General features: G+C 36.1%; 16 protein-coding genes, 2 long non-coding RNA genes, 7 other non-coding genes and 3 pseudogenes across 36 annotated transcripts in view; 14 read left to right on the forward strand and 14 right to left on the reverse strand.

The window, feature by feature from the left end:
* Window positions 1–2,625: 2,625 nt before the first annotated feature.
* LOC125590029 lies at window positions 2,626–3,914 on the forward strand. Its single transcript, XR_007326254.1, has 2 exons — window positions 2,626–3,159; window positions 3,271–3,914. It is a non-coding gene; the product is annotated as an uncharacterized LOC125590029 (long non-coding RNA).
* A 3,760-nt stretch (window positions 3,915–7,674) lies between these two features.
* On the reverse strand, window positions 7,675–9,465 carry LOC111197908 (BOI-related E3 ubiquitin-protein ligase 1). 2 transcript variants are annotated; one of them, XM_022705897.2, is made up of 4 exons: window positions 9,152–9,465; window positions 8,984–9,051; window positions 8,598–8,899; window positions 7,675–8,518 (listed from the first exon to the last, which is right to left on the reverse strand). In XM_022705897.2, exons 1-4 carry the CDS (start codon window positions 9,196–9,198, stop codon window positions 8,000–8,002), a joined length of 936 nt encoding a protein of 311 aa, XP_022561618.1. In that variant the 5' UTR covers window positions 9,199–9,465; the 3' UTR covers window positions 7,675–7,999. The 2 variants fall into 2 exon arrangements, with proteins under 2 accessions (XP_022561618.1, XP_022561617.1); XM_022705896.2 differs by having other exon boundaries at window positions 8,598–9,051; window positions 9,152–9,461.
* Window positions 9,466–15,967: 6,502 nt separating this feature from the next.
* On the forward strand, window positions 15,968–18,037 carry LOC106444399 (peroxidase 41). The gene has a single exon (XM_013885874.3). The coding sequence runs from the start codon at window positions 16,241–16,243 to the stop codon at window positions 17,381–17,383; it is 1,143 nt and encodes a 380-aa protein (XP_013741328.3). The 5' UTR covers window positions 15,968–16,240; the 3' UTR covers window positions 17,384–18,037.
* A 490-nt stretch (window positions 18,038–18,527) lies between these two features.
* On the reverse strand, window positions 18,528–18,845 carry LOC111207884. Its single transcript, XM_022706366.2, has one exon. It carries the CDS (start codon window positions 18,843–18,845, stop codon window positions 18,528–18,530), a length of 318 nt encoding a protein of 105 aa, XP_022562087.1.
* A 1,450-nt stretch (window positions 18,846–20,295) lies between these two features.
* LOC125590030 lies at window positions 20,296–25,007 on the forward strand. Of its 9 annotated transcripts, none has more exons than XR_007326259.1 (6): window positions 20,296–20,810; window positions 20,902–21,080; window positions 21,192–21,406; window positions 21,619–21,723; window positions 21,828–22,515; window positions 23,104–25,007. It is a non-coding gene; the product is annotated as an uncharacterized LOC125590030 (long non-coding RNA). The 9 variants fall into 9 exon arrangements; XR_007326261.1 differs by lacking the exon at window positions 23,104–25,007 and adding an exon at window positions 22,882–23,069; XR_007326260.1 differs by lacking the exon at window positions 23,104–25,007 and having other exon boundaries at window positions 21,828–22,081; window positions 22,214–22,850.
* A 6,060-nt stretch (window positions 25,008–31,067) lies between these two features.
* Window positions 31,068–31,165, forward strand: LOC125590996. The gene has a single exon (XR_007326987.1). It is a non-coding gene; the product is annotated as a small nucleolar RNA R20 (small nucleolar RNA).
* Window positions 31,166–43,301: 12,136 nt separating this feature from the next.
* Window positions 43,302–43,402, forward strand: LOC125591002. The gene has a single exon (XR_007326993.1). It is a non-coding gene; the product is annotated as a small nucleolar RNA R20 (small nucleolar RNA).
* A 1,455-nt stretch (window positions 43,403–44,857) lies between these two features.
* On the reverse strand, window positions 44,858–45,360 carry LOC111198909 (putative defensin-like protein 307). Its single transcript, XM_048762918.1, has 2 exons — window positions 45,267–45,360; window positions 44,858–45,146 (listed from the first exon to the last, which is right to left on the reverse strand). The coding sequence occupies exons 1-2, from the start codon at window positions 45,313–45,315 to the stop codon at window positions 44,908–44,910; spliced, it is 288 nt and encodes a 95-aa protein (XP_048618875.1). The 5' UTR covers window positions 45,316–45,360; the 3' UTR covers window positions 44,858–44,907.
* On the forward strand, window positions 45,215–45,309 carry LOC125591000. Its single transcript, XR_007326991.1, has one exon. It is a non-coding gene; the product is annotated as a small nucleolar RNA R20 (small nucleolar RNA).
* Window positions 45,361–46,764: 1,404 nt separating the features above from the next.
* On the reverse strand, window positions 46,765–47,304 carry LOC125590031 (putative defensin-like protein 307). The gene is made up of 2 exons (XM_048762916.1): window positions 47,174–47,304; window positions 46,765–47,053 (listed from the first exon to the last, which is right to left on the reverse strand). The coding sequence occupies exons 1-2, from the start codon at window positions 47,220–47,222 to the stop codon at window positions 46,815–46,817; spliced, it is 288 nt and encodes a 95-aa protein (XP_048618873.1). The 5' UTR covers window positions 47,223–47,304; the 3' UTR covers window positions 46,765–46,814.
* On the forward strand, window positions 47,122–47,216 carry LOC125590997. Its single transcript, XR_007326988.1, has one exon. It is a non-coding gene; the product is annotated as a small nucleolar RNA R20 (small nucleolar RNA).
* Window positions 47,305–49,688: 2,384 nt separating the features above from the next.
* Window positions 49,689–50,202, reverse strand: LOC106351732 (putative defensin-like protein 307). The gene is made up of 2 exons (XM_013791490.3): window positions 50,102–50,202; window positions 49,689–49,977 (listed from the first exon to the last, which is right to left on the reverse strand). The coding sequence occupies exons 1-2, from the start codon at window positions 50,148–50,150 to the stop codon at window positions 49,739–49,741; spliced, it is 288 nt and encodes a 95-aa protein (XP_013646944.2). The 5' UTR covers window positions 50,151–50,202; the 3' UTR covers window positions 49,689–49,738.
* On the forward strand, window positions 50,050–50,144 carry LOC125590998. The gene has a single exon (XR_007326989.1). It is a non-coding gene; the product is annotated as a small nucleolar RNA R20 (small nucleolar RNA).
* Window positions 50,203–51,468: 1,266 nt separating the features above from the next.
* On the reverse strand, window positions 51,469–55,099 carry LOC106350255 (annotated as a pseudogene).
* LOC125590995 lies at window positions 55,004–55,093 on the forward strand (annotated as a pseudogene).
* Window positions 55,100–58,393: 3,294 nt separating the features above from the next.
* On the reverse strand, window positions 58,394–63,091 carry LOC111208316 (annotated as a pseudogene).
* Window positions 63,092–64,183: 1,092 nt separating this feature from the next.
* LOC125590999 lies at window positions 64,184–64,281 on the forward strand. Its single transcript, XR_007326990.1, has one exon. It is a non-coding gene; the product is annotated as a small nucleolar RNA R20 (small nucleolar RNA).
* A 1,596-nt stretch (window positions 64,282–65,877) lies between these two features.
* On the reverse strand, window positions 65,878–68,130 carry LOC106347651 (binding partner of ACD11 1-like). The gene is made up of 5 exons (XM_013787242.3): window positions 67,506–68,130; window positions 67,035–67,141; window positions 66,868–66,943; window positions 66,712–66,792; window positions 65,878–66,647 (listed from the first exon to the last, which is right to left on the reverse strand). The coding sequence occupies exons 1-5, from the start codon at window positions 67,509–67,511 to the stop codon at window positions 65,997–65,999; spliced, it is 921 nt and encodes a 306-aa protein (XP_013642696.2). The 5' UTR covers window positions 67,512–68,130; the 3' UTR covers window positions 65,878–65,996.
* Window positions 68,131–68,135: 5 nt separating this feature from the next.
* On the forward strand, window positions 68,136–70,048 carry LOC106347655 (syntaxin-23-like). Its single transcript, XM_013787244.3, has 7 exons — window positions 68,136–68,551; window positions 68,614–68,707; window positions 68,797–68,936; window positions 69,018–69,092; window positions 69,155–69,312; window positions 69,405–69,505; window positions 69,623–70,048. Exons 1-7 carry the CDS (start codon window positions 68,352–68,354, stop codon window positions 69,686–69,688), a joined length of 834 nt encoding a protein of 277 aa, XP_013642698.2. The 5' UTR covers window positions 68,136–68,351; the 3' UTR covers window positions 69,689–70,048.
* LOC111207778 (carboxyl-terminal-processing peptidase 2, chloroplastic) lies at window positions 69,993–72,698 on the reverse strand. 2 transcript variants are annotated; one of them, XM_022706122.2, is made up of 13 exons: window positions 72,536–72,698; window positions 72,146–72,419; window positions 71,935–72,084; window positions 71,783–71,865; window positions 71,487–71,695; window positions 71,340–71,408; window positions 71,142–71,260; window positions 70,993–71,068; window positions 70,874–70,915; window positions 70,692–70,800; window positions 70,504–70,601; window positions 70,309–70,402; window positions 69,993–70,216 (listed from the first exon to the last, which is right to left on the reverse strand). In XM_022706122.2, the coding sequence occupies exons 1-13, from the start codon at window positions 72,611–72,613 to the stop codon at window positions 70,091–70,093; spliced, it is 1,527 nt and encodes a 508-aa protein (XP_022561843.2). In that variant the 5' UTR covers window positions 72,614–72,698; the 3' UTR covers window positions 69,993–70,090. The 2 variants fall into 2 exon arrangements, with proteins under 2 accessions (XP_022561843.2, XP_048618876.1); XM_048762919.1 differs by having other exon boundaries at window positions 72,146–72,436; window positions 72,536–72,641.
* Window positions 72,699–88,556: 15,858 nt separating this feature from the next.
* Window positions 88,557–90,169, forward strand: LOC125590032. The gene is made up of 7 exons (XM_048762920.1): window positions 88,557–88,766; window positions 88,851–88,940; window positions 89,016–89,170; window positions 89,244–89,364; window positions 89,443–89,562; window positions 89,650–89,720; window positions 89,798–90,169. The coding sequence occupies exons 1-7, from the start codon at window positions 88,656–88,658 to the stop codon at window positions 90,021–90,023; spliced, it is 894 nt and encodes a 297-aa protein (XP_048618877.1). The 5' UTR covers window positions 88,557–88,655; the 3' UTR covers window positions 90,024–90,169.
* A 25,422-nt stretch (window positions 90,170–115,591) lies between these two features.
* Window positions 115,592–115,694, reverse strand: LOC125591053. The gene has a single exon (XR_007327038.1). It is a non-coding gene; the product is annotated as a U6 spliceosomal RNA (small nuclear RNA).
* A 3,234-nt stretch (window positions 115,695–118,928) lies between these two features.
* On the forward strand, window positions 118,929–123,146 carry LOC111197752 (alpha,alpha-trehalose-phosphate synthase [UDP-forming] 5-like). 2 transcript variants are annotated; one of them, XM_022687512.2, is made up of 4 exons: window positions 118,929–119,169; window positions 119,846–121,899; window positions 122,333–122,606; window positions 122,686–123,146. In XM_022687512.2, the coding sequence occupies exons 2-4, from the start codon at window positions 119,912–119,914 to the stop codon at window positions 122,995–122,997; spliced, it is 2,574 nt and encodes an 857-aa protein (XP_022543233.2). In that variant the 5' UTR covers window positions 118,929–119,169; window positions 119,846–119,911; the 3' UTR covers window positions 122,998–123,146. The 2 variants fall into 2 exon arrangements, with proteins under 2 accessions (XP_022543233.2, XP_022543234.2); XM_022687513.2 differs by having other exon boundaries at window positions 119,063–119,352.
* Window positions 123,147–123,163: 17 nt separating this feature from the next.
* On the reverse strand, window positions 123,164–124,489 carry LOC106347658 (putative F-box protein At4g17780). Its single transcript, XM_013787248.3, has one exon. It carries the CDS (start codon window positions 124,337–124,339, stop codon window positions 123,164–123,166), a length of 1,176 nt encoding a protein of 391 aa, XP_013642702.2. The 5' UTR covers window positions 124,340–124,489.
* Window positions 124,490–124,655: 166 nt separating this feature from the next.
* LOC106351734 (transcription factor MYB39-like) lies at window positions 124,656–126,689 on the reverse strand. The gene is made up of 3 exons (XM_013791492.3): window positions 126,313–126,689; window positions 125,098–125,841; window positions 124,656–124,975 (listed from the first exon to the last, which is right to left on the reverse strand). The coding sequence occupies exons 1-3, from the start codon at window positions 126,576–126,578 to the stop codon at window positions 124,954–124,956; spliced, it is 1,032 nt and encodes a 343-aa protein (XP_013646946.2). The 5' UTR covers window positions 126,579–126,689; the 3' UTR covers window positions 124,656–124,953.
* A 5,391-nt stretch (window positions 126,690–132,080) lies between these two features.
* Window positions 132,081–132,947, reverse strand: LOC106350258. Its single transcript, XM_013790166.2, has one exon. The coding sequence runs from the start codon at window positions 132,945–132,947 to the stop codon at window positions 132,081–132,083; it is 867 nt and encodes a 288-aa protein (XP_013645620.2).
* A 4,028-nt stretch (window positions 132,948–136,975) lies between these two features.
* Window positions 136,976–137,809, reverse strand: LOC106350259 (uncharacterized protein At4g02000-like). The gene has a single exon (XM_013790167.2). It carries the CDS (start codon window positions 137,807–137,809, stop codon window positions 136,976–136,978), a length of 834 nt encoding a protein of 277 aa, XP_013645621.2.
* Window positions 137,810–140,527: 2,718 nt separating this feature from the next.
* The window catches only part of LOC111199013 (uncharacterized protein At4g04775-like), a 3,145-nt gene continuing 2,522 nt past the window's right edge, over window positions 140,528–141,150 (forward strand). The window contains exon 1 of the mRNA XM_048762922.1: window positions 140,528–140,708. The gene's annotated coding sequence lies outside the window, so the exon portion shown is untranslated. The remainder of the gene's footprint in view (window positions 140,709–141,150) is intronic.

Genomic DNA, 141,150 nt, shown 5'->3' on the forward strand with positions numbered 1-141,150 from the left:
TTTCAGGTTTTGTAGAGGGCTCCGACGAGTGAACTTCTTTGTTGCAGAGCGTGTTACTCTTCGTTTCCCCGCTGCTTTGGTCTGTGGAGAGACCGGAACAGTACTTCTATCAGCGTCAGCTGCCGAGGAATTTTCCCCTAAGCGCAAGATCGCAGAGACGCGTTGTTGAGGGGGTTCCAAGATGGGGGAAGCGTCCTCCTCGTCTCCCAAAAGGCCATCACTGTCGAGGTTAACCTCAATATACTGTAGCCGGCCAGAATCAGCAATATGAACTCTATCAGGTGAGAGGTCATCAATAGGATCAGGTTCAGATAGTCGCTCTAAGGCAGAGGGGCGTTCCTTGGATTTACAGGGTGTAGAGCTTTTTTCACCCGAAGAACCAAGACGCTCCTTAAGAGATCGAGAGAGGTGAGATCGGTCACCTCGATGATGGGAATTCGAAGAACCCAAGGGAGTTCCTTCAGGGTTAGCTAACCGGCCAAAACCTAGCAGTGGGGTACGGTGAGAAGCAGAGGAGACGGGGCTACGTCTATCCCTATCCCGTCGTGGGATTGGAGGGGAGGCAGGTCTTGCATACGGTCCCATAGACCTGGCTGATCTCACGGATGTAGACGGCTCTGTTCTAGGCGCTTTTGATCTCCTCTGATAGTAGGACATTTCTCTATCATCTCGCGAGGAGCGACGTGCGTGGGAGTCAACCACACGTCTAGTATCCTGCCTTGAGACCTCCGGACGCCTATACCCCCTTCTTTCATCATGGCGGTTCTTCTCTGCCTCGATTCTTTGGAGTGCGATCCTTTGAGTAATGCCCAGCCTTCGATCTTTTGGGGGTGGAGCGTTACGAGGTCTCTGCGGGCAATCTGATTCCTCATGGAAAAGTGAGAAGCAAGTAAAACAGTGCTTCTCGATCTTTATGTATTCAAACTCCACCTCTATTACTTCATCAGTAGGTAACTGAATATCCATTGTCATTTCAAGTGGCTGGAGACCATTAAGCTCGACACGGACTTTAGCATCTGTAGCATCTTGGCCTCTTCGATTCCCCAGCTGGTTTCCAATGGTTTCAACTGTTTTATCAGAGCAAAGATGTAGGGGTATTCCGTGGATTCTCACCCAAAAACCAATAGTAGAGGGAAATTGCTCCGACACTGTCGGTTCCCACCGCTGAAGTATGAGCATCCACTTCTTGTAGTGGTATGGACCTTTCTCTAGAACCATTGTTAGATCAGTCTCTGTTTCAAACTTAAACTGGAACTTCTCCAGTCCAAGGGCTCTACCTGTGACTTGTCCTTCGAGGTTCCAAACCTGGGGCATAAAGTCTATCACCGATCTAGGTTTCTGAAGATTAGGGTTTGTAACTCTGCCAATGATGGTGAGTTTATTAGCGGCTATAAGATCGTCGAAGTCACCGTCCGGTATACGAACCGGGGGACGTTTTGTTGGGGGAGACGGTGGAGCCACCCACTTCTCCTTGTCAGACCGACTGTAGCGGTGCGCCATTGTAGCAGTGAGCGTAGAGGTTATGACAACCCAAATAGAAAGCTACCGGATAGAGGGACGTATAAAAGAGTCAGACCGGAGCAGGAAACTAAACTTGTTTGAGATCTGCTGAAGAAGAGAAAACTAGGCAGAGGAGGTTATAGCAACCCAGTAAGAAGAGGAATTTCAGAATTGAGGAGTCAACTCCCACTGAAATAGTCCGCGAGATGAAAGGCAAGCTTCTCCGAAGACGGTGGCCATGGTCGGCGGCGGTCCCTCCGACTGAATCGGGGGTGAACCCGGTGAATAATTTGTCAAGGCTTGTTTTGGACCGCTGGACACTTCTGAAAGTGGGAACAATTCGAATCTAAAAGTTGGTAGCAGAAAGAAAACCACCAGAAAGGGGAAAAGTTGGTAGAGAAAGGACAGAGGTAACCGAAGAAACCAGAGGATAACGAACTATCTCGAAAAGCTCGTCAGAGAGAGAGAGAGCGGAAATTTTTGAAACGCTTCATCAAAGGTTTATTTTGTCAGCTGGGGTCTACTCTTCCTATATGCTACATCAAGCACCCATTTATATGTTGATCAAGAGTGTCTAGCCAGCAAGATCTTCCTGGAAGCGTTAGAAATTCGACCACCCTTATTTCAACTATACACTTAGCTTGCTTCAGTTCTTAATCTCTGAAACATAACACTACGCAGGGAACGCGTCAGAGATGGCGGGTCTTCCTCAACCTCCACCAAGTATAAAGGTGTCCAGAAACTAAGTTATGCGATCACCTGAAATCCCAACTAATAAAAGTTTAATTAATAAGACTTAGCTCTGTTGTTTCTAACATAAAAACCAATAATGATGTGTTTTCTCTTCTTTATATATCCTACATGCTTATAACTGATATTAACGGGTTTATGAGTTTGGATTTTCAAAACTAGGATGAGAATGAGAAAGCAAGCCTTCCATGAGTTTCAGAGATAAAAAGGAATAGTTTGTATTAAGATACAACCCCGCACAAATCATGGTAATATGGTCAACATTACATTTGGAAATGTGTTAGGATTTTTGCCAAATGTTAACTCAGCTTACTAAATCTTTTTTTTTTTTTTGGAAACAGGACGCATCTGTTGAAGACACAGATGCTAGACCACTGCCACAGAACTTAAAAGGATTTAGTAGGCAGAACCTACACTTTCAAGTTAAAGCTGTTTGAATTTCAACTTCTCTTCTAAACATCAGTCTTTTACCATAGCAAGAATCTTTGATGACAATGAACGTCAGCCCCTGACAAACTTTCCGGAACATGTACATGCCACCCATTGTCTATATGTGTACTCGGCTCACTCTATTTAGTTCTCCTTTTTTTAAATTGTCTATGGACAGAGAGGAACCATCGCGCCGGAGCTGTGAAAACTAAGGCTTATCATGGTGCGACCAGAGAAGCCCCTAAGACCAACAGTGGGATTGATGTTGTTGGGATGGTTGAATGAACTGCAGCTGCCACTCCACCTTTACCTGCTCACATGGAATTAATGCTGACATGATTCCTCTTCCTGAAGAGGTGTGCGCTGGGAACTCCATTGACTAACAATCCATTATGCAGGCCGGTTATTTCTCACCGCAACATCTGGATCCCATATCTACTTTCACTATAATACAGATGTTGGAAAAGAATACTATGAAAAGTAAGTCACTCTGAAACTAATATTACATATCCACCACATCATGTGCATCAAATATATTGGTCTATGAATTGCTCTTACATTTTCTGTCCTGTCACTTTTATCTTCCTGCAGGTTGGTTGGGGGTACCACAAACTAGACTGTCTCTTCATCTAAGCTTCTTCATGCACAGAAAATAGAACCTCTCATCGTTCTGAGCTCAACCTTATCACATCTGAACCTCAGGTCAACGTATAAAAATCTACCTAAAGATACTCTTTAAGTTGTCCATTCTAATTGTTGTTGTTCTATAATTGATTGCAGATAGTTGAGTTCCTCTGTACGCTAAAGTTACTGGAATTCAGACAGAGAAATGATGGCGTTATATTGGTTGCTCAAAATGTTCGAAGAAGCTCCAGCGAGAAGGCAGAGATATTCTGTAATCTGAGGACAAGCAAGTAACAGCTTAGCTCTGCCCGGAATTAACTTTCATAGAAAATAACAAAATTATACCATCCTGACTATCTTTCCATACTTCACAGGCCAGAAATCTAAAACAGATACGCACATAGCTACGAAATGTTGTCTCTGAGACCCCGCAAATGTTTGAGACAAACGACTGTTATTAGTTTATTTCACTATGTATCTCTACAGACTCAGGTTTGTATTGACAAGCTTTTTCATGAGAAGAACAATATGCATTTACAAAACATCTTCCTTATTGTTTTCATATCGTTAGAAACATTGAATACGTTCCTGCAATTTTTCTGTGATTTTTTCTTCATGGGTTTACATTCCCCTGTCCCTAGAAACATTCAAAAGTACACATAAAGATATTGGTTTAATGTTTGTGCGTTTGTGTGTTTTTGACTACGTCCCGCATATATTATAACTTAATTGTATGAGAAATCTATAGCATAAAATTTTACAGGAAAATATAACAAACCTACAAACACAATGTAATTTACCTATAAGTGGCTCGCTCACCCATGGGTCTTCTTCGTTAGGGCTGCCACAAGCCCTCATAAGCGTATTCCAAAAAACGGTCACAATAAATAGACAATAACACAAACTCTCAATTATGAGCTACTCGGCTGTTACCTCACCCACCCCTCTACAAACAACTAAGTGGGGGTTATTAAGTCTACAATAATATGTCATCCAAACAAGATCACTAAGAGATACGACCACTGCTATTATTTTATAAGAGAACTAGGTTTTGATCCGCTCTTTAAAAGCGCCGATAATTTTTTACTATTCTGATAAAATTCGATTGAGTTTATAACTTTTATTTTAAAATAATAATTTTAAAGTTGTTCTAATTGAATTTTAAAAAAATTGTTCTATTATACTATATGATTTTCTTATCCGACAGACCCGTGAATCGATAGATCCAGTGACCTGTGTATAATCCGGTTCAAATTTAGTAAAACGAATTTTAACTAAAAATTCTAGAAAACCAGTAAAAATTTAAAAATATGTACGATCCGATATCATTATTATGTAAAAAATATATAATAAATAAAAAAATTCAAAAAAAATTATTTATATATTCATATTCGATCGTTAAATAACACTATGCACGAAAAAGTATATTTAAATTTAATGGAGTGTATAGTTTGCATAAAAATTAGAATTATTATAATTCACAAAATATGGAAAGTATTAATTACCATAAATATAGGGAATATTCATATTATTAATTTAAATAAATAATATTTATATTAAAATTAAATAATTTCAAAATCAAAGGCATAATCCTAATAGGAATTATGCTTTACTAGTATAAATGACTAAGTTCATCGACTTTATTTGAATATAATTCAAAATCAAGCAACTACTATGAACTAGGTACATAAAACTTAATGTGAGATTTATATCTCCTACTAATACAATTAATGTGAGATTATACATTAAAAATATAATTCAACATCAACCAACTACTATGAACTAGGTACATAAAACTTAATGTGAGATTTATATCTTCTACGAATAAAAAAATTACATCGCTCTTTAACGATAAAAATAATACTAAATTGTCTATGTCATTTTTTCCAAAATTTTAATTTCATTATGTCATACATGTGAACTTTCCCATAAACAAAAACAAACACATGCATTTACATGTTTTTTTTTTTGGAACATCAATTTTACTTTATGTTTTAAGTTCAACTATATTTACTTTGGTGCAGTTATCAACTATTTATTCTATTTTTATTGAATCGATCAATGAAACCACTTATACGATTCATTTTTGACATAAACAACTTCAAAATAAAGTAATACACTACTATCTCTAACCATTATCAAATAAATAGATAAAAAAATTGAATTCATTAGAAAATTATTAGAGAATAAAACATATGAATCCGGCGCGTAGCGCCGGAATACCACTAGTTAGTATCAATAATTCAACATAAAAATAAACCAAGAGATGACAAAAAAACAAGTGCAACTTAACGACCTGACAATTTACGAAAAACAATATTGACATAAATACGCCTGCTTGCTAACATATACTCCATCCGTTTCATATTGTAGGTAGTTTTAGAAAAATGTTTTTGTTTCAAAATGTAAGTAGTTTCCGTAGTTTTAGGTAACTTTTACATTTATTGAATACAATATGACCAATCAAATTAAATAGACTCATTTTTTATTGGTTAAATTACATCTAACCTATTTATTATAAAATATTTTTTAAAAACATAATAATTTTTTTAACCTTCGCGTTTTTAGCCAAAACTATTTATATTATTAAACGGATGTAACGGAGGGAGTATTGTATACTTTTTTCTGTACTAGTCTTCAGTCTGATATATATATCTGACAATCATTTATTTGACTGGAGAAACTTCAAAATATTCGTCATAAACTCACGATCCTTACGTCGACGGTGTCTTGCTTGCCCGTTAGTGCAAACATGAACTATATTCGAGAATTATGTTTGAAGACACTATCCATAACCAGATTGCATAGTTAATTTTTAGCAAAATTTGAGTAGAACTTCCGTTTGTCCTTGAAATCCAAATGTCTTCTTGGCACGAATGTCAATCTATCTATAAATCTATGACCATATTATCAATATCAAATTCAGTAAAAAAAAACAAATTTAATATTTGGATTTAGAATTTAGTGATTATTTTTTAAGGTTAAGTTTATAAATTTCTATAAATAATTTTTCGACACTTATAAATAATTTATGAGGGTTAATTTTTTATATTTTATAATAAATTAAAAGTATTTATAAAAAATGATTAACATTTGAAAGTAAATTTGGAAAGTGATATTAAATTCAAGGTAAAGTTAAAATTTTTCCACCCCAAATTTTATCTCATGCACCATCTTTCTTTAAGTCATCTGCCATTATTAATCGGGACAAAGAAAAGACTATTCTGAATTTTGTAGTAGAAGTTTGAAACTCTTGGAGACTATTTCACTACAGGTGTTTAAAGACCATTACTCTTTTTCAATGTAAATATCACCATGTAGTGACAAGACTCAAGGTTACATACTGAATAATACTACTTCCGTTCTCGAAAGTAAGATGTTTTAGATTTTTTTCTTGTTCCACAAAAATAGATTTTCTATATTGTTAAGGTATTTTTTTATACTTTTAAGAAACATTAATTGAGAATATTTGATTTGATTAAATTTCATTGGTGGAAAGTTATTGGAAAGTGTATAACAAAGTAAAAAATAAATTAAATTGTAAACATTTATTAAATTCTTAATAAGCGTGCATAATCTAAAAAATCACAGAGGAGGAAGTATAAAACTAATCTAAATTTTTAAAACTCCTAAATTCTAGTAGATATGTACTTGGAAACTGTAAGAACATTCAGAAATAACAATAGATGAAGTTGTGAAGGAACAAAAAAGTTGTGAATGAAAGATTGAGTTTCTTAACAATCTAATCTATTAATTTAGAGTTACTTTAAAATTAAATTTCACACATACATGTGATTTGTAAAATTTCTACTGATACTAAAGTTTAACTCTAATCATTCATTAAAGCTAATTAGATAATATAAATTAAGACCAATTCCATTGCATTAACAATTTATGCACGTATTTTCCTCATGGTATGCATATTGTCTTGAATTTCATGGACATGTTAATACAAGATCGTATATAAATACCATTGTTTGTAGGCTGTGAAGAGTTTTAAATAAATAAATGGGTCCAATTTTTTTTTAAAAAAAATAAACACTATTTTTACGAGACAAACATCCCGAGCCTTATTTTCATCATATAGTTATATTTCTTTTTTGAAAATTCAAATTTTTAATTTTTTTTTTTACCATTTGATATAATTGAAATAAAGATTGAATTAGTAATAAAAGCTCACATATATAACGTTTCATTCATAAATCAAGTAATGTGCATGGGTCAAGCTGTAGTTCATATAATTTTTGTTTTGTTTATGTTTTAAAAAATACTCCTGAAAGTAACTATGCTCACAATTTAACCTATACAAAGTTTTTTATGCGAACATCTTCAATCCCAAAATATTAGATTTTCTATATATATACACATTCGTTTCATCAAAAATATATATATTAGATTTTCTACAATATAGAAATTCAAATCAAAACGATGTATTCTAATATACTGCAAATAAAATATAAAGAAGCGGATAATTTCCAAAATAAACAAAGTGAAATAAGATGGCAAAACGAGAAGATCCCACTACATATGGCTATCTATGTCTTATGTACATCAACTAGATTAAATTTTCGAATGTCATACGCATATATTTTTTTCCGTAGGTCGAGATAAGACTTTCGTTTTGTACGGCTGTATCCTTTGTTCCTCGAGTAAGATGACGCATGGGCCTAACGGGCCCATTAATAATAAATCATAATCAAGAATATAGAACTTCGACACCGAAATTCTTAACGGCGAGGCAAATCGGACAGACACGCACATCGCCGCCGCCGTCGCATCCTTTACAAAGAACCAAATGTCGACACGGCAATGCCATCACCGTCGCCGAATTCCGTCGGCAAATACTGCAACAGGGTCCGATCAATTCGATCCGCTCCGGATCCACGAAGACCGACTCAGCGTCCTCCGCTTCCTCCGTCTCGCCGCCGATCGCACTCTGTTTCTCCGCCGTAGCTTGGCTCGCTATGACTTTTTGAATATGAGCCTGTAAGGAAGAGACCTCGGCTTCCCGCGTCGCAGTTCTTAACTGCCACGTTCGCGCCTCTTCCGTAAGCTGAGCTGCACGCGCCTCTAGCTCAGCGTGACGGCGCGTGGCTTTCTCTAGCTCTGCTTCTTTTTCTCTCACCCTCCGTCCCGCTAACTCCTCCGCTGCGTATAATAGCTCTACATAACGCCTTTCTCCGTACAACGCTAACTTACGCCGAAGCTCCTCACCCTAAAAAATAAAATAAAACTCAACCAAAAAAAAAAAAAACGAAACCACAGTTTAGATCTAGTTAGATAAAACAAAACACCTGAGTTTGAATGAAACTGTCAAGTTCATCTCTTTGACGTTTTGATTCTCCGGCGAGATCTCCCGGAAGCATAGAAGAAGGCGAGAGCAGCTGTTCTTGATTCTGTGACTGCTCATGAGTTAAACGAAGACCAGTGGAAACCACGTTAAGCGTTTTCCGGTTATGATTCTGCAACAACTCCCTCATATCGATAACTTGCGGCGGTCTAGGCGGTGGAGGGTTCATAGGAGTAGCCACGGATGAGAACTGAAGAAAACCCACCGACGAAACGTCTCTCGATCGCTTTCTTGAATCAACTACCCCTGTTTTTTTTTTTTTTTCTCGAGAACGATTAATTGCACCGTAAGAAGAAGAAGAGAGAAACCGATATGGGAATAGAGACAGACCAGCTTTGATCAAAGTGAAATGAGTGTCCTGAGGCTGCAACGAGCAATTATTATCTTCTTGTCCGTTACTGCTCAATAAATTTTTTTATAAGAAATCAAAACATCACATACACAAAAACATGCATACATTTAAAACATTTCATATTAATATTAGATGAATATTTTTACTTGTTGACGAAGAGGAATCTTGAAGGATGGTGAGTCCGAACTGCCATTGATTATCAATGGTGTATTTATGCATTCACTATCAGAGAATAAGGGCATGCGTGTGTTGGAAATGAATGATGATGATGATGATGATGAAAATCTTGATTTGCTTGGGGATTTTAAGAGCTAATTACGGAGAGGATTAATTAATTAATTAATTATCGAGTAAAGGAGAAAGAATGGGAGAAATAAATGGGGAAGATGAGATTTAAGAGGGGAAGGGACGAAAGGGTACAGACAGACTTGTGGGACTTTTAAGGCTGTCCACATTGTATGCAACTATGCATGATTGTCACTAATGTTACCTTTGTTTGAATCTTCCTCTATATATTTCTTAAAGTTCTGATACTTGTTTTCTCCCCACAAATTAGTATTATTCAGAAGACTTTTGTTCTGATTAATTTTATCAAAAAAAATTATCATTTATAAATAAAAAAAATCATTTTCGCAAAATCACAAACATTTTCGTATAATGTTTATTATAACTTATAAAATACTGTAGCATATGCGATGCGATGATTTTCTCATCCATATTTAGTTTGTTGCTTTAGTAGATAAATCTTATTACTTTTATACTTCTATACTTCATTATATGTATACGAATATCATATACAAATAGACTGATATACCACTGGTATTAACTACGTATGCTGATATGCATGGCCTTTGCATCGAGTACGTAAGACCATGATTAACCCGGAGTTCTTAGAGTAGGTTTCTTATCGGAAATTAAGAAACTGTTTTTTAACTTTTAACTAAAAAGGTTAAGAACCAGTTTTTAAAGTCGTTATTTAAGAATCGGTTCTTAGTTTTTTAGTTAAAAATTAAGAAACAGTTTCTTAACTTCCGCTAAGAACTCCATCCTAATAATTCTGGGTTAATCATAACGAGCCTTGTCTACGAAGCTCCACTCCCTCGTCTTGCTTGCTTCTGGCGAAGCTTCGCTTGCTATGCGACTATAATTAGTTGAAAGCGAACTAAGCTGGGACCCTTTTTTTTTCCCCTACAAACTGTTAACCTCAAAAAGATGTATCATAGTTCTTTAAATGCGATGATTTTCTCATCCATATTTAGTTTGTTGCTTTAGTAGATAAATCTTATTATTTTTATATTTCTATACTTCATTATATGTATATGTTCAACGAATATCATATACAAATAGACTGATATACCACTGGTATTAACTTCGTATGCTGATATGCATGGCCTATGCATCGAGTACGTAAGACCATAATTAACCCGGGTTCTTAGAGTAGGGTTTTTAGCGGAAGTTAAGAAACTGTTTCTTAACTTTTAACTAAAAAAACTAAGAACTGGTTTTTAAAGTCCTTATTTAAGAATCGTTTCTTAGTTTTTTTTAGTTATAAGTTAAAAAACAGTTTCTTAACTTCCGCTAAAAACCTCATCCTAATAACCCCGGATTAATCATGCTCTAACGAGCTTTGTCTACGAAGCTCCGCTCCCTCGTCTTGCTTGCTTCTGGCGAAGCTTCACTTGCTATGCGACTATAATTAGTTGAAAGCGAACTAAGCTGGGACCCTTTTTTTTTCCCCTACAAACTGTTAACCTCAAAAAGATGTATCATAGTTCTTTAAAGCCAATTTTTATTACTCTTTATAGTTGTTTTAAGGAGTATATCAATCGAGACATCTTTAAGTTCGTTAACAATGATACTAGTAATTAGCAAAATGATACTCAAGAAAAAAGTTCGTTAACAAAACAACTATATTTTAATGATATTTAGTACTAAAATATACAATTAAATACAGTAAAAGCATTTTATCTAAAAATTTACAGTACTACAATATAGATCTAAAAGAACAATTAAAATCATCAAAAGCATTTATCGACCAAGAACATTACAGAAAAGACTTACCTATGAGGGAAGAGAAGTATCTAATACTAGTACTGTTTTTTTTTTTACTGTATCAACAAAAGAAAAGAGAAACCTAACAATACACCTAAGACCATGATTAATCTCAGCCTCGGATTCTTAGCTTCGATTATCTAAGACCACGATTTTATATAAAAAAAACTAAGAACCGTCTCTTAAATAAGAGATATAAGAACATGTTTATTGCATGTTTCTTAGGTTGGGTCTCTTAGCGTAATATAAGATACGGTCTCTTACCTTTTAACTAAAAAAGCTAAGAGACGTCTCTTATATCTCTTATTTAAGAGACGTCTCTTAGTTTTTTTTAAGTTAAAAGCTAAGAGACCGTATCATATATTACGCTAAGAGACCCAATCTAAGAGACCTACAATAAACATGCTATAAGAGTCGTCTTTTAACCGAAAAATGTTTAAAAAATTGTCAAATCATGAGTTAAGAACTCCGGCTAAAAGACCGAGGTTAATCATGCCCTAAGATAGTTAATTGACGAGTTTGGCTAAAGAAACACAAGGTCTGGACTTGTCTTACAATAAAGTGGGTCGTTATTTTTCCCAAAGTTAGTCCTGACAAGTTCAAAAAATTAATTAAAACTTTGGGCACCAGTGAAACATTTACTATCATTGCACTCTTTATTAATGTAAGTAGCCGTATAGTAATGGAGACAGAACACACTTGGTTGTTTTCCCTTTAGAGGAGGAGTCCACACCAACCAAAAATCGAGTAATGGACTAATGGTGATTGAAGACAGAACAAACTTTCTATTAATAAACGTTAGTTAACTTCTTATCCTCTTAACACATAGCTATGAAAGTTTTGCATGCTGCCCGTGAATTATCAGTAGCTATGTTCGTAATATCCCGTACTCCCTCTGTTTCAATTTAATTGTCGTTATAGAGTAAAGTTTTCGTTCAAAAAAAATATCGTTTTATAATTTCAATGCAAAATTGATTGACTTTATATCTCAATCTATTTTTCTATTGGTTCAAATGTGGTTAAGTGAATTGATAATGATATTTTTATTTTAGAAATATGTAAAATTAAATATTTTTTAATCTGTGTGTCCAACTCTAAAACGGTAATTAAAATGAAACGGAAAAAGTAGTATCTAAGAGTTCTACCCAACAATTTCATTTTCCGACGGTGTTGTTACTCTGGTACTGCAAGGAGATTAGTTTACTTGTGCTCCAAGTTCAAACCATTCTTATACGAAATGTTATTATTTAAATCAGAATTTCTAAAATCTGACTTCGGATATGTAGAAGATTATTAGGCTATGAGCTTAATCTCCCGAATTTCTATGGTAATTAAAAACAATTTATTTTTTCACATTTTTGTAATTAAGAAAGAGTAAGAGTCACTTGAAAGGTGCAGATATGCATAATGGCTAAATGCATAAAAATTGGACGTCATTTATTCCTCAAGTAAGGAATTCAAATTAACATTATCCCTCTGTCCACTTCACGTTTCCTCATTAATAATAGACGCTTCACGCTTTGGAGTTGCATATTATATCTACGGTAGCCTCTCTATTTTAGAGTTCGCAAAACTCTATATTTGAAGTTTCAAAGTGTTCTTCTCCAAAAATGTTATTCACTTTTGGAGAAAAACACTTTGAAATTTCAAATTTAACTTCAAAATTATTTATAATTTACACAATGGTCTTTATATTTTTCATAATTAATATAAATCCATAAAAATTTTATAAGTAACTAGAATATATATAAAAATATTACAGTAATATTAATAAAATATTATACTAAAATATAAAATCATAAATAGAAATACATAATTAAATATTAAACTACAAGCAAAATACCACATTATTCTATTAAATTATTCTTGTAATGCTCCATCTTCGGTTACACAAAATTTGGTTGGACAATATTTTAAAAGTTCCGAATACAATTTACTAGACTATTAGTGTTGTTGTAATATTTAAATTTGTATAATAATTATGTCTTCATGTATCTTTTTTTAAAAAAAAATTATTAATTTTTTTTTTTGTAATATTCTTGTAGTCTAATTCTAGTTTTAAATATTATAAATCATGTTTTTAAAAAATTATTTAATTTTATGTGTAAAATTTGAATTTATTAAAAAAAATTTGAAATATTTATGATATATAAAAGTTTTAAAGAATAAAACAATAAATGTGAGAATACTTGAAAATCATAAATGTGATGTGTAATTAATTATAAGGATCAAAATATAAATAAAAGATTAAACTTTAAATTTGAAGTTTTGAGTAGTGAAACTCCAAATATGAAGTTTCACTACTTAAAACTCTAAATTTGAAGTTTTGATGTTTTTCTTTGGAGAGCAAAAAACTCTATATTTAAAGTTATATAGTTTCTTTTGGGGATGCTCTAATTTGAAGTTTTAAGGAGTGAAACTCTATATTTGAAGTTTCACTACTCAAAACTTCAAATTTGAAGTTTCATATTTTTATTCGTATTTTGATCCCTACAATTACACATCACATTTATAATTCATAAATATTTTTTTGTTTATTATTTTAATCCTTATAAAAATTATATCTAATAAATATTTTAAGTTTTGTTTACAAAATTTAATTATTAACATAAAATTAAATAAAACTTTAAAAGAAGATTTAAAATATTTAAAACTAGATTTAGATAACAAAAATATACAAAATAAATTTAACCAAAAAAATAACATGAAGACATAACTATTAAACATATTTAAATATTACGACAACACTAATAGTCATGTAAGTTTGATCCGGAACCTTTAAAATTTTCAAATATTGTCCAATTTTTTTTGTATAATTGAAGATGGTTGTTGTTTTGTTGTTGATGATGTCTTTTCGTACAATTATTTCTTGTTCTTATATTCACCAGTATTAATATCATCGATAAAAGTTAGTCTTTTAGCAATATTTTATGTTTCTCTTTTACTTTCTTGTTCTGATCTAATGTATTTACAAGTATTAATATCTCCTGATTTCAACAATTTTTTATCTCTAATCTACAAATTAAAAATGAGGAGAGCTATTTTTACTTCAAAATGCACTAGTAGATCATATATGTATTACGAAAATCACTTTATTGAATAATATAATATTTTGCTTGAAATTTAACATTAATTAAATGATTTTATTTAAAATTTTATATTTTAATATAATATTTTATTAATTAATATTGTTGTAATATGTTTATATGTGTTAGTTATTTACAAAAGTTTTATGAATTCGAATTAGTTATGACAAATATAAAGATCATATTATAAAATACAAATAATTTTAAAGTTATATTTGAAGTTTTGCTTTTGGAAAAGATCATTTTTAAACTTCAAATATAGAATTTTGAAAACTTCAAAATAGAATTTTTTTCGAATTGCTCTGAGTCTTATTCGAAACAATGAATATAAATACAAATATATAGGTAGGTGATTTGTAGGCATCATTACAACTTATGACATATTCATTCGGGCAATTAAGAACTGTATATATAAAAGTAAAAGTAAGATTATCAAATGTTAGGAGGAATATGTAGAATAAAATAAAGGCATCGTATATATAATACACAATAACACGTTAACCAAAACTGGTATCTAACAACAAACAAATTGGTTATTTAATTTCCTAACAAATGTTGGTCAGAGAGAATGGTGAGATTTATATAATAATAATTGTCAACAAGATCTTTTTAAATGTAGAAATGTGGTGGCAAGGTAAGCAACAAATTGATATGAGGGATGGCATCTTAAGCATTACATGATTTTGTTGGTCACAAGTCAATATTTGTCTATGATTAGTTTTGTTCCCTTTCAAATCAAGAGCAACATTATATTACATATTCTCACTTATATGTCTAGCCTATCAATTTATAGAATTTTATATCTATCAACAACCATTCCATTTTTTCGGAAAACATGAATAGTACATTAGTAATACACACCACACAATTCAAATATATGATATTTGTTTCATTTTATTAGTTGTTGTAAGTTGGTTTTTCAATTTTTTTTCTTCTTCTTGTCGAAAAGCTTGTGCTTAATTGAGTCATTTGCCTGATGGGCCATGTTACTAAACAGAGACGCAGTAATCAATTGCTCATCCCTCATTGTCCAACTCTTCGTCATTGTTGTTATCATCATCGTCCCATTTTTTTGAACAGTATGTGAATAATGTCTACAAAGTAATTACGGAAAACCCGGGATTAACTTTAAATTTAATCATTATAAATAAGAAAGTAGTCAACAAAATATTTTAAGCCATGTTCCCTTTTCGTTCCATAATGTTTGTTAGTACATTAACTAAAATTGAAAATGCAGCTCACCAAATGTATCAAAAATGTATCATTGGATATTTGTAAATGATATGAAATAGATCTGATAGTGTTACAAATATTATGTAGGGATAAAAATATGTAACTCGTATGAGAACTGTTTGGCTAATCACTTGCCAGTACATCTGTGCATGTTCATGTGAATTATTCAGTGCAGCATATGTACTTTATATTAGGCGACTCATTTAGCATCTTATGTTAGCTTCATTTTTAATCTTTGGACTAGTAGGGTATCGGATGCTACCGGAGCTTCTAATATGACTATATTAGATAATGTGGCTATGTTATTTGGTTCATAGAGTATTCGATTACTCGTAGATGATCAATGGTCGTAAAACCTAAAGATATCAATCTGTGTCTCAGTTAGAAGCCAAGGAGCCTAGGAGTAGGTTGATAAATTAATTCTACTATATTTTTCCTTTTGAATCCATAACCACCCATTCGTAAACTTTCTTCCCGTCTACTTTTTGTTATTCATTTCAGAAAAAGACATGGTTTTACGTACTTGTTAATACACTATCTTGTTTTTGGAGATATAAACTGTGAATCAAGAGTTGCAAGAAATCTCACCCACGGCAAAGAAATTAGCCAATGGAGAAGTCATTTAATACGAAATTATACAATAACGCATGCATATCCCTCCTAAACTCCAACGAGCGAGCCTATGATTGATTGATATATACACAACCAAACATACAGCTATCCTCAAGGTTTTTAATTTTTATACATCCAAATCTTTCCTACTAACATTCACACTTCCCCATATTAACTAATGATTTAAGAACCTTTAAAATTACAATATACTATGTATAGAGAAATTACAAATATAGGAAGAATAAGAGAAAGATGCTCACTCCAACCACACGTACGTACATGGTTCTATTTTTTCTCGACAACAATCAAATAGAGAGTTCTACTATACCTCGTAGACATCTTAATATAAATTCCAATCTCCATATTTTACGAGAGCAAAATCGATATACGTCTCATGAATTCACAATGTTGACATCATGGTTTCTTAACGTTTTCTTCCTCGTCTTAGCCTCTGTACCGTCCATATTATCGGCTCCAGCAACAAATTTAACGAAAGACTATTACCAAAAAACATGTCCCGATTTCAGTAAAATCGTTCGCGATACCGTTACAACAAAGCAAGCCCAACAGCCAACGACAGCTGCTGGAACGCTCCGTGTCTTCTTCCACGATTGCTTTTTAGAAGGATGCGATGCGTCCGTACTAGTCGCTACAAATTCTTTCAACAAAGCTGAACGCGACGATGAGCTCAACGAGTCGCTTCCAGGAGATGCGTTTGACATCGTGACGCGCATTAAGACCGCTCTTGAATTGTCCTGTCCTGGTGTGGTGTCATGCGCAGACATCCTGGCTCAGTCCACGCGTGACCTTATCACAATTGTTGGTGGACCTTTCTATGAAGTCAAATTAGGTCGTAAAGATGGGTTTGAGTCGAAAGCCCATAAAGTTCATGGGAACATACCAATAGCAAATCACACGGTACACGACATGATGTCGATATTCAAAAAGAATGGTTTCTCTCTAAAGGAAATGGTTGCACTTAGCGGCGGGCACACAGTGGGATTTGCTCACTGCATAGAATTCAGCAGCCGGTTATTTGGACCACGGGCTGATCCAGAGCTCGATTCGCGATACGCAGACCGTCTTAAAGATCTATGCAAGGATCACATGGTAAATAAGTCGATGGCGGCATTTCTTGACCCGATAACGCCAGGAAAATTCGATAATATGTACTTCAAGAACTTGAAAAGAGGTCTTGGACTGCTAGCTTCCGACCACGCCTTGTTCAAAGACAATGGCACGAGACCGTTTGTGGATTTATATGCGGATAACCAGACGGCTTTCTTCGAGGATTTTGCTCGTGCCATGGAAAAACTAGGGATGGTCGGCGTTAAAGGCGATAAAGATGGAGAAGTGAGACGCAAATGTGATCACTTTAACAAACTTGACGTATAATTAACATCAGCCGATGAATAAAAGTGAGTTTGGACTTTGTTTATAATGCATTTTTTTTGTAAGTAGTAAGTTAACTTAACAATTTCCAGAGTGTAATTTATATGTTTTATCCTCCTGAATTTTGAATTAATGTATGTTATATAAAAGTACTATTAGATACTTACGGAAGAGAATGACTTATTTCACCATATAACTTTCTAATACTCTCGAAAGGTGAAGCCTCTTCACATACACGAGAACAGAGTGATCGTCAACATCAAGTATTATTGGGCTTAGGCCTAGCTTCAACGAATAAAACCCAACCCGTTATAATTCGGGTCTAGTGATTAACTTTTTGTTTAGTCGGGTCAACTTGTGACCTTATATGGCTCTATTTTCGGCCTCGATTATTTTTCTAATTTTCTCAATTTCAAGAACTGTGATTTTTTTTGTTAAATGAATGATCTTTACTTTAATTTAATTTATATAATACTAGTGATTAGCCCACGAATTATTTTCGAGAATTTAACGCTTAATTTTCTAGTGATCATATTCTGATAACAGGCGTGAATTGAAAGCCTTAAACGACCAATATCATCTTTCTTCGAGTAACATCTCAGGGAGTCTCCAAGCAATGTTAGTTTGAGGTCATGATTAGTTCAATTTGCGATTTGGAGATTCAAAACCTTTACAAGGTGGAGAATTCAGATCAATACATCAGCTTTTTTTTTTTCGTTTGTAAAAAGAAAATGTTGACGCTTAATTTTCTAGTGATGGCGATCTGATAACATGCGTGAATTGAAAGCCTTAAACGACCAAGAGAAAGGTCAGAAGACTAGGATCACCATATCGATGCTAATTTCGTTTTGCTTACTTTTTAAAACACGTCGTGTTTTTTTTAATAGATATTGTACAGTTACCATTCGCGGGATGTGAGCCATTAGCTGTTTGAACAACTTAAACAACATGGTTCTTAAACGGTTTGAACTGAAAAAAAATGGAAAGCATGTTAACGAAAAATAATTCAGACAGTAGTAATACTTTTTAAGAAAATGAGTAGCATGACAGAAACCTCCTGCATGACCTCATGTGAAACAAATTAAAAGGAGAACAAACAACAAATAGCACACTTTTTTGAAGGAGAAAGAAAGAACGACAAATTGTTTTATTTAGGGCATTGAACATTCACGGTAAGGCCACACAAGGTAAGTGTCATGGTGACTGCCGCGGAAATGTCTGTAACGTTGAGGGGATTATTCTGATTCGCGGCACATAGACACGCTTCTACATCTGCGCTTTCAATATCGTTAACAACGCCGCAACTCTCTCTAAATTCTGACTCGCTTAGATTAATATTGTCACGCGGTTTCAGCACGACACCACATGCCTTAAGCAGAACATCGTTACTGGGACAAGCAGCGTTAGCCGTTGTGAAGAAAACAATGTTGAAGAGAAGTATAATGGCAATAGTTTTAGAGGCCATCTTTGAAGAGAGAAGAAAGAAGGGATAATAATTTGAGTGAGATTAATTAAGTGCAAATCTCCAAAATAGCACTTTTCTAAATTTATATCAATAAAATAGTACTCAAAAACTCAAAAACTAAAATGACCAAAATAGCACATTTCTATTATCTTTTGAAAATTTTAATTTTTTTATTTTTCAAAATTTGAAATCTTATCCCCAAAACCTCCTCATTTCTCAACTCTAAACCCTAAACCCTAACCCCTAAACTCTAAACCATAAACCCTAAACCCTAAACTCTAAACCCTAAACCCTAAACCCTAAAATTTAAACCCTAAACCCTAAACCCTAAACTCTAAACCCTAAACCCTAAACCCTAAATCCTAAACCCCACCCTTTAACTCTAAACCCTAAGTTTGTGACTTTTGATAAAACATTAAGTGCTATTTTTGTGACTTTTAACCTTGAGTGCTAGTTTGTGAACAAAAACTTGATTTAGTGTTATTTTTGTCTTTTTCTCGTTAATTAATCTGTTTGTTTTGTGAGATTTACGAGCTTTGAAAAGGGTGTATATATAGAGACTGCAAGGTTCGTACTTGGGGATATTTTATGTTGATTATTAGGGAATTACTTTAGATACAACTGGTCATGTACTAACGTATACTCCATGTTTTGTAACATTTCTTGATTTTTAAAGTAACTACCTTTCCCAACTCACCGTGTATATACCAAAAATGGATATGGATTCCAGCAAATCAAGATCATTGAAATGATATGCATATAATGATATCTACAAAATCCTCGTTATATAGTGGATGACTAATATGTTTTGTCATACGTTTCACATATTTTAATAATACCACACGAGACGACTGCTGAATAAGGCCACGATCGAGAATATTAGTATAACATTAATGTACTGTATATCTACTAATAACAGCAGTTCCAATTAATGTTGAAAGACGGTGTATTTTCACTTATGTAACTAGTGAAAACAAAAAGTTGTATCTTTTTAATCATGTAACTATTAAAACATTTAATGATGAAATGTTGTGTTTTTTCAAGCATATAACTATTAGAAATAGTTTAGGAAAGATGTTTATATGCTTTGTCATCTAAAAAATATTTTTTGAAATCTTAATTAATGTAAAAAGTCACGGTAAAGACATATTAGTTTTTTAAAAGTTATTAATATGTGTTATTAGTGTCTTTATATAATTAGACTGTTTTTTTTTTTTTTGGAAAAAGGGCATTCTATTTAAATTGCATAAAGAAAATAAAAAGAGTCTCAGCCTGCCAGCATTTTGTTTTAGGTCTTTAGACCCATATTACAAACCCATATATGATAAAACATAATTGAAACCCAACTGGTAAGTAAAAAACCCTAAGCTTGTGAAGGATAGAGGCCCAAAATGATGTTGGAGGAAAGCCCATAGTGTTGTTGGAGGAAGTCATCGACTTGAAGGATTCCAAACGGAGAAAACAGAGGAGGAGAGTCGTGGAGAGGAGTATCTGATCGCTGAGATTTTTGCTCTGATGGTTGCTTTAATGGAGGAGATGATTGCTTCAGGAGGTTTGAAGATCTGCCTATGCAACCTGTTGTTTCGTTCTGACCAAATCATGTACATCGAGCATTGCCAACAGAGGATGGAGAGATACCGCTGGTGGCGTGCTCTATGCGTCAGTTGAAGGTCGGCGATGGTTTGATCCCAGGAGGCTGACGGCGAGAACCTGCTTCTCCGTGCTATTGTCGACCAGATATGCCACGAATAGCTACATGTGAAAAAAAGATGGTCGCGACTTTCTGGTGCATTGTTACAGAGAAGACATGAGGGATCTGTAGCAAGTCCCCAGCTCAGCAAGCGGTCTCGGGTAGGACATCGATTTAGGAGCAGGAGCCAGGAGAGAAAACTGTGCTTAGGAATACCTTGTCTCAGCCAAACAATGCTAAACCAGGGGACCAACGGATTGTGATGCGTAAGCTCGGTATACACAATTCCAGTAGAGAAAGATGTATATGACTTGTTGTTGATTTCCCAATTATACCGATCTTCTTCCTGATTTAATGTGACAGCAGAGATGAAGCATTGCAGTAGTACTTGTGCATCTGATCGAGCCGGTGGGAGTATCCAATAACCATCAACGTAGAGGTCTGAGACGGTGGCGAGTCTTGGGATGCCTAATCTTGAGTGAGGCTGGAGTTGAAGAAAATCTGATATATTTCCATAAGGGGACCAATTATCGCTCCAAAAACGAGTATGTCTTCCATTTCCTAGCTTGACATGAATCCAATTGTAGACCAATGGCCTTAAGCGAAGAAAGCGCTTGACAAGCCAGGAATGATTATTTGATTCTTTGATTATCCAGAAATTGGAGCGATCGCCAGATAGAATTTCTTCAACAAACCAAGCTACCCATATTGAACCAGAGCTGAAGAACAATAGCCAGATGAGCCTGATAGAAGTGGCCTTGTTCCAGCTTACAAGATCCCTGATGCCTAACCCCCCTTCCTCCTTTGCGTGAACAATGGTGTCCCATGCTACACGAGCCGAGTGATGTCCCTCTAAAGTCCCTTTCCACAGGTAAGCGCCACACATGGAGTTGATTATTTTTATGCATGATTTGGGCAGTGTGAAAGTGCTACACCAAAAGTTTGTGATCCCTGCTAAAACTGTGTTGATAAGTAATAATCTTCCTGCAAAAGAAAGAGTTTTGGCTGACCAAGAGTTTAGTTTTCCTTTTATGCTTGATATCAGTGGCTCACAGTTAGACAATGATAATTTTTTTGGTGCAGAGAGGGACTCCAAGGTATCTGATTGGGAGGGTTCCATGAGACAGACCTGTTTCCTCAGCAATTTCCGTAACTTCTGTCTGCGGTAGCCCACAAGTGAAGAAGCAGGTTTTTGATAGACTTACTCCAAGACCCGAGTGCCTTTCGAATTCATTTAGTACTTCCAACACTCCTTTAACTGATTGTTTATCTCCTTTGGTGAATATTAGCAGATCATCAGCGAAACATAGGTGCGTTAGTTTACTATCCTCGCAGTTTTGATGGTATCCAAATCTTCCTTCTGTCGCTGCGTTGTTGAGGAGAGTAGATAAGCAGTTCATTGCAACTACAAACAAGTAAGGAGATAGGGGATCTCCTTGACGAAGACCCCTTTTTCTCTTGAAGTACCCTTGGACCGTTCCATTGTTTCCTACCGAGAAAGAGGCAGTACAAACGCAAGCTTCCAACCAGCGGATATACAGTGTAGGTATGCCCATGCTAGTCAGACATGTAAAGATGAAGTTCCAGCTTATTGTATCAAAAGCCTTTGCAATGTCGACTTTTATGGCCATCCGTTTAGCTCCTCTGTTCCGATGATAACCGTGGACAATTTCTGCAGCCAAAACCGTATTTTCAACAAGAAGGCGTCCCTGCACAAACGCTGTTTGATTTGGGAGGATGAGATCAGGCAAAAGAGGCTTGAGGCGATGAACCAGCAGCTTAGAGATAGCCTTATAGAGGGTGTTACAGCACGAGATAGGCCTGAAATCTCCTATTGCAGAAGCTCCTGGTCTTTTTGGGACAAGGGTTAGGATGGTGGAGTTTGCAGCTGAGGGGAGAAAAGCTGTTGAAAAAAAAGATTTGATTGCATTTACAGTTTCTGCCCTTAGAAGATTCCAAGCAGACTTGAAAAATCCCGAAGTAAGCCCATCTGGCCCTGGTGCTTTGTTTGCATTTAGTTTCATAATAACCATTTAAATTCAAAATATAATGAAAAGACACCATTTAAAAATATAATGGAAATACACCATTTAAAAAAAAAACTTTAAAAAATAATGATGTTTTTTATAATGATGTGTCTCTTCAAATTCAAAATATAATGGAAAGACACCATTTAAAAAAAAAAACTTAAAAAAATAGATCCTTCTAACAAGGTCATGCATAGTTGTGTCCCTTGCACAAACAATTGCATTGCTTCAGTAATTATATAAGTGACTAACTTCCCACATTTTACTTTTCATCAGAATTTCTAACGGCCGTAACCTTAATTTATTTTATTTATTTAAGTTTATGAGATTGTCGGCGAAGGTGGTGAGTTGCGGCGGTGGGGGTGGAAGGGGTTGCAGCAGGGCCGGCCCTGGGCCAAGCCCAATGAAACATTCGCCTTGGGCTCCAAAATTTTTGAAAATCTTTATATGTAAATAGGCCTCCAATTTGTAAAAAAAAATTTTTTAGACCCCCAAATTTTTGAAGTCTTTATTAAATGGTCTTGGGCCTCCAAACTTTCAGGACCGGCCCTGGGTTGCAGCGGCGGGGGTGGAAGGGGTTGCAGCGGTGGTGTGGCAGAGCAAGTTGGTGTGGCCGGGGCGAACAAGGAGATGCAGCGGGGGCAGAGCAAGGAGGTGCGATGTGGCGGAGCAAAGAGGTGCAGTGTGGCAGAGCAAGGAGGTGAGGCTGCTCTTAGCAAAAAAGGAGGTGAGACGATGCGGCGTGGCGGGGCAACGACTTTCCCGATAGTTGTGAAAAAACGGATCCTAAAATATTGAATTAAGCGATAAAAACAAATAGTAAGAAAATGGAAGAGAAGAGAAGATCAAAGTATAATAATCTAAAGAATATGAATCATAATTCTTCTTGTCGATGATCGATGATGGGATGTCACTTTCCACTGCCTTAAGCTTTTTAGGGCATGATTAACTCCGGTCACTTAGCCGGAGTTATTAACTCATGATTTGATATTTTTTTTTGTTTTTTTTACACTTTTCAACTAAGAGTCGGTTCTTATATATTTTATTTAAGAAACGGTTCTTAGCTTTTCTTAGTTAAAATCTAAAAAAAACTAAGAACCGTCGCTTAGCCGAAGCTAACAACCCCCTAACCCCGGTCTCTTAATGATGGTCAAAAAAGCTTTACCATCCACTGAATTAAGATCTCAATTCTTTTCATCTCAAATTTTATTAACTTTCTCTCAAATTTTTGTTTTCTGATTTTTCTCTTTCTTTAGACCATGTCTCCTACGCGAATCTTAAGGAGGGGACCCAAATGGTAAAAAAACGGTTCCACAAGTCGCTAAATAAGAGTCGACTTTAGAGGGTTTTTTCAACTGTTCGCGGATTCCACCGACACATGACGATTCACGATTGGTTCTTTTAAAAAAAAAAATTTTCAGACAAAAAAAATAAAAACAAAAAATAAGAAACCCATTAAAGGTTTGTGCGATATTCATGCCCTTATATCCAGGGCAACGAGAGTTGATATATACGTTGACAAAAAAAAAGAGTGGATATATACAGTTGGATTTATACAAAATATTCAGACGGAACCATGTGTCGTCCTCGGAATTTCCGATGAATACTTGACAATGTTTAACTTTTTCTTCTTTTTTTCAATGTTTTTAACCTTATTCCAAATAAACTTAATATTTGCCAAATTTCCATCAAAATTTGCGACCACTCACCGAGACGATCGTGGCCTCGTAACGTTCCGAAAAAGTACCGACGAGAATTTCCGAGAACATTCTGACCAAACACTTTCACGAGAAACTACCGACGAGAATTTTCAAAAACATTCTGACCAAACACTTTCATCGGAAATCTCTGGCAAGATGCCGAGAACAATTTCCTTTACTCGCTATAACGTCCCTAATCTGTCAATTATTTACCGTTGACCTCTCTTCTCAGAAGTAGTGGTCGGAGTTCGTGATGTTTCCTTGTAGCTGCAAGCGCTATTGAAATCAAAAGAGCCAGGTGTCCGGATTGGGAGAAAACCTAAAACGTGCTGGTAAAAGCTCATGGACTCCTCCACAGATCGACATAGAAGAGATACGTGGTTCAGAGACTTGAGATGAAGGGTTTCCCGTATTTTTTTTCCATTATTACCGACAAGCAAACCAAAACCAAGAATGATCAAAAAGCAAAACAGAACCGAACAGAAGAGTTTCCTTCTCTTGAAGATACGTTATGAACGACGACAACCTTTGAAAATTTAGCTCCTTATCCTTCTTCGACCATATCATCATCACGTTTTAATTTACCACTTGAGATTCATAGAATAATGCATCCATGATGCCATACCGTCATTCAACTTTGGACCTACAACTTCTCAAATAATTCTACCATATAAACACATGTCCTTGTGAATTTTCGATAAAACAACAATTCAAATAAAACATTGTTTGCTTTCTCATTTATCATCTCAAAAGTTTAATGTATCTATTTTCATAATACAAAAAATATTGTTTGATCCAACGAAAGGAGGTGTTTTCATCCTAAACATTGCATTTGTTTTTAAGAAGTTGTCAAATGTCTAAGCATATTGGTCTTTTTTTTTTTTTTCAAGTTGCATAGATTTTCAAGGACTTATTTTTTTCATGTAAGTACAGTAGAACATCTATAAATTAATACTCCATAAATTAATAACATCTATAAATTAATAAATTTTGCCGGTCCCAACTTGTGCCGGTTCAAAATATGACACAAATCGATAAAATAATAAGATAGTAGTTTTTTAGAAAATTATATGTAAATATATGGTCCCATTAAAATTATAAATTAATAATTTATATGTATACATATTTTATATAAGTAAGAACATATTATTATATTGTTTGTTTTATATTCACAATGGAATTATCTTTATATTTTCTTAACACTTAATATATTTTTGATGAGATTTAGTAATATTATATTTAAAATCACATTTAAGTTCTATGCGATATATATTATATACACCAAATAATATAAGAAAATTAATATAAATGTTAAATTTCAAAAAAATAACAATTAATGTGTATACACCAAAATCAAATATTTTTCTTATCTTGTAATAAATATATCTTAAAATAATAAATCTAAATATGGAAACTTTTGTAAATTAATATCTCTATAAATTAATAAAATTTCAAAATCCCAACATTATTAATTTATAGAGGTTCTACTGTATATGCTTTTTAAAAAATTGCATATATTTTAAAAGGATTGATAACATGTTTAAAGATGTGTCTTTTTATCCTAGGCCTGGGCATTTTAACCTGGACCCGAAAATCCAAACCGGAACCGACCCAAAAATACCCGACCCGGACCCGGACCGAAAATTTACAAGTACCTTTTGGGTCTAAAATTGTTTTACTCGAATAGACCCGGAACCGAAAGGAACCGGCCTGAATAGATCCGGACCCGAAAAGAACCGACCCGAATAGACTCGACCCGGTAAGAACCGATTTGTACCCGACTTAAAAACATGTATATCTAAAACTATGATATTTTTGTGTTATATTTTATACATATTATTTTATGATTTAGTTGAAATATCTTTTGTTAACAACATTTTTTATTATTTTGTAATATTGTTTAAGTAATATGAAGCTTTAAAATGTAAAATTTAGAGTTTAAATTTTTTTTATTTTAATTATTAATAGTTTCATTTAAGTTATTTTGTAAAATTTTAGATATATATGACAAATATCAACTAAATTTGATGGAACTAGGTATGTCATGTCTTTTTCAGATCTTAAATACTCGAACCCGACCCGGACCCGATATGGACCCGAAAAGTTATGGGTATTTTAATTATAGATCCGAACCGACCCGGACCCGAGAAGAACCGATCCGAACCCGAACCAAAAATTTCTAAGTATCTATTGGGTCTAAATATTTAGGACCCGAAAGACCCGGACCCGAAAGGAACCGGCCCGAACCCGACCCGAAGACCCAAACGCTCAGGCCTATTTTATCCTATAAATTGCATAAGTTTATAAGCATTTGTCTTTTCGTTCATTTTCATATCAACTTCTATATACATTTAAAGAATCTTAATTTTGTTTAAAAATATTCGGGTAACTTGATTTCTTAAGTAATTTAATTATTTTATAATATTATATATTTATTAATTATTACTATTTTTAGTGATGATATTTTTTGGTGATGAACCAACTATGATAAACCATTGCAACTATTGGTAATGGTAGAGTCTACTTATGAACATTTACAATTTTTAGTGCTAATCCTTACAACTATTAGTAATGATAGGTTTTAGTGATGAACCATTGCAACTTTTGATGCTAATCATTATATAATTTTTGGTTAACCATTGCAATCTTTGGTTGTTAATCATTGCAACTCTCAACCTTTATATAGAAGTCGTAGGTATTGACAAGTAGTAATTAAAAACAAATAAGCTGTAGAAATAAAGAGAGATATATCCATTTTTTCAAACCATCACCAAAGATCTTGAATAAACATATATAAACACAAGATATTTTATTTGTTATTTATGTTCTTAGCCTAAAATACGATAAACTTTATTTGTCAAATACTTTTTGACTGTACGTACATTTTTATATGATTTCAAAAAAATCATGAATATGTTACTAAACAAGATATCTTAATTTTATAATTTATATTAGAAATTTAGAAATGATTAGACATATCTTATTTGGTCTTGATATAATTGTAATAATACTACAACTAACTTATAAATAAAATATAGATTTTTAATATTATCAATAAAATATATACAAAAAATATAGTTGTATACAAGATAAAATGTGGTATGTTTTTTCATAAAATAAGTTCACATGCGATATTGCACGGATTCCTTACCTAGTATACACTAATATAAAAACAAGGCACGCTTCCGTGCTGTTTATTTAAAAAATTTCATCGATATTTATCATGTATAAACATGGTTGATTTTGTTTAAAAAAAACATCGTTGACTATGGCAATGATTATACAGTATTAATACGTATAAAAATTGTTGTATCAAAATCGCGATCACAAACCAATTATGCGAATATTTTGATAAGTCTTATAAGGGTAAGAAAGACATTCCATTTCAGTAAGAGGTGGTTGAACAAGGAGGATATTAGAGCATGATTATCGGGTAAAACCCGTTTGGGTTTCTAATTTTTTTTTTTTTGTTTTATCTGATTAAAAAAAATAATTAAAAACAGAACCAATCGCGGGCCGCCACGTGTCGTGGGGCCTGCGAAATAGTGTAACAAACAGACCAAACTTATTTCTTATTTCGCGACATCTGAAGCCGGTTTTTATGAAAAGTGTGGGGTCCACTCTTTAAAAAACCCATTAGATCTTGCGTTAAAGATGACCTTAGGGAAGTTGTCAACAATGGCTGCACCCTTCAGACTTCCATTGAAAGATGATACTATAGCTTATATTGCAAGTTGTAGAAAGGGTTAAGGCATTGGCGAAGATCAAATTATCTCAATTAAGAAAAGTACATCGAGGAACTCAACAGGAAAATGTTGACAACTAGTATGCAGATGATAATGCTATTACGTAAAGTAAAGTTGAGGCATTAAAAGAGCTAATTAATAAGGCTTTAAAAGCAGAAGAGATATACTGAAAACACGACTTTTAGAAAGTGATCGAAACTTAAAAATTATTTCAGGCCATAACAAAACAAAGACAGTACAAATTAAGATCGCCAGTCTTCTTGATGACTCTGGGAACAATGAAGAATCTGTAGAAAATGAATTGTAGCCATTGCTACGAACTCATTTATACTCCTCAAACCCTACAGTTTGATCTCGTATTGGCACAAGTTAAACACGGTGTATCAGATGAAATCAATGAGGAGCTTGTAAGACCAATATCTGAACACGAGATAAAGATCATAGCTTCATTCTAGATGCAACCTGAACAAGCGTCTGGTTTATCAATTTTTTTGGGAAATTGTAAAGGAGATATAACTCGTTTGGTCAATGAATTTCTAATAGAAGGTACCACCGTTGTACTTAATGAGAAAAATATGTCTTATTCCTGAAAAGGAGAAACCAAACAATATTATAACTAGGCTAAGATCCGCACCTTGCACGAAATCAACATTATATATATAAATTATTTTATATATTAAATATTTTTACATATTATGAAATAATTAATATATATTAAATAATTAAAGTTCAGTAACTATTAAATATATAATTAAATTGGTGCGAACATATAAATCAATTTTATTAATCCAAAATTTTTTTTTTTATATTTGATAGGATATGTAATTAAATTTAAATGATACTAACATAGATAATATATTTTAGTATATTTTTAATATTAATGTCTATTAAATGATGATTTCTACTCATATAATTTTTTTGATCATTTATATCTTTTGTAAAAAAAAATTAAAATACTGATAACAAAATTTTCATTGTGGGATTAATAGTTTTAGTAATTTATAATTTAAAAAAAATAAGTTGTCAATGATCGTTCAAAACTTTTATCAAAAAAATTGTTCAAAGTAAATTTTGAAACTAAAATATTATATTTTATATGGTTTATAGTTTAATTTAAAATGATATATATATATATATATATTAATCTTAATAATTAATTAAATTAGACTTTTTACTTATATAATTTTTGTAATCATTTGTATTTTGTCATAACAAAATTTTTAAATCATGGATCATAAAATTTGAATGTGAGACTCTTAACAGTTTTAGTAATTTATGGCCGTTTGTAAAAATTCAAAATATAACATATACATAAAAAATCTAAATTTTTATTATATGGTTATTGTGGTTGTTTAATTTATTTAATGGTTTAAAATTAAACAAATATGATAGAAGATATACTATTTTTTTATCAAATCTTTATTATTCAAAATTATTAATTGCCATATATACTTTAGTCACATTAGGCAATTCCGTAAATTTTATTTAAGGAAATAATAAAGTACATTAATGATGAATTTATTGTTAGTTTAATAAAAACCTTATTATATAATTAGATGGACCAACATATTTCTCTAATGATTCTAAGAATCATCTTAGTGATGACATGTGGCTACAAAAAGAAGTTGTAATGCTTCTCAAATAATATATAGGGGATTCATACTAATTAGTTTATGCAATGTCCGTTTTTTTTCTGAGACATAAGTGCCCCATCAACCACCAGAGGTTCACCTACAAACAAGACTTCTTTGGCCAAAGTATCAGCTAGGATGTTCCTCTCACGAGGTATCCAAGAGAAATAAGCAGACTTAAACACTGCTGCAAACGATAATATATCCGAAATCACTCCATAGAGCTCCGGTACACAATTCCGCTTGTTGTGTAGTCAAGGGCACAAGAACGGACCGCTTCTCTAAGAGCTAAGCCCTCAGCCATTAGCGGTGAGGCAACAAACTCCAAATGATTCTTATGAGGGATATCGCAGGGAGAGGAGAGGACGACCCACCCTAGTCCCGCCAGGTTTCTAACCGGAAGCCAAACTGCATCAGTTCTTACCGTAATTGCATCTGCAGGGGTCTGAGGCTGAGGCAAGGGGCGATGCGGTCTTGAAGCTTGCTCCTTCGTTAGAAAATCATTTAGAAAATCAATGGTGTCTAAATTTTCTTTGGCTAGAAAATCATTTCAAAGGTCTTATGCCGGCAGTTGTTTTACATGGGCTAATATCTGAAACCCAGCGGCATCAACTTAAAAATCCAACAGGATGGCTATTTTATGGATTTAGATTTTCAACAAAAGGTGTCTCTTATTATTTACCAAAAAAATGATAAAAAATTTCGTTCTTGTTTTTTTTTATGTAGAAAATTATCCTCTCTTATTTTTACGACAAATCTCCATGATATTTTTCTTTTCACTGTAAAATAGCTCACAAATGGCTAAAAAGCTCGTACATGTCTCTTAGATCAGGCTCAGCTCTAACATGTTTTACCGTAGTCAATCATAGCCAAAGAAAACTTAAACAATATAGTACAATCCCACTAAACAATTACAAGCATAACTTCATTTAACCCTTACCCACGGCTCTGAATATATGTGCGGGAAGAACAAATCTTAAAAGGAATACGTGAAAAAACCTAACAACTACTAAATAAATATCCAGACAATTGATATTTTTTTCAGAAAACTGACAACTGATATTACTAGTTCATAAAAAGAGCTTCGATTTGATTTTTATATATAGACTTGAAATTCTTTGTAAAATCTACATGGGAGGTTTGCGACAGTAGCATTGGTTCAAATGACAAGCATAAGATACTTCTCCTTTTGCCTTGCAATAGTCAAAGCAAGCAGACACACCACAGTTGGTATCATCTGCAGGTAATACCGTATGTTCTTCAAAAGGGCATTCACAACCACCCTTCACACAAGTGGGGTGTCCTAGTGGTGACGGACATTTGAGTCTAGCACAATCAGAGTTCTTCTTGCAAGGCTGATATCCAGTTCGTGCCAGAATCGATATCATGTATATTATTGATATATGTATAATCATGAATCATGCTGATGAGGAGTACGAATAGTTAATTACAAAAAAAAAAAAACTATTTGATTTAAACTCACATGTTGAAAAAAGTAGAATACCAATGAATATCAAAGCTGATTTCTCCATTTTTTTGTGTTAGTCTCTTTTTTTTTTTGCATAACTAAAATGATGTATTTATAATTGTAAAAAGGAAGTTTTTTTAAAAACCAAGAAAAATATTTTTTTTCTTTTGTAAAAGGTCAATATTCACATTTATTATTAGCTAATTTTCTTAACTGATATATCAATCGAAATCTGAAATTTTTTAATGCTTCAATCATATACTTCCTATATCCATGAAGACTGTTACTTTGACATTTTGCACACAAATTAAAAAATGATTAAAATACATTTATGTTCTTAATAATAACATCTATTTAATTCCCTTATTATTAGAGGAGAAGCAAATTAGAAAAATAACCTTTAAAATATAAATTATTTACGTCTATATCGTTTTGCATACATGGAATTCTAGGATTACTCCTGTGAGTAAATACTTTTATGCAAACTTCTTCCGCTTGATTGACACCATATTCTATTCTCGTAAGATGATACACACTGGCTAAGAGGCCACCTGGTTCCACATCATAGGCACATTGGGAACATGAATAATTGTAACTATATACATATAAAATTACAGCAATAGACTGCCAATCTTGGGGTTTTATTTGTAAAGTTTCTATTCCTTGGTAATCGAAACCCAATGATCTATTAACCAGAAGACGAGGACAAAGTGCCCTGCATCTTTTCATAACTAAACTATTTACTAAAGATGCCACCGGACTGATGTGTTTCATAACTTGACAAGACCAATATTTTTTTTGTATGGTTTTACTGCAGGGTCCTACACCCTTTATTATAAGCATAGTTTCCACTACATGCAAATTATTTGCATGAATACATTGATTTCAACCAACGGCCATGGGCTAGTGGCATTTGAGAGATAACTTTAATACGGTGAATCCGCAGTTCGATCTTTGTTGGTCACCAAATAATTTAACATTGCATTCCTGAAACCCACAGAATAGTCGGTTGATCTCGGTCGCCGAACACTGTGGTTAATTAAAAAAAGAATACATTGATTTCTTAACATCTCATTTGTCATCATCATCAGCCTACTTAGAACAATAATAAAAAATGGAGAATCAGTGTTAATTAACTAAATCAGATATTTTAATAATATTTTGAACTATCATAGTCATAAACCTGAAATTCAGATCTATCATTGTCTTCTTCCTACATATAACAATGATGATTATATGTTCAAATCAGCTTCGGTTATTTTAAAAGATGAAACAACATACCAAATTATAATAATGAAAAATCAGAGTTACTCTTAGTTAAATCAGATATTTTCTGCTTCAAAATCGTAAATAGGAGATCAAATTTATTCCCATATATTTCAAACATATATTACATTACAATATATATGGCATTGATTATTAAGACTTATTCGCTTTTTATATTTGTTTGAAATATTAAAGTAAAGTTAGACATTAATATTTTAGCGTTTGGAAATTAAAACAAATTTGCGCAACTAAAAGATATTTGTTATAAATCATGGAGTGGATTGCTATTAACCAAGATCAGAAGAGAAGGCCCAAGAACCATGTCTAGGCCCAGCTGTGGCCGTGACCAAGAGGAGAGAGAGTCGGCCTATCCTTTGGCCGACTTTAGTCTTAGGACGTTTTCCATTTATCTGTTTTATATCTTTTCCTATTTCATGTTGTATTAGGTTTTGGATAATTTCATTTTTCCTATACTTTGTAATCCTTATATAAGGAACCTCTATTGTTCATTAATAATACACAGACAAATTCCCCATTCTTTTACAACACGTTATCAGCACGATCGTCTCTAGATCCCTGAGACAAATCGAAACCTCTAAACCCTAAAAGCCAAAACCGGCGACCACACCTAAAATCCTAATCACGTTCTTAGTTCATCCAAGAACTCAGTTGATCCCTCTTGAATCCTAGACGTTCTCAGATCACGTTCTCAGCTCAGAAGAACTGTCCAGCTCGCGATCAACACCCGAAGACGCGATCGCACCCGAGACAATCCGATCTCCGCGCAGCTCGCAGCCGAGACGCCTCCAGCCCGCGATCGTCCCATCCGCGACCCGATTGCATCCGTTCGTCCCCTCTCTCTCTCTAAAGGTGGTCCGGTTCTAAACCCCTACAAACAAAGGTATAACTTAATTTGAGAACCTAGATTGATCAGAAACCCTAATCCATTATTATGGAAACTTTGATCTTGATCAAAAACCCTAAAACCTACAAGATTAAAATCGGCAATCTCTTAACTAGAAATATAGAAATCGTTTCCTTAGAACTTAAATTGATTGTTCCTGATTTGATTTTGAGAAACCTTAATTTAGGAATCGAAACCCTAAAACCTAAAGGACTGAATTCGATTTTAATTGATTGAATTGTTTGTTGATTTGAGGTTTTAGGATTGTTAGACTGATTGAAGTAATCTGATCTAGAACTTGAATCCTAAAGGCCTTGAAACCTTTAATTAAAGCCTGCAGCCTTAGTTTTTAAAAGTAGAAACCCTAAATTCATAAATCAAATTGCTAAGGTTGTTTGCATTACATATGAATTTGAATTGAATTGCATTCGTATTGTTTAATGAAATCGACCAGCATGTAGAAACATACGAATTCGAATCTGATTGCATTGAAATACATATGGCCGTGTGGCCTTTATCTCCCTGGTACATGTAGAATCATATATTAGGATTGTTCGCACCATGGTCAAAATAGATTTACATGTCCAATCCTATTGCTTGTCCACATAGTCGTGCGGCTTGTTTGATTGGCACCATGGTCGATTAGATTGATTATTTTCTCATAGATGCGTAAGACAAGTTTGTGGCCGAGCTTGTTATACCATGCGGCCACATGATCACATTGTGAACCTAAATTGAAATGATGATGTGATTCAGATGTCGAAAATCTCAAATAGAGACTACGCAGCCCTTAATCTCTCCGGAGATAACTACTTGCAGTGGGCGCTAGATACAAAGATCAGCTTAAGGTCAAAAGGTCTTGGTGATACAATCATCAAGGGCAATAATGAGACCGACAAGAATCGGTACAGGGCTATAAGTATTATACGCCATCACCTCATTGAAGGTCTAAAAGATCAGTACATTACGATGGAAAATCCACTAGAGCTTTGGGATGCTTTACAGCATAGATATGATCACCAGAAAACGGTGTTACTCCCAAAGGCCAGAAATGACTGGAAGAATCTAAGATTCATGGATTATAAGTCAGTGGATGAGTACAATTCGGTCTTGTTTAAGACGGTCTCGATGCTGAGACTTTGTGGTGAAGTAGTAACCGAAGAAGAGTTACTAGAGAAAACATTCTCTACGTTTCATTCCTCAAACATAATCCTGCAGCAGCAGTACCGAATGAAAGGCTTCGCCACATACACTGATCTGATCTCGTGCCTGCTACCGGCCGAGGCAAACAATGAGCTCCTGATGAAGAACAGTGAAGCTAGACCTGTCGGATCTGCTCCATTACCAGAGGCTAATGAAGTTGAAAAGAAAAATCCCAACGAGTGCAATTACATCCAGAATGATAAAAGATCACACGGCAAAGGCCGTGGTGGAGACAGGAACCGTGACAATTACTCGAACGGTCGAGATAGGTACTTGGCCGGCCGGAAAGGAAACCACAATAATCGTGGTCATGGTTCCAATCCCGGCCGTGGCCGAGGCGGTTATGGACGAGGTCGAGGTGGTATATCCAAACCGTCTTACTCGACCAAATCCGTTTGTCACAGATGTGGGATGAGCAACCATTGGGCCAAGAATTGTAGAACTCCTAAGCACTTATGTGAGCTCTACCAAGAAAGTATTAAGGACAAGAACCCGGAGGCTCATATGGTCCATGATTCCGGATATGAGGCTGATAGAGAATCCGATGTTGCAAATGACGACTTTATGGACTTTGAGACTTCTGATTGTCTCAAAGACTAAAATTTTCGATACGACTTGTTTTATTGCTTTATGATTGTTTTATGATTGATTTGGTGTTTTTAATTTCGGTGTTCTGCAACTTTAATAAATGAAAGTTTTGAAGTCTCTGAGAAATGAAATCTTATTTATAGAAATGAATGACGAGATGAGCATACTCGTGGTGGATAGTGGCACAAGTCACACAATACTTAGAAATAAAAGATATTTCTTAAATCTCACAATGCAAAGTGCAAACGTACACACCATTGCATGTGTAGCCGGCCTGATTGAAGGTCACGGCCAGGCGTATGTGTTGATGCCTAAGGGCACTCATCTAGAGATCAAAAATGCCTTGTATTCCCCAAGATCTAAAAGGAGCCTATTGAGTTTCAAAGACATAAGATTGAACGGTTTCCATCTTGAAACATGGGAAGAAGGAAATAAAGAATTCCTTAACATAATTTCGATCACCAAAGGCTATAATAGGATCCTAGAAACCTTACCTGCAATGTCTACTGGCCTATACTATGCAAAGGTCAGTATGATCGAGGCTAATACCTGCGACAATTTCACCTTATAGCATAACTGGCTTGGCCATCCCGGTACTAACATGATGCGAAAGTTGATGATGAACTCACGAGGGCACACGTACAAAGAAGTTGTCCCATGCAATCTCACATGTGCAGCATGTGCACAAGGGAAACTCATAACCAGGCCGTCACCAGCCAAAGTTAATAAAGAGATTATAAATTTTCTGGAAAGGATTCAGGGAGACATATGTGGACCAATACACCCACCTAGTGGGACGTTTCGGTATTTCATGGTCCTGATTGATGCATCGACCAGATGGTCGCATGTCTGTCTACTGTCCACACGGAACTTGGCATTTGCACGCCTGCTTGCTCAGATAATAAGACTGAGAGCACACTTTCCAGATTTTCCTTTAAAGACTATACGTCTAGACAATGCTGGTGAGTTTACGTCCCAGACGTTTAATGACTACTGTATGTCCATGGGGGTAAGTGTAGAACACTCTGTGGCACATGTACATACACAGAATGGCTTGGCCGAATCATTCATTAAATGTATCCAACTGATAGCCAGACCATTGCTCATGCGGTCTCAGCTCCCGGTATCAGCGTGGGGACATGCCGTATTACATGCAGCAGAACTGATTCGCATCAGGGCATCTAGTGAGCATAGATATTCGCCATCCCAGTTACTCACGGGTCATGAGCCAGATGTGTCTCACATCAAAACATTTGGATGTGCCGTCTACGTTCCAATTGCTCCACCACAGAGAACGAAAATGGGACCACAAAGGAGGATGGGAATATACGTAGGATATGACTCTCCGATCATTATAAAGTATCTTGAGCCAACAACCGATGATTTGTTTAAGGCTAGATACGCAGACTCACAGTTTGATGAGTCCACATATCCGACCTTAGGGGGAGATAACGACCGTTTGAGCAAAGAAATCGAATGGTCTCGACCATCAATATCTTGGCAAGATCCTCGGACTAAAGAATGTGATATGGAAGTCCAAAAGATTATACATCTTCAAAAGCTAGCTAATCAACTGCCAGATTCATTTGCTGACCCAAATCGAGTGACAAAATCGTATATCCCGGCTTGTAATGCACCAATACGAATAGATGTCCAGAAGGGACAAGGTCAAGTGGCTACAGAGTCTAAACAACGTCTCAAACGTGGTAGACCTATTGGTTCCAAAGATAAACAGCCTCGGAAGTCCAACAGAGGTGCTGAATCCGAGAGCATCAAGGAAACCGTCCAGAACATTGATGGACCGGTCGAGCCGACCCAGACGGTCAACCCAAGTGAGCCGGCCACACCAAATGATCCGACTATTCCAAATAATGGGGTTCGGGACGCCGAACTTCATGGGACACAAGGGCCGAACAATCAAGAGATCTCTATAAATCATATAATGTCTGGAACGAAATGGAACAGAAATGATATCGACGTCGATGATATATTTTCTTATAAAGTAGCACTTGAGATCATGGAAAAAGATGAGGATCTATAACCCACGTCCATATATGAATGCATGCAAAGATCAGATTGGATCAAATGGAAAGAAGCTATAAACGTGGAGTTAGAATCATTAAAGAAAAGAGGCGTTTTTGGCCCTATAACCGTGACACCTAGAGATGTCAAACCAGTAGGATACAAATGGGTCTTTGTGAGAAAGAGAAATGAGAAAGGAGAAGTAGTGAGATACAAAGCACGGCTTGTAGCACAAGGATTCTCACAGAGACCAGGAATAGATTATGAGAAAACTTATTCCCCTGTGGTGGACGCAACTACATTACGATACTTGATCAGTCTGGCTGTGAAAGAGAAGCTTGATCTGCGCCTAATGGATGTAGTAACTGCGTATCTATACGGTCCACTGGATAATGAAATTCATATGAGAGTTCCAGAGGGTATTGAGCTCAAAGATAAGAAAGGTTCTCGAGAACAGCATTGTATTAAGCTGAATAAAGCCTTGTATGGTTTGAAACAATCAGGTCGAATGTGGTACAACAGATTATCAGAGTACCTAATGAAAGAGGGTTATAAGAACGATCCAATAAGTTCATGTATCTTTATAAAGAGATTTGACAGCAAGGGCTTCGTGATTATGTCTGTCTATGTGGACGACCTGAATGTAATTGGAACCCCTGGAGAGATTTCCCAAACGGTCGAATGTCTAAAGAAAGAATTCGAAATGAAAGACTTAGGAAAAACTAAGTTCTGTTTGGGACTGCAATTTGAGTATGTGGATAATGGAATCCTTGTGCATCAAAAGACATATACAGAAAAGATACTCAAGCAGTTCCATATGGACAAGGCTCATTCCTTGTCGAGTCCTATGGTCGTGAGATCCATAGACCTTGAGAAGGATCCATTCGGACCAAGGAAGCCGGACGAGGATATGCTCGGGCCGGAAATACCTTATCTAAGTGCCATTGGAGCCTTAATGTATTTGGCTAGCCATACAAGACCGGACATAAGTTTTGCCGTGAGTTTACTGTCTAGATTCACTTCATGTCCAACACTTAGGCACTGGAACGGAATAAAACATCTGTTCAGATATCTGCAAGGAACAACCGATCTCGGATTGTTCTATACCGATCGGCCAAAAGAGAACATGGCCGGATATGCAGATGCTGGGTACTTATCTGACCCACATAATGCTAGATCTCAGACAGGTTATGTGTTTATACACAGTGGGGCTGCAGTAAGTTGGCGGTCCACAAAACAAACCTTAGTGGCAACATCATCTAATCATGCCGATATCATAGCCATGTATGAAGCAAGCCGAGAGCTTGTGTGGTTGAGGAACATGACCGGCCATATCCTAAGGGAGAGTGGCTTGGCCATGGGAAAGGAAAATGAAGAACCAACGATCATCTATGAGGACAATGCAGCTTGTATAGCTCAACTCAAAGATGGATACGTTAAGGGAGATAGAACAAAACACATCTTGCCTAAGTTCTTCTTCACCCACGACCCGCAGAAGGCTAAAGAAGTTGAAGTGGTTCAGGTTCGGTCCAGTGACAATTCGGCCGATCTGTTCACTAAGTCTCTGCCAACCTCAACGTTCAGGAAGCTGGTTCATCAGATAGGAATGCGTCAGCTAAAGGATCTTCAGTGATGCCTTCATCAGGGGGAGTGTCATGTGTTGTACTCTTTTTCCTGTCTACGGTTTCCATTTTTTTTCCACCTTGGGTTTTTGGTTTTTCTAAAGAGGTTTTAATGAGGCAACGTCGTGCATGATACAAACCCATATGGTTATAGCATCCAAGGGGGAGTGTTATAAATCATGGAGTGGATTGCTATTAACCAAGATCAGAAGAGAAGGCCCAAGAGCCATGTCTAGGCCCAGCCGTGGCCGTGACCAAGAGGAGAGAGATTCGGCGTCCAAGGAGAGAGAGTCGGCCTATCCTTCGGCCGACTTTAGTCTTAGGACGTTTTCCATTTATCTGTTTTACATCTTTTCCTATTTCATGTTGTATTAGATTTTGGATAATTTCCTTTTTCCTATACTTTGTAATCCTTATTTAAGGAATTTTTATTGTTCATTAATAATACTAATAATACACAGACAAATTCCTCGTTTTTTTACATCAATATTATTTATTTAGTGTCGTATATACCCAATTTTATTACCGAAATTTTTGCATTAATTGTGCTACCAATCGGTTCTTCTATATAAACATCAACCTATATCATAATGCATTTCATCGCATTCATAAACTCTTACCTTTTTATACGATCTTCTTTTCCCAAAGTTTTAAATGGCTGATTATAAAAGGTTGGTCTACCGTATTTTCTGGAAAAGAAAAATAAAAACACGAATCATAAAATGGGCAGAACTTTTACATACATATTATTCCATGTAATTAATTTTAATATTTAACATTTTATATTGTAAATTTAGAAACCATATTTAAAAAAGTTTTACTTTTTTTTGTAAATATAAAGTTAATCTCACTCCGTGCAAAACACATATCTCTACCTAGTTAATATATTTAAGATAAATAAAATTATATATGAAATCAAAATATTTCCCAATTAATATTAAACATTAAATAAGTATTAGTTGTATTAGAATTTAATACATTCTTTGTTTAGCAAGAAAAATGTTAAGATTACATTTATATAATGAATTAGAAAAATCATTTAGGAAAAAGAGTATCTGTGTACAATATATTATTTTGAGATTCCTTTTTTATTTTTAAATATGTCAAGATTCACTGACACCAACATAATTGACCGTAACTTTTGACTAAATTAAGTAACCAAGTAATGACTGAAAGAGCAGTATTTATATTTACTTACTTTCAGCTTATTTATTTAGCAAAGAAAAAGACCGATTGTTTTATTGGTTCAGTTCAATTTAACTTTAGTTCGATTAAAATACTTAAAACGTTGTTGACAAAAAAATATACTCAAACGTTGCTTCTTCACCTGTTTTTGCAGTAAGGGAAACACATTAAGAAAAACACATTAATTTTATATGCAATAGTTACTGACTTTTAATTATTTTATATATATTTATTATTTCATAATATGTAAGAACATATAATATATAAAATAATTTATATATATAATGTTTATCCCACGCAAGGCACGGATCTTAATCTAGTTACCTTTTAAAAATATGATAAGAGTTTTATGCGCACATCGATGCTTGTATAGTTGTATTTCTTATAATTCTGTATAATTAGTTAATATAAAAAGTTATTAAAAATATTATTTACAATTTGATATTTTATATCATGAAACTTTAAAACACTATTGTTTTGTAACTTGTTTTACATAATTATTTTATATGTATATTAATTTATCGTTAGTAATTAATAAATTTCAAAAATTTTGGTACAAAACATTGTTGTGCTTATTTCACTGATTTACTTTTAAGAAAATAAAGTTGTAAATTTAATGTGATATGATTTTAAGTTGTATTACTCTGATTTAAATTATTTTATATTTTCTGTGAAACAATTTATGAATATTGATACTTTGGGCTCATTTGAATACTCGAAAAGAAAATCTATCTACGGACTGCACCTTTGAGGATTAGTATGAATCTTTTCATAGGTCTAGGATGCCCTAAGTTAATATATATATTTATTTTATTTTCTATTTGAATTTAAAATTTCTAAATATCCATTTTGCATTAACTTTTGATGATTTCTAAATGGTTTAATCCATCTTTTATATGTTTCAAATTTTATTTTAATGTTTTTTATAATTCAAATTAGCTAATATTTTCTTGTACTGAATTCACAAACATAAGAACATCAATAGTAAACTAACAAACATACAACAAAATAATATAATTTTGTACTATTCGTAGTTTATTTTTATTAAACTAAACATTCATTTTGGTGATTTTTTTCTCTTTAGAGGTTATTTTTCTGACAAAAGTTTTTAATGCTATTATAGGTATTTCTTTTCTTATAGATCCGCTTTATTTCATCGTATGTCTAACTATAAAAATGAAAAATGTCCTATATCCGTCTTGTTGAATAGATTTAGATTCTAGATTTATTTGATCTAAATGTTATTGAAAACTTAAATTAACTTAGTATCAACTTAATTATAGTGATATTTGTATAAATAAATATGATTTATTTTTTATTCATGTTAGAAAATAATTTTGATTTAGTGGTAAATCTATTTTTTAAAAAATTTAAAATTTTGCATAAAATAAATTAATTTATTATAATATAATTTAAAATAGAAAGCTTCAATATTTTTAAGGAACTTTTTTTATATTAGTAGAATGTAATCTCTTTGTAAACTCTACATAGGAGGTTTGCGATAATAACAACGGTTCAAAATACAAGCATAAGCTACTTCTCCTTTTGCCTTGTAATAGTCAATGCAAGTAGCAACACCACAGTTGGTATCATCAGGTAATGCCATATACTTGTCAGGAGGGCATTCACAGTTACCATCAAAACAAACGGGTTTTGAGGATGAACATGTGACTGAAGCACAATCGGAGTTCTTCGCACAAGTACGTGCCAGAATCGGTGTACCTGTACGATATCATGTATACTGACGTTGTATGTATTAATGTATATATATAATAATGTAACCTGCTGCTGATGAGGTCGATGAATAATTAATTACAATCTATATATATAAAGTTGGCTTTTTCCTTCTTATAACATGTGGAAGGGGTGTTTATTGACATGTGTCCTCATGTTTTTTTTTAAATCTTTTTTCATTTAAATTATTGCAATTTGCTCCATCAATTTCTAATTATGTACTATATAATCTTTCTCATATTTATTGGTCCCTAAAATTCAAGAAATAAATAAAAGAATAAAAAATATATTTTAAATATTTAATTTATTCACAATTCAAAATAGCATAAACTTTCACCATTTTATTATTTACTAATTTTTATTATTTCATTTACAAATTATATATTTATTTCACTATTAATATCATAAGAAAATCAAACTAAGAATAAGAAACTAGAGCATCAACGCAAATAACCAAGAAAGCGGGACAAAGAAAGAATAATAATCGAAAGGCCAAATCCACCAAGAAGCAGGATGATATATGACTAAAGCACTGGAATCACAACCAGTAGCTAAAAGGTAAGAAATACCTCACAAACTAAACAAAAACATACAAGATGGCCATGCAAGTGCAAAACCACAAAGTTCTGGATAGAAGGGACCAAAGATCCAAGAGACTAACTCCGCACACCTATACCAAGAGAAATATAGAAAGAAAAGAAACAACTTGAGAGAGGGAGAACAAAAGACAACCACTGAGAAATCAGAGACTAAACTTGAGACCATAAATAACCTTCCAAGCCCACATAGCATACACGAACGAAAACATTATCCAAACCTGAAGTGGCAAACATGGTGAAAGGGAGAGCCACCAGAGATACGATGAAAGCTGCAAAGAGATGCGAGAATAGAGAGGGAAAGGGAGACGAAATGAAATCAGCAAACTATGGAGCCGTCCTCGAGATATAAAAGAGAACATATAAATCAGAACACCGAAAAATAGATCTTGAAAACCAAGACGAACAGAGACACTATTGACGGTAAGCCAACAACGATGAATACAACATAAAAGACGACTAAACTCTGGCCCAACCAAAGAGACGCAGTTCCAAACATCAGCTGAAATCTAAGGAAGAAGAGGACCTGTCAATATTGACTGGAACAGCCTACAATGCCGTGAGAATCAACCGAACAACTGAAAACTCATAAACCTGATCTACAACAAATACCATATAATCTCACATGTGAAGAAGGCAAGGAAGAATAAGAGAAAGAGGTGAATCTTTTTCCGGTGATGGTGAGAACTATCGCACACCAGAAAGGTAAGGAAATACATAGACGGTGACAGCTCAAGGTCAAAATATGGGGAGAGGGCATAAAACATAGTTATAATTTTCAAAAAAATAAAATAAAATAAAATACAATTTTGACGCTGAAACCGTTAATCTTATAATCAACAAATGCGTAAATACAAAGTTATTGAAATTCAATATTCTTTTACGTTAGAGGCTCACTTCACTACTAACAAGTACTATACAAACAAAAACAAATTATTCAAAAAAACAAACACAAAATATATTAATATATCACCTACTACATAAAACACACTAAAAATACCAAGTAATACTCTTGACAAATAAAAACGACAACAAAATTACATTATCCAAAAAATCATGCTCTTAGCAATAATAAAACAATATTTTTGCGCGGACATCTCCCTAGTAGAAAAATAAAACTTCATTTACTCACACGTTGAAAGAAGTGGAATACCAACGAATATCAAAGCTGTTTTCTCCATTTTTTGTTGTGCTAGTTAGTCTCTTTTCTTTTTGAATGACTACATGGTCTGCTTACAGAAACTATTTATAACTGTTAGAAAATAAGAGTTTTCTAACCATGAATAATATGTTATTTCTTTCACTTTTAAAACAATATGTTTTATAATTGTGTTTCATTGCTTAATAATTTCTTTCTTTTCTTTTGTGAAAGGTCAATATTCTCATTTATTATCAGCTAATATCTTAACTAATACATCAATTGTATCTGATAAATTTTAATGTTAAATCATGTACTTAGGAAAGAGTATCAGTGTCCAATGTACTGTACTACTCTGAAATTACTTTTTAAAAATATGATAAGAGTTTTATGAGCACATCGATGCTTGTATAGTTGTATTTCTTATAATTGTGTATAATTAATAATTAGTTAATATAAAAAGTTATTAAATATATTATTTATAATTTGATATTATATATCATGAAATTTTAAAACACTATTGTTTTTGTAACTTGTTTAACATAATTGTATTATATTTTATATTTATATTAATTTATCGTTAGTAATTAATAAATTTCAAAACATTTGGTACAAAACATTATTGTGCTTATTTCGCTGATTTACTTTTAAGAAAATAAAGTTGTAAATTTAATGTGATATGATTTTAAGTTGTATTACTCTGATTTAAATTATTTTATATTTTCTATGAAACAATTTATGAATATTGATACTTTGGGCTCATTTGAATACTCGAAAAGAAAATCTATCTACGGACTGCACCTTTGAGGATTAGTATGAATCTTTTCATAGGTCTAGGATGCCCTAAGTTAATATATATTTATTTATTTTATTTTCTATTTGAATTTAAAATTTCTAAATATCCATTTTGCATTAACTTTTGATGATTTCTAAATGGTTTAATCCATCTTTTATATGTTTCAACTTTTATTTTAGTGTTTTTTATAATTCAAATTAGCTAATATTTTCTTGTAATGAATTCACAAACATAAGAACATCAATAGTAAACTAACAAACATACAACAAAATAATATAATTTTGTACTATTCATAGTTTATTTTTATTAAACTAAACATTCATTTTGGTGATTTTTTTTCTCTTTAGAGGTTATTTTTCTGACAAAAGTTTTTAATGCTATTATAGGTATTTCTTTTCTTATAGATCCGCTTTATTTCATCGTATGTCTAACTATAAAAATGAAAAATGTCCTATATCCGTCTTGTTGAATAGATTTAGATTCTAGATTTATTTGATCTAAATGTTATTGAAAACTTAAATTAACTTAGTATCAACTTAATTATAGTGATATTTGTATAAATAAATATGCTTTATTTTTTATTCATGTTAGAAAATAATTTTGATTTAGTGGTAAATCTATTTTTTAAAAAATTTAAAATTTTGCATAAAATAAATTAATTTATTATAATATAATTTAAAATAGAAAGCTTCAATATTTTTAAGGAACTTGTTTTATATTAGTAGAATGTAATCTCTTTGTAAACTCTACATAGGAGGTTTGCGACAATAACAAAAGTTTAAAATACAAGCATAAGCTACTTCTCCTTTTGCCTTGCAATAGTCAAAGCAAGCAGCCACGCCACAGTTGGTATTATCAGGTAATGCCCTATACTTGTCAGGAGGGCATTCACAAGTACCATTAAAACAAACGGGTTTTGAGGATGGACATGTGACTGAAGCACAATCGGAGTTCTTCGCACAAGTACGTGCCAGAATCGGTGTACCTGTACAAAATCATGTATATTGACGTTGTATGTATTAATGTATATAAATAATAATGTAACCTGCTGATGAGGTAGATGAATAATTTATTATAATAGAAAAATACAACTTCATTTACTCACACGTTGAAAGAAGTAGAATACCAACGAATATCAAAACTGTTTTCTCCATTTTTTGTTGTGCTAGTTAGTCTCTTTTCTTTTTAAATGACTACATGATGTGCTGACAGAAACTATTTATAACTGTTAGAAAATAAGAGTTTTCTAGCCATGAATAATATGTTATTTCTTTCACTTTTAAAACAATATGTTTTATAATTGTGTTTCATTGCTTAATAATTTCTTTCTTTTCTTTTGTGAAAAGTCAATATTCTCATTTATTATCAGCTAATATCTTAACTAATACATCAATTGTATCTGATAAATTTTAATGTTAAATCATGTACTTAGGAAAGAGTATCAGTGTCCAATGTACTGTACTACTCTGAAATTACTTTTTAAAAATATGATAAGAGTTTTATGAGCACATCGATGCTTGTATAGTTGTATTTCTTATAATTGTGTATAATTAATAATTAGTTAATATAAAAAGTTATTAAATATATTATTTATAATTTGATATTATATATCATGAAATTTTAAAACACTATTGTTTTTGTAACTTGTTTAACATAATTATATTATATTTTATATTTATATTAATTTATCGTTAGTAATTAATAAATTTCAAAAATTTTGGTACAAAACATTATTGTGCTTATTTCGCTGATTTACTTTTAAGAAAATAAAGTTGTAAATTTAATGTGATATGATTTTAAGTTGTATTACTCTGATTTAAATTATTTTATATTTTCTATGAAACAATTTATGAATATTGATACTTTGGGCTCATTTGAATACTCGAAAAGAAAATCTATCTACGGACTGCACCTTTGAGGATTAGTATGAATCTTTTCATAGGTCTAGGATGCCCTAAGTTAATATATATATATTTATTTTATTTTCTATTTGAATTTAAAATTTCTAAATATCCATTTTGCATTAACTTTTGATGATTTCTAAATGGTTTAATCCATCTTTTATATGTTTCAACTTTTATTTTAGTGTTTTTTATAATTCAAATTAGCTAATATTTTCTTGTACTGAATTCACAAACATAAGAACATCAATAGTAAACTAACAAACATACAACAAAATAATATAATTTTGTACTATTCGTAGTTTATTTTTATTAAACTAAACATTCATTTTGGTGATTTTTTTTCTCTTTAGAGGTTATTTTTCTGACAAAAGTTTTTAATGCTATTATAGGTATTTCTTTTCTTATAGATCCGCTTTATTTCATCGTATGTCTAACTATAAAAATGAAAAATGTCCTATATCCGTCTTGTTGAATAGATTTAGATTCTAGATTTATTTGATCTAAATGTTATTGAAAACTTAAATTAACATAGTATCAACTTAATTATAGTGATATTTGTATAAATAAATATGCTTTATTTTTTATTCATGTTAGAAAATAATTTTGATTTAGTGGTAAATCTATTTTTTAAAAAATTTAAAATTTTGCATAAAATAAATTAATTTATTATAATATAATTTAAAATAGAAAGCTTCAATATTTTTAAGGAACTTGTTTTATATTAGTAGAATGTAATCTCTTTGTAAACTCTACATAGGAGGTTTGCGACAATAACAAAAGTTTAAAATACAAGCATAAGCTACTTCTCCTTTTGCCTTGCAATAGTCAAAGCAAGCAGCCACGCCACAGTTGGTATTATCAGGTAATGCCCTATACTTGTCAGGAGGGCATTCACAAGTACCATTAAAACAAACGGGTTTTGAGGATGGACATGTGACTGAAGCACAATCGGAGTTCTTCGCACAAGTACGTGCCAGAATCGGTGTACCTGTACAAAATCATGTATATTGACGTTGTATGTATTAATGTATATATATAATAATGTAACCTGCTGATGAGGTAGATGAATAATTTATTATAATAGAAAAATACAACTTCATTTACTCACACGTTGAAAGAAGTAGAATACCAACGAATATCAAAGCTGTTTTCTCCATTTTTTGTTGTGCTAGTTAGTCTCTTTTCTTTTTAAATGACTACATGATGTGCTGACAGAAACTATTTATAACTGTTAGAAAATAAGAGTTTTCTAACCATGAATAATATGTTATTTCTTTCACTTTTAAAACAATATGTTTTATAATTGTGTTTCATTGCTTAATAATTTCTTTCTTTTCTTTTGTGAAAGGTCAATATTCTTATTTATTATCAGCTAATATCTTAGCTAATACATCAACCGTATCTGATAAATTTTAATGTTAAATCATGTACTTAAGAATTAGTATCAGTGTCCAATTAATGTACTATTCTGAAATCCCCTATATATTATTTGTGAAACATTACAACTTCTTTTTGTAGCCACATATCATCACTAGGATGATTCTTAGAATTATTAGAGAAATAGGTTGGTTCATCTAATTATATAATAAGTTTTTTTATTAAACTAACCATAAATTCATTATTAATATCATTTATTATTTCCGTAAATAAAGATTAAGGAATTGCCTGATGTGGGTAAAGTATATATGACAATTAATGATTTTGAATAATAAAGATCTGATAAAAAAAAGTATCTTCTATCAAATTTGTTCAATTTAAAACTATTAAAATAATTTTTTTTAAACACAATAACCATATTATAAAAATTTAGATTTTTCTGTATATTTTATATTTTGAATTTTAAAAAATGACTATAAATTACTAAAACTGTTAAAAATCTCACATTCAAATTTTGCGATCCATGGTTTAAAATTTTTGTTATGACAAAATACAAATATTTACAAAATCATATAAGTAAAAGTCTAATTTAATTAATCATTAAGATTTAAAATATATATGTATATATATCATTCTAAATTAAACTATAAACCATATTGAATAAATAAATATTTTAGTTTCAAAATTTACTTTGTTTAATTTTTTTTGATAAAAGTTTTGAACTAACATTTATAATTTTTTAAAAAATTATCAATTACTAAAATTATTAATCCCAGAATGAAAATTTTGTTATCTGTAATTTAAAGTTTTTGCTATTAAAGATACACATGATCAAAAAAAATATATGAGTAGAAAGCATCATTTTAAAAAAATAGACATTAATATTAAAAATATTCTATGTATGTTAATCTCATTTAAATTTAATTACATATCCTATCAAATTTTTTAAAAAAATTGTTTGGATTAATAAAATTGATTTATACGTTCGCACCAATTTAATTTTATATGTAATAGTTACTGACTTTTAATTATTTTATATATATTTATTATTTCATAATATGTAAGAACATATAATATATAAAATAATTTATATATATAATGTTTATCCCACGCAAGGCGCGGATCTTAATCTAGTTACCTTTTAAAAATATGATAAGAGTTTTATGCGCACATGGATGCTTGTATAGTTGTATTTCTTATAATTCAGTATAATTAGTTAATATAAAAAGTTATTCAAAATATTATTTATAATTTGATATTTTATATCATGAAACTTTAAAACACTATTGTTTTGTAACTTGTTTTACATAATTATTTTATATGTATATTAATTTATCGTTAGTAATTAATAAATTTCAAAAAATTTGGTACAAAACATTGTTGTGCTTATTTCACTGATTTACTTTTAAGAAAATAAAGTTGTAAATTTAATGTGATATGATTTTAAGTTGTATTACTCTGATTTAAATTATTTTATATTTTCTATGAAACAATTTATGAATATTGATACTTTGGGCTCATTTGAATACTCGAAAAGAAAATCTATCTACGGACTGCACCTTTGAGGATTAGTATGAATCTTTTCATAGGTCTAGGATGCCCTAAGTTAATATATATATTTATTTTATTTTCTATTTGAATTTAAAATTTCTAAATATCCATTTTGCATTAACTTTTGATGATTTCTAAATGGTTTAATCCATCTTTTATATGTTTCAAATTTTATTTTAATGTTTTTTATAATTCAAATTAGCTAATATTTTCTTGTACTGAATTCACAAACATAAGAACATCAATAGTAAACTAACAAACATACAACAAAATAATATAATTTTGTACTATTCGTAGTTTATTTTTATTAAACTAAACATTCATTTTGGTCATTTTTTTCTCTTTAGAGGTTATTTTTCTGACAAAAGTTTTAATGCTATTATAGGTATTTCTTTTCTTATAGATCCGCTTTATTTCATCGTATGTCTAACTATAAAAATGAAAAATATCCTATATCCGTCTTGTTGAATAGATTTAGATTCTAGATTTATTTGATCTAAATTTTATTGAAAACTTAAATTAACTTAGTATCAACTTAATTATAGTGATATTTGTATAAATAAATATGCTTTATTTTTTATTCATGTTAGAAAATAATTTTGATTTAGTGGTAAATCTATTTTTTTTTAAATTTAAAATTTTGCATAAAATAAATTAATTTATTATAATATAATTTAAAATAGAAAGCTTCAATATTTTTAAGGAACTTGTTTTATATTAGTAGAATGTAATCTCTTTGTAAACTCTACATAGGAGGTTTGCGACAATAACAAAAGTTTAAAATACAAGCATAAGCTACTTCTCCTTTTGCCTTGCAATAGTCAAAGCAAGCAGCCACGCCACAGTTGGTATTATCAGGTAATGCCCTATACTTGTCAGGAGGGCATTCACAAGTACGATTAAAACAAACGGGTTTTGAGGATGGACATGTGACTGAAGCACAATCGGAGTTCTTCGCACAAGTACGTGCCAGAATCGGTGTACCTGTACAAAATCATGTATATTGACGTTGTATGTATTAATGTATATATATATATAATAATGTAACCTGCTGATGAGGTAGATGAATAATTTATTATAATAGAAAAATACAACTTCATTTACTCACACGTTGAAAGAAGTAGAATACCAACGAATATCAAAGCTGTTTTCTCCATTTTTTGTTGTGCTAGTTAGTTTCTTTTCTTTTTAAATGACTACATGATGTGCTTACAGAAACTATTTATAACTGTTAGAAAATAAGAGTTTTCTAACCATGAATAATATGTTATTTCTTTCACTTTTAAAACAATATGTTTTATAATTGTGTTTCATTGCTTAATAATTTCTTTCTTTTCTTTTGTGAACGGTAAAATATTCTTATTTATTATCAGCTAATATCTTAGCCAATACATCAACCGTATCTGATAAATTTTAATGTTAAATCATATGTACTTAGGAAAGAGTATCAGTGTCCAATTAATGTACTACTCTGAAATTACCTTTTAAAAATATGATAAGAGTTTTATGCGCACATCGATGCTTGTATAGTTGTATTTCTTATAATTCTGTATAATTAGTTAATATAAAAAGTTATTAAAAATATTATTTATAATTTGATATTTTATATCATGAAACTTTAAAACACTATTGTTTTGTAACTTGTTTTACATAATTATTTTATATTTATATTAATTTATCGTTAGTAATTATTAAATTTCAAAAAAATTGGTACAAAAAATTCTTGTGCTTATGTCGCTGATTTACTTTTAAGAAAATAAAGTTGCAAATGTTATGTGATATACTTTTAAGCTGTATTACACAGATTTAAATTATTTTATATTTTCTACAGAACAATTTATGGATATTGATACTTTCGGCTCATTTGAATACTCGAAGAGAAAATCTATCTATGGACTGCACCTTTGAGGATTAGTATGAATTTTTTCATATATTTGGGATGCCTTAAGTTAATAAATTTTTTTATTTTATTTTCTATTTAAATTTAAAATTTCTAATTATCCATTTTGCATTAACTTTTGATGATTTCTAAATGGTTTAATCAATCTTTTATATGTTCCAAATTTTATTTTAATGTTTTTATAATTCAAATAAGCTAATCTTTTTTTGTACTGAATTCACAAACATAAGAACATCAATAATAAACTAACAACCATACAACAAAATAACATAATTTTGTACTATTCGTAATTTATTTTTATCAAAGTAAACATTTATTTTGGTCATTTTTTTATTTTAGAAGTTATTTTCTGACAAAAGTTTTTAAATGCTATTATTGGTATTTTTCTTCTCAAAATGGTTCAGATCTGTGGAAGTCTCTTTAGTTAAACGGTTTGATTAATGTTTATTAATGTTTCTACACTAATAGATTTGGGGTTCAAATCTCAGAAATGTAAATTAACCAGACGTGGTTTAAAAAATGGTTCAGATCAAATTCACAATTTTTCAGTTCAGATTTAGTTTGAATATCGGGTTTGTTACAAAAATTGATTTTTCTTTTCCAGTCATAAGTACCAAACCGACCATGAATCCAATGTTACAAGAACACATGTCTTGGTACTAAATAAAAAGTTCGATATTCATTTCCAACAATCCACGAGAGATTAGTTCAAAGTATTACCGTTTACAACAAGAACCAGAAAAAGTCTTTAGTCTTTACTTAACTGCATACCTCAAGGTTGAGCCGGAGCCACAGGTGGAGAAGTTTGTTGTTGCTGCCGGGGAGATTCAAAGCGTCTTGGTTCATGTACGTCTTCATCCTTAGATGATGGCGGTTTTGGTGATTCAGACAAGTGAACTCTAGCAAACTCATCAACTACTTTCCTCTTGTCTTCTTCCTCAGCCATACCAACTTTCTCTTTCGCCTTCTGTCCAACTTCTTCCGCGGCTTTAGCCACTTTGTTGAAAGCTCCGGTGACCCACGTGGCGCCCGTGAGGACGTACCGGTTCTTCATTATAGCCGAACCCGCATTGCTCACCGTCTGCCCAGCTGCGGCGATTGCTCATTTGGTTTTCTCCAAGACTTGGTGCTTGTGATCAACTTCCCTGACTTTATCACCCACCACGACTGTTCCCGTGTTGATCTTGTCAGTGAAACCGAGTTTCTTGTCAAGAGATGCGACTTTGGCTGATGCAGTGGATGTAAGCTGGTGTTTCTCCTCGACGTTTTTGGCTTTGGCGATTGCGTCTTTTCCTAGAATGAAGCCCTTTGCGAGCATGCTGCTGACTACATCTTCGGCTTTTCTCAAGACGGATTCACCTGCCCTGAGAGATTTGCTGCTATCCTTGCGTTCCTGGAGAGGGAGAGATGAAATGGTAAAGAGTTTGCATCTCAAGATAGATGATGAATTAAGAGCTTACCAAGGAAGCTAAAGCTTCAGGAGATAGTTAATGTTCTTAGCAATAGTGATCATGAATAAAAAATAGTATGTATTATTTTTGTTCATATATGATGAATTCAAGAAAACGGTTAATGCTTGTAATGATTAAAATTAGGGGATCCATAAATAAGTGATGAAACATATAGACACATCTCAAGATATAGACACATTTCATATGTGTTCATCATATTAGTCTGAATAATTTTTGAAATTATTACATTAAAACCGGTATACATTGAAATGAATTTAGAGAAATAATGAGTAAACCAAAAATATTGTTTTGAATGTATCTTTCTGATGACAGATTGCAACTGTGATGTAACGAAAGCTTCTAGGGACATAACTAGATCCGTTGATTCTAAGAATATCCAGAAACTAGGACTTGTGAATACTATTCACAATGCTTAATCAAAAGTTCTTTAAGGTTTGAGAATACTCTTCTCATTGGTTTACAGAAACATCTTTAGGAAAACTACTTTTATTAATCAAATCATAATTTCCACACAGTCTTAAGCCTAGACATTAAAAATTTTAAAAATCCTAAAACATTAAAAATAATTATCTAAATAATAAATAAAACGCTAAATACTTCTCCGCATCAAACTGGGTGATCTTTTATGTCCGTACGCAGATATTTAGGCTATGAATGTTTCAAGCGGTTTACCTATACCGCACTGCGGGACAAAAAAATTGTCGCCATTCAACTTGGTTTTCTGTTTGTAAATATTATTTATTAGAAAAAAAAAATAAATATAAAAAGTAAAGTGCGGTACAAGGATAACAAAGGAACGCACGGAACGCACCTAGAGAAAAGAAGAAACCAAAAGGGTGTGTTCTCTTCTACTGTGCAAGAGAACTTAACCTTTTTTTTTTATGGTTGACTATTACACAAACTTTTAAATATATATATATATATCTCAGTAACAACATATTAAATTTCATATCCTATTCATAATATGTAAATAGGTGTGGCAAGTGAGTTGGTGGGGTAATAACTTTATTTTTTCATTTCAGTTTCTTTTTTAATTTCATTTCTTCAGCTTATTAAATATAAATGTTATTTTAGAAATTTAAAATGCAAGAATAAAATGTGTTCATGCCTATCTACAGTTTTTCAGTTTTGAGATATATGATCCACTAATATAATTGATAGGATGTAAACCCGAATCAAAACTCATTTTTAGGTTCGGTTTGGTTTGGTTACGTATAAATGTGCCCAGGTCTAGTTACAATTTTAAAATTTGACAATATAATATTTAAGATGAAGAAATATGTGAATATGATTTGCAAAGGTTTTCAAATATATATAAAAAATTATAAAGTAAATAGAATAGTTGTTTAAATTATATTAGTATCACTAATATTTTAATTTTTAATTTAATATTTTAAACTAGTGCAATTAAATTTTTTAAAAATAAAATAATTGGCTATAAATCTCAATAATAGCATATTAAACTTCATCTTTCAAATATATAAATTAATTTTTAATATAAAATTTAGTTTTAAAAATCATATTACTATAAATATATTATATTTATCCCGCAGTTACACTATTCATCACACATGTCACTATTTATACTTTGTCTCGAATCGCTTATTTTAGACAAACCGCACTTGTTCCGCATCATGTGTTTCTCTTATACAAACCGCAGTTAAACCGTACCACAGTACTCAATCCGTTTGTCCCGCACCGCTCAACCCGCTGCTACCATTCGGAGCCTTAGTATTATCTTTCTATTGATATATTATACGCATGATTTGGTCATGTATGAAAAGAGATACGAAGGTTTCAGCTTCAGTCGAATTGTTGAGAAAACTAATAGTACGTTGAGAAGGAGATGAACAGTAATGTGACATATGTCACTCTTTTAAATCTGAGTAATTCATATTTTTTAGATAATAAAATAAGTTTGTATGTCTAAATTTAAAAATGAAAATTCTTATATATTCATCTTGTTGAATAGATTTAAAATCATGGAAAGTAAGGGCCAAAAAAAAGAATAGATTTAGAATCAAGATTTATTCGATCAAAATGTTAATGCAAACTTAAATTATTTAATATCAACTAACTATAGTGATATTTGTATAAATAAATATGTTTTATTTTCTATTCATGTTAGAAAATATTTTTGATTTACTGGTAAATCTTTTTTGTTTAAAACTTAAAATTTTGCATGAAATAAAATAATTTATTCTGTTACAAAAAAATAAAATAATTTATTATAGTAAGATTTAATATAGAAAGTTTCTATATTTTAAGGAACTTGTTTTTTATTAGTAGAATGTGACTTCTTTGTAAAATCTACAGAGGAGGTTTTCGACAGTAACAATGGTTCAAAAGACAAGCATAAGCTACTTCTCCTTTTGCCTTGCAATAGTCAATGCAAGCAGCCACACCACAGTTGGTATCAACAGGTAATGCCCCATAATTTTGAACAGGGCATTCACAGTCAGTGTCCACACAAATGGATTGTCCATGTTTTCCTGGACATTTAAGTCCAACACAATCAGAGTTATCAAAGCAAGTTCGTTGTTCATTTTGTGCCAGAATCGGTATACCTGTACGAAATCATGTATGTTGATGATATATGTATGTATCTATATAATAATGTATCATGCTGATGAGGTAAAAGTATAATTAATTACAATAGAAAAATACAGTTTGATTTAAACTCACATGTCGAAAAAAGTAGAGTACCAATGAATATTAAAGCTGCTTTCTCCATTTTTGTTGTGGTAGTTAGTCTCTTTTCTTTTTGAATTACTAAATGATGTGCTTACGGAGACTATTTATAACTGTAAGAAAATAAGGGTTTTCTAAATTCTAACCATGAATAATATGTTATTTCTTTCACTTTTAAAACAATATTTTTATAACTGTGTTTCATTGCTTAATAATTTCTTTTGTGAACGGTCACTATTTGTCATTTATAATCATCTAATATCTTAACTAATACATCAATCGTATCTGAAATTTTTTAATGTTAAATCATGTACTTTGGAAAGAGTATCAGTATCCAATATACTATTTTGTAATTATTTTTAAAAAATATAATAAAGTTTTACCCGTACATCCATCCATACTTATATCTTTTTTAATTGTGTAAAATTAGTTAATATGAGAAATTATTAAACATATTATTTATAATTTGATATTTTATATCATAAAAATTTGTAACACTACTTTTTGACTTGTTTGAATAATTAGTATATTATAGTTTATATATTTTATATTAATTTATCTCCTCGTTAGTAATTAATAAATTTCAAGCTTATTCTCCTATATTTGGTATAAAATTTATTGTGCTTATTGTGCTTATTTCGCTAATTTATTTTTAAGAATATAAAGTTGTAAATGTTATCTGATATAATTTTACTCTATATTACATTGATTTAAATTATTTAATATTTTTCTATCAAACAACTATAGATATGATTTTCACTTTCGGTCCATCCGAATACTTGAATAGAGATTAGTGTATGTGTATCTATAAACTACAATTCCATTTAAAGATTAGTCTATTTCTTCTCACATGCATGTAATATCCCCAGGTTAATCAGAAATAAAATATTTCTATTTTATCTTCTATTTAAATAAATATAATTATTTGAGATTATCTCACCCATTATCATTAACTTATGATGATTTCTACATGGTTTCCATCTTTTATATGTTTCAAATTTTATTTTATTGTTTTTATAATTGAAATAAGCTAATCTTTTCATGTATTGAATTCACAAACATAATAACATCAATAGTAAACTAACAACCATACAATAAAATTTTATTTTAATGTTTTTTCAAACAAAAAAACATACAATAAAATAACAAAATTTTGTACTATTAGTAATTTATTTTTATCAAACTAAACGTTTATTTTGGTAATTTTTTCTCTTTAGAGGTTATTTTTCTCACAAAAGTTTTTTATGCTATTATAGGTATTTATGTTAGATTCGGGTTTAATTATGGGCTTCTAACTTAAAACCAATTGGTGATTAGTGGATTGACCCTAACCCTTTATATATTACTTAACGTCCCTTAGAATTCTCGATGTGGGACATATATCCCTAATACCCCTCCTCGAGATGATGGCTCTTATCGGCCAGAAATCTCGGAACTTTAGGACATTTATACTCAGTCGAGCGAGTGATATCTTACATATTTGCATTGTTTTAAGCTTCAATTTTGTACATAATGATCATATAGAGTAAGAGTTTAGCATCTTTAGGATCCATTTTGCATTCATATGTCTTAATTAGGTATTAGAGTGACCTATGGAGTGATTGGAGGTGTTTAGAGACATGGGAGTTAAAGAAAAGATGAAAATGAAGTTTAGTTCGAGTCAAGCCAGTTCAACTTGGGGAGAACCAGTGCGGGTTAGTTTACCCGCGTCGAGATGTCGAGAAGAACAGAATGAAGAACTCCAACGCGGCTTGGAGCAACGCGGGGTCGAGTACCCGCTCGCACAAGCTAGAAGAATACGATGTTACGACGCGGGAAGATGACGCGGGTTGGTATCGATCGTCTCAACCCGCGTCACGAAGAAGCGGGACTGAGCCACGCGGGACGGAGCCACGCGGGATCGACTACCCGCGCGCATGACGAGAGAGTAGCCTCGATAGTCTGACACGGGACGAAGGCCGCAGGTTCTATTACCCGCGCGCATGACGGGAAAGATCGGCAACAGTCTGACGCGGGACGAAGGCCGCGGGTTCCACTACCCGTGCACATGAAGCAGAAGATCGACGACCATCCGACGCGGGTGGTGTGACGTGGGGTATGCCCAGTCGCTCCAACCCGAGTCGATATTTATCCTAAGTCGAATTTTAATATTTTAAGGGCTTTTAAGACTTTTTAATGGAAACCATTAGGTTTTCCAATGACATATAAATACTCTTGTAATCCCAAAGTTGGGATCATCTTGTTTTCTCTATCTAATCACAAAGAACTTTTAGGTGAAAGATCTTATCTTGAACATTTTCTCTTGTGATTGTTTGATTATTGGGATCACTAATCATGATTAGCACCAAATCATCATTGATTCTTGGGCTCATCATGAAGAGTAGTGAGTAGTCTTCTTTGGATTCATGGGTTAGGGAGACTAAGGGTGATTAAGCTAGATCTAAGGTGTTTTAGTATAGATCTATCTTGTTCCTTGCTAGTAGAGTGTTTTTAATGCAACTCTAGAGTTGGCTTCTCTAAAGTTTAGCTCTAGGCATTTCATGCCTGAAAGGTGTTTGATGAAATGCCTGAACCAACTCTCCTAAGCTTTTAACATTATTTACCAAAGAGATTTGTTGTTAAAGGTGTTAAGATGGCTAGTAGAGTTGAGATTAATGATTACTTAGATAACATTCAACCTAAGAGATTTGATGCTTGAGTTATCTTAGTAAATGAACATTCATCTACAGATAGAGTTTGTTTAGGAAGGTGTCTAGGCCTAAGGTAGATAGATTGGTTGAAAGTTAACATCTTTAGATTAAAACTTGATCACCCAAGGTCAATTCCTCTAGCCTATGAGTTCTTTTATCCTAAAAGAAAGAAAACTTTGTCCTTTATTGCATTTTAGTATCATTCTAGCTAAAAAATCATCTCACCAATTGATAACACTTAGATTAAACATGGTCTTGCATTCCCTTTGCTTTAGAATCACTTAGAACTGGTTTGACATTCTTTATTCTACAACATTTGATTAGGAGCCTTGAAACTCCTATCATCAGCAAGTTTAACACAACATTTATACCCGGTTGGAAGGGTTAATCACGACCTTTATACCCGGTCAGAAGGGTTAATTTTAATTTTAATTAGGAGTTTAGGGTATTTAGGATCTGAGCTCTGATACCATGTTAGATTTGAGTTTATTATGGGCTTACAACTTAAAATCAATTGGCGATTAGTGGATTGGCTCTAACCCTTTATATATTATTAATGTCCTTTAGAATATATATATCCCTAATACCTCTCCTCGAGATGATGGCTTTTATCGGCCAGAAATCTCTGAACTTTAAGACAGTTATACTGAGTCAATTACGACCTTTATACCCGATCGGATATGAAAAGTTCGATATTCATTTTTCGGAAATTCCAGGAGAGATTCGTTCAAAGTATTACCGTTTACAACAAGAATCAGAAAAAGTCTTTAGTCTTTACTTAACTGCATATCTCAAGGTTGAGCCGGACCAACAGGCTGAGAAGATTGTTGTTGCTGCTGGGGCTCGTGATGTTCAGATTCTTTTGGTTCAGGAGAGTCGGAGAGTTTTGGTTCATGTACTTCTTCTTCCTTAGATGATGGCGCCTTTGGTGATTCAGACAAGTGAACTCTAGCAAACTCATCAACCACTTTCCTCTTGTCTTCTTCCTCAGCCATACCAACTTTCTCCTACGCCTTCTGTCCAACTTCTTCTGCAGCTTTAGCCACTTTTCTGAAAGCCCCAGTGACCCACGTGGCACCCGTGAGAACATACCGGTTCTTCATTATAGCCGTCTGCTCAGATGCAGCGATCGCTGATTTGGTCTTCTCCGACACTTGGTACTTGTGATCAATTTACCTGACTTTATCATCCACCACGACTGTTCCGGTGTTGATCTTGTCGGTGAAACCGAATTTCTTGTCGAGAGATGCGACTCTGGCTGATGCTGTGGATGTTAGCTGGTGTTTCTCGTCAACGCTCTTGGCTTTGGCGATTGCGTCTTTTCCTAGGATGAAGCCCTTTGCGAGCATGCTGCTGACAACATCTTCGGCTTTTCGAAACACGGAATCACCTGCACGGGGAGACTTGCTGCTATCCTTGGGTTCCTAGGGAGAGATGAAATGGTTAAGAGATTGCTAGTGAAGATGTGAAGAGAAAAGTGAGGTTATTACCAAGGAAGCTAAAGCCTCAGGAGATCAACAATCGTTGCTCCCTGAAGTGATAAGACTCATAAACACTCAGTCGCTGGAAAACATAAGAGGAAGTGATAGAGGCACTGAACACACCGAGAGAAGAACCGCAGTTTCAGCTCCTTGTAGATCCTTGAAAGTGACATATGCCAACTTAGACCGTTCTGCCTCGCTGTACAAACGTGGTAAAAAAAAGAGTAAAGGAGATGAAGAACAAACGAGTTTTTTTTTTAATGTTAAAAAAAAGCGTTTTTTAAATCTAAACTTTCGAGTAAAGCAAAGCGCAAACCTCAGGGTCTCAGGGTAGAGAATACCGCCAGAGAAGGAAACAAACTCCTTGAGGTCACGATCGGTTGCTCCTAGAGATACATTGCTCACTTCCACAGTTGTCATCATCTGCAAGCAAGATGCAATGTCACCCAGTGTTGCGGACCCAGCATTAACTTTACGTGGAGTCAATATCTGTTTAAGTTAAAAATAAATGTCAAAGAGGGGTCAATGGAGAATCGAACCAGGAAGATACCATCTGAACTGCTAATTTTACATGTAATGTATACACAAATCAAGGTTTTTGTAAGATTTTTGTGGTGTCACTTGGCGACACTCCTTTTTTAGTGGGTCCGTCCCTGAATTGTCACCGACACTTAGAACACATTTAATGGTTAGAGGTTTTTAAAATAAAAAATATTAGTATTATCATTATTTATTTATGTTTTTTTTAAACCATTTAATTTTTTTTGAACAACATCATTTAATCATCTATTTGAATGACGTCTGTTCTTTTTAGTATCCTAAAGTATTTTAAAAATTCTTAGTTAAGAATTTTTGCTCATTTTCTCTCCTAATTTTTTTTTACTTTAAATATTAAGAACTCCTAAAACTATCATTGGAGATGTTTTATGCTCTCTTTAATGCACAATATGGTCGGTTGGTTCTTCCCCTCCTCCCAAAATGTTCTCATTCTTTTTTTTAATCATATCTCTGCACTGATATCGTATCTCTCTCTCATGACCCTTCCTATTGTTTATAATTCTGTTTGAATATCTTCTATCCTTTCAATGAAGGTGCTCTTATGGCCTAAACTATGACTTACATTTGTTAAATTGGTGAGATTTAAGATTAATTGGTAGATTTTTGGTTAGTTAAATAATATAGATTTATTGGATTTTTAATAGTTTTAAATTTATATTAAATAACAAAATTTTATTATGAATATTTTTAGTTTTAAAATTTAATTTTAGTTAATTACTTTTCATACCTATTCCCCAAAACTGTTAGATTAATGATTTTGTTTTCATCCCTTCATAATATTATATTATGTATACTAGCATTAGTGAATATATTGGAATTGGTTTTTTCACGTTATGCAAAAACTATTCTAACTATAATAATCTTTTGAAAAGAAACAGTTCTAAAGGTTAAACTTTTTTCTTTTTAAACACATCAAAAATTTAGTGCAAATCTTTTTCTGATATTCTTTTTTGGGAAATTTGGCAAAAATGAACAAAACAACTATAATCTTGTCCCTTATTACAAAATCAATTTTTATCACTTTTGGACTTTCACTACCCTTTTTGTAAATAAAAATTCATATCAATATATTTACGATGCAAAAAAAAAGGAAAAATATAAAACATGAAGTAGTCAAGCATTTGAATATATGAAAAATAATTTTTGATTGAAAAAGATATTTGGAATAGTAAGTTCGAAAATTGGCTAAAAATGTTAGTAAATCAGATCTACCATCTACGATGACTTAGAATATGCAATCTAAATAAGACACAATGATCTAATGAACATAGAATGTGCAATACACCGAAAACATTTTCATATACTAAGGCAGAATAACAAATCCTCATTAATGTATTTATGATAGATCAGAATACCTAATAATTAGTCACTAATCTACCTTGGTAGAACATACATTCTTTTAACCTTCCTTTTATCTATAACCTTGGTATACCCTATCTATGGTCACATCTATTTTCTAACTTTGATAGAATGTAAGTTTTAGTAGATTTGTATATAATATCCGAAAATATATGAAAAAACGGTTACAAAATATTCTCTCAATCTTTTAAATTTTTTTATTTCCTTTTTTAAATGTTGTTGCCTAAATGTGAGTCTTCTTCGTTACCACAACGATTTTGGCAAAATCATGGGGCTTCTTCTCTTTTTCCTAGTTCTTCCAAACTTTGGTCTATCTAACATAAGAAGATGCACATATATGCTTCTTCTGGTTTGTGGAAATCGTTCATAAGAAGTGGATGGAGATTTCTTGTTGATGAGGAAAAATGAGGTAGATTTCTTACTTTGGAGACAAGTAAAACCATTGACAACCTAAGAGTTATGGTTTGTGAGGACTTTGGAAACAATGTAAACATGGTCAATATCGAGATGAGTTACTTACCTTCTGATTTGGTCAATAGCATCGACTCACCACCTGTTTTAATCACCAATGATCAGCAGAGAAAGAAGGAGGACAATGGAGAGATGTGACGATGAGCTGAATTTAGACGGGCCAAACAAAGAAGGTGTCGACGGCGAAAATGAAATCGCCTCTTCGATTTAGAAAGAAGAGTCGGAGACGATAGTAGGGTTCTGTTTCTTTTTTTTCACTTCTTAGTTTTTACTTCTTATTTCATTAAAGTAAACTATATTTTAAAGAAAAAGACAAAACTGAATTTTTATTATTGTTTATTCTATAAAGACAATGATTTTGGTTTTAATTCTAAGAGGACAAGAATATAGTTGTTTTGTTCCTTTTTGCCAAATTTTCATTCTTTTTTTCGCTTGCCTGAACCAACGTTGTAGGATAATTGTAGTAGTATAATATATTTTTTTATTTACATATCATATATCAAAGAACAAAAGCAAGGTAAAAGGATAAATAATTATGTTGCGGTAAAAAAATATTATGTTGCCCAAACATATAATACACGATGTGCATCGTTATGATGCTTCTTTCCTTCAACTCTAAGAAATAATGTAATATCATAAGTGCATATGTTATAATAAAAATCGATTAGTTAAAACAATCGATTAGTTCTGTGAACTTCAATGTAATATTAGATTAACTAGGGTCATAGCTCCGCGCAAGCGCGGGGTAAGTTATTGATGCATTATGTAGCCTTATGTAAGGGATTTTGGTTTTTTTTTTTAACTTTTGTTTTTTTGTGTTGTATATAATTTATATTATAATAGATTGATTAGGTTGATATGAGAATAACCGGTGATTTCTTATGTGTTGATATTTCATATCTTATGTGTGGACGTCTAAAAGAGTTTCCGATTTATCTTCATGAATTTGACATCTAGCAACATTTTTTCCATGAATATGTCGGATAGAGACGCACATATCCGCTGAGATTCAACATCTGATACGCTGACTAATTGTCATTCTCATTAGCTATCCAGTAAATCCGCAAGCTGTGCAAGTATAAGAAAAAAATTATCTACCACAATTTAGAAACCATAAACAATAGTGAAACCTTTTATTAGACATAGAGCAAGAGAATATACATAACCCTATAAATATGGTCAAGGCGAGATCTTTTAACAGAAATAAAAATTGAATCTCCATGAGGTCCTCTCCGGTCTATGCGAACTCTCTTAATCCGCCCAAAAAATTGTGTTTCTTTTTCATTGGTTGTTCCTGTAGTTGTCAGCTGTGTAAATGATTTTGTTCACCTCCTCCTTGAAACTACCAATGTGTTCTAATTCAGATTTGAAGTCTGTGAAATTAGTGAATCCTTCCATGGCGTACATGTCTTAGCGGACAACTTCGGAAAGTAGAACAAACAACAAAGAAAAGTTATATTAATCAAGTTTTCAGTAGGACTATGAAATTCTATTAATTTAAAGAGTTTCAATGATACATGACACTGAATATAGCGGTTTAGAGTGTAATGGTTTATCATTGGAGATGAGAGTTAAGCGACGAAGTGGGAGAACCCTAGGCCCTAGCTTAGAGACGGTGAAAAAGAATAGACGATTAGAAAGCTTTTTTGGGTCTATCTGACGCATCAGCCTTACCTTTTAAGGCTTATGTAGAAACTGAGTGCGATAGGCCGCGAGTTAATTAAAATGACCCAACAACCTTTAATTTATTACACAGCCCTGTTCGAAAACTCACCGCTAAGGGCTGTAAAATCTCCGGAAAAACGTAACTCGGGCACCAACGGTGACGATTTAGACTGATTCGGTCTGAAAATTGGGATTTTTTAAAAAAATTAATTTTTACTCGTTTCATCCTATAATCGAGTAGTATGTATAGAGATTCATGATGTTTTCATGAAAATGGCAAAAAACGAAGAAATTGATGTATAACTCGTGAAAAATTATGAACCGTCGGAGTCAATAAATACGACTTGTAAAAGTCATAATTGCTTTTAATTAAACTTAATCATAAGAACATGCAAAACACCCATAATTTTTGTTCGAACTCGGGCTGTTAGCCTTTTTAAAGATGTGTAATCCACTGTACTAAATGATAGTTATTGGTTTAGTTGTAAATTTATTTTGTTTAAAACTTGAAATTTTGTATGAAATAAATTGATAGAATGTATTGTTTAAGGAACTATGTTTTTTGTTAATAGAATGTAAATTCTTTGTAAAATCTACATAGGAGGTTTGCGACAAAAACAATGGTTCAAAAGACAAGCAGAAGCAACTTCTCCTCTTGCCTTGCAATAGTCAAAGCAAGCAGCCACACCACAGTTGGTATCATCTGGTAATGCCGCATGTTCTTCAAAAGGGCATTCACAACCACCCTTCACACACGTGGGGTGTCCTAGTGGTGATGGGCATTTGAGTCTAGCACAATCAGAGTTCTTCTTGCAAGGTTGATATCAAGTTCGTGCCAGAATTGGTGTACCTGTAACGATCATGTAAATTATTGACATATTTATAATCATGAATCATGCTGATGAGGAGTACGAATAGTTAATTACAAAAAAAAAAATCCTATTTGATTTAAACTCACATGTTTAAAAAAGCAGAATACCAATGAATATCAAAGCTGATTTCTCCATTTTTGTTGTGGTAGTAGTTAGTCTCTTTTCTTTTTGAATGACTAAATGATGTGCTTACAGAGATTATTTATAACTGGTAGAAAATAAGGGTTTTCTAACCATGAATAATATGTTATTTCTTTCACTTTTAAAACAATATGTTTTACAATTGTGGGGTTAATTAGTAGCTGATGTAGCTTTGGATTTTTTGCTTTCAAATTTATGCCGTAAATTTTATAGATTTAGCTTTAGATTTTATTGTTATAGAATTATTATAAAGATTTAAAAGCACTAAACATATAGATTAGAAAAATTGATTTCTTGAATCATTATATTTCTTTTTAAAAATATTGGGTTGTAGCTTTAGATTTTCTTAATAAAGTTTGATTGCTTTGATTTTACTGATGTACAGTGAAATGTAGCTGTGTAAAACACTCACAGCCATCACCAATCACCTCATGAATTTCATTGCTTAATGATTTTTTTCCTTTCTTTTGCGAAAGGTCAATATTCTCATTTATTTATCAGCTAATATCTTAACTAATACATCAATAGTATCTGATAATTTTCAATATTAAATCATGTATTTTTGAAAGAGTATCAGTGTCCAATATACTACTTTGCAATTACTTTTTAAAAATATAATATTTTATCCGCACAGATGCTTGTATAGTTGTATTTCTTATAACTGTGTAGAATTAGTTAATATAAAAAGATTGAATATATCGTTTATAATTTGAGATTTTATATCATGAAACTTTAAAACACTATTGTTTTGTGACTTGTTTGACGTAATTAGTATATTATAGTTTATATTAATTTATTATATCGTTAGTAATTAACAAAGTTCAAGTTATTCCTCCAATAATTGGTACAAAAAAAATTATTGTGCTTTTTCAGTAATTTACTGTTAAGAGAATAAATTTGTAAATGTTATGTGATATAATTTTAAGTTATATTACGCTGATTTAAATTATTTTATATTTTCTACAAAACAATTTATGGATATTGTTATTTTCGGCTCATTTGAATACTCGAAGAAAAATCTACTGATGGACTACACATACGTTTGGGGATTAGCATACATCTTTTCATATGTTTCCTAGGTTAAAAATAATAATATTTCCATTTTATCTTCTATTTAAATTTAAAATTTCTAAATATCCATTTTGCATGAACTTTTGATGATTTCTAAATGGTTTAATCCATCTTTTAAATGTTTCAAAATTTATTTAATGTTTTTATAGTTCAAATAAGCTAATCTTTTCTTGTATTGAATTCACAAACGTAAGGCCATCAAAAGTAAACTAACAACCATAAAATAAAGTAACATAATTTTGTACTATTCGGATTTAATTTTTATCAAACTATGCGCTTATTTTGGTCATATTTTTTTTCTTTATAGGTTATTTTTCTCACAAAAGTTTTTTGATGCTATTATATAGGGGTATTTCTCATCTCAAAACGGTTGAGATCAAATTAGCATTTTCGGTTCGGATTTAGTTTGGATATCTGCTCTTGTTACAAACGCAGAGACGATAAAATTGACTTTTCTATGCCAGTCATAACTACCAAACCGACCATGAATCCAATGTTACAAGAACACAAGTCTTGGTACTAAATGAAAAGTTCGATATTCATTTTTCAGAAATTCCAGGAGAGATTCGTTCAAAGTATTACCGTTTACAACAAGAATCAGAAAGTCTTTAGTCTTTACTTAACTGCATATCTCAAGGTTGAGCCGGACCAACAGGCTGAGAAGATTGTTGTTGCTGCTGGGGCTCTTGATGTTCAGATTCTTTTGGTTCAGGAGATTCAGAGCGTTTTGGTTCATGTACGTCATCTTCCTTAGATGATGGCGCCTTTGGTGATTCAGACAAGTGAACTCTAGCAAACTCATCAACCACTTTCCTCTTGTCTTCTTCCTCAGCCATACCAACTTTCTCCTTCGCCTTCTGTCCAACTTCTTCCGCAGCTTTAGCCACTTTGTTGAAAGCACCGGTGACCCACGTGGCGCCCGTGAGAACGTACCGGTTCTTCATTATAGCCGAACCCGCATTGCTCACAGTCTGCTCAGCTGCAGCGATCGCTGATTTGGTCTTCTCAGAGACTTGGTACTTGTGATCAACTTCCCTGACTTTATCGCCCACCACGACTGTTCCGGTGTTGATCTTGTCGGTGAAACCGAGTTTCTTGTCGAGCGATGCGACTTTGGCTGATGCAGTGGATGTAAGCTGGTGTTTCTCGTCGACGCTCTTGGCTTTTGCGATTGCGTCTTTTCCTAGAATGAAGCCCTTTGCGAGCATGCTGCTCACAACATCTTCGGCTTTTCTCAAGACGGAGTCACCTGCCCGGGGAGACTTGCTAATTTCCTTGGGCTCCTGAGGAGATGAAATGGTTAGGAGATTGCTAGTGACGATGTGAAGAGAAAAGTGAGGTTATTACCAAGGAAGCTAAAGCCTCAGGAGATAGTTGGTAGTCCGGAGCCATAGTGACAATGACTGAAGAATCAACAATCGTTGCTCCCTGACGTAAAAACACTCATCAGTCGCTTGAAAACATAAGCGGAAGTGATAGAGGGGTGAGAAGTAGTGAACATACCGAGAGAAGAACAGCAGTTTCAGCTCCTTGTAGATCCTTGAAAGTGACATATGCCAATTTGGACCGTTCTGTCTCGCTGTACAAACGTGGTAAAAAAAAAAAAAAGAGTTAAGAAGCTGAAGAACAAAAGAGTTAAAAAAATGTAAGCTTTGGAGTAAAGCGCAAACCTTTGGGTCTCGAGGTAGAGAATGTCGCCAGAGAAGGAAAAGAACTCCTTGAGGTCACGATCGGTTGCTCCTAGAGAAACATTGCTCACTTTCACAGTTGTCATCATCTGCAAGCAAAGATGCAATGTCACCAGAATCACAATGTTATGGCCTAAAACTATGACTACAACGATACAAAGATGAGAGATCACAATGGCATTATATCATAATCTCATTAAATGAACCTCAGAATCTTAAAGGAAAAGCTAATCTGTTAATGAATCGCATATTACAGACTACAAAAATCAAAACTTGCAAAACCAGAATCTAACACCCATTTTCGCACATATCTTACAGCATAGCAACACCTATTCAAACAGATCTGTTTACATCTTCCCCAATATCAAACTCAACAGCAAACAACAAAACGACAACATGGATCCTGTCGGGAAAAAATTAAAAATCTAAAAAAAAACGATTAGAAGAACTTACCGACATGGCGGAGATCGCTTGACGCGGATCGAAACGTTTTAAGTTTTTTTTTTTTTTGGTTCTTCTCTTTGTTTTCACCTGACGAATAAGCGAAAACTGAAAAAATCAAAAGGGAGAAAAATCTATGGGAAGCGGATTTGCTGTGAGAGGAGAGAGACCCCCGTTTTTTAACACACCCTCGGAAAACGGACGACGTGAGTGGTCTTTGGATTTGTCACGTGCTTTGGTCGTGATTGCAGTTTCTCACGTGTCAGGGTCTCTATCTTTTCACTTCTTCCACTTTTGACCCTTTCTATGCACGTAAAGGTCTATTATTAATATCTAATTAATTTAATGATGCACCCTTTATTTTTATGATTATCCTAAATCTGTTCTGATTGTTCCAAAAAATTTACTTTATCCCACCAATTACAATCGTCCACGTATGTAGCGTTCACATCATAAGAGAATCATCTCTTGTATATGATTAGCTAAATAAATTATAGGGGATCTTATGATAAGATTCTTAATTTCTTATCTTACGCAACCCCTAATAACATTTAATCTCTCGGAGGAGGATATACCTGTAAGATTCTAAACTATCTGGCACTTTTTAGAATATTATGAAAAAGCGAGGGTGGAAAATAATCTGACACTTCACGTTTCTCATCTCTCTCTCTCTCTCTCTTTCTCTCTTCCCGCGATTCACGTTTTTCTCCATCTGATACTGTCGGGGAGAGAGAGAGAGGATTCCGCCGCCGATTCGAAAGATCGCCGTCACGTTCTCTCCTCCCTCGATCTCCGTGTACCGTCAAAATCGAATCTTTCGTGGTGGGTTTCTCGAGTAAGAGAGAGAAAAGGGGGAAAATGAGTTTTCAGGATTTAGAGGCGGGAAGAGGAAGACAGTTAGCTTCTTCAAGCAACATCAACGGCGGAGGAGGTCGACAAGACACGACGCAAGCCGTAGCTTCCGGTGTATTTGAGATCAACACAGCCGTCTCTAGCTTCCACCGCCTCGTCAACACTCTCGGTACTCCCAAAGACACGCCGGAGCTCCGAGATAAGCTGTAAGCTCCTCAAAAAGTTATCTCCTTTATGAATTGAATTGTTTCTAATTCAATTGCTTTAGGCACAAGACAAGACTGCATATCGGAGAGTTGGTGAAAGACACGTCAGTTAAGCTTAAAGAAGCTAGTAAAACTGATCATCAAAGAGGTGTTGATGTGAGTGTGTTTATGTGATTCTTGTTTCTTCTTCTTCTGTTGGTATTTGAATTTGAATGGTTTGTTTTTGTATCGTGTGTGTGTGTTAGCAAAGGAAGAAGATTGTGGATGCTAAGCTTGCAAAGGACTTTCAATCTGTATTGAAAGAGTTTCAAAAGGCTCAGCGTCTCGCTGCTGAAAGAGAAACTGTCTATGCTCCTCTTTTCACCAATCCATCTCCTCCATCTAGGTAAATGCAAATAATCGAAAAAATGGCTTATACTTTGTTTTTTGGTTTTGTGTATTAAGTTTTTGGCTTTGGTAAGTATAGCTATACAGCCAGTGAGATAGATGTGAGTGGAGATAAGCATCAAGAGCAGCGTGCGCTTCTTGTGGAATCAAAAAGGTAAGTTTATACTGACTAAAGTGGAGGGATTCTTTTTACTGAGATGACTTGGTTTGTTGCAGGCAAGAACTTGTACTGCTGGACAATGAGATTGTGTTTAATGAGGCTATAATCGAGGAAAGAGAGCAAGGGATACAAGAAATCCAGCAGCAAATTGGCGAGGTGCACGAGATCTTCAAAGACTTGGCTGTGCTGGTACATGATCAAGGCACCATGATCGGTATAACTTATTCTAAAAACCCTGTCTATAATAAAACTCCACTTGTGTCTTCATAACCTCAGTCAAACACATGTTTTTTACTTTCTACGCAGATGATATTGGTACTCACATCGATAACTCCCACGCTGCAACAGCACAAGGAAGATCTCATCTCGCTAAAGCTTCAAAAACACAAAGATCGAGTTCAACTCTGGTATAAACGATATTAAACCTGTTGATCATTCCGTGAATTTGTTTTTGATGATTTAGGATGATGATCAGAGCAAGATATATAAAATGATTCTTGCTGTTGTTGTTTTCTATCTTGCAGATGTGCTTGCTTATGGTGATTTTTGGAATCGTACTCCTGATTGTTATCATAGTGCTCGCGGTTTGATTCTCCAGAACTCATGAAAGCATGAAAAAGTGGTTTCATCGTCAATCTTTCTCAGAGATCTTAATGTGTATCTTTGTCACTTGACAACACACTTTGTTGCTACCATTTAGTCTGTTTGACTACACTGGTCTTTGGTCTCTTGTTTTGGAGTACAAAGAGTGGTTTGGTTTGGTTTGGTTTGGTTTGGTTTGGTTTGAGGGTGTCAGTGTTAATGCTGTCTTTGTAATATATTTTGTTGCAGACCAAAGTTGATGGTGCAAGGGAAAATCCTTTATGTGTGTGTTCTTGTAAGTGAAATTTTTGATTAGCTGACAATGATGCTAATTAAACCTTCAATGAGTATACAAAGGTTTGAGTCAATGAATTTTACTCATATAGAACAAGTATGAACAAATCAAAATATCATCTAGAGAAAAGAAGGCCTTGATTGAGATAACAAGCAGCTGTAGGATCCTTAAGGCATCCACAGAAAGCCTCTTCGTCTTTCGGAAATGACTTTGGCAACGGATGATCAGGAGTAACACCCACCTATTCCAAAACCAAAACCAAAAACAGAGTAGATAAGAAACATAGTAGTGGTGAAGTGTCACAGAGGGTGTCATTACAGAACGTGTTCAAACCTTGTCTATATCCGTGTGAGCTGGTGTTTCGTATCTAGCAACTGTTACCGCCAAGCCCGAACCATCAGACAGCTGAAACACCGACTGTATCTTACTGCAAAATATTTAAAAAGAATCTCAAGAATATTAATCACAAAGGCTCAGTTCTTGAAGAGAAGAAGAAGAGAGAATCAAGATGACGCATTTTTGTTTTACCCTTTTCCGTAAGTAGGTTCTCCATAAACCAGAGCGCGTTTGTTATCTTTCAAGGCGCCTGCCAATATCTCACTAGCACTTGCGGTGCCTTTGTTAACCTGAGAGGTGAGAAGAAGATTGTGTGAGTGCTAAACATTCCATGGCATTTACATCATGGAGATAGATAGTGATTGGAGGAAAGCTTATACCAGGACGGCAAGAGGCTCAGAGGTTGCTATAGCATTGCTTCCATCAGTATCATATATATCTCTCACACCTCGGCTATCGCAAATATACACAATCACTCCTTTATCTAACCTGTGGATAGCAAAAGTTGAAGCTTCTGTTATGAGTCCTAAAACTTAATGACTCTTGGTATATGAGGTTTTACCAAAACTTAGCAATCTCAATGCCTTCAGGGAAAGAACCGCCACTGCAGCAAAAGAAAATTCATGTGTTCAAGAAAAGACTGTTGCAAAAACAAGAAGAAAAGCACTTCTTTGTCTTTACCTGTTGTCTCGAAGATCCAAGACGAATGCATTTACATTGTTGCCTCTCAAGGTCTCAATTGCTTCTTTGACTGCACCTACAAAACAAAAGTGTTCTGCTTTGAGCCAGAAAGTAGACAAGTTTGTAAGAAGGTATTATAGAATGCATACCAGAAGCATTTTGATTGAATGTTGTTAACTTGATATACCCAATCTTTGGGGAGTTACTCCCAGAGCCAGGAAGTTCACATAATCTTGCCTTCACTGGATTCACAGAAACTCGCTCTCTCCTGAATTAAACAATAACAGGAGTGACCCAAAGAATGAAGATAAATGTAAGCAACGCAGGTGATGGGAAGAGAATAATACGTCAAAGACAAGACTCTCGTTTCAGGTCCACTGCGAACCGCTAGCTCCACTGTGCTTCCTTCAGGTCCCCTGCATTATAACCAAAGCATCATCACAATCCATTTCTCAAAGCTAAATGAAGGATGAAAAGTGGAAACGTGGGCTCACTGCAACATCTGTGCAGCATCATATATGGTCAGAGTTTCTGTGGTTGTATTATCAATTCCTAAGATAACATCCCCCTGTGAAACTCCCGCCCTATATGCAGGACCACCTGGAGCAGCTGATATAACAACAAGCCCAGCTGCTGCTCCATCTGATGCAGCAGGGTAACCTATAGACAGCCCAACACCTGTAACCGCACCTTGAGTTCCAGACTACCTTCAACCAAAACATTCACTACATTCTTACAACACAATCTCTAGTAAGCTAGATTCAGAAGAGCGGTTCTCAGGAGCTCATACCCGCAAACTCTGAAACTTTCCGGGCTCCAAGAATCTAGTAAAAGGATCATCCAGTGTTGCAATCATTTTCTTGATAGCCATGTCTAAACACACAAACAAACACCAAAACTCAGAAGCAGTTTGTAAAAGGTTTCATTATTCAAAAGACATACAAGTCTCTTCTCGATTGTTCATGGGCTCATTGCGTAAAGCAGACTCTCTGTAACGAAACCAGCTTTGTCCGTTGAAGGTTTTATCGATATATGCACGATCAATTGTTCTCCAAGCTTCTAGGAAGAGAAGATTCTCTTCACTAAGACCCCCTACAGATACGAAAGACATCAACAGATGGTTCCTCAATATGTAAGAAAATGACAAACTTACATGATGGTGAATCAGTGGTAACAACAGAGATGGAGGAGACAAGCAGAACAGACAATAGCCGAACTAATGCAACGGAGAGGTTCTTTCTGAAACTGACTGATGATTTCATCATGATCTTTCCAGAAAACTTCCTATGATCATTTCTTTCGAGAAGACACCAGCATCTGTTACAGACGAACACGAGTCCTGGGTTTGCAATTCTCCTTGGGGGTCGAGCGTATCTAAAGCTGCTAGCTTTCAAAGTCTTTGAAGGTTGAGATACAAACAATTTCACCTGCAAAGCTTGAAACTCTATTACAACATTGCTTTCAGTTAAACAGACACGACTTCCATGTGAATTTCAGGAGATAAACAGAAATGAAAGATTAAAACTTGGTCAAGAAAAAGTACCTGGATTGAGAAATTAGGGTTTATAGTATTACGCTTAGTGAAAATTGGGGATAATGAAGAGCTCGCAAGGACCTCCATTGAAATGAGCTTCCCCTGCAAAAATTTCAACTCTGTTTTCCTTATCTGAAAAGTGTCAATATATAATTCTATAAATTGTCACTTTCTACAATCAGCTTAAAATCTTATATATCAAAATACGCGCGTATTTTTGTTTTTATTTATTTTTATATAAATATTTTGTTTTTAATTCTAAATTGGTATATATTATAATATATATGTGTTTATCAATTTTTAAAACATAATAAGTTTACTGTATATTTTTTTCATTGAATAGATTATTTCAAACTTTCACATGTATTTGTATCTTTTTCTATATATATATTTTCGGATTATTATTTCTTTATTAAAATAGTAACTATATATATAAAGATTAGCAAAATATTTTGTTATTATCATATTCAAAAATATTGTAACATTTCACAAATTTATAAAGTTTTTAAAAAATTAAACTTTTCGCTTCATAGATTTATATTATCGAGTAAATAATTAAACATTTAGTTTTTTTTTAATTTTTAAAATAAACTATATAGTTTAAAATTTGTTTTTATTGGTTTAAGGTAGTAAAGATTAATCATTGTTAGATAATATGATTTTTTTTATTTTAAAAAAAAATCTTTATAATTTTAAAAGTTAACATCAACAAATATTAAAATATTTAGCATATAGATGTATAGTATTACAACTTTAAATTATATATATTTAATTTATACTATCTATAAAGCCAATGGATCATCTATTGTTTAAATCTAATTATTGATACCCAATAAAAATTTCTGAAGACCGGTCACACAAACCACACAATAAGGATCGATCTTTCTTCAATTCTTGCACTGTTTGCAGGCCTTACTGACACGTGGCGGCCTGCGATTAGTGCGCCTTTTAATTTTTTTTTTTAATCAGGCAAAAAAAAAGAAAAAATTAGAAAAATGAGACTCTTTCATCTTAGATTTGTCTCAATAAGACTTGTAGAGGATTATTTAGGTAAATAAGATTTATATTCTCTTTAATACCATTATACCCTTATAATTAACCAAATTAACCTTAATTAAAATTTAAATTAATTCGTAATTGATTTAAGTTTTAATTAAAAAAAAGAAGAAAAAACCACAAAAGGATTAAAAACTTGTTTACCCTAATATTTTTTTCACTTCCCTTCTTCTCTGCCGTGTACCTTCAAGCCTTCAACCCCTTTCAATGGCAATTTAGGGTAAGTGGAGAATCCTTATTTTTTTCATCGTAAATCATCAATTTTTTTGTCTCTAATCTCGTTTTTATCTTTCTTCTCTGTGTTCTCAGATACAAATCAGCGAATTGAGGATTTGTTCTTGGGTTTGTCAGACGGTCCTCTTCTCTCTCTACGGTTTCGTTGGACGGTATTCTTCTCTCACTACATGTTTCGTCGGACGGTCCCTTCACAGTTTCATGTAAGATCTGGTCTAAACCACATTGCATATCAGGCCTGACATCGAAAGGATCGAAAAATGGGTGTTACGCATTGCTTTTGATGATGAGAAGAATCCTTATCTACCGAAGGTTTTCTAATAGAGCCATCTTTGGAAAATTCATCCCTAAGGTTCTACTTCATTCTTTGCCTGGACTGTCTTTGATCTTTGATCTGATATGTACATATAATGAGCAGAGCGCTGCTAGAGCTACTGTGCCAGGAGGTCCAAGTGTACCATGTAGTACAGCGAAGGCTGTGGAATGGGACGCTGCTTGGTCACAGAACCTTGACCTGTCGGGTCGTGCGGCTCTTGGAGTTCATGTTGCAGCTTATGAGGAAGATAAAGCCGAAGGTGCCCGTCCTAAGAAGCTACAGGCAGAGAAAACTGCAGAAGGCATTGTTTGACGATTAAACAAGGTTTATAATGAATGTTTGCATCGCACATTTCTCTTATTTTCTCAAAAGACAATACTTTATCATCTTCCGTAGGGTCAATAAGTGCCAATAAGTTGTCTCTTTAACTGAATTGTGTTAGGAGTTTCTGAGGATGTACCTAAGTTTCTGGTGATTTTCTATTTGTTTTCTTGAATATGAATCTTTCTTCTGTTACAAAGTTTCAACTTTTTTTTTCTGTATGATGTATCATTCAACTGTGTTCAGTCTAGATTTGTTTCATTTCAGTTTTGACTTTTGAGAAATTAAGTTTTGGGAATTCATACACCTTTGAATTGTTCAAACTAGATTTTGGTTCATTTCTTCTCTATGTTCTTTAATTGGGTTTAAAAGGTCTATAAGCTAAATATATCATACAACAAACAATTAGACTTTGTGGCACAATGGATAAGGCACTGGTCTAGGGTATATCACACAACCAGAGATTATGGGATTGATCTCCAGCAGAGTCTCTTTTGTTTTTGTTTTTTAACGCTATCAGCCTCAACAACACGGCTCATTGTTCAAATCGTTCCTTTTGATTTACACCAGTACAAAGAGAAAAAGATCGGAGAAAGATCGTGGTAGTAGGAGAAAAACGTGGGAGAAAATATTCTATGACAGATTTAGGGTAGATTTATTTTAGATTTAGGAAACATCTTTAACCGAATATGGAAGTTTCCATATTTTCCGGATTTGTCTAGAATATGTATCCTACCTTACGCAGAACATAGTAGAGTAGATGAGAAACATATTCTTCCTTAAGCGTCACATAAGGTAAAAGGCAGAACATATTATGACAAATAATATAGATAAGGTATATTATTGTGTTGTAGCTATATGTCGTTATCAAGCTGTAGGTAGATTGAAGACAATTTTCTTGATTATAACGTAACATATTATAGCTTCGTTAGAATATATAAGAAAGGTTAGTTTACGCTATATACCCTTGATATATCTATGTATAAAACTTAGTATCCGATTTCTATACTAAGTAGATTACTAGAATGCGTTTTCTAACTGTAGCTAGAAAATAAAATAAAATATGATTCAGCTTTTTTCAAAAAAAAAATTAAACATATATATTGTCATACTTATGTTTCCAGTAGTTTTAATATTGTTTTACATTTTTAAAATTCAGTTTACTATTTTTCCCATAAAAGAAGGGTAAAACATGTCTAGAATTGCCAAAAATATCAGAAGTCCTAAAAGGACAAATAAAAGTTGAGAGTGTCTCATTTCTCCAATTTTCCAAAAAAAAAACTGTGCATGCGTTAATCTTGCTTTAATGGCATAAAATCAAGAAAAAATTGGCAAATTGGGCAAATTGCAAGTTTGATATTAGGGAGTTGGGCGACCTCGAGTTTAAATTAGAAGATTGGGCGAATCGCCTTTTCCAGACTTGTGAAATGTCGACAGTGGGCGCGCGTGGTTCTTGGTATTACGACCGTGCCACCTCTTGATTTTTTATTTAAAAATCAAAAAAAGACCTAATAAAAGAATAAAAAAGAAGGAAATTAGAAAAACCAAAACATCCCTTATATCAAAATATACCAGAAACACCTCTAAACAGCTGCAATTGAGAACCAAACATAAGAAGAATCCCACATAAGAACCACTCTCGACTGTACCCAGATCGGCATGGTATCCCCCTCCAGTGTAACGCCCTCGAGGAGGGTGACTCGTAGTCAATGCGCCAGTGATAGAGAAGCAAATCCCAAGAAAATTCCCCGACTAGGCAAAACTGCGTCTCGTTATGCAGGTATCTCCTTTCGCTAAGCTTCGCTGTGAAATTCTTTGGAAAAAGTTTTTAAAAATAAAGCGTTGGGTAAATGTCTGGATTTGGTCATTGTATTTCAGTATCTAGCACGGAGTCCGAACTAGAGGAACCCGCATCCACCGACCAAGAAGAAGCTGCATCCACCGAGCCGGAATTTATTGTCACCACGCCGACTTTCCCGGAAAGACTGTTCGCACGTAATTGCTATCCTGGCAAACCTCGACTGAACATCTATTCAAAGGCGAGTATCATTGGATCGTTAGTGAAGTTGCTAAGAGGCTCCCCTGAAATGAATTGTCTGCTAGGAAGTCAGTTTGGAGCTCTGTTCCACTTACCTGTATCGCGCTGCTCAAACTCTGCGAAACTTGTACATTCTCTCCTCAGCCGTCAGCTGGTTACGATGCGCCTATATGAGCTCTGGTTCTTGTTTGCAGACAAGTCACTACGCTTTTCTCTGCGTGAGTTAGGAGACATCACGGGGCTGAAATGCAAGCCTGAAAGGGAAAAAGTTGGAAACGGGTCAGAATCTATCGATGCCACACCTGGACGTATGTGGAAAGAGTTGTTTGAAACTGAAGATGAAGACGTGACTGTACCAAATGTTTTTCGTATGCTTGAACAGCCTAGTCTTCCTGAGTGGAAGCGGTTGCCACTAGCTCTCATTGCGCTTGTAGATGGGCTCCTGGTTTGTGGTCACAAACTTCTTCGTGTGACGCCTGCTTACGTCGAGATGCTGGAAGACACCAGATCATTTCTTCAATATCCATGGGGGAGAGAGGCATTCGTCAGCACTCTGTCTAGATTGAGACCACCTCAACCTTCTGATCCTTCTAAAATGGATAAATCCCTTTCGGTCATGCGCCTTCGTTTGAAACAGCAGTCAACAGCGTGTTATGGGTTCCCTCTGGCGCTGCAACTTTTTGCTTTTAAAGCTATCCCCTCATTGCTTGAGAAAATTCCCGAACCTAATAAAACCACTTCTTTCTTGCAAGAACCAGAAGGATGCGACTCAACAAATGCACTTCTGAATTTTGAAGACATACTTCTGGTGGAAACCCAAACTTAGGTACAATGCTGTTGTCTATCTTATTTGCAAAACAGAAGTTAAGACGCTCAAACTTTGTGTACTTATGAATGTTTGTGTTCTTTGTTTGAGGTTATTGTTACGTATTCAATCCCAGATGAAGGTGGGGATCCAAAGTGGAAGAAAGAAGTAATCGATCCCCAAATAGATAACTTAGTTCGTCGAATGCGGGAAGGGCACGAGTTCAAAGCAACAGACTTTAGAGGAGGTGATTCATCCCTTCCACCTCTGAAGGGCAGCCGAAAAGGCTGAAGGTGTTGGTGTCAAAAAGAAGTGTCAAAAGCCGTCTAATCGGTTTGGAAAAGCATATCATGAACCTGGAAGTTCGACTCAGGCGCCTCAGCGTCCTATTCGACCTCGTCGTGGGATATGTAAACAGGCTGAACCAGGAAACTTATCAGATAAGGAGCAAGAGCTGAAAGAGTGGATACGAGTTGAACTGAAAACGCAGTTGGGTAAATTTTCGGAACGAGATTTTTGACTGGTTGCATCATGATAGGGGAGGCTCATTCACGGTTCCGCAAAACACAGCAGCCGGTAAAACAAACAGAGACAACAGTCACGCTTACCCTACCGGCATGGAAGGTCCAAAGAAGCGACGTCCGTTCAGTGGTGATGGTAATGATGAAGCTGAAATATTTTGGTCTGATAGTAAGAAACACAAGAAGAACAACGGCGATGGGTTTAGCGACGATGAGACGATGAGAATGCATGATAATCATTGTGATGGTCGTACGCCAAATGCTCGCTTCTGGGAAAAGGTAATCAAACTGCTCCTACAATTTTTAATGATAAACAATGCCTGAATCCCGGTCTAACTTTTTTGAGGAAAATTCAACGTGTAGGTAAATTCAATGGTGGGCAAAGGCCCCTCTTTCTCGAAGTCGGCAAACATTCCAGAAGTCGATGTTTCAACGCCGATTGGACCAGAAATTGTATCAAAGCCAGCAAAACCGACTCTCCCGGAACCGTTGGAGGTAAATAGATTATAACAATGAATTTATAGGCTCTAGATATATTATGTTTTGCTGTTCAGCTTGGTTTGGCCAGGTATTCAGCGTAGATTATCAGTTGTTCGTTTTAGTTAGTGAGGTGTACAGGAATGCTATTTGTTTGGTCAGGTATTCAGGTTATTTAGTTAAGGTATTCAGGTTAATTTTTGAGGTGTACAGGAATACTGATTTGTTTGGTCTGGTATTTTTGGTTAATAGTTCAGGTATTCATGTTAATTTATGAGGTTTACAGGAATACTCATTTGTTTGGTCTGGTATTCAGGTTAATTTAAGAGGTGTTCAGCTTAAGTAGTCAGGTATACTGATCTGTTTGATAGTTTTCAGGTGAGAGATCAGAGGTATTCATATTAGTTAGTCAAGTGTTCAGAAAATTTTGCCAGGTGTACAGATTATGTTGATTAGGTATTTTAATGTTAAACTACATCTGAATCGAAGTATTTGAATGAGCTATATCTGAACGTTGTCAGGGCGAGGGGGGAGATGAGTCTCCAATATCAGGGCTAAATTTGTTAGCAGAAGAGGTTGAAAAGGGGACACGGAGTGACAATGTCAATAAAGATCCACAGGAGAACACTTGTAGGATGCTTACCGTTTGGTCTCATCCTGAATCTTACGTCCTTCCGCCGGAGGAACAAGGTGGTAAAGCGTCACCGATAAATTCTGAAGATTACAAGACACCACCAGAGGATGATCCGATGACTGAATGTCGCACACCAGACGTTGGGAATTCGAAGCTGAGTCGATATCTGACTAGGTCATTAAAAAAAGCAGAGCTAGAAGGGAAATGTATTCCAATAAGCTCAACCAAAAAAGATGACCTCCAGACGAAGCGTATTCCGAGACGTTCAACAAAGATTGGAGGAGTGTACACCCCAGACAAGAGATTGAAGAAGCTTTTCCAAAGCTGCAAGAAACCCAAATATACGCCCTTAGCAGACTTGGAGAAAGCGCAGTTTCAAGAGTTTCAGTCAATTCTCCGCGAGAAACCGGCACAGTAAGTTGTTTGGATATACTGTATAAATTTCTTGGACTGTCAAATGTTTAATATTGACTTTTGGTTTGTTCTCAAATTTCAGGGAATTCAAAATTGTTATTGGGATCCATGTCTCAAATAAGTTCTTCCTGTCGGATGCGCGGCCAACAAATTGGGTCAGTACCGAGGTATTCCATTCATCAGAACTTAATCCGTTTTATTCAAGTGGTTTGTACATATTTTTCTAATGGTTTGTACATATTTTTCAGCACATTTCTGTGCTAATTAGTATGCTAGTAAGGCGACATGGACGCAATTATCTGAGTCGGAGGTGCAGATTTGTAGACTACTTCAGTATTGCGGGCATCATATCAAAGTTCGCAGAGTTAGAGAAGGCCTCAGATAAATTGGGATTCAACTGGGGAGGGCTTGTCAGTTTCAGTTTCACCGGAAAAACGCCGTGTCGGAATGACAAGAAGGTGTTGTTGGTTGATGTGGACAGGGTGTACGCCCCAATGATGTGGGGAAAAGATCATTGGGTTGGTCTTGTGATCAACTTGACATGCAGACAAGTGGAGATTTTGGACTGCAACATTCTCCTTAATGAGTCCGATAATGAGGTGAACAAGCACATGGCTTATCTTCTACGCGCATTGCCTCATGTCTTAGCTGCGTTTTCGCCTCCTTCCGATAGTAGTCATCCTGAAGAAGACCAAGCATTTTCATGGGTGCGTCCAGACAATATTTACTTCAACGAAAGGTCTGGCGACTGTGGACCATGCGCGGTCAAATTTCTGGAAATGCATGCAGCGGGATACTCCTATGAGGATATAGGGCAGATCGATGACAAAAAGGTGGACATATTCCATCAGAAATACGCGATGGATACCTATGAAGAATTTATTGGAAACACAAAAATTCAAAACGATGGTTGAACACGTGTATACTGCCTGCTTCATTTCGTTTGTTAAACCGAATTGTTAACGGTTATTGTATCTTTTCATTCATCCAGACACTATAATTCAAACAGATCAGTTTATCTTTGAAGGTTTTATATCGTATTTCTTATATATTTAGGATTTAGGGTTTAGCATTTAGTGTTTAGGGTTTAGTGTTTAGGGTTTAGGGTTTAGGGTTATTAGAGTATAATATCCATGCAAGATCTCACCATAGTGTGTTAGTTATTTGTTTCAAAGGAAAACAATTTCAGAAGTAGTTGGTATTTTTACTGTTTCATTTAATAAGTATTAGTGTAAAATTTAAAAATTGATTGCAATAACTATTTCTCTAAGTGTGTTAGGTACAAAATGTGAGAGGGGACAATAACTTTCCTAGTAACTCATAAGACTCCTTTGTTTATTTCTTTATTCTATATATACATATTCAATGCTTCTGATAAACATCTCCAACAGAACTCAATAGTATGGCATCTCTAAACATCCCCAATCTTCCAGAAGAAATTTTGTGTAAAATAATAGAGATGGTGGGAGCGGATTCATTCTACTATCTTGGTGGTATTTTGCGGGCTGGGAAACGCGGTTATGCACTTGTCCACGAACCCTCCGTCTTAAGGAAGTGTAATGTTCAGTCAATGGTCACCTTTGCAACATGTCAAATCTGCACTGGTGGTCAGTTTCGAGAGTTTTTCATCAAGTGCGTAACAGCTGGCAACACAAACGCTATCTACTATGAAGGGCTCTATGCAGCACTGATCGTAGGTCCTGAGAAATGTATTAGAATATTGCAACCAAATGTCCCAAATCATGATTTATCAACTTTAGCAGTCGGCATTTTCAACGTGTGTATTGGCAATGACAAGGAAGCCAGTAAACTGTTTCAGCAGTTCGAAGCTAATCACTATGACCTTCGCTCGGATGCGATAGTTGGACTGGGAGCTGATCTAGAGTGGCGATTGATATCATTTGGAGCGCCATACATGAACAGATATGGTGCATCTTTCAAATTTCCGGATGATGAGGTAATCAAGTCACCAAGCTGCCTTTATGGCCATGATTACACAGTCGATTTTGAAGGTTCTTGTAAAAACTGCAGGCTATTTTGGATATGCTGCAACATTTCTCACATCCTCTAGGACTTTATTTATGTTATCCTCGATGTTATATGTTTTCTATCGTATAGCTTAAGTATTCGTAGACCTTAAGTATTCGCATACCTTAAGTATTCGCATACCTTAAGTATTCGTCAATGTTATCTGTTTTCTCTCGTAGACCTAAAGTATTCGTCAATGTTATATGTTTTCTCTCGTATACCTTCAGTATTCGTATACCTTCAGTATTCGTATACCGTTTAATCAATGAAATGTGAGTAAAGATAAATATTAATGGAATTATGAATAGAGATGTCAATTGGGCTGTCCATGTCCAATGGGTATGTCCTTTGGACAAAGCAGTGGACAAAGCAGTTTATTGGACATTAATCTTAAGTCCAAATTGTACCTAGTCCAAATTGTACCTAGTCCAAATTGTCCAAACACAAAAAAAAGACCATTCCAAAACAGACCCTTCCAAATAGAACCATAAACCATTCCAAATTGGACGTCCATGTCCAAATGGTTTTAGCCCATCTAATTTGGACTTAATAGGTTTCAGTCCATTTGACATCCCTAGTTATGAATGTTAAGTAATAAAAGTGAGTAATTAATGGAATTATTCGTAGACCTTAAGTATTCGAATACCGTCAGTATACGTAGACCTTAAGTATTCGAATACCGTCAGTATTCAAATACCGTCAGTATTCGTATACCGTGAGTATTCGTATACCGTCAGTATTCGAATACCATTAGTATTCGAATACCGTTAGTATTCGAATACCGTGAGTATTCGTATACCGTGAGTATTCGAATACCGTGAGTATTCGAATACCGTCAGTATTCGTATACCGTCAGTATTCGTATACCGTCAGTATTCGAATACCGTCAGTATTCGAATACCGTTAGAATTCGTATACCGTCAGTATTCGAATACCGTTAGTATTCGTATACCGTCAGTATTCGTATACCGTCAGTATTCGAATACCGTCAGTATTCAAATACCGTTAGTATTCGTATACCGTCAGTATTCGTATAATTAGCAATTCCTAATTTTACCAATATTAAACATGCATAAAAAGACAGCAATAATAAACATAAATCATAAATTTTATTATATAATATAATAAAGAGTTCAAAAAAAAAAAGATCAACATAATTACAAAAAACAATAAAATTCAAAATATTTAATAATATTAAAAGAGGAGGAGGTTCCTAGTCGGAGTCGGAGGTGCTGGAGTCGGTGCCGGAGCTGTCTGGGTAGTTGTCCATCCTGAACTGCCCAGAACCCAATGTGTCGTCGGTCCAGTCGGAAGCGTCGTCATCCACGTCCGTGTCCATCTGCATCCACTCCCAGTAGTGACCTTCTTCATCGTCCTTTAACCCCGTCTCTTCTTCGCCGGGGTATCCATAACCCTCATCCTCCGGGTCACCTTTTCTCTCCGCCTTGCGAGCACGTTTGCTACTGCGGTGATCGGGGCTTGTGCGGCGGCGTTTGCGAGGGCTGGATGGAGGTGTTTCCTTTAACCCCTCCTCGACTTCCTCCGCCTCCTCGAACAGGGCCTCGAGTGTGGCGAACTCCTCAGTTTCCAGACCGTCGCGGATCTCTTCCTTCAAACCGGCCTTGGCCAACAGGATCAACTGTTGCTCGGTGCGTTCGCCGACTATAGGCAAACTGTAAAAGAATCGTTTGTATTTTGTGACGGTCATTTTGCCCTGGCTGATATCAGGCACCATTTTTGGAATGAAAGAGTTTTGCAGAGAAAGAGGTTTGCAGAGAAAGAGGTTTGCAGAGAATGTGTTTAGAAAGATGAGAAAGATATTAAATGACAACAGAGTAGTATATATATTACGAAAATAATTAATTAATTTTTTGGTAACAGAGAATGTGTTTAGAAAGATGAAAAAGATATCATGTGTCGGTCTAGACGAAACACATTGAGGGACCTGCCCAACGAAATCATCACTGTCGTCAACTTCCCGAGTATGCATGTTGAACGGCTTTGAAGGAGTCTGGAGAACCAACATTTGGGAGCTGTTGTCCAAACTTGGGTCCTCTTCTTGATTTGGATCTGAATGATTCTCAGTGTCGGCCACTTGATCACTTGACTTGACACCTAAATTGTTACTTGCTTCTTCAATATTCTCCATCGAAATCCTAGATGAGCCTATGTAATCTCTACCCTCATCTACGTAATCTTCAAAAGTTGATGGTGGGTTTGTGGTACGCTGTTTGTTTGTAGATGAACCACTGCCTTTGTTTGAAGAAGGATTAGTTCGTCCACTCCTCGTTTTAGTCACCACCTCACCACGTACACCTCCATATGCAACGTTCATTCGACCACCACCACCTACCCCTCCATCCTCATCCTTATCATCGTCCCATTCGCAATTTCGTCCAACAAAATCATGCCATAAATTGTAATCATAATCCTCATCGTCGGCATCTTCGCCTTCCCCTAACGCAGCATCTTCAGTCGTCTCCACTTTATTCTGAACTTCACATGCAGTTCCATCCACTTCACGCATCCCAAAACCATTTGAGGCATAAACTGCTTCAATTTCCGCAACTCCCATCAGAATTATTTCATCTTCGGTCAAATCAGTCTCACCGTCATTAACTTCATTCCGGGTGTGCACATCAGCAGACGTACTCCCAACTTGCATTTCGTTGCTGCTGGCAAATTCTTTGGACTTCAAAAGATTCCCCATTGGCCTCAGAAAATGGATTTTCCCATATATTTCCTCTTTGAATGTGACAAATACGTTGATGTACTTGTCCACCTTACGTGCCGAAGTAAACAAGTCGAAATCCTTATCTTTGGAAATTTGAACAGGAGCTTCTCTTTCACCAACAGCACAAGATCCGTGTTCACCAAGCCAATATGACATCTCAACGGCAACATACATTCCAACTAGACCGTATGACTCAATAATGGCCCGCTTCAAGTCTTCAACAGAAGTTATCAACTTCGCATAGACAGCCCTCCCCATACGGTCGCTATCAAGTTTAAAATCCCAGTCACCAGTGTCGTACATAATCCACCGTTCAGAGATTACAACGATGTATGAATCGTGAACACCTACGAAAAAAAAACATAAATTTATTTAAAAATTCAATGTGCTAATCAGAAGCAATAAATATAGTTTCGCACAAAAAAACACTTGAATTCCGAACACCCTCAAATCTGTAATAAATGATTTCAGCAATAACTATAATGTCATAAATACAATGGTGTACGGCTTATATATGATTTACCTTCGATGCTAGATACAGAACACCCACCATCTGCCATACCCTTTCCTCCCTCACCATATCGGATGCAGCTCATGCCTCTGTGTGTAAAATTCGCTGCCTCAAGTTCCCTTGTTCGGTAGCCTTTTTTACTCCTCAACAAGGAGACAGGCAAAGAGATAGGGTTCGTACGTTTTTGTATTAAATAATTAATAGTTGCCCTGTTTTTAATTAATAAATTAAAGTAAAACACATGTTTTCCAAAGTCACCAGTCATTAATGGCTATTCGTCCACCTTGGAGCCGTTGTTTCCCGCGAGAAATCATCACATATAAGGCCTTCAAGTTTTGGGGTCAAATAGCCCAAAAACGAAGCTCAATACCATGTTTCCTTCTGAAATTAAAATAATATAATATTCAATTCGTCTCTTACACGCACATCCGGCGCGCGTGTGTCGGTATTCCTGAGACAAGTTTTTCTGGGCAAAAGACAGTCTGGTCCCACGAATTTCAGCTCAAAATTGTTGGACAAAAAGGTTAAAACTGTCCACTTTTTCTTCTCTCTCCTACTAGGTTGCCCAACAACCTAATTAAAACATAGACTTGCCCAAATTTCTAATTCAAACTTAAAAGTTGCCCAATCTTCTAATTTTCCCTAAAATCAAACATCCTATATAGTCTTCTTCTTCCTTTTTTTTCAAGGGGTTGCCTTCTTTTTTTTTTTTTTTTGAACTTAATTGCCTTCTTCTTTCTCCTTCTTCATTTTCATCTTGCACCATTTTTACACATTATTTCATGATCCTTCAAATTATACGTTTGTTTGCTCTTACTCCACAAAATATGTATAAACGGTTCACAACTGATACATATCTAAAAAAAATGCAACAATAACAAAAGAAACTTGAATTGGTAACATGTATGTACACGATATTTGCAATTTAATGAGCTTTTTAATCATGATTCTTATATATACCATGAACACATGTTGTTCTACAATAATTTAGAACAAAACCTTTAAGTTTTGACCATTTACGTCAATATTTATCTCAAACAATGATTTACATTACGAAAATTTAAGAACTAATAATGAATATATGCTAATTTATTAAAAAAATTGCATATAAATAAAATCTCCATAATTTTAGGAATCATTAAGAAACAGATAACAATGTTATTTTGAGGAAAGTCGAAGATATATCTATAATTTTTCAAAATAATATACTTTCATATTTTTGGTAACTCATTTTTTCCCGAGATTGTGTTTATAGGTTTTGGATTAAACTCCAAAACGTAATATAGTACCTACCATGCAGACAATTTTTAATTTAAAGTACTTAATGTTAACAGATTATTTTATTTATTAAATTATATTAATATATCTGTACTTAAAAATAAAATAAATAAATTAGCTGATATTTTTTATTTAGTTATAATGTTATACAATGAATCTCTTTAGCAAAAAAAAAGTTATACAATGAATCAAGTTGTGTTTGATGTTTCTATAATTTCATATTTTGTGGTTCTTCTATTAATTATGTAAAATACAATGGGTTGAACAAAAATATTATCAATTTTATAATATTATTATAAAAATGTAACCAATACAAAATGGGTTAAAATATATTGTAATTTTCTTCGCTCTCATGTCATGAAATAAGTTGGAACCTACTAAGAATATAAGTAGAGCTTCGTAGTATATATTTTGAATTACTTTTCACAAACACAAATGGATGTCACAAAATAAAATTGCACTTTCTATTCATACATTTAACATAAAACACTAAATTGTGTTGTTTTAGCAAAATTAAAAATTACAATTTTAATAAAATATTTTCATATAAATTTCAGTTATTTAAATTAAAATAATATAAAGGGTGGACATAATTCTTTCCTATCCCAACAAATTTAGCACACCTTAAAAAAAAAATTTCTAACTTCAAAACATATATAAAAATTTTGAAATTATAATTTCTAATAAAAAATTTTTGTTAAACCAAAATTATCTCGCGCTTTCAAAATGCGGATCAAAATCTAGTGTTACATTTAATCTCTAATCTTATCATTTAAATTTTGGGTCTACCAGAAATTTTTATTGGGCTATCAATAATTGGATTTAAATAATAGATGATCCATTGGATTTATAGATAGCATAAATTAAATAGATATAATTAATGTTGTAATATTATACCTCCATATGTTAATAATTTAAACATTTGTTGATATTAACTTTTAAAATTATAAAAAAAAAATTTTAAATAACAAAAATCATATTATCTAACAATGATTAACCTTTACTACCTTAAACTAATGAAAACAAATTTTAAACTATATAGTTTATTTTAAAAATTAAACAAAAACTAAATGTTTAATTATTTACTCGATAATATAAATATATGAAGTGAAAATATTAATTTTTAAAAAACTTTCTAAATTTGTGAAATGTTACAATATTTTTGAGTATGACAATAAAACCTAACGTTTAGGTCAAAAATTTATATAAAAATAATTTATAAAATATTATACGGAAAAATAAATTTATATTATGTCAGCTCGGTACTATATCATGATTTAGTAATTTAAAAATTAATTATGGTTATGAGAAGTATGCGTTCACGTGCCAATCATATTTATCTTCAATATTTTTTCTTTTTCATTTTGGTTATTGTTTGATATAAATATTGATTTTGAAGTTTATTCTCATTTCGTTTGTTTGTTTTGACCTGAGATTTAGAAAATGCCTATGATTTAAAATAATTAAAGAGAAACATACTTAGGTTAAGATCTGCACTTTTTGCAGAATAAATATCTTATATTTATTATTTATTTTATATTTTCTGCATATTATGAAATAATAAAATAATAAGTATATATATTAAATAAATAAAAAATCAGTTAATATTATGTAACAAATTGGCTTGTGCATATAAATCAAACTATCATTCTTGTTTATTTACAATCATTTTAGGGTAAATAAATCAAAACAATCGATCTTATATATTGTATATGATATATAATTAAATTTAAATGATAGTAACATATATATATAGTACACTTTTAATATGTATATTTATTAAATGAAGTTTCTACTCATATGATTTTATGATTATTTGCATATTTGTGTAACGAAATTTTACACCAATGATTTTTTTTTAATGTGAGATAATTTTAATAAATTATAATCATTTAAAAAAACAATGAAGATTTCAATATTAAAATATTAACTTTTCAATATATGTTCAATGCAAATATCAAAATATAAGTATACATTTTCATACGATGTATAGTTTAATTTAAACGATATGAAATATATATATATATATATGTTAACATAACAACCTATTAAAATAAAATTATTTCTTCATATGGTCTTATAATCATTGTATCTTAATATAGAAAAAAATTTAAACCTTGATTATAAAATTTTATGTGAGACTTTTAACAGTTTTATTATATGATTAATGTAATTATATAATTTATTTTATTAATAAATAAATAAACAAAAATGATAAAAAAATATACAAATTGTTATCAAATCTTTATTGTTTAAAATCATTAATTGTTATATATATTTTTTAATCACATTAGGTAATTCTGTAGGTTTTATTTAAGTAAAGCCTGCGAAACAATAAAGATTTGATATATGCGACCAACTATAGCCTGTGAAATATTATTTTGCTAGAGAGTATAATTTTTAGACTATAGTTTATACAAGGTGCTCTAGAATTATTTGAAATATGATTTAGAAGGCATACACAAGTGCCACATAAGATGATGTTTTTTTCAGTTTTTACAAAATTCAGGTTATAACTTTTTTAAAGATCCTTAATTAATATATCGGAGATTTTTTTTTTGAAACATATCAATTGTGCAGATTAAACGTATCATAGCAGATGTAATAATTAAACATCCGTTTTTAATCTAATCATAAGCTCATAGCCGCTTAAGAGGCTTTGAGGGGAAAGGGAAGGACCCAATAAGCCCATTAGACTAATAACTCTTTGGCGGGAAAGCGGAAGAAGGAGAAGCGACTAGAGGGGAGAGAGAGAGAGAGAGATGAACTCGTCGCCGGCGATTGAACAAGACGCGCCGGACCTCGTTTGCCAGCTCGACAACGTCCAAGGCATGGTCGATGCCCTCACCTGCGTCCGATGGAAACGCCACCAGGTCTCATCTCCATCTCCTCAAAAAACCCCAATCTAGGGATTTACATCATCGATACTCTTCACCGATTCACTTCGATGCTTACAGGATGCTTTAGTGGAGCTATCCGAACACGGAATCGTCTTGATCGTGGAGGAATCAGGCTGTCTTCAAGCCAAGGTCTATCTCCAACGCGAGGTATGGATTTCTCCTAAACCTTCAAATTCGATTCACCAAACTGTAGAATCCGTAATGTTGTATGTATGTGAGAAGCTATTCACCAAGTACGAGTACGGAGCTGAAGGGAGACCGAGATTTGGAATCAGCTTAGGGCTTCTTGTTGACTGCTTGAACACATTCTCATCGCCTGGACATTCAAATACTATTGAAATCAAGTATCCAGGCCCTGACATGGAGCTTCTTCTCAAGTATATGATGAAACAATCACTCATCCTCTTAGTTCGTGTAGTAGTTTAGCTGATGATGTTTGTGGTTTATTAGGTCTGTTGATACCTTAAACTCGTGTATCTACTCTGAGATAAGAACGAGAATCCCGGAGACTAGTGAGTGGGACTATAACTTTGAGCAGGCGGGGACTGCGCCGCTTACTTTTACTGTAAAGGTAACTTATGATATAGTAAAAGTGTCTCGTTGCTAGTCAGAGGTTTTCTCAAATGATTGGTTTGATGAAATGTATTAGTCAGCGGCGTTGAAAGAAGCTATAGATGATCTTGAGTGGCCTGGATCAAGTGTGCAGATTAGCCTTCAAAAGTCTCCTCCTTGTGTTACATTCAGAGGAGAAGGACATGGAGACTTACAGGTCTTTTTTGTTTCTCACTTGTTAGTTTCTTGGTTATGTATCGTCTTTCTGTGAAGGACTAACATTCCATGTACTCCTCTTTTGCAGATAGACTTCATGTATTATGCCAACACAGATCTTCTCCTTGCCTTTCATTGCGATACTGAAGTCTCTTACGGGTAACAACTAAACTAATCCCTTCTCTAGCTTTAGTTGTTTGAATCCTACAACTTACAGGATCTTATTTGTTTCTTAGGTACAAATACAAGTTTCTGAAGGCGATAACAGCAAATATTCCGGGAAACGTAGCGCGGGAAAACAGGGGAAGCAAGCTGACAATAGGGAGAGGAGGGATGTTGAAAGTTCAGCACTTGGTTTCAGTTGCTAAAGCGTTAGCTCCACAAGTGGAATCTGCAGGTTATCAGCCGCCGAGTAGGATTGCGTATATAGAGTTTTTTGTCAAGCCTGAAGAAACTGCTTAGTTTATATAATCTTCTTCTGTTAAATCTTTTTTTGTTTGTAATGCTCTAATTGCTCTTCTTAGCCCAAAAGTTTGCTAAAAAGTGTGTAATTGGAGACTACGTGTTGTTTTTGATCGATTAGCTCAGATGGCACGCTGCTTGATGTTTGTGATGCTGTGATTGTTCTTCGTGCAAGTCCCTCAAAGGCTTGCAGAAAAGTGTACTAGAGACTACGTGTTGTTTTTGATCGATTTAGCTCAGATGTCACGCGTTTATGTTTCCAAGCTGAACATGGAAAGCATGCATGCCGTTTGGCTGTTTTCCATAAGCATATCGTGCCGTGCAATGATGATTAAGTAAAAAGGTTATCCGGTATAATTTCGGGGTTTTGAACCCGACGTGGATGGAACACGCAACCTTCTGATCTGGAGTCAGACGCGCTACCATTGCACCAAGGATCCGGATGCTTAAGTACGTATCATTTTAATATAATCTATGGTTTAGTAAAGTTGTAGATCAATTTTGAGAATAAACTGAAATCTAATAAGATTCTCCACTGTAAATTAATCTCTAATTATAATTTGTATTTTGTAAGCATATCTGAGATAGGTTGCTGTTGGTTGATTCAAATTTGTTAGCAAAATTTCAAAATATTCTAAAACTTGACACGTGGTGATAATATAGACGTCCAAGTAGCTTTCTCATTATTTTCAAAGGTGGTTGGACTTCGTTCTCGTGATTACTATATCACACTCAAATAGAAAACAAAGTACTCAAGGCAAACCCAAAGAAGTCCTCCAATACATTTTTAGTAAACCATATGATTGGTGTTTTTTTTTCCTGAGAACATAATTACATTTTGATAAAGAAGAGTTTGGTAAATGATTTCATAGTAAAGCTAGCTTGTGTGTTTTCTTTTATCATACCTTGTAAAGAAAATTAACAAAAAGTTGACATGATTTCATATATCACCACCATTATTGGGAATATTATATATTATATCGGATGCATTATTGTAGAACAATGATCAATGTATCGACAAAGTCACATACATATACATATACTCATATGTCATGTATGTTCAGTGTGCGCCTAGTATAGGTGTTTGTAGGGATGGATTACATCCCTCCACAAGGCCCATCGAATAACATGTCCTAATCCAGCAAATCGGATCGATTTGGTCGGCTCGGTGGCTAAACCTATCGGCTTGACCTTAGAGTACTTTTAGCCGGTCGAGTAAGTCGGCTAAAAGTGCCCGGCTTAGAGGGAGCCTCGTTTCGGCCCGTATACTCAGCCTCTCGCATTAAGGCCCAAAAGGGCACGAAATTAGGGCATCTGGGGAAGGAGTCCTATAAGAAGGGAAAATGAAGCAACAAGAGTGGGACTTTTGGACCATTGAACACACTGAGCGGCTAGATCTAGGGTTTTAGGTTATCTCTTTGATTTTGTTACTCTTCGATCTTGTTGCTCTTGAATCTTCTTGTCACTCTTGTAACCCTTCAAACCAGATCTAAATAAAACGTCTTTAGTCATCCCATTTCTGACTTCTTCCATCTTAGTCGACTGAATCCCGTTCAAATAATTGGCGCCCATCGTGGGGCTGACTAAAGTAATGTTCTAGATCTACATGGTTCAAGACGACGCCACCTTCGGCGCTCCGGGCGCTGAACCGACCCCAACGCCCGAAGCCGCGCCAACCATCGCCGCAGATTTCATGAGCTCTATCATGGCTCGACTTGCTCGTCAAGCCGAAGTCCAAAAGACGACCAACGACCAGTTAGCTGCTCTGGTCGCGGCCCTCACAGCTCCCGACGGCCAAACAAGCCGTCCCCAGCAGATATGCCGTCGCCTCTTTAACACCAACCCGACGGCGACCGGAGGCGACTATATCTCAGACGACTCCGAGCCTAACGAAACCCTTCTCGCCGACCACCCCCCAGTAGGTTCTGATCTCGCAACCATACGCGAGCTCGCCGAGCTCAAACTCAGCTTCCAACAAATGAGCGAGAAGATCCATCAAGTAACCTGCGCGGCCCCGCAAATCGAGAGCGTCCTCGCCGCAACATCACGCACTCCGTTTACTAGCGCTCTGACCAGTGTCCAACTCGGAAAGATAGAGAAGCTGCGCCTACCCGAGTACAAACCCGGCGGAGACCCAGTGGAACACATGACAGCTTTCAACATTGCGATGGCACGGGCTCGACTCCCAGACGAAGAAAGGGACGCATGCTACTGCCAACTGTTCGTCGAAACTCTCCACGAGCAAGCCCTAACCTGGTTTTCCTAGTTCGAAGAAAACTCCATCGGAAGCTTCCGCGAGTTGTCAGCAGCTTTTCCCAAGACTTACATTATGTTCACCAAGCGCAGCGCTACTGCCTCTAGCTTGTGGAACCTCAACCAAACCAAAGACCAGAGCCTCCGCGACTACATGGAGAAGTTCAAAGCCGTAGTCTTGAGGATTGAAATTCCAGACGGTATCGCCATGGACGCCTTGCGGAACACGTTGTGGGTTCGTTCTAAATTCCGAGAGGATTTATACAAAAATCCAACTACGTCGCTCCAGGACGCTATCGCGCGATCTGACAATTTCATCCGAATGGAAGAAGATACTAACCTCATTCTCGGCAAGATGAACGCACCCAAAGCTCCAGCGGCTAAAAATGCCAACACGCGACAAGAACCGCGCCAGCATGCTCCAACCGACAAAAACGGCCGCAAAGACGGATACATGTATGTCGTCAACGAGAACAATGTGCCGGTTTCAACTCTCGTAGTCCGCGGAGAGGGATGGAACAAGTGGGTAAGGGAGCTCGATTCGTCCGACAAACCAGTCGACGCCGTTTGCTCGACCCAGACTACAACAGCAGCAGGATCAGCGACAGGACTTTCCAGAACCGTCGATCTCACCAAACACTGTAAGTATCACGATGTCAAATGGAACGATACGACAGAGTGCAAGTCACTCTATGCGCACTACCTCTCCTCCTTAGCAAGTGGCGACTTCAAGTTCGAACCACTAAAGGCTAAGCCGAAGAAAGACAAGAGCTGGAACAAGAATAAAGAAAAAAGAGCCCAACGCAAAGCTACAGGCAAAAGTTGACACAGCGAAACTCAACAACGCGATGACGAGGAGGACGCCTCGAAGAGTAATGGCGAGGCATACTCCTCGGCTGACGAAGAGCAACCAGCTAACCGCAGACGCATTGAGGTCATACTTTCCCAGCAAAACTTGTCGTCAGACGATGAGAACGATGACACACCTGTACTCTAAGATTTGAGAGATGTTCTGAAACGGAAGTTTGAATCCGAAAACAGCAACAGCTCCACGCGCAATGATCTCTGAACAACGTTGAATGCACGGAAGTCTCGGCGTATCTCGGCAGTTGACCCTCATCCCAAAGAACGCCCGAACGGCGACCTTAAGGATAAACTCAACGCAGGAGCATGCGATCTCCGAATCCGCCTCAATCGTTCTAAGCCCACTGACCTCCGGAGGCGTTTGGAGCAAACTAAGATGTCAAGCAACAACACTCCATCATAAAAAAACGACAGCGACGTACCAACCGATTTACGCGCCTTCTTAGACTCCAAGCAGGTCCAAACGCAACGTCAACTAAATGTCATCATGGGCGGTTCTCCTCCTTGCGGCAACTTCGTTCGCTCCGTCAAGGATTACCGTCGGCAGGTTGCGACTTTGCAGAGATGGCCAACTAGGCCGCCAAATCACCCTCCGATAACCTTTTCACTGGATGACGCTGAGGGGATTCACGTACCCCACAATGATCCTCTTCTTATAGTTCTTGGAATTGGGGAGTACGACGTCACCAAGGTCCTCATCGATACAGGAAGTTCCGTCGACCTCATTTTCCAAGGAACCCTGCAGAAGATGGGAGTCGATCTCGACGACATCAAACCATCCTCCAGAACATTAACCGGCTTCAACGGATCCTCCGAAACAATACTGGGAACAATCCGCCTTCCGGTACACGCATGTGGAGTTACTCGGACTGTCAAGTTTGTCGTCGTAAGCACGAAGGCCCCTTACCACGCCATACTCGGAACCCCCTGGATACACTCAATGCAGGCTATTCCATCTACTTATCACCAGTGCGTCAAGTTCCCCGGTACGGACGGCAAAATCAAAACACTGCGAGGAGATCAAAAGGCCGCTAGGGAACTCCTAGTTGCCACAGTTAAACTCCAACGATTGTCTTTATCGGTTAACTATGTCACTCCTCCAACCTATAAAGTCTTCTCCCAGGAAGGCGAAATTATCGAGTTACCTATTGACGATACAGATCCAAGCCGGACCGCAAGGGTTGGTGCGTACCTGTCTGAAGAAATGCAGCGGTCAGTTCTCGACTTTCTCAAGGCAAATGTGTCCACATTCGCTCGGTCCATGTCAGACTTGAAAGGAATTGATCCGACCATAACAACTCACAAACTAAACGTCGATCCGACAGTCAAGCCTATCCGACAGAAGTGACGCAAGCTCGGTCCAGATAGGTCAAAGGCTGTAAACGAAGAGGTCGATCGGTTGCTCGGCGCTGGTTCAATTGCTGAGGTGCGCTACCCTGAGTGGTTAGCAAATCCAGTAGTCGTGAAAAAGAAGAACGGGAAATGGCGCGTCTGCGTCGACTTCACAGACTTGAATAAAGCCTGCCCAAAGGACAGCTACCCTCTTCCCAACATCGATCGTTTAGTCGAGTCCACGGCTGGAAACGAGATGCTCACCTTCATGGACGCTTTCTCTAGGTACAACCAAATCATGATGTACCCCGACGATCGCGAAAAAATGGCATTTATCACAGATAGAGGAACCTACTGCTATAAGGTCATGTCATTCGGTTTGAAGAACGCGGGAGCAACCTACCAACGGCTTGTGAACAAAATGTTCGCAGACAAGCTGGGCGTCACCATGGAAGTATACATCGACGATATGCTTGCAAGTCGCTACACGCTGCTGATCACCTCTGTCACTTGAGAGATTGCTTCGAAACTCTCAACAAATACGGCATGAAACTGAACCCAGCAAAGTGCACGTTTGGGGTTTCCTCAGGCGAGTTCCTTGGATACATAGTCACGCAGCGGGGTATCGAAGCCAACCCGAAGCAGATCTCCGCGGTCTTGAACCTTCCGAGCCCAAAAAACAGTAGAGAAGTGCAACGGCTTACGGGTAGGATAGCTGCACACAACCGGTTCATCTCCAGATCCACCGACAAATGCTTGCCATTCTACGACCTCCTCCGAGGTAACAAAAGGTTTATCTGGGACGAGAAATGCGAGGAGGCATTTATCCAACTCAAGCATTATCTGACAACTCCACCCGTTCTCGCCAAGCAAGACGTCGGCGACGTTCTATCTCTTTACGTCGCAGTATCACAAGCGGCAGTCAGTAGCGTTCTAATAAAAGAGGATCGCGGTGAGCAAAAGCCAATCTTCTACACGAGTAGGCGCATGACCGGACCAGAAACGCGATACCCAAATCTGGAGAAGATGGCACTGGCAGTTGTCGAAGCGGCGAGAAAGCTTCGCCCCTACTTTCAGTCACATTCGGTTGAAGTATTAACCGACCAGCCCCTCCGAACGATACTTCAAAATACAAACAGGTCCGGAAGACTAACGAAGTGGGCTATCGAACTCGGTGAGCTTGATATCACTTACAAAAACAAAACTGCAGCAAAATCTCAGGTCCTCGTAGACTTCCTAATCGAATTGGCCCCGGAGTTAGAGCAAGATCTCACGCTCCCAAACCCAAACTGGACACTGCATGTCGACGGATCTTCGACTAACAGGGGCGCATGTGCTGGAGTTCAACTGCAATCCCTGACCGACGAACTGATCAGGCAGTCTTTTAGCTTCGGCTTTCCAGCCTCAAACAACGAAGCTGAATACGAATCTTTGATCGCTGGACTCCGCTTGGCAAAAGCTGTTAAGGCCAAACGTTTAAGCGCCTACTGTGACTCGCAGTTAGTTGCCAGTCAGTTTAGCGGCGACTACGACGCCCGCAACGATCGGATGGATGCCTACCTCAAGATAGTACAGGGATTAGCCGCAGAGTTCGACTTCTTCGAACTCGTCAAAGTTCCCAGAGGAGAAAACGTCTGCGCCGACGCCCTTGCAGCCCTTGGAAGCAAGCTTCATGACCAAGTTAAACGAACTATTCCAATACACCGTATTGAGAAGCCGAGCATCGATATCTCGACGGACCAAACCGCCATCATAGCCCCAGTCACCAAAACCGACACCCTCGTTACTGATGAGTTCGGCCCCGACTGGCGAACTGAGTTTATCGACTACCTCTCAAAGGGGGAACTTCCAACCAAGAAATGGGCAGCCCGCCGACTAAAAACGCGCAGTGCCCATTATGTCGTCCTAGACAACGAACTCCATCGATGGACTGCGAGTAAAGTACTACTCAAATGTATCCACGGCGAAGAAACGGTCAGGGTTATGGCCGAAACACACGAAGGCGCTGGAGGTAACCATTCGGGCGGACGCGCATTAGCAATCAAAGTGAGAAGCCTGGGCTTTTTCAAGCCGACGATGAACGCAGATTGCGAGTCCTACGCCAGAAGCTGCGACAAGTGCCAACGGCACGCACCAAGCATTCATTGTCCAACTGAAATGTTACGAACGACAGTCGCACCGTACCCATTCATGCGATGGGCAATGGATATCATAGGACCTCTTCCATGTTCCCGCCAGCGGTGTTTCATTCTCGTCCTCACTGATTACTTCACCAAATGGATCGAAGCTGAAGCCTACGCTCAAGTCACCGACAAAGAAGTCTGCGGGTTTGTCTGGAAAAATATCATCTGCCGCCACGGTCTACCGTACGAGATCGTTACCGATAATGGATCACAGTTCATGTCGGGCAACTTCAAGGAGTTTTGTAGCATATGGAACATTCGTTTGAGCCCCTCTACCCCTCGTTACCCACATGGAAACGGCCAAGCGGAGTCCTCCAACAAGCTCATCATCGACGGCATTAAGAAACGATTAGACCTAAAAAAGGGTCATTGGGCCGACGAACTCGACGGAGTTCTATGGCGCCACCGCACAACACCACGAGGGTCGACCAAATCGACACCTTTCTCTCTCGCATACGGTGTCGAGGCTATGGCTCCCGCAGAATTCAATGTTTCAAACCTCCGACGCTCGCAATGCCCCAGTATGTCGAACTCAACAAGGAGATGCTGCTTGACGCCCTCGATGAAATTGAAGAACGATGGGACCAAGCTTTGCTGCGAATCCAAAACTATCAACATCAGATAGAGAGTTACTACAACAAAAAGGTCCGAGCCAGACCCATTGAACTCGGTAACTTCGTCATGCGCAACGTGTTCGAGAACACTAAGGAGCTGAACGCCGGCAAGCTCGGCGCTAGGTGGGAAGGACCTTACAAAATCATCAAAGTGGTGAAACCAGAAGTCTACCGACTTCAAACGTCGAGGGGAGAAGAAGTGCCCAGAGCATGGAACTCAATGCATCTAAGACGCTTCTACCCCTAAAAAAAAAAAACGAGTAGATGCACCTACGCGGTCACTTCTACTCGACCGAGTAAATGCGCTTCCAACGGCCACTTTCACTCGGGAAAAATGAACTACGAATGGCTTGATCCTCAATCGAGGTACGTAGGCAGCCTTAACCGGTCTAGCTGTAACAAAACCAAAGTCAAAATCTTTTTCTTTGCTTCGACTCCGATCGAGTAAATACCGATTGACGAACCCAACGGCTCCCGTACCTCCAGCAGGGGGTACGCGGACACTCACGTTCCATCTCCTAGCTATGTCCTGATCAGACACTTAGCCTAAGGACCAAACGGTTGCGAGTCACCTGTGCCCAAAGAGCACTGACCGACCAAACGGAGTGAATCTTTAACCTTTTCTCGACTAAACGCGTAACGGATTAACTACCCATTTACTCGATAGTCTTTGAGAAAACGCGTAAAAAGAACCTTCTACTCTTTGACTCAGTCTCTTGTTTTCAAAGTAGAAAAACGCGTCTCGACGTTATCTCAATCGAAACACGACAAGAACTGAACAAAGTCTCTTAGCGGTTTGTGTCGTTATCTATTTGTAAAAGCCAAAGTTAACTGAAATTCACTTAGGCAAATTGCAAGTACAGATTAAGAACACAACAACCCGCAAATCTAAAAGTCTGCTTGAAAACAGCGACTTGCCGATAAAATAAAAGTACGTCTAGTAATACAACAACAAGGTCTATCAAGACCACAAACACAAAAAGAAAAGAAGACATAGATAAAGCGTCAAGGCGCATAATCTTGACCGATCTCCTCCGACGTCCCAAGAGCAGAAGGACCGACTGGGTCTTCAGCAACAGTCGGGTCTTCCACCCGAGTAGGAATAGAGACAAGAGAATCCACAGCAGGAGGCGAAGGAACATCTCTATTCCTGACTTCTTCGGTCTTCTCTTCCTCGACGGGTTGCAACGACGACGTCTCCTCGATTCTATCGTCTTCCTCCTCTTCACCTTCTCGTCCTTTAGAAGAAGAATCCGAGACGAAGACAGGATCCTCGATGCCCATGTGCCCAGCCTCTTCCTCTTGAACCAGAATGTTGCCTATCTCAAGGTTGTCTTTCCCGGGGACCTCCTCTGGGTTCTCGTTCCCTGGACGTTCACTAGGACCACCTCCCTCCAGGACCTCGACGCGCTCGGCCGGGACCGACGTGACATCGACCAAAGGCTCCTCCGACGGCTCCTCAGTAATTTCGAGTGAGGTGATGAGCTGAGAAACCGTCCCTGGTCCGATCAAATCTACGTTCGATCCATAAGGATCAAACGACGCTCTAAACCTGTCCTCGACGAAATGAGAAGGGAGAACCAGCGGGGAAAAAGCGAGGTCGCTATCAGACAGCGGATCCACACGAAGCTTCGTAGCCTCCGCCTCGTAGAGTTTCTCCTGCTCGATAAAAACATCGATCATTTCTTGCGGGATCTCCGTACCACTTGCCTTTATCATCTCGAGGCACTTCCTCGTCCCCGAAGCTTGACCGTACAGATTCTTCGCCTTCCCAAAGGCGTCCAAGCGAGTTAGATGGTCGCGCACGCGACCAAAGCAGCTGTTTGCCTTCTCGATCATAGCAGCTTCGACCCTTTCCCTCTCACGAGTAACCTCGAGTCCCCGGGAGTCTCTCAAGGGTTGCCTCTCTCTGATCAATATCTCAACCGCGGCGTCTCTTTCCTCGAGTAGCTCTGCCTTCTCCTTTTCAAGGGGCGCAGTCGCTTGCTCCAAACGGGTGTTCTCTCGAGCAAGCTCTTTCTTAGCCGCGCCGGCGGATTTGAGCTTACCCTCCAGCTCTTCGAACTTCACTCGAAGGACTCCTTTCTCCTTCGCAGCCTTCTCGTTAGCCTTTTTATGCTCATCCCTCACCCTCTCAATGGCCTTCAATCTTGCTTGAGCGAGCTTCTCCTAAGATCCCAACTGGATCATCGTCTGCTTCAGGGCGCTGTCGTATTTCTCGACAAGGAAGTTCATACTCCCGTCACTCTGCAAAATGACAAACACGGACCACGTGAGATGGATCAACCCAATAAATCAAAGAAGGAGACAAAAGGTGAAAGGAAGCGTAGATACCCGCGCTCTCGAGGAAGCTGCGTCGATTTATTCATTCTTAAAGTAAAGGTCTTCCAGTTGCGGTATCTCCTTCGTCCCACCACGAATTTGACGCGTCAGCTCCGCACACCTAAGGGGATTAAGGATCAGGGGAGTTGTCTCGTTGTAGGAAAACTCGACGCGATCAGGAAATTCGACCCTCCTCCTCTTCGCGACGGAACCTTCAGGTTCAGACCTCGCGGGCTCACCACCAGAACCTCCTTCTCGCGAGCAGGTTTTCCTCTTTTCCTCTGATAGGTTTCCAGGAGTACCGCTGGCTTCCCCAACAGCGTCGACTATGGCCGCGCCAGCAACGCTCGCGTCAGCAACGCTCGCGTCGGAGGTAGAAGGGCGGGGCTCTGCCTCAACAGACCTCTTAGTTTTCTTCCTCGGGTGACCACCTGATGCCGCCCCGACTAAAACAGCCTCCTGCCCTTCTGCTCCGCCACGAGACCTTTTTCTCCCATCCTTCTTCTTTTTAGACTTCGAACCCTCGGAAGTCGCGTCGACGGGAGGAACCTCGTCGGTCAAAGTCGCATTAACGGGAGCAGACTCTTCGGGAGGAACCTCGTCGGTCGCTCCCACCTTAGTCCTCTTGGTCTTTTTCTTCTTCTTCTTGGGACCAGAAGCAAAAGTCTCTGTCGTCCCCCCTTGATCAGTTGCAATAAGACCCTCCTCTCTGGAGGCTTCTTCTCTGGAGGCTCCACCGCCTTCAGAAGTGACGTCGACTCCGGAGTCAGACGGTCCCTGAGGATCGACTGTAGTTGACTTCTTCGTGAGCAGTTGCAACTTCCCTTTTAACAGAGCGCTTAGGTCCGGAACCCCATCCATTTCTCTGGCTTTGTCGAGAAGTCTCTGTTGTTTGTGAGTAAACAAAGGAAGGCGCGACTTACGGGGACCGAGAACGCAAGGAAGCCTCACCTCCCAATCAACTGCAAAAGCAGGGAATCAACATGAAAATCACAAAAGGAAACTCGAGTAGGCCCTAAAAACAATCAGCCGGCTTACCTTTAGCGATCCTAGCTTGCTGACGACGTATCCACTCCCGACTAAGATCCGGCCAACGAAGATGACTATGCGCCGCGATCGTTTGAGCACTTTCGAAAAACTTCTCGGGGTAGGCGATCATATTCGGATGACGAACTGCAAATACAAGGATAAGAAAAGTTAGAACTAACGACAAAAACGAAACTCCAGCAGACGAGTCTCTACCGAGTTGCCGGTTCCACATGACGCGGTAGTCGTCCCCTGGTGGCTATTCGAAAGCATGTTCATCGGATTTCACAAAGAAATACGCGCGTTGCCAATCCTGCGTCTTATTTGGATGACCTGTCAAGACGTTGTAGTTCGAACGCATTTTCACCGAGAAGATCCCGTTTGGCTCCGCCTTCGTGAAAGTCAACTCTTCGAAGACCCTCACGCTCATCGAGATGTCCATCTCAGCTGCCATTACCATTAGCATGACGGCTATTCGCAGCGACCCGTTCAAAAGTTGAGAAATGGCAATGTCTCGGCGGAATGCGTAGGACGTCACTAACCGGGGAATCGGGAACCATAGCTTCGTATGATCCCCGAAATAGGACTCATACACGCATTGGTAACCAACCGGAGGCGACCAGGGACGCTGCTCGGCAGACGGGATGTTGTAGGTAACGCCAGCACCGCCATTCGCCCTTAACAGATTCCTCACGGTGTGATGAGAAGCAGAAGATCCAAACACGTTCCCCCACGACTGAGCCCGCGGGTCCCGTAGCAGTCCGGGTGGCAGCGGAGCAAGCTCTTCGAAGATCCCACCAGGATGGTAAACAGTTGGGCGACAGTCTATCTGGTCGAAACAAACTCTCTCGCGGACCTGTCTCAAAGGAGTCAGAGACCGATCAGACTCATCAGTGTCGCCACGTTCGGAGCCAGTCGCAGTATCGTCTTGATCTCTCCCTCTATCCTCACTTCCGCTCGCATCACATCTCCCGACCTTAACACGATCGACGTCTTCATCACGAATCATCCTATGAGCATCAGCGACCAAAAGACGCTGAGATAGAGTCATATTTTCCGTGTCCCGAAGAGCATCGCGATGAATCAAATCGAAATCGTCCAGAGGACTGCAGGGCGCTGACACATCTCTGGTCGGACTCGGAAAATCTGCGATATCCTTCCCTTTCTCTTCTCGCGACAATCGACTTCTCGGAGGCATATTCCTTAATTCAGGGGATGCCTACAGCCGCCAAACGATACCAACGAGTCTATACGAAGAAAAACCTATCTAGAGAGAGAAAGCAAAAGTAGAGAGAAGGGAGAGAAAACGGGATACCTGAATCTGCAGAGAAGAATGACGAAAGCAAAGGAAAGAGGTCTATTTATAGCAAAAACGAAGGCACGTTCTCCGAGCACAATCATTAGGTCTACACAGGCCTAAATGGGCCTTAAAAGGCCGCCTAAATGCCCAGAAACCTACTCGCGACGGTTCGGTTTCTCGCTCGAACCGATTTTCAATTAAGTTGTCAGGCCGGAATCAATTCCTGGTCTTGATTTAAACCGGTCCCCGGTTAACCAACAAAACCGATCCCGTCGCTTTATCCAAAGTGATGTATCGCCCGAGTAAACTTTGTTGAACTGAAGAGAAGATGGAGCTTGTACAATAATAGGGCAAGCTCTAGAAGATGTCAAGAAGAGTTCAATCAAGCTTCAGAGATGTTCTGAAGTAGTTATCTTGTGAAGTTAAGTCAAGGAAAGACTTAGACTGATCATGTGAAGGCTTTGGAGAAGTTAGAGAGAAGATGGAAGTATGGTGCAAAGATAGGGCCAGTACGGCCATGATAGGGCAAGTACGGCCATGGTACGGCCTAGGGAGATCCAAGAAGGTATATGGGTCGACCATAGAAGATGTTTGGATGAAGGTGCAGATATAGGGCGAGTGTACGGACCTCAAGGCCGTACATCGACCGTACATCCCATCCGGTTCGACCAAATACCCGGATCAGCTTAGTTTGGTGATGTGCAATGTGTGGGCGTGGATTATCCTTCCTTATGTGACCATTGGGGAGTCTTGGAGGCAAAGGAAGATTCAAATGGATAAGGTGAGCTGTTGGTATGAGCTGGAAAGGTAAAGGTGCTTTACCTTTACAGCCTTGACTCATCTGATCCATCTAATTCAAATGAAGCAATCTGAGCCCTCCATTCAGTCCAACCACGACCAGCTAGCACCAGAACATCAAAGACCAGCTTCCTCTCATCCTAACCATCAATTTATCTTTAATCTACAGCCCTAGGATCTAGGTTTATGATCTGAGTTGTGTAAAGGCATATATAAGCCTCTTATGATCATTTTGTAATCTTTAAGTGAGTAAGGGGGTTTCCCTTCTCCTTCTCTGATCTAAAACACGTTCTTAGTCTCTCTAGTCTCATCCTGAATCTATATACACGTTCTCAGTCTTGTTACTAATCTCTTAAACACTTAGACACACAAACACTCATTAGACTTCTCTTCTCTCAAATCGCTTCCAAGCTCTCTCTCTTTACCCATTTGGGTTTCATACACACATACAACCTGAGTTCTCTTAAATCTCACATGGTATCAGAGCCAGGTTCATTAGAACTTGGTTCCAGCTTCCGCTCAAGCACAAGCTCACTCCCATGCCATTTCAAGCCAAGAAGAAGCTTCATGGTCCAGCCGGCTGTTCAACTTCTTCAAGAAGAAGATGTGCTCATCCATGGTGTCCAGGAGCTGTCCTTGGTCGTTCTACACTCTCTCATGTCCGTCCTGAAGAAAGAAAGCCATTGGAAGCATGTCCAAGCCTTTCCTATTCTCTGTCCAAGGAGAACCTTTCAAGAAGAAAGCCTTCTACTGGTGACTTGTGGTGGCGACTCAAACATGGTGAAAGGAGGTGTCTTTGGCATGGTGGGTTCAAGGAGAAAGGCCAGGCAAAGAAGGAGATGTTGGTTCTCAAACCAACAGCTCAGATCTGGCCAGTTATGATTCATATTGCCTTGGAGGTTCAAGGAACCAGCACAGGTTCCTTGGTTGTAAGCTAAACCTCCTTCCCTTGTTTAAAGCTTGTGTCTTTATGTTATGGTTGTGTTGTGTGGTGTGGTTAAGTCCTGCGGATTCTGTTTTACATCATATTGTGTGATTGCTAAAATGAAGTTGCTTTAGAATCTGTCCCAGGATACTTTAAAAGTCTCGTTTAGGTATTGAAATGGTTTAGTATGCTTAGCTCCGGTTCATAGTGATGCTTGTTGTGATTAATTAAATCTGCTTGCATACATGAAGTGAAACCGAATTTAAAGCCGTTGCATATAGTCTTGTGGCTGTCTTACATTGAAGTATTAGATTCATGTCTAAGTACTGAGTAAAGAAGCTCTTAAGAATGCCTAAGTAACTTGTCTTGAATCTGTTAGGATCCTGCTTGTACTTAGAGAGTTAGCTTGCAAAGAATAAAACTTGATAATGCCTTGTGTCTATCTGTTGCATTGCTTGTGATAGTAGGAATCAAACTTGATAAGTTATTAATCAAGATTTGACATCAATACTATTGAAAATGGTTAAATGCTTAATGTCAGTTCTAAATAAAAATGTCTTGTTAAGATGATAGATTATATTATCTAATCATGCTTGCCTTCATGAGTTAGAAACTGAGTAAGATTAATGCATACTGCCCCTGTTTATTGTTGCATTTAGATTAAAGTCTAAGTTGCATATTAAGGAATGGTTAAAATTGCCTAAATACTTTGACTTGAATCTGATAAGGTCTTGCTTAGTATTTAGAGAATGGTTGCTTGCATAGATAAGAACTTGACATTGTCTTGATTCTATCTAATGCTATAAAGCTTGAGACATTGGTGATCAAACTTGATGAAGTCAAGGATTGATCCCAATGCAATTGTGTCTTATCTTTGCTAGAGTTTGAGTGATGTTTCAGGTTCAACAAAGGTGTTCCTAGTTCATCATCAAATCCGAGTTGAAAGAGAAAGAATGATGCCCATTGTGTGTACAATGGAGAGGTGTTACAAGAAGGGAGAAGCACAGATGGTTGTAAAACTCACTGATGTTCTTCTTCTCAACATTGCAAGTACCAGAAGAAGAAGCCAACCGGGTCTAGGCAGTGGCGTGCCTATTCAAGAGGGTGCTCAAACTAAGACAGAGCACTCTTGGCTGTGTGAAGAAGAAGGCTACTCTATCAAGGCGGCTTTTATTGTGAGGTGATTGAAGAAGTAGCTGAAGCATCCACAAGCATTCCATCATGGTGGTGAATTCAGAAGGGTGATTGCAGTAAGAGAAGAAGAAGAAGTAAGGATTCAAGTGGTAACGTTGAGAACCACTCCTCATCATCTTAACCAAGGGAGTAAACCTAATCTCATCTATCTTAATATGTCTTGATAGGTTTATCTCCTGACTATACTATGTGCTTTCCCTAAATTCCATTAAGAGTTTATAGCTTCTAGTAGAATGTCTAGGCTAATTGCACTAAAATTGTGTTGCTGCTGCATTGTCTTATTGATAATAAGTAATGTCTAGAGTCCCAGAATCTCACGGTCTGTTTATTGCATTGTCTTGGGTGTGGTCATAAACTTGAATCATCATGAATGTGTTGTAGAATTGGGTAGAATGTCTCTGCTACTTGCATCATGATTAATAAGTTATTTTGCATACATAAGCATATCTCATACTGTCTAAGTTCAATCCTAGTGTTATCTGATGCTATTGCCTATGTTTAATCCATCAATGAAAGTCTTGCATCAATTAGAAATTGTCTAAGTTGCTTGCATCATTGGGTCTGATTGAAACTGTTGTTGATAGCTTTAATATTAATCATGGATTGAACCTGTTGCATTCATAGCTAATGCTTTAAGATTGTGCATTCAGGTAGTAATGCATTTAAAAAATGAGCCTAAATTGCAAATGTACTGATGTAAGCTTGCATTGCATTTAGAGAACTTAATAATCATAATAACCTAGGATGTCAATGTAGTGTCTAGAACTTGCATTGTCATTGTTAGAGATTGAAATCTGCTTGTCTTGACTCAGTCCAGTTCTGATTGTTGCTATGCCATAGTTAAATCCATCAGTGATGTCTTATAAGCATTTAGAAGTATGTCTAAGCTATTTGAATCATTGACTTTGATAAAACTAGTGAGCATAAGCATGAATTGAGTCACTTTTGTTGCCTTGATTGCATAAGTATCATCTAGGCTTGTGTTTCATTTGGGTTGAATCTATTTCATTCATATAGTGAGTATGTAACCTAATGCATTCATCTATTGTTGCATTTTAAAAAAAAAAAAAAAAAAAAAACTGAATTGATTGTCTTTGCTTGATTGTCTTGATTGTCTAGCTTGTTTCAAGTATCATATTATTGTGGCATTGGTGATCAAACAGGATGGATAATCTTGGTTTGATCCCAATGGGATGATCTGATCTTGCATTGAGTTGTGGTGGTGTTAGGTACACAAGGAAATGTGATACATGTAACTCGCCAACAACCAAGAATGTAAAGACAAGGGTCTTGCGCCATTGCATATCATCACTAGGACATGTTAGTCCATAATCTACAGGAAGTGTAGTGTGATTGAATATACAATGAGAGATGGCCATTGCATAATACCATTGGACATATCTAGTCCTTAGTCTACAGGAAGTGTAGCATGGGTCATTATGCAATGAGAGGTGTGTCTTGTGAGACTCTCCATGGTGATTCAAACACCCTAGTTCCTGGTTAAGGAAGAGAGTAAACTCACAAGAAGAAAGCTATCATGAAAGATGATAGTTATTAGACCATGGAGATGCATAGGATCATCACAAGCTTAGCTCCTTATAGTCTCGGTTCTAAGCTTGAGGGGGAGTCTTAATGCATATGATCCATGGTCAGTAACAAGTCTTTGCAAAGGCTTCTACAAAGGATCATCAACCGGACCAAGTCAGTGGCGTGTCTAGGTAAGAGGCTGTTCAGAGCAGTCTTGGCGAGTGAGGAAGAAGGCTCTCCATCAATGCGGCTTCAATGAGAGGTGATTGAGGAGAAGCTGATGAATCCATTCTGCCTTTCCAAGAAGTTGATGATGCCATGAAGATGGTGCATTGGCCGAGTTAGGAAACTCACAAAAACACAAGGGAAGTTCCCTTAGACTTTTTAAACTCTTTCTTCAATCTGTGTCATTCATCTTATTCATTACTTGTGCTTGAAAAGATACTTAAGATGATCATGATTGAATTATAGGATTGTGTGCATCAAGTGTGATGCAGGATATTCATTTTCTTGTTCTTGATAGGTACTGATGCACCTTTGGGATAATGTATCAGGTACCATTGCTTGAGCCTCACTAAAGATGTTCCTGGTCATTTCCTAGCTTCTCTAAGGTGGCTGTGAAGCCTGTTGAGAGGGGGAGATCCAAACCAGTTCTATGAAGAGGGCAAGCATAGTTTGAAGTCTTGCTTAGCCTCACTGATGTTTAAAGATGATCCGGTCGCATCCTTGCCTTTCTAAGAAGGTTATGAAGCTTGTTGAGAGGGGGAGTCCCAAACCGGTTCCATGAAGAGGTGAAGCTCAGGTGTGAAGTGTGCGCAAACCTGTGAAGTGTTGCTGCACCTATTAGGCCGTGATCCAGAGTTTCTTGTGTCCAACCACATTGGTTCTAAGGCACAAGAGCTCACTGGCCAATCCCTAGGCTTTGGAGAGCTCTACTCTTTTTCCCTTGCAAGGTTTTGTCCCAATGGGTTTTCCTTGTAAGGTTTTTAATGAGGGAGACTCTTCAGAGTTCCAAGCTTGGCTTAGGATCTCCTAAAGTCAAGCTTGAGGGGGAGTGTTGAACTGAAGAGAAGATGGAGCTTGTACAATAATAGGGCAAGCTCTAGAAGATGTCAAGAAGAGTTCAATCAAGCTTCAGAGATGTTCTGAAGTAGTTATCTTGTGAAGTTAAGTCAAGGAAAGACTTAGACTGATCATGTGAAGGCTTTGGAGAAGTTAGAGAGAAGATGGAAGTATGGTGCAAAGATAGGGCCAGTACGGCCATGATAGGGCAAGTACGGCCATGGTACGGCCTAGGGAGATCCAAGAAGGTATATGGGTCGACCATAGAAGATGTTTGGATGAAGGTGCAGATATAGGGCGAGTGTACGGACCTCAAGGCCGTACATCGACCGTACATCCCATCCGGTTCGACCAAATACCCGGATCAGCTTAGTTTGGTGATGTGCAATGTGTGGGCGTGGATTATCCTTCCTTATGTGACCATTGGGGAGTCTTGGAGGCAAAGGAAGATTCAAATGGATAAGGTGAGCTGTTGGTATGAGCTGGAAAGGTAAATGTGCTTTACCTTTACAGCCTTGACTCATCTGATCCATCCAATTCAAATATAGCAATCTGAGCCCTCCATTCAGTCCAACCACGACCAGCTAGCACCAGAACATCAAAGACCAGCTTCCTCTCATCCTAACCATCAATTTATCTTTAATCTACAGCCCTAGGATCTAGGTTTATGATCTGAGTTGTGTAAAGGCATATATAAGCCTCTTATGATCATTTTGTAATCTTTAAGTGAGTAAGGGGGTTTCCCTTCTCCTTCTATGATCTAAAACACGTTCTTAGTCTCTCTAGTCTCATCCTGAATCTATATACACGTTCTCAGTCTTGTTACTAATCTCTTAAACACTTAGACACACAAACACTCATTAGACTTCTCTTCTCTCAAATCGCTTCCAAGCTCTCTCTCTTTACCCATTTGGGTTTCATACACACATACAACCTGAGTTCTCTTAAATCTCACATGGTATCAGAGCCAGGTTCATTAGAACTTGGTTCCAGCTTCCGCTCAAGCACAAGCTCACTCCCATGCCATTTCAAGCCAAGAAGAAGCTTCATGGTCCAGCCGGCTGTTCAACTTCTTCAAGAAGAAGATGTGCTCATCCATGGTGTCCAGGAGCTGTCCTTGGTCGTTCTACACTCTCTCATGTCCGTCCTGAAGAAAGAAAGCCATTGGAAGCATGTCCAAGCCTTTCCTATTCTCTGTCCAAGGAGAACCTTTCAAGAAGAAAGCCTTCTACTGGTGACTTGTGGTGGCGACTCAAACATGGTGAAAGGAGGTGTCTTTGGCATGGTGGGTTCAAGGAGAAAGGCCAGGCAAAGAAGGAGATGTTGGTTCTCAAACCAACAGCTCAGATCTGGCCAGTTATGATTCATATTGCCTTGGAGGTTCAAGGAACCAGCACAGGTTCCTTGGTTGTAAGCTAAACCTCCTTCCCTTGTTTAAAGCTTGTGTCTTTATGTTATGGTTGTGTTGTGTGGTGTGGTTAAGTCCTGCGGATTCTGTTTTACATCATATTGTGTGATTGCTAAAATGAAGTTGCTTTAGAATCTGTCCCAGGATACTTTAAAAGTCTCGTTTAGGTATTGAAATGGTTTAGTATGCTTAGCTCCGGTTCATAGTGATGCTTGTTGTGATTAATTAAATCTGCTTGCATACATGAAGTGAAACCGAATTTAAAGCCGTTGCATATAGTCTTGTGGCTGTCTTACATTGAAGTATTAGATTCATGTCTAAGTACTGAGTAAAGAAGCTCTTAAGAATGCCTAAGTAACTTGTCTTGAATCTGTTAGGATCCTGCTTGTACTTAGAGAGTTAGCTTGCAAAGAATAAAACTTGATAATGCCTTGTGTCTATCTGTTGCATTGCTTGTGATAGTAGGAATCAAACTTGATAAGTTATTAATCAAGATTTGACATCAATACTATTGAAAATGGTTAAATGCTTAATGTCAGTTCTAAATAAAAATGTCTTGTTAAGATGATAGATTATATTATCTAATCATGCTTGCCTTCATGAGTTAGAAACTGAGTAAGATTAATGCATACTGCCCCTGTTTATTGTTGCATTTAGATTAAAGTCTAAGTTGCATATTAAGGAATGGTTAAAATTGCCTAAATACTTTGACTTGAATCTGATAAGGTCTTGCTTAGTATTTAGAGAATAGTTGCTTGCATAGATAAGAACTTGACATTGTCTTGATTCTATCTAATGCTATAAAGCTTGAGACATTGGTGATCAAACTTGATGAAGTCAAGGATTGATCCCAATGCAATTGTGTCTTATCTTTGCTAGAGTTTGAGTGATGTTTCAGGTTCAACAAAGGTGTTCCTAGTTCATCATCAAATCCGAGTTGAAAGAGAAAGAATGATGCCCATTGTGTGTACAATGGAGAGGTGTTACAAGAAGGGAGAAGCACAGATGGTTGTAAAACTCACTGATGTTCTTCTTCTCAACATTGCAAGTACCAGAAGAAGAAGCCAACCGGGTCTAGGCAGTGGCGTGCCTATTCAAGAGGGTGCTCAAACTAAGACAGAGCACTCTTGGCTGTGTGAAGAAGAAGGCTACTCTATCAAGGCGGCTTTTATTGTGAGGTGATTGAAGAAGTAGCTGAAGCATCCACAAGCATTCCATCATGGTGGTGAATTCAGAAGGGTGATTGCAGTAAGAGAAGAAGAAGAAGTAAAGGATTCAAGTGGTAACGTTGAGAACCACTCCTCATCATCTTAACCAAGGGAGTAAACCTAATCTCATCTATCTTAATATGTCTTGATAGGTTTATCTCCTGACTATACTATGTGCTTTCCCTAAATTCCATTAAGAGTTTATAGCTTCTAGTAGAATGTCTAGGCTAATTGCACTAAAATTGTGTTGCTGCTGCATTGTCTTATTGATAATAAGTAATGTCTAGAGTCCCAGAATCTCACGGTCTGTTTATTGCATTGTCTTGGGTGTGGTCATAAACTTGAATCATCATGAATGTGTTGTAGAATTGGGTAGAATGTCTCTGCTACTTGCATCATGATTAATAAGTTATTTTGCATACATAAGCATATCTCATACTGTCTAAGTTCAATCCTAGTGTTATCTGATGCTATTGCCTATGTTTAATCCATCAATGAAAGTCTTGCATCAATTAGAAATTGTCTAAGTTGCTTGCATCATTGGGTCTGATTGAAACTGTTGTTGATAGCTTTAATATTAATCATGGATTGAACCTGTTGCATTCATAGCTAATGCTTTAAGATTGTGCATTCAGGTAGTAATGCATTTAAAAAATGAGCCTAAATTGCAAATGTACTGATGTAAGCTTGCATTGCATTTAGAGAACTTAATAATCATAATAACCTAGGATGTCAATGTAGTGTCTAGAACTTGCATTGTCATTGTTAGAGATTGAAATCTGCTTGTCTTGACTCAGTCCAGTTCTGATTGTTGCTATGCCATAGTTAAATCCATCAGTGATGTCTTATAAGCATTTAGAAGTATGTCTAAGCTATTTGAATCATTGACTTTGATAAAACTAGTGAGCATAAGCATGAATTGAGTCACTTTTGTTGCCTTGATTGCATAAGTATCATCTAGGCTTGTGTTTCATTTTGGGTTGAATCTATTTCATTCATATAGTGAGTATGTAACCTAATGCATTCATCTATTGTTGCATTTTAAAAAAAAAAAAAAAAAAAAAAACTGAATTGATTGTCTTTGCTTGATTGTCTTGATTGTCTAGCTTGTTTCAAGTATCATATTATTGTGGCATTGGTGATCAAACAGGATGGATAATCTTGGTTTGATCCCAATGGGATGATCTGATCTTGCATTGAGTTGTGGTGGTGTTAGGTACACAAGGAAATGTGATACATGTAACTCGCCAACAACCAAGAATGTAAAGACAAGGGTCTTGCGCCATTGCATATCATCACTAGGACATGTTAGTCCATAATCTACAGGAAGTGTAGTGTGATTGAATATACAATGAGAGATGGCCATTGCATAATACCATTGGACATATCTAGTCCTTAGTCTACAGGAAGTGTAGCATGGGTCATTATGCAATGAGAGGTGTGTCTTGTGAGACTCTCCATGGTGATTCAAACACCCTAGTTCCTGGTTAAGGAAGAGAGTAAACTCACAAGAAGAAAGCTATCATGAAAGATGATAGTTATTAGACCATGGAGATGCATAGGATCATCACAAGCTTAGCTCCTTATAGTCTCGGTTCTAAGCTTGAGGGGGAGTCTTAATGCATATGATCCATGGTCAGTAACAAGTCTTTGCAAAGGCTTCTACAAAGGATCATCAACCGGACCAAGTCAGTGGCGTGTCTAGGTAAGAGGCTGTTCAGAGCAGTCTTGGCGAGTGAGGAAGAAGGCTCTCCATCAATGCGGCTTCAATGAGAGGTGATTGAGGAGAAGCTGATGAATCCATTCTGCCTTTCCAAGAAGTTGATGATGCCATGAAGATGGTGCATTGGCCGAGTTAGGAAACTCACAAAAACACAAGGGAAGTTCCCTTAGACTTTTTAAACTCTTTCTTCAATCTGTGTCATTCATCTTATTCATTACTTGTGCTTGAAAAGATACTTAAGATGATCATGATTGAATTATAGGATTGTGTGCATCAAGTGTGATGCAGGATATTCATTTTCTTGTTCTTGATAGGTACTGATGCACCTTTGGGATAATGTATCAGGTACCATTGCTTGAGCCTCACTAAAGATGTTCCTGGTCATTTCCTAGCTTCTCTAAGGTGGCTGTGAAGCCTGTTGAGAGGGGGAGATCCAAACCAGTTCTATGAAGAGGGCAAGCATAGTTTGAAGTCTTGCTTAGCCTCACTGATGTTTAAAGATGATCCGGTCGCATCCTTGCCTTTCTAAGAAGGTTATGAAGCTTGTTGAGAGGGGGAGTCCCAAACCGGTTCCATGAAGAGGTGAAGCTCAGGTGTGAAGTGTGCGCAAACCTGTGAAGTGTTGCTGCACCTATTAGGCCGTGATCCAGAGTTTCTTGTGTCCAACCACATTGGTTCTAAGGCACAAGAGCTCACTGGCCAATCCCTAGGCTTTGGAGAGCTCTACTCTTTTTCCCTTGCAAGGTTTTGTCCCAATGGGTTTTCCTTGTAAGGTTTTTAATGAGGGAGACTCTTCAGAGTTCCAAGCTTGGCTTAGGATCTCCTAAAGTCAAGCTTGAGGGGGAGTGTTGAACTGAAGAGAAGATGGAGCTTGTACAATAATAGGGCAAGCTCTAGAAGATGTCAAGAAGAGTTCAATCAAGCTTCAGAGATGTTCTGAAGTAGTTATATTGTGAAGTTAAGTCAAGGAAAGACTTAGACTGATCATGTGAAGGCTTTGGAGAAGTTAGAGAGAAGATGGAAGTATGGTGCAAAGATAGGGCCAGTACGGCCATGATAGGGCAAGTACGGCCATGGTACGGCCTAGGGAGATCCAAGAAGGTATATGGGTCGACCATAGAAGATGTTTGGATGAAGGTGCAGATATAGGGCGAGTGTACGGACCTCAAGGCCGTACATCGACCATACATCCCATCCGGTTCGACCAAATACCCGGATCAGCTTAGTTTGGTGATGTGCAATGTGTGGGCGTGGATTATCCTTCCTTATGTGACCATTGGGGAGTCTTGGAGGCAAAGGAAGATTCAAATGGATAAGGTGAGCTGTTGGTATGAGCTGGAAAGGTAAATGTGCTTTACCTTTACAGCCTTGACTCATCTGATCCATCCAATTCAAATATAGCAATCTGAGCCCTCCATTCAGTCCAACCACGACCAGCTAGCACCAGAACATCAAAGACCAGCTTCCTCTCATCCTAACCATCAATTTATCTTTAATCTACAGCCCTAGGATCTAGGTTTATGATCTGAGTTGTGTAAAGGCATATATAAGCCTCTTATGATCATTTTGTAATCTTTAAGTGAGTAAGGGGGTTTCCCTTCTCCTTCTCTGATCTAAAACACGTTCTTAGTCTCTCTAGTCTCATCCTGAATCTATATACACGTTCTCAGTCTTGTTACTAATCTCTTAAACACTTAGACACACAAACACTCATTAGACTTCTCTTCTCTCAAATCGCTTCCAAGCTCTCTCTCTTTACCCATTTGGGTTTCATACACACATACAACCTGAGTTCTCTTAAATCTCACAAACTTCATCTCATCGTAAAAGATTGAGAAGTGAAAGCACGCATCAACGACTCAACATTACTCGAAGCGACTAGAGACGCTCACAGGACGTTATGCGACTAAAAGCACATACCGACGACTAAACGGGGAGGGTTATCCTTTGTATTAGAGCCTGTTATCCGAATAAACCAGACCCACAAATTCACTTAGACCGCCATGTCGCTCACAAGTGAACTGGGGGGGACTTATTGTAGGGGATGGATTACATCCCTCCATAAGGCCCATCGAATAACAGACCCTAATCCAGCAAGTCAGATCGATTTGGTCGGCTCGGTGGCTAAACCTATCGGCTTGACCTTAGCGTACTTTTAGCCGGTCGAGTAAGTCGGCTAAAAGTGTCCGGCTTAGAGGGAGCCTCGTTTTGGCCTGTATACTCGGCCTCTCGCATTAAGGCCCAAAGGGGCACGAAATTAGGGCATCTGGGGAAGGAGTCCTATAAGTAGGGAAAAAGAAGCAACAAGAGTGGGACTTTTGGACCATTGAACACACTGAGCGACTAGATCTAGGGTTTTAGGTTATCTTTTTGATCTTGTTACTCTTCGATCTTGTTGCTCTTGAATCTTTTTGTCACTCTTGTAACCCTTCAAATCAGATCTAAATAAAACGTATTTAGCCATTCCATTTCTGACTTCTTCCATTTTAGTCGACTGAATTCCGTTCAAACAGCCTTCTATGGTGGGATGCGTTACCAATTATATTGACATTTAATGATGGTGTTGACTCTTGGGTGGACCCAAATCATGATACAAAACAAACATTAATGCTGCTTATATATATATGTATATAGTCACACGCACACCCACACAAACAGACGGTGGGAAATAATAGAACGATATGCTCATCATTTGTGTATGTATTAGTATTATTATTAACCAATTTGTGTATGTATTATTATAGTGTATATTATTTTCATTTTATGTATCTTAAATCCTTTTTAGGAAGGGTTTCTTTACATAAACCTAAATACCTAATATAGATGTATTCACAAAACCCCTATTAATATGCATGTATATCACTTACTAGCCATTTGGCCCATTTCTAAAGAATATATAGCAGATTAAATTTTTATTTTTATTTTTTTGAAACTTAAAGCGGATTAAATTATTGAGACATGAAAGAGCCTCTCCTCTTTGAAACGCGATTCATAATATTAAACTGCAAAAACAATGTTTGATTTGTTTAGCAAAAAAAAGAAACAAAGTTTATACCAAAAAAAAAGAAACAAAGTTTTATAAGATAATGGCAAGTTGCCCCAATTTGATAATCTAACAATATATTCTTTGTCGGGTTGATAATCTGAAAGGACATTTTAAAGATAAAATTTTTTCATGAAAATATAAAACAAATCATTCCTTTAAAATCTTGACAACCAATTAAAAGATTGATTAGTCAATAAAATGTATTGTATTCTTCAGAACATTAAGCTCAGCTAAGTAAACTCTACGCGCCTGTATAAAACTCCAATATTTATTCATGATCATACGCCGTCCAAAGTTCTTTCCGTCAGTTTCAGGTGACTGAGAGTGTGGCATAGGGTGTTTTCCGCTAGGGATGGGAAATTTTTTAAATGTTTTTTTTTTCAACCGAGGGTCCCAGGCTGAGGCCCAAACATTCCTCGAGACTCGCAGCAGCCACGTCATTTCCACCCCAGAAGTAGCAGGGTGGACCCAGGTGGCCCGGCGTAGCGGTATATCTGAGGGGGAGGTTCGAACTCGCGGCTCTTAGGATCATTACGAGCCGCCTCACACCACTCGACCACCAACGTCGGGTTTGCGAAAAAAAATTTAAATGTTGTTTTTTTTTTTTTTTAACTGAGGGTCCCAAGGCCGGGGCCCAGACATCTCTCGAGGCTCGCAACAGCCACGTCATTTCCAAGAGCAAGGTACAATAATAAACAATAAATGTTTTAATGATGTTTGTTTGTTCTAAGGTTTCTAAAACATTTTGATAAAACATTTTTTTTTTTTTTTGAAAAAGGGCATAAAAATTTGGACCATTTTTCGATTTGTGCGTGTCATCCTTGCGCAGGGGCCATGCTAATCTTCTCTGTATCGTTCCAATTTTATCGGATGTCCCCGAAAGGACTTGATAAAACATTTTGAACAAACAAATCTCTTGATAAAAAAGAGTAATATTTTAATACAATTTAGTTATATGATAAAAATTAATCTTTTGTTTTATGAATTGAAATACTCTTTGCGAGACAAATGGCTCATAAAGTTTTTATGCATTTCCCAAAATATCATTTGAAAACCTTTTCACTTTTTCTAATCTTTCTTTATTATGTTTACATTTTATTACAAAATATTGTTGTAAGATACTTTCAATCAAAATGTTCTAACAAATCACCATTATAATAGGAGAGAAAGGCAAATTAAAAGAGACAGACATGACCTGTGTTCCCAATCTACAAAGACATCAAGAGATTTGTTGTCTTTTTATTCAGAAATTATTAAAACTGAAACATCAAAATTATTATTCATAGAAAACGACCAATCAACACTAGTACGTACCAACTCTTTTTGCATTATTCTGATGCCTAGCTTACTATACAGACACAACAAAAAAAATCTACCATTTTTCCTATCCGCCGACCTTAAATTATGGGTACACAAGTAGAAAACAAAAGGATGTGACAAAAAATATATATTATACACCTCTGTCCCCGTATATGATTATTTGTTAATATCTTACTAAGACATTCAGTCACATACCATTAGAGAAAATAAGCATATTATTTTATTTCTTAGCAAATCAGAATGTGAAGTTAAAAAAGAAAGAAAAAGGAATTGCAACATATATCAATAGAAAATATAATAGTTCAGAAAATCAAAATAGTAATCTATATTATTATAAAAGAAGGTTTCATTCGTTACTAGGCTATCCACGTAGTCGAACAAGTCACTAATTCGAGTCTTGAAAAGCCGACACGTGTCACGGTCAATCAAAAGTCAATGTTTCATTAATTCTTGAATTTAATGGGTTTTATGTGTTTACTATGGTCCAAATACATATTCTCTAAAAAAACGGTATACGAAACTTAGGGAAAGTGGCCGTCGAGCAACAATTTCCGTTCAGTCAACTGTCAATAGAAATCCAACGGTTTCACCGGTGACGAACGATTCCGATCAATGTCAGTCGGAAGCCGAATAGACTTCTTTATTCTGGAACTGTTACGGAAATTAACTTGGTTCATGCATCTTCATTAACATTCACATTAATACCTACTCTCTACTTCTCACACGATCTCACATTCAATGAATCTCCACATTCAATGAATCTCCTCATTCATTCCTTTGTGTTAATCCTCCATTATAAATATGAAGGTTTTCTTCCAAGAAAATCATCAGTTCATTTCTCTTAATAAACAACACAAAAAGGTGATGAAAAAAAATTTGTTAAGCTCATCGTTGTACTTAACGGATTGTGACAAAAAGTGATAAGAAACAGAAAAAATGAGATGAGAAACATAATAAACAGAGAAGAAGAGAAAAGAGGAAGACGATAGAAGAGGGGAGATAACTTTTATTAGTAAACTTTTTTTTTAAAGATCTATTTATCTTTAGCTCATAATAATTTACAACATCTTGGTGCTGATTTTTCATTATTGTGGTTCCCTAAAAGGTTGTTGGCCCTGATCTCAAGGATACAACAGTTAGTGCAGACACTTATGGATATATAATTATGTGTGAGTATGCATGGTTTTGATTTGTGAGTATATTTCGATTACATCTTTCCCATGCATGGCTTTGATTTGTGAGTATATTTCAATTACATCTTTCTCATACTGACTAGTGGATTGTGAATTCTATTTAACTTGGCTGCTTTTGTGTCTCCAAAATTGGATGAGTTTTGATATATACATAGAATGTATTTTTCTTATTATACTTCCAAGTTTGAGTCTGCATATATCACAATAAAATGAGGACGGTGGACGAATGAGCTGAGTGTGGAATACTAAACATGTTCTTACATGAAATTGAAACGTTGTAGTTTTGTCCAAACACTAACTTATGCCTTATTTAGAACATTCACTTCCCATAACATATGTACTCTCTTCTCGACAAATGACACATGCTAACCTAATAAAAAAACAATCACAGCGTTGACACATTTGAAAGAAAATTCGTCCAACCGCACCTCCTATTTTGGATAAAAACAACTAGAACTAATACGATATGAAAAACAATAGTTTCAAATATAAAAAAAAAATATATATATATATATATACATATATGAAAATAATGTTTCATTGGACATCAACCTAAAATAATATTTTAGCACATAATTAATAATATAATATCAAAGACATAAATTTTAAAAATATTCATAAGAAAAAATATAATCTAAGATTTTTAAAAAAAAAATTATTTTACTTATTATCAAAATTATCATAATTACTGTAAAATAAACAAAAAAAATATGTAAAACTATTATGTATTCATGAACATTTTAATATTAAGATGATCATGATCTTTAACAAGAATAACAAAATATACACAATAAAAGTTAATATCACCTTAAATTTTAAGTAAGCTAAACATTTTGAAATACTCTTTAACTGATATATTTATGTATTTTTGGTTACTAACACGCCCGTAGCATTGAGAGAGAGAGATTATGCTAATAGTAAAAATTAGTTTTTTGGTTAATTTTAAATTTAAGAAAATAGTATATCTCATATACATCTATTGCAAATGTAAAACTAAAACACAAACCACAAATCATATAAAAAATAATAATCTTAATTACAAGTAAATTATATCCCGCCCGTAGGATAGACCGACCCTAGTATATTATATAACTATGCAAAATAGACTGAAATAAGCTTTGATTGTTTCACTCCTTTGTTCTTCTAAACATATGGAACACATTTTTTTTATATAGCATATTTCTTTTGGGGTAGGCATGTAAGTTACTAAATGATATGTTTAACTGTGATCTACATTTATTTAACATGTTAAATATTGGTATATTCATCTTAAAATAGTAAACGAAAATATTTTTAAAATTATAAAACCGATAAAATCATGCGCTAAATTTCATCTGAACATTTTATGTTACGGTTTGTCAATTTGCTAATAGCAAACTCAAGTTACTCAACAAATGGTCAATTATTTAATTAAATTATTGTTTTCTACCATTTAAAAAAAAAATAGCATGAATTTTCTTATGTCAAAATCTTATGCGTATTCTTTTATTATATTGTGTACCATTATTATTTGGACAACGTATTTACTTCCACTACGTTGATTGGTCACAAATCTCAGAGGACTATTTATTATTGCATTATAGAGGGAAAGCAGAGGAGAATCTTCCAAAAACATTAAAATCTACGCCCAAATATTATAGAGAATTAAATTAAGACATAAAGCACAAATGCAAAAAGAAATAGAAGTGTTTTTTTAATAAGAAAAAAACAGACTTTATTAGAAAGAACAGTGAAGAAGTAGCGGAACAAAGAGAAATGGAGAAAAGAATCTTTTAAGCTTTCTCTGTCTCTCTCTCTCTCTCTTTCTCGCAGAGCTGCAGTCACACTCACCACCATTACTCTAAAAAAGTGAGCTTTTTTCTTTTCCTTTCTCTTCTGACTATCTTCTTTGCATCTAATGGGTTTCTCGTTTCCTTTTCATCTCAAGGATCTGATGAACTTTCACTAACTGAAACTTTCCTTTTTTATTTTTTTTCCTCGAGATTTGTGTTTTGATCTTGTTTGTCTCAGTGAAAGCTATAGCTTAGCACTGTAAGTTTTTTTTCTTATTACATTTCACGATTCCGACATACTTATATTTCATCTTGATTCTGTAAGATATTTTCCTTTTTTTGGCTTGTTGTTCAGGTATAAGGTTTTTGTTCATACAAGCTTTTTGTGAAATTTGTTATTTATTTTTTTGAGATTTAACCTCACTATTGTCTCTGTCTGCTCATTCTGCATCTTCTATGTCAGATGGATCTTTTTAAAATTCTGAGATTTGTTGATGCTGATCGTTTAGAGTTTCAGTTCCATATTTCTCGTGTTCCTGCTCCAGTGTTTAGCTAAAAATTAAATCTTTGATCTGAATGCTCTGTTCCTCAGATTTTGTTTCTCTTAATGTTTGATGTGTTCTTGTGTTAATCAGACGAATTAGTAATCAAATATTTTATTTTTGATGTGCTCTTGTGTTTGTAAGATGAATTAATGATCAAAGATTTAAGATTTGAGTTAATGATCCGTGATGTCTTGTTTTTTGTTGCAGACACTGAACCTTATTCACATGCTGTAGAGAGTTTACACAAACACAAACACACACACACAAGGAGACATGGTATCAAGATCCTATTCCAACCTCTTGGATCTCGCTTCAGGCAACTTCCACTCCTTCTCCCGGGAAAAGAAGAGGTTCCCAAGAGTAGCAACCGTCACAGGCGTCTTATCCGAGCTAGACGACGACGCCAACAGCAACAGCGTCTGCTCCGACGCTCCATCCTCCATCGCGCAAGACCGAATCATCATCGTTGGAAACCAGCTCCCCATCAAATCCCATCGCAACCCATCCGGTAAACTCACCTTCACCTGGGACAACGACTCCCTCCTCTTGCAGCTCAAAGACGGCATGCGCGAAGACATGGAAGTCGTCTACATCGGCTGCCTCAAAGACCAAGTAGACCCATCCGAGCAAGACGACGTCTCCCAAAGACTCCTCGAGAATTTCAAATGCGTCCCTGCTTACATCCCGCCTGAGATATTCACCAAGTACTACCACGGCTTCTGCAAGCAGCATCTATGGCCCTTGTTTCACTACATGCTTCCTCTAAACCCTGATCTCGGAGGCAGGTTCGACCGCTCCTTATGGCAAGCGTACCTCTCCGTTAACAAGATCTTCGCTGACAAAGTCATGGAAGTGATTAACCCTGACGATGACTTCGTTTGGGTTCATGACTACCACTTGATGGTTCTGCCTACTTTCTTGCGGAAGAGGTTTAACAGAGTGAAGCTAGGGTTCTTCCTCCACAGCCCCTTCCCTTCTTCAGAGATTTACCGAACTCTCCCTGTCAGAAACGAGCTCTTACGCGCCCTACTCAACGCTGATCTGATTGGCTTTCACACCTTTGACTACGCGAGGCACTTCCTCTCTTGCTGCAGCAGGATGCTAGGCTTGTCCTACCAGTCCAAAAGAGGAACCATAGGGCTTGAGTACTACGGCAGAACGGTCAGCATCAAGATCCTCCCCGTCGGGATCCACACCAGCCAGCTTCAGTCGATTCTAAACCTCCCCGAGACTCAGACCAAAGTCGCTGACCTTAGAGACCAGTTCTCGGACCAGAAGGTCCTCCTCGGCGTCGACGACATGGACATCTTCAAAGGAATCAGCCTCAAGCTCCTGGCTATGGAGCAGCTTCTCCAGCAGCATCCGGAGAAGCGAGGACGAGTTGTACTCGTCCAGATCGCCAACCCCGCGAGAGGCCGCGGGAAAGACGTCCAGGAGGTTCGGTCCGAAACCCTAGCCACCGTTAAACGGATCAACGACACGTTCGGAAGGCCAGGGTACCAGCCTGTGTTTCTCATCGATGAACCGCTTCAGTTCTACGAGAGGATCGCTTACTACGTGATCGCAGAGTGTTGTCTTGTCACCGCAGTGAGAGACGGTATGAATCTTATCCCTTATGAGTATATCATCTGCAGACAAGCTAACCCCAAGCTCAACGAGACGTTAGGACTCGACCCTTGCGCTGCGAAGAAGAGCATGCTTGTAGTCTCCGAGTTCATCGGTTGCTCTCCTTCTCTAAGCGGCGCCATTAGAGTGAACCCGTGGAACATCGACGCGGTCACCGAGGCTATGGACTACGCGTTGACAGTTTCGGAAGCGGAGAAGCAAATGCGTCACGAGAAGCATCACAAGTACGTGAGCACCCATGATGTTGCCTACTGGTCGCGCAGCTTTATACAGGATCTCGAGAGGGCGTGCGCGGAGCACGTGAGGAAGAGGTGCTGGGGGATAGGGTTCGGGTTAGGGTTTAGGGTTGTGGCGCTTGATCCGAGTTTTAAGAAGCTTTCTATTGAGCACATTGTCTCGGCTTATAAGAGGACCAAGAAGAGAGCTATTCTTGTGGATTACGATGGCACGATGGTGCAGCCTGGGTCCATTAGGACGACGCCTAGCATCCAAACGATCGAGACCTTGAACAAGCTGTCGAGTGACCCCAAGAATATCGTTTATCTCATCAGCGGGAAAGATCGAAAGACGCTAACCGAATGGTTTTCCTCTTGTGGTGATCTTGGTTTGGCCGCAGAGCATGGATACTTTATAAGGTACACTTTTGTTTCATTATAGTTGTAGTTTTAGATTTGTGCATACATATTAAGAAAACATTTAATTTTCTATATTTTCTATATAAAAACATTATTATCGATACGCCTAACTATATTTCAATCCGTAGAAATATAAATTAGAGAATATTATTAATAAATTTTGCACTAAGATTATAAAATGACATTTATTTTGTTACGAAAATTTTATCCTACAACAACAATTAAATTGAAATGTAGAGAGTAACACTTGTTTCATGTCTTCTTGAATCTTCTTAGATACTCCTTTCGTTCCTTGATAATAGATTTTTTAGAAAAAAAATTAGATGTATTTTTAATGTGTTTTCTTAATATGTGTGAAAATACTAAAAAAATCTATCTTTGTGGAACGGAAGGAGCAGAGAGTTAATTTATTTTTGTGGAAAATGTGGGACAGGCCAAATGATGGAACAGAGTGGGAAACATCGAGTTTAGTGTCGGCTTTTGAGTGGAAACAAATAGCAGAGCCAGTGATGAGACTCTACACTGAGACGACAGATGGATCAACAATAGAGACTAAAGAGACTGCTCTCGTTTGGAACTACGAGTTTGCTGATCCTGACTTCGGATCTTGTCAAGCTAAAGAGCTTATGGAACACTTAGAAAGCGTGCTCACGAATGATCCAGTCTCTGTCAAAACCGGACAACAACTCGTTGAAGTTAAACCACAGGTCAGATATAAAAAGAGTTTAGTTAGCTTTATTGTCAAAATCTTACTCGCTCTCTATTTTGTTCCTTTAATTAAAACAGGGTGTGAACAAAGGTCTTGTGGCAGAGAGGCTTCTAACGACGATGCAGGAACAAGGGAAGCTGTTGGATTTCATTCTATGCGTGGGAGATGATCGGTCTGATGAGGATATGTTTGAGGTGATAATGGGTGCTAAAGATGGTCCTGCTTTATCTCCAGTGGCTGAGATCTTCGCTTGCACCGTTGGTCAAAAGCCAAGCAAAGCTAAGTACTACTTAGACGACACTGCAGAGATCATCAGAATGCTTGAAGGTCTAGCCACCTCTGATCAAACCTCTTCAACCGTGGATGTTCCAACAAAAGATATCTTCTAAGGATTTGTTAAACGTGAGCTTAATTAAGAGTTTGTTGTTATGACTTGTGTGTATGGTTTTCAAGTTTAGGAATGTATTTTCTTTACTGTGTTGGATTAACGCAAGTGACAAAACACATGATTAAGATTAAGGTAAGCAACTCTTCGTCATGTATTAGTAGAGACTCCTAGAGAGAGAACCAAACAATACCAACAGCTACTAGAGTGGATATGAGAAGCTCTACTATCCCAAACTCGTCCTGTTTCGAAAGCACACGGCACTTGGATGTCCTGCGCGGATGAGGAAACGGAAGGGTTGATTTCAAAGGAAGTGGAGCCAAAGTTTCCAAGAAAGGAGATATAACACAAGTGTCTGAGGAGAGACAACGGATCTCATCTGTCCTTGGATAGTATTTGAAAAGCCTCTTGTGATTGTCAGTAAAAACAAGGTTCCCTTGCTTAGAAACCGACACCGGTGTGAACCCTTTACTCCGAATCTCCCAGGGAACACCTTTTCCAGCTAAACTAATGGAGTAAGTCATGTTCCATCTACTACTACCCTTGCTCCAGATATCTAGTTTCCATTCAGGGTTTCTATAAGTAACGGCTATGGTTAGACGGTTTTCAAGGTTCGCTATCTGTGTTTCTTGCGTGACACGCGTCAACGGAACTGATACGTTACGGAATTTTTCTTTGTGAAGATCCAATGCTAGTATCTTGTAACCACTCCCAACGTGTTGTAGCCAGTATATGGAACCATTCACACACACTGATTTTCTTGAAAGCTTGTGAGAAAGTGGACACAACAACTTGTAAGAAGGTGGACTCAGCATCCACCATTCACCAGTTTCAACGTCAAGAACACTACACTCCACTCCACAATGATCACTGTAACTCCATATCTCCATCTTCACTACTTTATATCTCCCTGTGACTTCGTCACTACCGAACCCCATCACGCGAGAGTAACCGGACGACCACGCTCCGAAACAGAACCGCCTGAGTTGTTTTGTCCAAGGGTTCAAAACGTTGATCCAGTCTTGTTCCGGGATGCAGACCAAACCGTCGCAAGTCATTATCGAGGGTCGTTTGGTGTCGCAGTGAAGATAGACTATCTCTTCGTCCCCTTTGAACCGCGACTCTGGGAGGAGCCTCGGCTGCGCGCCGCAGTCGCAGTTGTAAGCAGCTAGGATCTTACGGCTCTTTTGAAAACTCACGCGTCTCCCAACGAAATTCTTTGATTCGAGAATCGATCTCCATCGTTTCGAGAGAGTTTTGGATTTGAGGATGGGTTTCAATGGCAGTCGCAGGAATATTTCTTCTAGTAGATCGTCAACTATGTAGATCGAGCTAGGGTTGTTCATTCTTGGTCAGTTCTTTTATAAAATGTTAAATGCATATCTATGTACTATAGTCTTTATAATCAAATAAATGGAAGACCTTTTGTTATGAGATCTTGGGAGATTGATGTAACATATTTTACTATTTTTTACTAGGAAAGTTAACATTTGTGTATATTTGATTGGGGATTTTGTATTATAACAATTGTAGATAACGTGTATAACAAGTTATCATCATTTAATGGCACAACATGTGAATATGTGATCAAATACAAATTACTTAAGGTTTTGTTTGTTTTTTATTTTACAATGTTTCTTTATCAGTATATAGATGAATTTATTTTCTTTGATTGTATAATAGAACAATCGTATATTTATAAAAATATTACCCCGAAATGTGATTACAATGTGTTTCTTTTACACAACAAACAAACCAAGTAGAAGAAATACAATTCAAACAATCCTTTGCAAGAAAATGAATACAAACATTTTTTTTTGTCTCCCAAAGAATACAAGCATATAAATAAATAATTCTGTTACAAAGGAATTAAGAATATTTTCGAACGTTTCTGTGTATGAATCTTTAAAACTATGATGAGTATACGACTTGAACAAAATCCAGTTCTACCACGGGCCGGTCACGACGTGGGCGACGTTAAACTACATATTAAAATAGCAATACTCTGTTAACAGATATTTTTAACTTGAGAATGTATGTTACCATATATATAGATACTAGTTAAATATCATAATTAAAATAAAAATGGAGAAAAAAAACTTACTCTAAGAAACTTTTCCAGCAAGAGTCACTTGTTTCATCATCAAGAAACTTCTCCCAGTCCTCTTGGACATTTGAACCGGATGAGTGCTGAGTCGTACCGGGATAATTCAACCCGGATGTCTCAGGAGTAACCGATATCGAACCAGTAGATGGGACTTCACGTAATTGATCACCATAATAATCTGGCATCATACCGGCTCCGGTTTGATAATTCAGATTTTCCTGAGAAACCATAACCAAACCAGGAAGCTGGTTATCTCCAAAACAATCCCAAGCATCCTCAAAAGATGGCATGAAATCTTCATTTTCAATTTGGCTTGTGAAAACATGTGGATCAATAGCATTCAATTGTCCAGCAGCCTGCTCCGGTTTAGGATTCACTGGATTGGTTTTGATATTATTGGCTACCGGTTTAGTATCCAGTGAGTTGGTATTGAAGCTATTGGTGTTTGGCATGGCTTTGGGGGTTATGATTTGGAGCATTTTATGAATCAATTGGAGTTTGAGAAGATCTTCCACAGCAATGTTGTTGTTGAAGAGAGTATTGTTACCAAACTGGCCGTTGCCAATAGCCGCCGCAAGCATTTGAGAAACGTCGAGGATAGGGCTAAGATCGTTGGTTTTTGGCTCGTGGGTGATTGGATCAATCCCCATTTGCAACATTTTTTTCCTCATATGAGTGTTCCAATAGTTTTTTATTTCGTTATCGGTCCTTCCTGGAAGATGATTCGCAATCTTCGACCATCTATAAAAGAAAATTTTAATTCAAGCGTTACAACAACAATAATCAAAGATTAACATTTTGCATAGTTAGAGATCGTAAGCTGAAGTTCAGACTATATTACCAAAAATGTACAACTGTTGAAGATAATTAAATATACTCGTTGGGTGACAAGGGCCACAAGTTTTAGCACTTTAAACAAAATTTATTTGTTAAATAGTTACATGAAATTTCTAACCAAGACCATCTCCAACCCAAACCTATTTTTTTTGCTATAATTCCCACAAAAATAGAGTAACTATATTATAGAATAAGTTTTGGTCCAATAGTTTACTCTATTATAGAGGAGAAAATAGAGAGATTTTACTTTTTCACTTTATAGAGTAAAATATTGGAGCAAAATTTACCCTATAATAAAGTTACTCTATTTTTGTGGAAATTATAGAGGAAAAAATAGGTTTGGGCTTAAGATGGCCTGATAAAACAAAATCTTACTTGTTGCCAAGAAGGGCATGGAGTTTAACGACAGTACTCTCTTCTTCTTCGGTAAACTCGCCTCTCCGGATATCAGGCCGGAGATAATTCATCCACCGGAGCCGGCAGCTCTTTCCGCAGCGGTTTAGTCCAGCGATGTTAGGAAGTGACCGCCACTTCCCATAACCGTTTTTATCTATATAAGCCACGAGCTTGTAATCTTCTTCGGGCATCCACGGTCCTTTCTTCACGCCTTTGTCTTGATCGCAACACGGTGATCTTCCCATTTTGGTTTGGTATATCTTCTGATTGAGAACTCTAATTTCTTGAAGATTAATGAACTCTTATATTCTTTCTTTTTTTTTATCAAAAACTCTTATATTCTTTCTTTCGTAGCTCTATACGTTCTAGTGTGTGTGTCTATATATATACACACATCTGTGCAGATGAGCCATCGCATAACTAAAAGTTATATGCATTCATGAGAATTTTATGTAAATATTATTTAATAGTGTTTGACAAGTCTACAATATAAGAGTCATATGATAAATAAGTTAAATAATCAAAATAGTTATAACCAAATTAATCAAGATTAGGTAATGATAATGTGATGTGTAATGGCGTTCGCAGAGTAATTCGTGGGGAATAATGTTCAAATAAAGAATTATTTTCTTATCAAAGAAAGAATTTTTCTATAAAAGAATAAAACCATATATATTTGTTAATAGATTTCGTTATTGTGTGTTAGATACTTAGATGCATAAAATGTTTGCCCTAGCGATGCTAGAAAAGGAAATGCAGATGTTTCCTTATAAAAACTCTAGCTGAGTTTGTTACGTACTTTTTCTTGTAGATTCAATACTAAGTATAATATAATTTCCTAATCTAAAACCCAACTAATCTTATAGAAATCACTAAATCAGGTTAACACACCCATATAATTTCCAAAACATGTGATTATTTTGAATATTTACATATGTATGTTCTGCTATTAAGATTAAAACCTATATTGAAAGTTTTGCTTAAGCACAAAATAATAAATTAAAAAGTTATTTACTTTTCTTCTAAAGTATATATAAGTAATATTTAATTTGATTATGCCAAATGATGCTCTCATTGCAATCTTCATCAAACTTGGAATCTTGTATTTACCATTTTGCACTGATTGCTTCCACCGCATTCAAAGACGCCTCTACCTGCTTCAATGTTTCATTGTTGATGAAAGCCTCCATTTGAATTCAAACGAAGATTACTCTTCTTAATTAATTCACCTAACCGAACCATTCCGGATTTCTAAGCATGATTTGAGAACTATTGTTGACTGAAATTTAAACTGATTTCTCTAACCATTTATGTGAATTCAAACTCCAAAAAAAACATTCACACGAGATTGATTTTGACTTCAATCAAGATGTTTAATGGAGTAATCACATTTCTGACTTAGATTTAGATGACTTTTTTATACAAAATTTAGATGATTCTTTGATACAAAATTTGCAAAATAATTTACACTAGGTTAAGATTCGCGCCTTGCGCAGGATGAATATTATATATATATATATATATATATATATATTACTTTTATGTATTATATGTTTTTTTACATATTATGAAATAATAAATATATATTGAATAATTAAAAATTTACAAACTATTACGTATAATATAGTTAAATTGGTGCAAATACATAGATAAATTTTATTAATTCATACAAACACTTTTTCCATTTAATATGGTATAAAAGTAAGTTTAAATGACATTAACATAGATATATAATACATTTTTAATATTAACATCTGTTAAAAAATATTTTATACTCATATTATTTTTGATCATTTGTATTTCTTTATAACAAACATTTTAAATCACTGATAACAATAAAAAATTTGTGGGATGTTTAATAGTTTTAGTAATTTATAATTTTAAAAAAAAATTCAATACAAAGTTTAAAATCTAAATATTAAGTTGTCAATATTTTTTCAAAATGTTTATCAAAAAAATTCAAAGCAAATTTCGAAATTAAAATACTTATGTATTTTATATGGTATATAATTTTTTTAAAAAAATTATTAATATACATATATATAATATTTATTAAATGAGACTTCCTACTTATGTAACTTCGTAATCATTTGAATCTTGTTATAACAGAAATTTTAAACATGGATCACAAAAATTTAAATGTGAGTTTTTAACAACTTTAATCATTTATAGTTGTTTTTAAAAACTCAAAATATAATATATACGAAAAAATCTTAATTTTTATTATATAGTTAATGTGGTTGTTTAATTTATTTTAGTAAGTTAAAATTTTAAAAAATGATAGAGAATAGACTAATTTGTATCAAATCTTTATTATTCAAAATCATTAATTGTCATATATACTTTAGCCACATTAGGTAATTTCGTGATTTTTATTTAAGGAAACAATGAAGAACATTCATGATTAATTTATGGTTAGTTTAATAAAAAGCTTATTATATATTTATATGGACCAACATATTTTTCTAAGGATTCTATGAATGATTGTGGTGATGACACGTGGCTACAAAAATATGTTGTAATGCTTCTTTTTTAATATATAAGGGATTACAAGAAAAATCGATAGCTCATAGCTTTATTTGATTAACTCACTTCTTTTAAAGATATTCTCTCGAGGTTAATTTCCACACTATTCGATAGCGTAAGGAACGCAAACTAGAAAGTGGATTATAAAGTTGGTATATTGCGCTGTATTAATATACTATTGGACATTTGAGAAAATCTTACATGTAATAGAATATTTGTTGTCTTCAAAGGAAATGAGATGGATCACGACAAATTTGAAGAAATATAAAACGAAGTTTCCTTCGGCTGGAGAAAATTTTATCGTAACTTTTAATATAAATACGAGGTTTTGCTCTCACAGAAGATCTTGATTGTATACTTAATGATTATATTGACCGATAATAACTGTCACGGATTAAAAGGTCAATGTTCAGGCTTGATTCACATTTTCAAATTGAAATTAACCAAACATTTTTGTTTATCTCTTTGACTATATATACAATCGTATGAACTAAGGTTTCCCGATAAGTAGCAGCTTATCGTATATAAAATTCTTTAGCAAAAAAAAAAAAAAATTCATTTCCTCTACTTACGTGACACTATCAACACATTACAACGAGTATAAGGCTAAAAATACAATGTGTACTGTAAATGGGAAAATCTTGGAAAATAACTTGTTCAAATAATCTGAACGGCCAATTGTTAATCTATACGTAAAAATATAGTACTAACAAAACTCGAAAATAATTTAAGCAATTGCTTAAAATATATCCATTTGCAAAAAAAATTGAAGAACCGCCATATATTCAAGCGAAACATCCGTGAACGCGTCTCTTATAAACACGTTTCGTTTGGCTCAGGGTCGCTTGGGGGATGGGAAGGTGTATTTTTTTTTTTTTTTTGAACAACGGGAAGGTGTATATGTTTGGTTATTTCCAGCAAAACAAACATTAATTGTCATATTATAAGTTGTCGTTACATAAAAAAACCATATCTTCTTCTTTTTTTTACCGAACCATATCTTAATTTGACAACACTAAAATTATTTTCGGCCAATAAGTAGTTAAATGTTTAACGAACTTTTTTACGCAATTTAAAAAGACTTGCAAATGTGAATGCGTTTTATCTATACATACAACCGAACAACTATTACTATTTACTATATTGTTAGTTTTTAATAAATATTATTATTGTTGTAGACTGTCAAATGAACATCACCTGGTCGCAGTAGCGACCCTTATGGGAAGCACAACAAGCATCAGTTTCCAGCCCACTAATTTTTTTTTGAAAAAATCAGCCTTTTTTTAAGAACAAATCATTGATATATATGTTAATTTAGTTACATATAATACATAATAGGCCAAGTTTTTAAAAATTGCTTGCGGTGTTTGCCATGTCAGGACTGGTACTGCCTAGTCGTATATGTTTATTGGCCAAAATGAACATCACCTAGTCGTATATACACTTGCAAGTTTACAAGTGCTTGGATACTTAAACCTAGTCGTATATGTTTACTGGCCAAAAAGAAGAAAAATGATAATAAACATATTAAAGCATATAGTATTCTATATCTGCAAACATTTCGTTTTTTAATTCTATTTTAATGTAATAAGTCTGACTTGATAAACATACCAAATGAAGAAACATAATCATATTACTTTCTTTCATTTTTCATCTTTTTGATATTTTTTCTGTCGATGGACATCTCCTATTGTAAGTATAAGGGATTTTGAATATTATCTTCTTCTTCTTTTTCTTATCATTTTAGTCATTTATTTTGAATAATCTCTTATATCAAAAAGATATTTATGGAAATGCATTCATTATTAAGTAAGTGCAACAATTCCATTACAAGATCAAATTTCGTCAATCTCATAATAATGATTAATAAAATAACCGATAATTTATATATTATTTACTCATTCTATGTTTTAATAAATGTCAATTTGACATTTTTCACACAGATTAAGAAAATGATTGAAATGTATTTAAATTGTTATTAATTACACCTATTTGACCAATAGTATTTGAAATAAATAAAATTATTTATAAAATCAATGCAGTATGCAATTAATTTTCAACGGAAAGTAAATATAATTTGCATTAGAATTCTAAAGTGACACTTTTTTATGTAACATAAAAAATGTTAAAATGACATTTATTATAAAACAAAGGAACAACTTTTAGTGGCACAAATGTTCGTTTCTCTTGCCCTTATACAATACTCATACAAGTCCATATTCTGCACCATTTTGGGTGAAACCTTCAGTCCCATTTTCAAGCCAACCACAATTTGTTCTGTACTTCACGTGGCTCTTTAAAAGAAACTGGCCTCTTTCATAATTTATACTCAAAACGCATTATTTTTTCATAAGAACATCAACCTCTTAGCTTTGTTGATAAAATTAAACTGGATTATATTTTATTCTCTAACAAGCTTACTCTACTGGCCGAAGTAAATTCCTCGTGCGTGGTACACACGATTTATGGTTAGCTTTCTTTATTTTCTTCCACTGCAAGGAACTAACAATCTCTTGTTATATGTCAACGATATTATCTTCACAGCATCATCAACACCACTTCTCAGTTGGATCATTTCTGCTTTTTCCTCGGCATTTGAAATGCAGGATGTTCCATTACTTTTTTGAAATTTCTGTAAACGTTGGTGAAGGAATCTTTTTTCAATAACAAAGTTTTGCTGCATACATCTTGTATTGTGTCGGCATGACATATTAAATTGTGTCTCACGCTTGTTGACACAAAGTTTGAGTTCATTGCCACCAATAATCCTCCTACAATTTTACAAAAAAAAATTCAAACCAGTTTTCAAAAATATATATATAATATTATATATTTTACTATCTACTTGTTAGAAAAAGTATTTCATGAAAATTTGGTCCGACTAAAATTAGTTTTGTTCAGCTTTAGACAATTGTAATTGGGTTGCAACTTGCAGGTGCTGATTTTGATTCGGTTTATTTCAACTGTGAACTGTCTATTTGGAAACAAAAGACATGCTCGTTTTGTTGAAAATTGAGCAACTTTTTTTGGTCAGTGAAAAAGTCTCTTTAATTATAGAAAGGTAAAGGGAAAGTCGAAAGAGCCCACGAACCAAGGAAAATAAAGCTGCGAATTACATATGCATTATTGGAAACATTTTCACAGTAAAATAAATGTGAAGCCTTTTTTTTTTATCAACTGAATAAATCATTAATTAAATAAGGTAGGGGGGGGAGGGAGGATTAGTGTGAAACTAGGCCCAATAGAGATAGTTTGGTACATAGAGAAGCCTTATCATAAGAGTCTGCAGGCCCATTAAAAGATTTAGGAACGAAAGAAGCTTGAAACGAAGAAAAAGAAGATCGGATAAGCGATTCAATGTCAGCTAGAACCCCAAAGAGCTCTACAGATCGTTGTCTCGCGTTGATGGACTGAATGAGCCCTTTGCAATCTGATCGTAGCCAGATGTAATCGAAGTTGAGTGAAGTAGCATGTTCGATGTCTGCTCTAACCGCTAGGGATTCCGCCATAAGCGGGGAGGAGACATGATCCTGGTAGAGGCATCCTCGATTGAGTTCTTTACCCGTTTGATCTGTGAAGATCCAAGCTAGCCCCGCAGATTTAGAGTCTTTGTTCCATGCCGCATCCGTGTTACAGAGAATCACCGCTGTAGAATTGATTTGGATTGGGTTCTGCTTCGCGGTGCTAGCGGAGAGAGTTGGTGATAGCCCTTGTGCTGCTTCCCATTCCTTCAATAAGTTGATAGATTTGGTGAGGATCTCTGCTGGTGAGGCTTGTCTATTGTCGAAGAGTATCTGATTGCGGCTAGTACATAAGCTCCAGCAGATCCAAGGGAACAGGTTGGAGGAAGTTCTCGTTGGTGGGAGGTTCACTTTAGCAAAAGATGATTGAAGAGACTCTCTGAAGGAAGAACATGTTGCTGGGTTGAAGGTGATTGACCAGGGGCAGAGCTTCCAGACTTCAAGCGCCTTATTATAACGGAAGAGAAGATGCTTCAGCGTTTCCTCTTCTCCACAGGTGATGCAAGAGGTATTGCCAATAAATCCTTTTTTTTTGCGTAGATTGTCACCTGTTGGTAGGTTGTTCATAGCGCACTTCCATAGAAACAACTTAATCTTTGGGAGTAACTTTGGTGTCCATATGAATTTCTTCCAGTTCCACTCACCATCTGCATTATTCAAGAGTAGATTGGTCGAATATTCCGACTTTACAGAGGAAATTCCTGAGTCTTGTTGTGTCTAAATATAGGAGTCTGGTGCGTCCTTTGTGCTCGGTCTGATGGAGAATATGTGGTCCGTTAGCTCCGGTAGGATCTTCTCCATGAGTGCTTTGTTCCATTCCTTGGTTTCTCTCGATAGCAGATCCGCAACCAACAGATCTTGATATTGGAGGAGTACTAGCCCGCTTGGTATTAAATCGTTGGAGGTGCAAATCCAAGAGTCTGTCCAAACCTTAGTAGTCTCACCGTTTCCTATTGCTTTCTTGAGGTGTTGGAGAAGGAGGTCTCTACCATGCAGAATCTCTTTCCAGCCGTGTGAAGAAGCTTGAGTTCGGTTTGCTTTGAAGAAGGGCGTCTTGTAACAGTATTTACCTAGGAGGACTCTTGCCAGTAAGCAATCTGGCTTGGTAATCAGTCTCCATCTAATCTTTGCTAAGAGGGCTTGGTTGAAGATTTGGATGTCTCTAAAACATAATCCTCGTAGATTCTTTGGTAAGGTAAGCTTGTCCCATGTTGTCCAACATATCTTCTTTTCGCCTGACTTTTGGTCCCACCAAAATCTAGTTAATTCTTATTGGATCTTATTGCACAATCCCACAGGCAATTCAAAGAAAGTCATAGCAAAAGAGAGGATGGATGATAGAACTGATTGCAGCATTGTAGCCTTTCCTGCTGTAGAGAGGAACCTTGACTGATAGCTAACCGCTTTCTGATGAATCTTGTCGACAATGGAGGCAAAAAGGTCTCTCTTCTTTCTCCCAAAGTGCTCTAGTAGCCCCAGGTATTTTCCTACCCCTCCTTCTTTATCTATGCCTAGCTGATTTTTGACTCTGTCTCTCACTGCCTCTGGTGTCTTCGCAGAGAAAGAAATGGATGATTTATCGACATTTATCATCTATCCGGAGGCTGCTTCATAGCTATGTAGGATGTTGCGTAGAGCAGTACAGCATTGAAGGTCTGTTTTAGTGAAAAACATTGTATCATCTGCAAACAACATGTGATTAACCTTCAGACTGTTTATTGCTACTCTGAGCCCCGCTAAAATGCCACTTTCTTGATCTTTCTTGCATAGGCCTGACAGTACCTCTCCACAGAGAATGAAGATGTAGTGAGAGAGGGGGTCCCCTTGTCTGATCCCCTTTTGTGGATGCACACAGCCCACGATCACATCATTGACAAGAAAAGAGTAAGTGACTGTGGTGATGCATTGCATCATCCAAAAGACAAATTTATCATGAATCCCCATCCTGCCTAGAACTGCTCTTATAAAACTCCATTCCAGTCTGTCATATGCCTTGCTAATGTCTATTTTGACAGCCATAGAGCAATGGATGGTGGCCCCGGATGTCTTGAGGAAGTAGAGCATCTCATGTGTGATCAAGACATTGTAATATATCGATCTTCCAGGTACAAATGCAGATTGATTTTCTGATATCACCTCTTGTAGTACTGGTTTCAATTTGAGAGAGAGAGAATTTTGGAGATAGCCTTGTAATACACATTGCAGAGAGCAATAGGTCTATAATCAGAAACAACTTTCGGACTTGTTATCTTTGGTATTAGTCTGATATGTGTAGTGTTGATAGTGAAAGGAATGTCTCCTGATATGAAAAAGTCTTGAATCTCCTTTGTTATCGCATGCCCCACTGTATCCCAATTAGTCTGTAAAAAGTTCGCTGAAAACCCATCAGGTCCGGGTGCTTTGTCGGGATGTATGGAGAACATTGCCTGCTTAACTTCCCGGGGAGATGGAGTGGCTATCAGTTTCTCATTTGTCTCTGCGGATATGCACGGAGTTAATGCCTTATGGGCTATATCAGCAGCTGGGGGTTAGTTGAAGTGAAGATATTACTGAAGTAGCTCGTTATAACTATTGCTATATGTTCATCTTCGAATACTGGGGTCCCCGAGGAGTCTTCCATCAATTTAATCATGTTGCGGGCTCTCCTGCCTTTAGTAGAAGCGTGAAAATAGCATGTGTTTCTATCTCCAAGGGCCAGCCAGGTTTGTCTGCTCCGCTGTTTCCAATAATCTTCCTCAGATTTGTAAGCATGTAGTAAGCTTCTGTTGAGAAGGGATTTCACATCATCTGCCACCAGGTCAGTCATAGCTAAGTCTAGTTTTTCCTTTAGCTCAGTGATTAGCTTCTGACTGTTGATATAATGTTTCCTACTCTAGGTAGAAATGACTTTTCTACACCTGCTTATTCTGTCTGCGACCTGTAAGTGGTTAAAATATTTCCACATTTTGTCAATGATTTCCTTAACCTCCGTATTATCTCCCAGCCTTCGATCGTATCTGAAGATCTTGTTTGTCTTTCTCTTTCTTGTGTCGAAGGTATTGATAATGGGACGGTGGTCTGATCCCTCGAACTGGAGGTAGTGTGAGCGTCCATTGGGGAATTTCTCAGACCAGGTGCTGTTAGCTAGTGCCCGGTCAAGTCGACAAAGAACAAGGTGAGTGTGCCTAGTGCCTCTCCATGACAAATAGTTTCCAGTGTGTCTAACATCAAAGAGATCACATGTAGAGAGAAAGGAGTGGAAGTGTGTGAAGGAGCTTTCCGGCCGTATTTTGCCTCCTGTTTTCTCGGAATTGTTTACAATCTCGTTGAAATCTCCCGTTAAGAACCAAGGTTTGTCATTTCTTGTTTCTGAGATGTCAGTGAGCAGTTGCCACACTTCCTGGTGTTTTACAATCTCCGGAGCACCGTACACTAAGGTACTATGGAAGGAGTGATCTTTAAATATGATAAGAGTGTCGATATGGTTATGACTCGAAGATAGTACCTGTAGGTTAATATCGTTCTTCCAGAAGAGCGCAAGGCCTCCTGCTCCTTGGTTGTGGGGATAGACCAAGTAATGAAGGTCCAAGTTAAGTTCCTCCGTTTCATTAAGCACAGTTTGTTCATGATTTTTTGTTTCTTGCAAAAAGATGATATCAGGGGAATTTTTTTTATTTAGGTCCTTGAGCCTTTGGACTGTCATGGGATTCCCAAGACCACAACAGTTCCAGCTCAAGGCGACTAAGGAAGCTGATGGTGATCGTGGGAAAATCATGAGGGTTCTCCTGTTGTGTGTGTGTTGTGTCTGACCTCGTAGTAACTGAGCGTCTCTGTTGAATGGGAGAAGCATGGGGAAAACCATGTCTTGCTGGGCCAGCATGCACTTGAGATAGTAGTCTTCTACCTGAACTGGCTCCCAGGAACACGCGTGGGCTAGCTGAGACTCTTCTAGTCCCCTGATTCCTTCGGGAATTCCTTGCGTTTGAAGATTCAGGAATGTCAGTGGCTCTAGGCTCCGTTAGATGTTGGTTGTCAAGCCTGGGCTCCGTTGATGTTTAGTTGACGAGGTTGGAGGTCGCTGCTGCTATAATGTTAGCAGTTGTGGTTGTCATTAAGTTGTATTCCTCTCCATGGGCCACTCTTTGCATACGCGTAGCCCTTTCTATCGGGTCATCAACGTCTGTGTACTGGTGTGTGACCTCAATCAGGTCATTCATAACTTGCTCAGCGGATGGGATTTTCGCCTGAGCTGGGTAGTCGGTGATCTCTAAGTTTCTTTCCAGGAGAGGTCTAGCTTCATACGAGATATGTAGAGGAGTCTGTAGCTGATTAGTCTCATTTGCCCGTGCTGAAGCTATTGGAGATAGGCTTCTCTTTCTTCGCTCTCTCCACTGGAGGTTGGGGTTCTGACTTTGGCCAATTCTATCAGAGAAACGCCGACTCTTTGGGGCCATATCCCTTGTAGGGGGTGATAAAGTTGGTCTTCTTTGTGCATGACGCTGAATAGGCTCTCCATATTCATGTCTGTTTCCCTCATGGCGGGGTGTGAGTTTGTTCCTTAAAAGTTGGGGTCGTGTAACGGGAAGAGGTAGTCTATCTCCAAAGGGTCTTCCGTGTCAATCAAGCCTCTGGTGGAATGGTTCTTCTGAGGTGATTGGTCTTTTTTCAAACCTTCTGTTCACTTGTGTCTGCAACTCTTCAGAGCGTCTGGGACGCCTTGGGGGAGAGGAGTTACTTCGTGCTGCCTTTCTGTGTCTGGGGTGGGAGTTAACCTCCTCAGATCTGGATGAGAGGGGGCATAACCTAGCTAGGTAAGCAAGACTGTTGTAGTTGGAGCAGTGTAGTTCAAGCCCATCATATTCCAGTGAGACTGGGAGTTCTACACCAGCAGAAAACTCAATGAGTGCCTCTTTGACAAGGGGGTTTAGAGCGTCCACGCTGACTCTTATCTTTGCTGAAGTTTTTGTTATACAGTAGTCTTCCAAAGTCCGTAGATCTTGCCCTATCTCATAGATCATTCTCTCATGCCAGTAGTGTAAGGGAAGACCGTGGAGTGTTATCCAAAAAAGAATTTGAGAAGGGAAGAGGGGCGAGAGGACTGGCTCCCACCGTTGTAGTATGACCATCCAGTGGGCATAGTGGTAAGGTCTGGCCGAGAGTACGTTCTGCAGGTCTTCTTCCAACTCGAAACGGAACTGGAAGGTATTGTGACCTAGATCTGAGCCCGTGACTCTACCTTTAAGATCCCATTTCCTAGGCAAAGCTATAATAAGGGCTCCTACCGGTTGTTCAGCAGGGTTCGTGACTCTTCCTATCACAGTGAGTGCGTTGTCCCTTATCAGTGCATATGTATCGAATTCCGGAGCTTTGATGCGTCGGCGGGGAGGGTCTTTGCAGAAGGGTTCTTGCATCTTCTCGTGGTCCGAGGAGAAGTGATGTCTTGGAGCCATGTTGCAGTCGTCCCTTGGTTGTAGATCTGGTTATCGAAAGTGGAGGTAGCACGAGCAGCTCCAAGTAACAGGGAGTAGTGGAAGCAGTGGCTTGAGGAGTCATTGTCGACCCAAGCTTGCCGGAGATCCGCTACAGGGTGGTGATTTGCGCGCTCAAAATCAGCTTTTTGAAAAAACTTGCCTTAAAAGGAAAAAAAACCGGGTAGGAAACCAAAACCAGAAGGGTAGAAACAGCTCAGAGTTGACCAAAGAGGAAGAAAACCAGCCTTGGTTTTGCTCCTCGAGTAATGTGCCTGAGAGCGTTTAATCTCTTTATATGTGGCTTTCACTTCAAAAAAATGTGAAGCCTAACATCAGCCGTTAAGTGTCAAGATTCTAATTACGGGTTAATGTGACCAAGAATAATATTATAAGAGAATTAGGTTAATCCACTCATGTTAATAGATTTTTAATAAAAAGTTTACAATGAACTCAAATGTACATAGATTAAAGCTCCAATTGTTGGCTCTAGTAAAATGTCAAGAAAAAATTATTACCAGTTTTGAAATAGGATTTGGTTTGAAATATGTTTGATAAAAACTATTATATTTTGGAAAGTAGTGTTAAAATTTTATGTTGAAAGTCTTTTTTTAAAAAAAATCAACACTAATCACTATAATATTATTTGAGATGTCAGTTTTATACGTGTCGTCAAGTTAATTTTCACTGGTTGATTACAATAATATTCTTAACCAATTGAAATATAAGCTAATCACTAATATATAATGATTTGGACCAATAAACTCATTATCAGTTAGTTTTGAATCATAATAAACTCAAAACGAACATTAAGCAAACATGAACATTTCTGATGATCCTTCACAAACATCAAACATTAAACGAGTGACCCAAGAGACATCTAACATAATTGTAATATGTGAGTTCTAGTGTCTATTTCATTAAAAGACGGTTCAAACCTGAGGGTCAAAACAAATACATAAGGTCTCAATTCAATAGTGAATGTTATTCATACTTTCTAATATTTGTTATTAATTTTGAATGATTCAGATGGGATCCGACTAATGAATAATATCGTGCATGCTAGAGCCAATAGGTCTCGACTGAAGTGTCAATGTTAGGCACATGTAATGATGGTATGATTCGTGGCCCATATAATATTATAATATGAGAAGACTGATGTACGTACTCTTTTGTATAATACTCTATGTGTCCTTTTTATCTTTAATAATAGTGTGAAAATTTCTTAAACGAATTATATATGAAAAAGGTATCAGAAACAACTTGAAAACGATTAAATTAGATAAAAGTAACCCAAAGTGTTGCACGCTCTCTGTCTTTTTCATACCTTTAACAAAAGAGAATCCATATTGATTTCCCTCTTACACTGTCTCTATATATAATAATCGTGTAAATAAAAAAAGCTCAACCCAACAATATGATTTTTTTTGTTAAGATAAGGTATATTTTTCTTTGCGGGAAGTCCAACTCAAAAATATGATTTTTTGTTAAGATAAAGTGTACTTTTCACTTTTTCAGTTATAAAATTATTTATATTTGCCTTACACAATCCAACTTTTGTTCCATCTTTCAAATTATTTTAAGTAGTAGCAAAGTTTAGTTTATTTTTTCACCTCTATATATTTGTGCCACCATTCCTCTTACACCTATCTGCAAAAATCCTTAAAGAACAATCGCCATTTTTTTCTCTGATTTCACTTCTCTCCTAATCCCAAATGAACTACGAACACATCTGTATTCTTTACCGACGTATAAGCCATCCCACATTCATTTATAGAAATCTTCTACACAATATATTATATATTTGTATGTGCTCTTATAGTCGTGCCTGGCTCCCTGTATGCCACAAGTATATACCGATCTCGTTACGAAATCTATGGCTAGTGGCGTACAGAGTAGTCAAGCATGACCAAAGCTTTTCTTGGTGTATAAGTAGTATTTTGTCTTTATAACAACATATAGCATGTATGGTGTTCTATATGCATTTTATTATACGCATGGATTATGTTTTATTGTACACATCTTCATTATTTTCTTAACATCCTTAATACGAGTAACGTGCAACCGTGTTTTAAGAAATTACTAGACTGCTAAGATGTAATGAGTTTGTAATTAAACAATTATATTCATATTTTTAAAAATTATCTTTGGCGGTAATAAGTACGTTGAACAAGAGAGTTAAGATTGTCGGCAATAAGTAGATAAATAAAATATAGTTAGCACACGAAAGAACTAATTGTCACCCCTCATTTTTGTTATGCATATACATGCTTACTTAACCCCATTTTTATGGGAAAAAAAATCTATTTTTGTTCCAGATCTTCTAAGCAACGCATCTGAATCATAATATAATAAAAAATTGTTTTCAGTGATTTACGGAAAAACATATGGGTGGTTTTACCTATCAAAATTTAATATTATATCCGTCTAATCACTTCGAATTTCGTAAGAGTTGCAAACTAAAATATTATGAAATTTTGGTTACAATGGATTGAGAGATAGTCTCTCATCGTATTAAGAAGGATATGCTATAATGGAAAGACATCATCAACATTTACCAAAATTATGAATTCTTGCAGGCAATGTCACGCGAACGCTTTAGGAAACCTAGGACCATCCGCAACACGGTCCGTGCGTGATCCTTAACGAGTCCGTCGCATTATCAAAATAATATACGAGCCGAGAAAGGGAAGGATTAGTCCGTAACTAAGGATTGAACGGATTTGATCCTTAGCGACGTGTCATAACCTGAGTGGTCCGGTCGGTTTTCGTCTTTGCTCTATCAAAAAAAAAAAAAAACATTTGCGACCGAAGCCGAGAAAAAAAAATAGCTCTCGACGAAAGGCGATTTTTGGCGATTTCGATCCGTCCCGAGACCAAGGTAAATCTTCCGATTCTCTTGCAGATTTATGGATTAGGATTAGGTTCGATGTTGTTTTCCTCTCAATCGGTTTGGTTTTGTGTTTTCAATCGACGGGTTTGATAACGATTTTGGGGATTCAATTTTTTTTTTTGAAATTAGGGTTTCGAAGAATTTTTTTCCAGTCGATTTGGGGTTTAAGTTAGGGTTTGATTACGTTCGATGTTGTTTTCCTCTCAATCGGTTGGGTTTTTGTGTTTTCAATCGACCGGGTTTGATAACGATATTGGGGTTTCAAATTTTTTTTTTCACTCGATTTGGGGTTTAAGGTCATTTGTAGTTAGGCTTTGATAACAATTTTGGTTTTCAATCCCATTTTAGCACTTGTTACTAGCGTTTTGTACTTATTGGTTTCAAAGAAGTTGAATGTACTTAAGAGTCATGTAGATTATATGTTCATTCA

The sequence above is a fragment of the Brassica napus genome, chromosome C7 (assembly GCF_020379485.1).
Source record: "Brassica napus cultivar Da-Ae chromosome C7, Da-Ae, whole genome shotgun sequence".
NCBI classification, from domain to species: domain Eukaryota; kingdom Viridiplantae; phylum Streptophyta; class Magnoliopsida; order Brassicales; family Brassicaceae; genus Brassica; species Brassica napus.

Coding starts and splice junctions, on each gene's coding strand:
- LOC106347651 (XM_013787242.3), bottom strand. Junction 66,793..66,867: donor AAACTGCTGTTCTTCTCTCG/GTATGTTCACTA, acceptor TTTTTACGTCAG/GGAGCAACGATTGTTGATTC. Junction 66,648..66,711: donor CTGAGGCTTTAGCTTCCTTG/GTAATAACCTCA, acceptor TCATCTCCTCAG/GAGCCCAAGGAAATTAGCAA.
- LOC106350259 (XM_013790167.2), bottom strand. CDS start 137,809: ATGGCTCCAAGACATCACTTCTCCTCGGACCACGAGAAGATGCAAGAA.
- LOC111207778 (XM_022706122.2), bottom strand. CDS start 72,613: ATGGAGGTCCTTGCGAGCTCTTCATTATCCCCAATTTTCACTAAGCGT. Junction 71,069..71,141: donor ATTCAATCAAAATGCTTCTG/GTATGCATTCTA, acceptor TTTGTTTTGTAG/GTGCAGTCAAAGAAGCAATT. Junction 70,217..70,308: donor CTCACACGGATATAGACAAG/GTTTGAACACGT, acceptor GTTTTGGAATAG/GTGGGTGTTACTCCTGATCA.
- LOC106347655 (XM_013787244.3), top strand. CDS start 68,352: ATGAGTTTTCAGGATTTAGAGGCGGGAAGAGGAAGACAGTTAGCTTCT. Junction 69,093..69,154: donor CTTCTTGTGGAATCAAAAAG/GTAAGTTTATAC, acceptor GGTTTGTTGCAG/GCAAGAACTTGTACTGCTGG. Junction 69,313..69,404: donor TGATCAAGGCACCATGATCG/GTATAACTTATT, acceptor CTTTCTACGCAG/ATGATATTGGTACTCACATC.
- LOC106444399 (XM_013885874.3), top strand. CDS start 16,241: ATGCTCACTCCAACCACACGTACGTACATGGTTCTATTTTTTCTCGAC.
- LOC106351732 (XM_013791490.3), bottom strand. CDS start 50,150: ATGGAGAAAACAGCTTTGATATTCGTTGGTATTCTACTTCTTTCAACG. Junction 49,978..50,101: donor TATTCTACTTCTTTCAACGT/GTGAGTAAATGA, acceptor GATTTTGTACAG/GTACACCGATTCTGGCACGT.
- LOC106350258 (XM_013790166.2), bottom strand. CDS start 132,947: ATGAACAACCTACCAACAGGTGACAATCTACGCAAAAAAAAAGGATTT.
- LOC111197908 (XM_022705896.2), bottom strand. CDS start 9,198: ATGGCAGTTCGGACTCACCATCCTTCAAGATTCCTCTTCGTCAACAA. Junction 9,052..9,151: donor AGATTCCTCTTCGTCAACAA/GTAAAAATATTC, acceptor TTTATTGAGCAG/TAACGGACAAGAAGATAATA. Junction 8,519..8,597: donor ACAGTTTCATTCAAACTCAG/GTGTTTTGTTTT, acceptor TTTATTTTTTAG/GGTGAGGAGCTTCGGCGTAA.
- LOC106351734 (XM_013791492.3), bottom strand. CDS start 126,578: ATGGGAAGATCACCGTGTTGCGATCAAGACAAAGGCGTGAAGAAAGGA. Junction 125,842..126,312: donor CATGCCCTTCTTGGCAACAA/GTAAGATTTTGT, acceptor TTTCTTTTATAG/ATGGTCGAAGATTGCGAATC. Junction 124,976..125,097: donor TGCTGGAAAAGTTTCTTAGA/GTAAGTTTTTTT, acceptor TTTAATATGTAG/TTTAACGTCGCCCACGTCGT.
- LOC111198909 (XM_048762918.1), bottom strand. CDS start 45,315: ATGGAGAAAACAGTTTTGATATTCGTTGGTATTCTACTTCTTTCAACG. Junction 45,147..45,266: donor TATTCTACTTCTTTCAACGT/GTGAGTAAATGA, acceptor GATTTTGTACAG/GTACACCGATTCTGGCACGT.
- LOC111207884 (XM_022706366.2), bottom strand. CDS start 18,845: ATGGCCTCTAAAACTATTGCCATTATACTTCTCTTCAACATTGTTTTC.
- LOC106347658 (XM_013787248.3), bottom strand. CDS start 124,339: ATGAACAACCCTAGCTCGATCTACATAGTTGACGATCTACTAGAAGAA.
- LOC125590032 (XM_048762920.1), top strand. CDS start 88,656: ATGAACTCGTCGCCGGCGATTGAACAAGACGCGCCGGACCTCGTTTGC. Junction 88,767..88,850: donor TCCGATGGAAACGCCACCAG/GTCTCATCTCCA, acceptor CGATGCTTACAG/GATGCTTTAGTGGAGCTATC. Junction 89,171..89,243: donor GACATGGAGCTTCTTCTCAA/GTATATGATGAA, acceptor GTGGTTTATTAG/GTCTGTTGATACCTTAAACT.
- LOC125590031 (XM_048762916.1), bottom strand. CDS start 47,222: ATGGAGAAAACAGCTTTGATATTCGTTGGTATTCTACTTCTTTCAACG. Junction 47,054..47,173: donor TATTCTACTTCTTTCAACGT/GTGAGTAAATGA, acceptor GATTTTGTACAG/GTACACCGATTCTGGCACGT.
- LOC111197752 (XM_022687512.2), top strand. CDS start 119,912: ATGGTATCAAGATCCTATTCCAACCTCTTGGATCTCGCTTCAGGCAAC. Junction 121,900..122,332: donor GAGCATGGATACTTTATAAG/GTACACTTTTGT, acceptor AATGTGGGACAG/GCCAAATGATGGAACAGAGT. Junction 122,607..122,685: donor TCGTTGAAGTTAAACCACAG/GTCAGATATAAA, acceptor TAATTAAAACAG/GGTGTGAACAAAGGTCTTGT.